General features: G+C 41.2%; 1 protein-coding gene and 1 long non-coding RNA gene across 3 annotated transcripts; both read right to left on the bottom strand.

Moving 5' to 3' along the window:
- Positions 1 to 28455: 28455 nt before the first annotated feature.
- On the bottom strand, positions 28456 to 105669 carry efemp1 (EGF containing fibulin extracellular matrix protein 1). Of its 2 annotated transcripts, XM_033025174.1 has the most exons (11): positions 105255 to 105659; positions 104621 to 104708; positions 104245 to 104293; positions 101064 to 101324; positions 48754 to 48876; positions 44725 to 44844; positions 42442 to 42561; positions 37934 to 38053; positions 32547 to 32670; positions 30048 to 30240; positions 28456 to 28918 (listed from the first exon to the last, which is right to left on the bottom strand). In XM_033025174.1, the coding sequence occupies exons 2-11, from the start codon at positions 104699 to 104701 to the stop codon at positions 28757 to 28759; spliced, it is 1353 nt and encodes a 450-aa protein (XP_032881065.1). In that variant the 5' UTR covers positions 104702 to 104708; positions 105255 to 105659; the 3' UTR covers positions 28456 to 28756. The 2 variants fall into 2 exon arrangements, with proteins under 2 accessions (XP_032881065.1, XP_032881066.1); XM_033025175.1 differs by lacking the exon at positions 42442 to 42561 and having other exon boundaries at positions 105255 to 105669.
- On the bottom strand, positions 64933 to 86552 carry LOC116975873. The gene is made up of 3 exons (XR_004412799.1): positions 86384 to 86552; positions 68347 to 68350; positions 64933 to 64945 (listed from the first exon to the last, which is right to left on the bottom strand). It is a non-coding gene; the product is annotated as an uncharacterized LOC116975873 (long non-coding RNA).
- Positions 105670 to 144179: the final 38510 nt, after the last annotated feature.

The raw sequence follows: 144179 nt of genomic DNA, 5'->3' as shown, positions 1-144179 counted from the left end.
ATCAGGCCGCACGTGGCGGCGACTGCGAGAGGTTCGGGAGCCCCCCGACCATGGGTGAACAACGGAGGACAACGGAGGAGGATGACTGAATTTTAGAGCCTTCCCTTACAGTGGGAAATTTTGATTCTGCTGTGTGGGGATGTCTGTGTTAAAGTCTATCGTGTTCTGTGCTCTTTATTATTCGTATGGCTGTATGGTGACCACATATTTCACTGTACCAATTGGTACATGTGACAAATAAATGTATCTTGTATCTTGTCTCCCCTTCTCCCCCCTTCCATCCTCCCCCCCCCCCCCCCCCGCTCTTTTAAAGGACTTACTGTACACTGTGCCAGCCATCTTTAACCTTCCTGTTCATCGCGGGTATCACCTTGGCTTTGCACCGTGTGAATTTCAGACAGGGGTCCCTCGATTTCCTTGGCCCCAACCTTTGCGATATGTGTGTGTGTGTGTGTGTGTGTGTGTGTGTGTGTGTGTGTGTGTGTGTGTGTGTGTGTGTGTGTGTGTGTGTGTGTGTTTTCAGCGCTGCCAGTCGATCCAGCTCGCGGTTTTTCAGGCGAGTGCCCCCAAGCTTGAAGGTCGCAGACAGTTTGCTGAAAAGTCGTGTAAGTGGGACAGGCCCTTAACTGTCTACCCTATCTGTGCCTCTCTGATTCTATATACTTCCCTCAGATCTCCCCTCAGCCTCTGACACTCCAGAGAAAATAATCCATGTTTGTCCAACCTCTTCTTATAGCCAATACCCTTTAATGCAGGCAGCATTCTGGTAAACCTCTTCAGCACCCTTTCCAAAGGTTCCACATCCTTCCTGTAATAGGGCATTCAGAACTGCACACAATACTCCAAATGTGGCTTAGTCAAAGCCCTATAAAGCTGCATCATGACTTCCAGATTCTTATACCCAATGCCCCAACAAAGAACTCAAGTATACTTACTCCTTTAGCACTCTATCTACCTGTCTTTCCATTTTCAGCACCCTATGGAATAGGACCCCAAGATACCTCTCTACATCAATGTTGTTCAAGGTCTTACCATTAACTGTTTACTTTCCCTTTACATTTGACCATCCAAAGTGCGACTTCTCACACTTGCTTGGATTAAATTCCATCTGCCACTTCCCCATCCATTTCTGCAGCTGATCTTTGACAGCCTTCCTTACAAGGTAGAGGAGATTTGGTATGCCTCTGAATACTCGGTCAAACTTCGACAAGTGTAGGATAGAGAGCCTATCCACTGGTTGCATCACAGCCTGGTTTGCTAACTCAAATGCCCTGGAACAAAGGAGGTTACAGAGAGCGGTGGATATTGCTTGGTCCATCACAGGTACTGATCACCCCACCATCGAACGGATCTATAGGAGGCACTAGCTGCAAAAGACCCTCACCACCCTGGCCATGCTCTCATTTCACCACTACCATCAGGATGAAGGTATATGAGCCTGGCAACCATGGCCACCAGGTTCAAAAACAACTTCTATGCAGCAGCCATCAGGCTCTTGAACTGCACAACTATCTCAGCAACTATGATCTTCTACGTGTGGTGTGTTTTTGGCTGCACTATGGACTTTGGTTTTGCATGATTGTGGCCATCTAGAATTATTCATTAATTTATTGTTTTTGCTTATTTTATGTTCATGTGTGTGTTATTATATTGATGGGCCAATTAAACTGTAGAAAGTAGTGGTAAATCTCTGGAATTCTCTGCCACAGAAGGTTGTTGAGGCCAGTTCATTGGCTATATTTAAGAGGGAGTTAGATGTGGCCTTTGTGGCTAAAGGTATCAGAGGGTATGGAGAGAAGGCAGGTACAGGATACTGAGTTGGATGATCAGCCATGATCATATTGAATGGTGGTGCAGGCTTGAAGGGCCAAATGGCCTACTCCTGCACCTATTTTCCATGTTTCTATGCAAGTAAAAATTTCATTATTCCATTGTCGGTAGTTCGGTACATATTGTTGAACACATTTGACATCATCTCAATTATTGATCCTTCCTTGAATTTTGAAATCATGCTTTTTTTCATCACTGCTTATGCACGTCGTCCCCAGTTTATGTGTGCCCGACCTTTGTACAGTCCGTACATATGAATGAGTGTTTGCAAAACTGGCGGGATTGATTTGCTGGCTGCTTGGGTGCTGCAGCTGACTGTTCTAGTTGTTAGCCTGAATTTTGTCACATCAAACCCAAGAAGAATACATTCCAGTTAACACACTGTCCAGGCCAACAGCAGTCTAAAGTTTAAAAGCACACCTACAGTAGAATTAAAAAAAAGAATATCAATATTAGCCCAAGATAGCTCGGGGTAAATTTGTTAATAGCGACTTTATTATTAAGGTTGACAAAATTAGATTTAAAATGTTTTTCCAGACTACCTATTCCTATGGAACAACCCACCTCTGCAGGATTCATCTGGTGTGTGGGGTTCTCCTTTCATGACCAGACTGCTGAATTGTGAACTGTTCAGGTTATGAATATTTCTCAGGAATGGAACCATGCTCTAACCCTGGGAGGACCTGTCAAGCATATAATATTCAAATTGTGTTTCTTACATTTCCGATCCACCTTATTGTAGTATTAAACTCTCCTTTTGTGATATTCTGCTGTAATTGTTTCCCTTCCATTGGGACTCAACTACAACACCACTCTTCTGGTTTATTGTGTTCTAGCTAGCCTTATACATGGAGGCAGTATGCACAGTTTGGCTTAATCTGAATTATTCCTATGTCAATGGTAAAAGGGTTTCCTGTCATAGCCTCTTTTTACATCACTTCTATTCACATGATCCAGATTCAGCTGCTCCAGCCATCTTTTCTGTGTTGCTCCACATCTTTGATCACACTAACATATTGCATGAGCATTTTTAAGAGGTAACTTCCCATCATTGTGACTTTCCTACATGTCTCTAACTTTTGGATCTTACATGTTTATTTCTTTCCTTCTTTTCCTTGCCTTCTATAAAACATCAGTTTTCTCTATTCCCAGATCTGCTGAAAGATCATTGGTCGGAAATGTTGACTTTATTTTGACCCTGATGACTATTTTCAGCATATTCTCTTTTTTCCGCCTGTCGCTGTCAGTCAAGATAGCCATTCCTCTCATTGAAATATTTGGTTTAATGTGAAGTAGTTGCATTCACTACACTTCACTTAAGGTACACAAAATTGCTGGAGAAACTCAGCGGGTGCAGCAGCATCTATGGAGCGAAGGATTTCCTTCGCTCCATAGATGCTGCTGCACCCGCTGAGTTTCTCCAGCAATTTTGTGTACCTTCGATCTTCCAGCATCTGCAGTTCCTTCTTGAACACTTCACTTAAGGATTTGCTTGAGATGGGCTGAAAGATTTTATGCAAAGATATAATAATATTTTCTTTTCTTTTAGACAACTAAACTAAATAAGACTTTAGAAATCTCCTTTATGATTAATTATATTATAATTATTTATTACAGTCATTTCAGGATCTGGGCAACTAACCTGTTGCAATCATTCCAGTAACGCCACTCCCAGAGAGCTGTTGAGAAGGAAGTTCCATGATGTAGATCTAACGATAACTTCAAGTCAGGATTATATACGACTCTGAGAGGAGCCAGAAGTTGGTGAGGTCCCTACGTGTGCTCTGTGCTTGTTTTTGGTGGCAGATATCATGGATTGAGTTGGTGCTGTTGGAATAGACTGGGTGAATAGCTGCATTGTGTACATTGTGTAGATTTGATGCATTGCAGCCCGTGTATGCTGGTGATGCATGGGGTGCCAATCGAGTGAACTGCATTGCCATAAATAATGCTGAGATTCTTGAGAGTTGTTGAGCTGAACCCATCCAGGCAAGTGGAGAGTATTCCATTAAGCTGCTGACGTGTTTTGCACACACTGGAATGTCCTTGAAGTGTCAACAGTTGGTTCTCTTTCTGAAGAAAACTCAGCCTGCAACCTGCCATTGTAACCACAGTATTTGTGGCTGGTCTAATTGCGTTTCTGGTCACTGTGATCAGAAACCTAATTGGTTACTCATTCATGTTGGAGAAAGGTATTACCTTGGATTATATAGCACATTTGCTACTTGTCACTACCAAACAATCATAAATGTTGCCTTGGCCTTGCTTATACCAGATGGCCATAATAAATGGAACTAGACATCACAGTTTGAATTTCTGGAGCAGTTCTAAAGTCAATTAGAATATATAGCTTTAACAAATAAAATCAGCATATATTGTTAAAAGACAAATTAGCATGGAGCTCAATACTGCAATGTAGTTTCATGTGCCCAGTTTAGGTGTGAATCACTTGAACTTCACATTTACACAGTTTTAATGACATCTGACACTCTTATTTCTGTTATTATCTTGTAAAACCCATCTGTTTTGCCAGTATTTTCCATTTATGCCATATGTCAGCAAGGATGGGTAACACCAGAACTATAACATTACATGGTATAATGTTTTAATTAACAGTGCAGCTGTGGCAGGCATAACATGTATATGCCAGACAACTAGTGTTCCCATGCAAAATATATCATACAAAAATTAATGATTATTACAATCAAAATTGAATGTTCAGACAGAACTTAAACAAGACTGAAAAATAGCTGCAGCGAAGGCAATATTGGTTGTGAACAATATTTTTTTGCTGGAAGGCTGTTATTTGTTTGAGGATTGTGTCTAGTGGCTGACTGCTGTATGGGGTTCAATAACAAAAGTTCCAGAGAGCAATTTGTAAGAAGCCCTCGAGTATATATGAGGGATTTTATTTTGGGTTAATGGTGTTTTATATGTATTTGTATGCACACTCTTCAAATGGTCATTGTTGGTTATCAGGCATCCATTGACATATATTACACATCAGCAATGAGGATGGGAAGCAAAGTATTGCACCCATCAAAAGTGACAAAGGCATTCTGTGTTAATAGGTTGAGTCCAAGAAATGCACAATCGATCATAGCAAGTTGAGAAGTGAATCTGAGCATGAGGAGAAAAGATACAGCAAGCAAAATTGATTGCAGGTAGAAGAATGACCTCATAATTGCCAGAGCAATAGACTGTACAAAATGGCAGGTATATTGGAAATTGCAGGGGCTATAATAATACCCTAACCCATCAATTCATAGATCAAAATTATTGATATATATTTCTGGATGAATAACAATATTGAAATGGATGGTGAGGGCAGTGATGCTCAAAATGGGACATCATTATCCAAGTGTGGGAAAGAACTGCAGATGCTGGTTTATATCGAAGGTAGATACAAAATGCTGCAGTAACTAAACGGAACAGACAGCATCTCTGGAGAGAAGGAATGGGTGACGTTTCGGGTCGAGACCGTCTGAAGAAGGGTCTCGACCCGAAACGTCACCCATCATTATCCAAGTGTATTGCTGCGATCTTATTAATAGGAATAGAGTCAGATACTTATGCGACACTGGGGAATCAATAACTCATTTAAAGACCCAATAGAGAAGTCACAAAACTATTTATACCCAGTCCTATTCGAAAAGACAAAGTGCTATAAAGATGAAAGGCAGGATAAAGTGCAAGTAAACAATAACCGAGAGGAGTTGAAAGTATATCAAGTCAAGTTGAGTTAATTGTCATATGCATAAGTGCGGTGAGTTACAGGTATATGCAAAACTTGCTTGCAACAGCATCACAGGCACATAGATAAGCACACAAAAGCATAAATTATACAAAAAATGACATATAAAATTCTGCAAGACAATAAAAAAGAAAAAGGTGCAAAAAATAACAAACTATCAGTGCAAATAACACCATTAGGAAAAAAACAAGTCCATGATAGTGCAAGAGATGTTCCTTTGTCAAGGTAGGATTACTGTAGTACAGGTTGGTTCAAGAACCTGATAGTAGTAGGAGAGTAGGTGTTTAGTTTAGTTTAGAGATACAACGTGAAAACAGGCCCTTCGGCCCACAGACTTCGCGCTGGCCAGTGATCACATGTGCATAGTTCTGTCCTCCACCCCAGGGACAATTTACAGAAGCCAATTAACCAACAAACCTCCATGTGGGAGGAAACTAGAACACCCAGAGAAAACTCATGCGGTCACAGGGAGAACGCACAAACGCCATACAGACAGTACCCATAGTATCAAAGGATCGAACCTGGGTCTCTGGCGCTGTAAGACATCAACCCAACCACTGTGCCGCTGTTCCTGAACCTAATGCTGTGCGCTTTTGGGCTTCTGTACCTCCTGCCCAATGGGTGCAGCAAGAAGTGGGCATGGTGGGGATCTTTGATGATATGTGTCGCCTTCTAGAGATAACACCTCATGTACATGCTTTTGATGGTGGGAAGGGCTGTGCCAACAATTACATTCCTGTGTATTGGAATTGTTGCACCAGTCCATGATGCAACCATTGTGGACACTTTCTACAATACATCAGTGGAAATTTATCAAAGTATTCGGTGACATACTAAATCTTTTTAAACTTCTAAGCAAGTAGAGGTGCTGGTCTGCCGTCTTCATGATTTAATTTATGTACTGGGCCCAGGACAGGTTATCCACTATGTTAATGTCTAGGAATTTGAATTAGCTAACTCTCTCGACTACACACCCACCAATGAAAATTGGTGTAATGTCTAACTAACTCCCTCCACACCCCTCCTTTCACCCCCCTTCCCCCCCACACCCTCCCCATTTCCCCCACCCATTTCCCCTCTCTACTCTTCCCTGTTCTCCACCCAGATTCCCACCTTTTCTCCCCTTTCCCCCTCCCCTCTGACTACTCTCCTCCCTCTAGCTTCACAATTGGCAACTGTCATACTTTCTGCTTTTATCTCTGGCTATTGTTCCAAATATCTACCTATCAAAACACCCCCTTACTTACGTTGACCTATGCCCTGCCACATTTTTTCCTGCCTCACCGCTCTTCCAGTTTTCTTCTCTCCTCCTACAATTAGTCTGAAGAAAGGTCTCGACACAAAACATAACCTATCCATGTTCTCCAGAAATGCTGCCTGACCTGCTGAGTTACTCCAGCACTTTGTGTCCCTTTATGTAAAGCAGCATCTGTTGTTCCTTTTTTCTACATAATGAAAACATGGTCTCCTCTTGATCTCACTATCTCCCATAGTTATCTAGACTACACTTCTTTCCACCCTTTCCTGTAAAGACTCTCCCCTACTCCCAATTCCTCCCTCTACGCCGCATCTGTGCCCAAGCTGCGGTGTTCCATATCAGGTCATCGGAGATGCCCTCATTCGTTAGGGAATGGGAGTTCACCTCTTCCATTATAGATGAGACCCTCCTCGATATCCCGTAGCTTCTCGCTTGCTCCCTCTCCCCCCAGCTCAGTGCTGGGACCGCAGCTATTTACAATATACATCAATGATTTAGATGAAGGGATTCAAAGTAACATTAGCAAATTTGCAGATGACACAAAGCTGGGTGGCAGTGTGAACTGTGAGGATGATGCTATGAGAATGCAGGGTGACTTGGACAGGTTGGGTGAGTGGACAGATGCATGGCAGATGCTGTTTAATGTGAATAAGTTGGTAGCAAAAACAGGAAGGCAGATTATTATCTAAATGGTGTCAAGTTGGCAAAAGGGGAAGTACAACAGGATCTGGGGGTCCTTGTTCATCAGTCAATGAAAGTAAGCATGCAGGTACAGCAGGCAGTGAAGAAAGTGAATGGCATGTTGGCCTTAATAACAAGAGGAGTTGAGTATAGGAGCAAAGAGGTCCTTGAGGATATTGAGGGAGCGCAGCGTAGGTTTACAAGGTTAATTCCCGGAATGGCGGGACTGACATATACTGAGAGAATGGAGTGGCTGGGCTTGCATACTCTGGAGTTTAGAAGGATGAGAGGGGATTTTTATTGAAACATATAAGATTATTAAGGGTTTGGACACGCTAGAACGGGGTACTGATTGGGAATGATCAGGCATGATCACATTGAATGGCGGTGCTGGCTCGAAGGGCCGAATGGCCTACTCCTGCACCTATTGTCTACTGTCTATTGTCATTCGTAACAGGGACAGAGTCCCCCTTGTCCTCACCTTTCACCCCATCAGCCGTCGAATACAGCAAATAATCCTCTGACATTTTCGCCACCTCCAACTGGATCCCACTACAAGCCAGATCTTCCCATCTCCCCCCCCATTCCGCTTTTCGCAGAGACCGTTCCCTCCGCAAATGCCAGGTCAACTTGTCCTTTCGTACCCAAACCACCATCTCCGCAGGAGATGAAACACCTGTCCCTATACCTCCCCCCTCGACTCCGTCCAAGGATCCTAAGTCTTTTCATGATTAGGCAGAGGTTCACTTGCACCTCCTCCAACCTCATCTACTGTATCCGCTGTTCCAGTTGTGGACTCCTGTCGTTCGGCGAGACCAAGCGCAGGTACGGCGATCATTTCGCTGAACACCTCCGCTCAGTCCGCCTAAACCTACCTGATCTCCCGGTTACTCAACACTAACTCCCCCCACAATTCCCAATCTGACCTTTCTGTCCTGGGGCTCCTCCATTGTCAGAGTGAGGCCCAGCACAAACAGCACCTCATATTTTGCTTGGGCAGCTTACACCCCAGCGGTATGAACATTGACTTCTCTAACTTCCCTCTCTTTCCCTCTCTCTCCATTCCACTTCCCAGTTCTCTGACTAGTCTTACTGTCTCTGACTACATTTTATCTCTGTTTGCATTGTTGTTACCTTCTCCCAACTAACAATGATATATTCTACATTTTCCTTGATCCCTATTCCCTTTGTCCTGTCCCCCCCAAATCTCTACACATCCCCAATCCTGGACTTTCCACACGTCATTTTAAATTAATGTTTCATGTACCTTGGTGAGTTTTATGACTTGGCTGACCAATTTCCCTCCTGGGATAATTAAAGTTGTATCGTATCGTATCTGCTGTTGACCTATTGTGGCAATGGACCAACTGAAGTGGATCCAAGCAGTCCTCTACTATCTCATCTGTGACGAACAAAGATACAGAAATCTCTGTAGGACCACATCGATCTCTACCCTTGCTTCCCGCTATGTCCTATGTCATGGTCAGGCCCCAGAGATTTATTCTCCTTTATGAGCTTCAAAACCTCCCCCTTCGTAATGGTGATGTGCTTTTATAATATCACTGTTCTCCCTAAACTCATCAGCTTCCATGTAAATACAGATGAGAAATATTTACGAACTTGCCATCTCTCATGGCTCCACACATAGGTTACCAGCTGATTCTTAAGGGGACTTACTCTCTCCTCAGTTAACCTTTTGCTCTTAACATAGTATCTTTTATGATTCTTTTTTACCTTGTCTGCCACAGATATCTTTTGTCACCTTTTTTCCCCAACTAATTTCCTTATTAAGTGCACTCCTACATCCCGTATACTCCTCAAAGAAGTCGCTTGATCATTTGATGTATTAGTTTGAACTTTACACGGTTGATTTAGTTTTGCTATTGAAGAAAATGTAGCAATAGATATTTACTGTGATGGAGAGATCAGATTTATTCATCCAGGCTGGAGGTGGACCTTGTGCTTTTAGATTGAGTGTGCTGCCTCAAAAGATCACCATATGATAACATTGTTTTTTTCAGATTCATACCAAATCTCTTGAAGCAGGGATTGCCAAACATGGGGCATTTTTGTGCTGTGGAGTCATGTCCACTGAGACTGGATTGTAATTGTCAGCAACTTTTCCTTGTGACCGATAATAGCAATCTGGGGAACTAATCTTCATTAGTTGTCCCCTGGCTCAATTTGAACTTTAGTCTCCAGAGGTGATACATTTTTGATTTAGATCACTTATTTGCTGGTCTCCATATTGAGCAGATTTGCGCAATATGGAAAATTTAGCTCAAGGTCTCTAATGACACTATGATTCACATCTAAACATCCCAGTGGAATTTTCATGTAAATTATTTTAGTAGTGTTAAACAAAGCTGTTCACTGTTCTAATTTAATAAGTAAGCATTGAAAGTTCCTGACTTCCAACATATCTTGTTTTTTCGTTGTGTCTCTATGATTGATGTGAAATGGGGTCCAAGGCAGTTTGAGCTAAGAGTGTAATTGTTAGGCTGTTCACTGCCATCAGGGAGGTGAGCTATGCTTCTTTGTGGGAAATAAAATTGGAAGTTGGCCATCCTAATTTCAGAGGAAATGAATACCACTGCTGTTAATTCTGATGAGTGGCAGAGTGTTGACATTCTTATGAATAGTAAACAGAAAACTTTTTAACTCTGCTGTGGCAGATAAAATAACCTATATATTTTTAAACCTTTAACTCCTAAACTGCGTTTGTCACATGGAGGTGGGAAATTCAGTGCTCACAGAAAGTTGAAGCCTTTTGTGATCACCATCTGTTTTAGATAAGCATCAGGATATCTAACATTTGTACTATGTTATTTTTTTAAACAGATATCTTTATGGTGATACATAGATAATTGTCTCAAAACTTGGGATGGTTTGTGTTATTGCTTGGGTAGCGGAGATTTTCATTTAAAATTCTACCTTTTTTCTTAAGGTCAATATTCTTATTTTAAACTTAAAAGGAATGTAATGCCAAAATTTTACATCTTTAAAACAATTAATTATATTTTTTGGGAAGGTTGCTAGACATCGGAAGGAGGGTCTCCATCCAAAATGTCACCTATTCCTTTTCTCCAGAGATGCAGTTTGACCCGCTGAGTTACTTTAGTTTTTTGTGTCTATCTTCATCATAAAGATTAACATGTAACAAGAAATCAGAATGAGTACCAGTGAAGTTTCAGAGATGGAGTTCTATAATAATGGTCTCTAAACTGATGGTCTCAATTTTCCAGTCAGGAAAGCTAACTGAATAAATTGGACACCAATTCTAAATATAGTCTATTGAGTGTGGAACGCACAAATTAGTGAACTGGAGTTACCTGCCTCTTCTCTAGCTTGCATTCAATCAGCATCTTATAAATAGATTCGGCATTCATAGAAGTATACAGCATGAAAACGGGGCCTTCGACTCACTGAACCCACGTTGACATTCAAATATCCACTGAATATCTGTACAAATCCCATATTATTTTCACCACATTCCCATCAACTCCTCACAGATTCTGCAACTCATCTGAATACAAGGTGCAATTGATATTGGACTAAATTGGATTTTTTTCGCAGGGACATCAGAGGGTGAGGGGAGACCTGATAGAAGAATATAAAATGATGATCAAATACCATGGGGCCTAGCTTCAAGGTGACAGGGGGAAACTGTAAAGGAGATGTGTGGACACGTTTATTTTACACCAAGTGTGGTGAGTGCTGGAATGCGCTGCTCGGGGTGTGGGTGGAAGTGGATATGATGGTGGTGTTTAAGAGCTTTTATATAGGCACATGGATATGCAGGGAATAAAGAGATTATGTGCAGGCAGAAGGCATTAGTTTGATATGGCATCATGTTTGCTACACAAATCATGAGCCAAAGGACCTATTCCATTGCTGTGTTGTTCTGTTTTTGTTCACACAAATAGCACCAGAAGTCAGTATTGAGCCTAGTTTACTGGAGAAGCAGTTTTACTAGCTGTGGCACACTATGCTTTAAAATCTGTGAACAGACATGAGATAAAATCCTGTAATTATTTACAAGTTGGGCAAAAACATGACATACTAGATATAATGTTTTCTAAGTCAACTATCAACTCTTTCATCTTGCTGACAGTAAGCGCTAGGTTGTTATCTCTCTTATTATGAGAACCATCCTCTAACAAGGGCATACCCACATCAGCTTTGCCTTTGGTTGATTAAGAAAATGGCATTTGAAGATCCAACAGATCAGACCAGGCTCAATACTTATGATCCATTGAGCAGCAGTGATTCCTGCCCTCCTATGTGCGCCATTACCTTTAACAGAACCCTCAAAGCGTTGGAATGATACCACCAACTCTGTCTCTAAAATCATTCATATTCACTGGAAGGATAATTGTAGCAATATCAGTTTTCTTCACCAGCCAATATCCCCAGCCTCCGTGCAAAAAAGTTGCCCCTTTAGTTCTCCTACCCTGGGATAAAACTCTAAGCAGTCATCTTATCTATTCCCCTCACAATTTTACACATCTCTTTAAAATCACCAAATAAGATCACCCAATTAATCTCCTGTGTTCCAAGGAATAAAGTCCTAGCCTGCCGAACCTTTCCCTATAGCTCACATCCTAGAGTCCAGGCAATATCCTTGTAAATCTTTTCTGCATGCTTACCTGCGGGGAATTACCTACAGCTATTATTTAAAGGAATCTTCAGGGACTTTCAGCCCAAAACTCTTGGGAAGATCATTACCATTCACTGCTCCAATCATATTTAAAGACAGAGGAAGCAGAGAAGGAACCAAAAACGTTATTGGAGTTTTTATCTCTGTAGCTTAGGCCCTTGAGTCTTCGCAACACCCTTGTGAATCTTTTCTGCATTCGTTTCAGCCTAATAGCATTTACAATAGCAGAATCAGTCAATGTTGATGTTGGGAGCTTTCTTTTCTTTCAAGGCATTGAAACTGGAAACCCTGAATGGAAAGATTTTGTTGGAAAAAAATCCCTTAGAGTGCAAAGGATTTAACTCATGGCATTTTATTCAATGCTGTCAGTAATTTAAAATATCCGCTGGGCAGGGAAGGAAGCACATTATCTGAATTTTCTTTCTAGTCTCATAACAAATGCCCCAGTTTCCCACGATAATTACTTAGACATATTAACTTTGCCTAATTTAGTGAGGTTGGATTCTGCCCCATTACATATTTATTGCTGCAGAAATCACTTTTCTCAGGAGTGCAGACAATTCTCCTACCACTTTGGCTGCAATGTCTGTGACTACTAATTTGTCTCATGTTGTATCACTTTCTATGCAAGAATATTGTGGATTCATATACCACTTGAACACAAGGTGTTGACAATTTAGTGCATTGACCACCTGAATTTTTGTGCGAGCTTTCTTGTTCACAGTGTTTCACCAAGATTTTCATTCTGCTATTCAGGGCTCCCCAGGGTGCCATCTAAATAAAGGAAAGTTTTTCTTTCAATATTCTGGTTGACATTCCTTTCTCACACAACACCATTAGTCAGTCATCTGTTTAATATTTGTGAGATTTAATGTGTGCTCAAAAGGTGGCCTCATTATAGCAAAATGTATTTGGACATGGAAATGATTCATTGCATGTGAAGCACTTAAAGCTCTTGGAGAGATTGAAGAAGGTTGCTGACCTGAAACATCACCTAACCATGTGCCTCAGAGATGCTGCCTGACCTGCTAAGTTACTCCATCACTTTGTGTAAGGTATTTTTTATAAACCAGCGTCTGCAGTTCCTTGTTTCTAACGAGAGATAAAATAATTGCTTTAACAATGTACAGGTAATGACCTACCGGTAGGTCATTTGTATTGTATTTGTAAAGCACAATTTATCTTCAGTTTAGTTTAGTTTAGAGGTACAGTGTGGAAACAGGCCCTTTGGCCCACCAAGTCCTCACTGACCAACGATGCCCGCATATTACACACTATCCTACACACACTTGGGACAATTTAAACATATACCAAGCCAGTTAACCTACAAACCTGTACGTCTTTGGAATGTGGGAAGAAACCAAATATCTCGGAGAAAACCAACGCAGGTCATGGGGAGAACATACAAACTCCGTGCAGACAGCACCTGTAGTCGGGATCAAACCCGGGTTACCGGCGCTATAAGCGCGGTAAGGCAGTAACTCTACTGCTGCACCACCATGCCGCCCATTCATAAATTCAAATTGGTTGAAATTTATTGCCTAATTCTTTTAAAATGATCCTTATAAGCATTTGGTCTTTAATTCCCCCCATCATGATTTGATCTTTCAATTCGTAACAAAATTAATTATCATTAGTTTTACTCCTATTTATTACTTGCATCTGAGCTTGCTGCTTTACAAAAGCTAAGCTTTCCATGACCATTTCATTATTGTCCGCTTGTTATCTACATAACACGCATTCACCTCCATGTTAATGGGAGCTTTTGCTTATATAGGAAGTTGTTTATATCTTTTGATAAATACAAAAATGGCAACATTTTGGAAGTAAAATTTCCCCCAAGAAACAAAAAGCACACTCAAACTGTATGGCCTTCTCTGTCGAGCTTGCAGGAGGAAAAAGTCCCAATCAATTACCTAATTAGGACATTTTGCTTTGTTTTAATGGTTTTGGTTGGGTTGAGAGGTGGTGGTGAGTAGTTAATGTTACTTGTTGAAATTGATTCAAATGGAGCAAGCAACAACTTCTGTTTTTCATTCACAAAAAATTTATAAATGGCATGCATTTTTGGCAAACCTCATCTGTACAGAAGATTGCGCTTCAAGCACTCTTTAAGTTTTTGTTGGCTTTCATTCTTGCTGGTCCACCAATTTCTAAATGCCAGGAGAGTATCTGATCTGAATTTAAAGATTGCTTTGGTAGAAAATGTTTTTCAGATTTCAGGAAATTAATTTTTTGTTCACCACAACACAAACTTGAATGTTGAGTGTTTTTGCAATTTTGTTGATTTATAGAAACATAGATACATAGAAATATAGAAAATAGGTGCAGGAGTAGGCCATTCGGCCCATTCGAGCCTGCACCGCCATTCAATATGATCATGGCTGATCATCAAACTCAGTATCCTGTACCTGCCTTCTCTCCATACCCCCTGATCCCCTTAGCTCAAGGGCCACATCTAACTCCCTCTTAAATATAGCCAATGAACTGGCCTCAACTACATTCTGTGGCAGAGAATTCCAGGGATTCACCACTCTCTGTGTGAAAATGTTTTTCCTCATCTCGGTCCTGAAATATTTCCCCCTTATCCTTATCTGGTGAAACTGTGACCCCTTGTTCTGGACTTCCCCAACATCGGGAACAATCTACCTGCATCTAGCCTGTCCAACCCCTTCAGAATTTTGTAAGTTTCTATAAGATCCCCCTTCAATCTTCTAAATTCTAGCGAGTACAAGCCGAGTCTATCCAGTCTTTCTTCATATGAAAGTCCTGACATCACAGGAATCAGTCTGGTGAACCTTCACTGTACTCCTTCTATGGCAAGAATGTCTTTCCTCAGATTAGGAGACCAAAACTGTACGCAATACTCCAGGTGTGGTCTCACCAAGACCCTGTTAAAATATAGAACATCGAACAGTACAGCACAAGAACAGCCACATTCCACAATGTTCATGCCGTACATCATACCTGGCTAAAGTAATCTCTTCTGCTTGTACTGCTTGCATATTCCTTCCATAACCATGTGCCTATCCAATAATCTCTTAAATGGCACTATCGTATGCGTTTCCATTACCACCTCTGGCAGCACGTTCCAGGCACCAGACATTCTCTGTGTTGCTGGCCTCGTACATTTCCTTTAAACTTTGCCTCTCTCACATTAAAGCTATGCCCACTAGTCTTTGACATTTGCACCCGAGGAAAAAGGTTCTCGCTGTCTTCCCTCACTATGCCACTCATAATTTTATATACTTCTATCAGGTCTCCCCTCAGCTTCTAACACTCCAAAGAAAACTATCCTACCTCATCCAACCTCTACATATAGCTCATATCCTCTAAACAAGGCAACATTCTGGTAAACCTTTTCAGCACCCTGTCCAAAGCGTTCACATTCTTCCTGACAAGAACTGCATACAATAACTCCAAATACGGCCGAACCAACATCCAATTTAGCTGCAACATGACCCCTTGAGTCTTATACTCAATGCCTTGTCTGATGAAGAGAAGCAATCATACACCTTCTTTATACTCCATCTACTTGTGCCACTTTCAGCTATGGACCTGGGCCCAGGATTCCTCTGTACATCAGTGCTGTTAAGGTCTTGCCAGTAACTGTATACTTTCCCTTTACATTCAACCTTTCAAAGTGAAACTCCTTACATTTGTTCTCATTAAATTCCATGTGCCATTTCTCAGCTATTTATGTGTAATTGGTTTAAATTCCACTGTATCCTTTGAAAGCCTTCCTTGGTGTCTGCAACTCAACCAATTTTGTTGTTGTCTGCAAACTTACTAACCAATCTATCTACATTTAGATGAAGAAGGGTCTTGACCCGAAACGTCACCCATTCCTTCTCTCCAGAGATGCTACCTGTCCTGCTGACTTACTCCAGCATTTTGTGTTTATCTACATTTACGTCTAAGTCGTCTATATATATATCACAAACAAAAGAGGTCCCAGCACAGATCCCCACGGAACTCTACTGGTCACAGATCTCCAATGCAGAATAACATCCCTCCACCACAACCCTCTGTCTTCACGAGTAACCGGTTCTAAATCCAAACGACTGTCACCGCAGATCGCATGCATCTTATTTTTCTGGATCAGCTCAACAAGAGAGACTTAACCAATTGTCTTACTAATATCCACGTAGAGAACGTCCATTGTCCTACCCTCATCAATTACCTTTGTCATCTCAAAAATTCAGCAAAGTTTGTACGACATGCTCTGCCTTAGATTAAGCAAAGCTGGCTATCCCTAATTGGCCCATTTTCTTCCAAATGCTATCCCGAAGAATCCTCACTAATAGTTTCCCAACCACTGTCTGCTCACCAGCCTATAATTTCCTGGACTAGCTCTACTGTCCTTCTTAAACAATGGAGCAACATTAGTTACTCTCGTCCTCCAGGACCTCATCTGTAGCTCATGAGGATACAAAGATTTTCATCAGGGCCCCTACGATCTCCTTTCTTGCCTCTCTCAATAATCCCAACCCAAATATATTTATCTATCCTGGAAAATTAATTTCTTCTCAGATTCTGTCCTATCACCAGTCAACGTCATTTTCCATGTACCAGCAAAAATGAAGGTATTTGCTTGTGATGTTTAACCTTTTACACAAAAGACATAAGCAGAGGAGGAAAGTACTGACAAACTTCTTAAATCAGCAAAGGCTGAATGAATATGACAAAGCATTGCTGAATAGAAATTTCCTTTTCAGCTTAGTGCCTGCAGAGCCCTAATTTATGAAATATGCAGACCAGATGAGTGGAGAACAGTTTCCTATTTCCAGATGTAACCAAGTAATGGATTTTAAAACACAGGTGTCCCCACCCTGAATGAACAAGAAGTTGCTGTTGAAATCTGATGATCCCATGGGTCAGAAATGTGAGGTGGTTACTAGATTCCCTTGTGTCAGCAGAGATCTTTGTCCCTGGTGGACAGACTGTGCCCATCTGCAGCTGCTCGCCAATACCAAGATGTGATAAAGTTATAAACATTCAGAACATACTATGTAAACAATACCTGTTGTCATGGAAACACAAAGAAACAAAAAATCTACTTATAGAAACATAGAAACATAGAAAATAGGTGCAGGAGTAGGCCATTCGGCCCTTCGAGCCTGCACCGCCATTCGATATGATCATGGCTGATCATCCAACTCGGTATCCCGTACCTGCCTTCTCTCCATACCCCCTGATCCCTTTAGCCACAAGGGCCACATCTAACTCCCTCTTAAATATAGCCAATGAACTGGCCTCAACTGCCTTCTGCGGGAAAGAATTCCACAGATTCACCACTCTCTGTGTGAAAAAAGTTTTCCTCATCTCGGTCCTAAAAGATTTCCCCTTTATCCTTAAACTGTGACCCCTTGTTCTGGACTTCCCCAACGTCGGGAACAATCTTCCTGCATCTAGCCTGTCCAACCCCTTAAGAATGTTGTACGTTTCTATAAGATCCCCCCTCAATCTTCTAAATTCTAGCGAGTACAAACCGAGTCTATCCAGTCTTTCTTCATATGAAAGTCCTGACATCCCAGGAATCAGTCTGGTGAACCTTCTCTGTACTCCCTCTATGGCAAGAATGTCTTTCCTCAGATTAGGAGACCAAAACTGTACGCAATACTCCAGGTGTGGTCTCACCAAGACCCTGTACAACTGCAGTAGAACCTCCCTGCTCCTATACTCAAATCCTTTTGCTATGATAATTATGATAAATAGTTCTCATTGATGAATTTTAAGGCAGTCTGCATAACTCAACTGATGGATATTATTCCTTCAGAAGTGAATATTAACATGTGGTAAAACTTTGAACACTACAATCAACATACAATGTTTGCACAATGTCTTTATTTCGGTTATTTGCTACTTAAAACAATGAACTACATATTAAATATAGAATGATGTGAAACCTACCAGAAAATTAACAACTGGGAATTATGCCCTACACGTGTTAAAGTTTACTCTTTAAGAATAAAAGCTAAATAAATTATTGCAGAAGATTGAAATAGAAATATAAGCTGATCGAGTTACAGATAGAAGAGAAAGAGGAGACACATGTGCAGCAGAAATATTTTGTTGCAAAATCTATGTTACTCAGGCCCCTTTGTGATATACTGTACAGTACGTTTCCAAATTTCTGTGAAATATGGATAAGTTTGAGTAAAGACAATTCACCTTTCTGGTGAGAAAGAGAGAGAAGTAGAAAGAGAGAGAGGAGAGAAAGAGAATGAGGGAGAGAGAGAGAAAGATAATGAGAATCTCAGAGGTCATCAAGGCATGATTAGCAAGTTTGCAGAAAGGACTAAAGTGGGTGGTATTGTAGATAGTGGATGGATGGCAACAATTGGCGCAGGATCTTGATCGGTTGGGCAGGTGGGTTGAGGAATGATTGATGGAATTTAATACAGAGAAGTGCGAGGCGTTGCATTTTGTGGTCTAACCAGGGCAGGACCTACACAATGAATGGCAGGGCTCTGGGGAATGTTGTGGAGCCGAGGTATCTAGGAGTATAGGTACACAGTTCAGTGAAAGCGGCAACATTAGATAAACAGGGTGGTCAAGAAGGCTTTCGACACATTGGCCTTCATCAGCCAGAGTATTGAGTATAGAAGTTGGGAGTTATCATGTTCACAGTTCAGTGAAAGCGGCAACATTAGATAAACAGGGTGGTCAAGAAGGCTTTCGACACATTGGCCTTCATCAGCCAGAGTATTGAGTATAGAAGTTGGGAGTTATCATGTTACAGTTATCTCAGAAATTGGTGAGGCCACATTTAGAGTATTGTGTTCAGTTTTGGTCACCATGTTACAGGAAAAAATGTTGCCAAGCTGGAAAGGGTGCTGAGAAAATTGACATGGATGTTGCCAGGTCTCTAGGGCCTAAGCTGTAGGGAGAGGTTAAGCAGGCTAGGACTTTATTCCTTGGAGCGCAGGAGGATAAGGGGTACATGATCATGAGAGGAATAGATTGGGTAAATGCACAGTCTTTTGTCCAGAGTAGGGGAATCGAGAACCAGAGGACATAGGTTTAAGGTGAGGGGGAAAGATTTAGTAGGAACTTGCGGGGTAACTTTTTACACAAAGGGTGATATGTGTATGGAATGAGCTGCCGAAGGTGGTCGTTGAGGCAGATACTATCATAATATTTCAAAGACATTTGAACAGGTACACGGATAGGATAGGTCTGGAGAGATATGGAATGGAATACTTTATGGAATACTTTATTGTCACATGTGACAAGGCAGTGAAATTCCTTGCATGCATACCCAATGTATACAAATAGCAACCACTGACAGCGCAGACAAAGTTACAAAGTATGGCGGATCCTCTTTAGTTCTCCACCCTCCCCCCCCCCCCACCCACAGCGGTTTCCCAATGCTGGGTCCCAATTGTCCTTTGTTCTCCCCCCTCCCTCCCCAAGTGGGGAACAAGTGGGATCAGTGTATTTGGTCGTTGTGGGCAAGTTGGGCCGAAGGGCCTGTTTCCATGCTGCATGACTCTATGTCTCGAAGATGTGCTATATAACAGGCAGACCAAATAGTAACAGTGACAGATATCTAGACTTGGGTAACTTACCTAACCTTAGCTGCCTGACTGTCAGATACATTTTAGTACTTTTGTCATTGATTCTTTTACCAGATTTTGTCAGAATTCTCTCACCAGATCTGTTGTGCTGAAGTACCAGGATTTAATTGAGGCAATAATGAAGAACCGCTGATAGGTTCAACTCAGGCTTGTGTACAACTTGGAAGGGAACCGTTTTGCAAGTGGAGTTTACGTCAGGGAGAAGCCAAAAAGTTGCCTAAATGGTTCATTGCAATGCATTTTGGAGATGATGGTTTCTGTGCACCAGGGGTGGAGAGAATGAATGCTTAAGGCCATGGATGGGGTTCCAATCAAGTTGATGCCTTATCCAAGATGATGCTTAAAGAGTTGTGCGCATCCAGACATTCACACCTGACAGGCAGCAGTGTCAGTCACTGCAAGGCACCCAATGTCTTACCTGCTCTTGTAGCCAAGCTATTTTGATGGCTGATCTGGTGGGTTTTAAGTTCAAAGGTGATTCAGGATGTTGATAATGGGTTACATGGTGAGGATAATATAATTGGATGCCAAGGCTAGATAGAGGTTGGATAGGCTGGTGTGTAGCAGTGCTTCTTTGAATTGTACGAGGCTGGGTGGTGATCATACTGAGGCGCACAAGATCATGAAGGGCACAAATAAAGTCAATGCTCACAGTGTTTTTCCCAGGGTGGTTGATTCTAAACCTAAAGGGCATAGGCCTGAGGTGAGAGGAGAGTGATTTAAGATAGACCTCAGTGGTAACTTAGAGGATAGTCTGCGCCTGGAATGAGAGATATGATTTGTTAATACAACTATATCAGGCTGAACAGTCTAATTTGGACACTGTTCCCCAGACATATGTTAGGAGGACTTTGTACGATTGTGTAGGAACCCCCTCCTATTCCCACGACTGACCTTTCTGAACTGGGCCTCCTTCACTGTCAGAGTGAGGCCCAATGCAAATTGGAGGAACAGCACCTCATATTTTAATTGGGCAGCTTACAACCCAGCGGTATGAATGTTGATTTCTCTCTTCAAGTAACCCTTGCTTTCCCTCTCCCTCCACCCCCCCCCCCATCCTTGTTCTCCGACCAATCTGACTGTCTTCCCGATTAAATTTTATCTTTTTATTGTCACTTTCCTCTAGCTAACAATTTCTCTCTCCTGACTCTAAAGGGCCTGTCCCACGAGCATGTGACTCCATGCGGCAAGCGCGACCTAAAGGGCCTGTCCCACGAGCATGCGACTCCATGCGGCAAGCGCAACCTAACGTGGTCGCTTGAGCCGTATGGCTCGCGGGGCCGGTCCCACTTCGATTGCCGGAGCCGTATGGAGTTGTGTGGAGCTGGTCCAAAATAGCGCGGGCGACCGTGTTCAAAAATTCCGCGCGGCAACGGCCTGCCGGCCCGCAGCCACCTCGACACCATACGCACCGCCTCGACGCCGTACGTCATGCGCGAACTTCCCGCGGACTTCGCTCGAACTTCATGTCACTCACTCGACCTCCGCGCGGCACCCGCTTCTGGTTTGGTCGCGCTTGCCGCATGCAGTCGCATACTCGTGGGACAGGCCCTTTAGGTCACGCTTGCCGCATGCAGGTTGCATGCTCGTGGGACAGGCCCTTCAGTCTGAAGAATGGTTTCGACCCGAAACGACACCCATTCCTTCTATCCAGAGATGCTGCCTGTCCCGCTGAGTTACTCCAGCATTTTGTGTCTATCAAGGTTGACTGGGCAGTGGGCACATTACCTTGGTTAAATTCACAGTTTAGATAATTGCTGAGTGATTAAACAGTTTTATTTTTTCTCTGTTTCAACATAATAGTTATGGTATAACTAAGTACCATGCTTCCTCATTTCAGAGAGCATGCAAAAATCTATCGCAATAGGATTTGGAAAACCGTAAGAGAGAAGATAAGGCTAATCAGAAATATTTGTCAAAGATGTTTTATAAGGTGAAACCTCCCCAGGTATAGACTCGTGTAAAGAATACAACAGTGAACAGGAAACTGCACAGATATCAATGGTCGAAGTAAGACCAGTCATTTGATGAAGTCCCTCATGGTAGGCTAATCCATAGGATTAAGATGCATGGAATCCACTGTGACTTGGATGTTGGGATTCAGAACTGACTTACTCATGGAAGACAGAGGATTGTAGTGGAAGAGTGTTATTGTAGCTGGAGGCCTGTGACCAGTGGAGTTCCTCAAGGATCTGTGCTGGGGCCCCAGTTGTCTGTGATATATACAAACACATTGGATGTAAATGTAGATAAGTTGGTTAGTATGTTTGCTGACAACACCAACATTAATGCCGTCACAGTGAGGAAGGCTGACAAAGTATATAACAAGATATAGATCACCTACAAAAGTGGATGTAGAAATGGAAGATGCTGTTTCATCTGAACAAGTATGAGGTGCTGAACTTTTGGAGGCCAAAAGCAAGGAGAAAGTATAAAATAAAGGCAAGTCCCTTAACAGCATTTGTACAGAAGGATCTCAGGGTCCAGGTCTATAGCTCCTTGAAAGTGGAAACACAATTAAAGAAGGTGTAATGGTACGCTTGCCTTCATCAGGCATTAAGTATAACAGTCGGGAAGTCATGTTGCAGCGATATTGGACATTGGTTAGGCTGCATTTGCATTATCGTGTACAGTTCTTGTCACCTCATTACAGGAAGGATGCGGTGGGTATGGAGAGGGTGCAGAAGCAGTTTACCAGAATGCTGCCTGGATTAGAAGGAATAAACTACAGCGCGAGGTTGGACAAACTTGGATTGTTTTCTCTTGAACTTAGAAGACAGAGGGTAGTAGTGGAAGGGTGATATTCTGACTGGAGGTCTGTGACCCATGGTGTTCCGCAGGGATTATTGCTAGAACCTCTTCAGTTGTTTATGATATATTTAAATGTCTTGGACATAAATGTTGATCGAGTGGTGGGTGCCAGGAACGCCTAGCCAGCTGTGGGGTGGAAGCAGATATGATCATGCCATTTAAGCTTTTCGACAGGCATGTGGATATGTCGAGTATAGAGAGAGCTGGACCGTGTGCAGGAAGAGGTGTGCATTTTGTAGTATTTCAAGGTCAATTACCAAATATTTAGAATGTCTGTAAGTGTTAGAAAATATAGTTGTGGAGGATGCACCATAATACCACCATTTTTGCTAAGAAAATTATATCTTCCTGCATCTAGCCTGTCCAACCCCTTAAGAATGTTGTACGTTTCTATAAGATCCCCCCTCAATCTTCTAAATTCTAGCGAGTACAAACCGAGTCTATCCAGTCTTTCTTCATATGAAAGTCCTGACATCCCAGGAATCAGTCTGGTGAACCTTCTCTGTACTCCCTCTATGGCAAGAATGTCTTTCCTCAGATTAGGAGACCAAAACTGTACGCAATACTCCAGGTGTGGTCTCACCATGACCCTGTACAACTGCAGTAGAACCTCCCTGCTCCTATACTCAAATCCTTTTGATATGATAATTATGATAAATAGTTCTCATTGATGAATTTTAAGGCAGTCTGCATAACTCAACTGATGGATATTATTCCTTCAGAAGTGAATATTAACATGTGGTAAAACTTTGAACACTGCAATCAACATACAATGTTTGCACAATGTCTTTATTTCGGTTATTTGCTACTTAAAACAATGAACTACATATTAAATATAGAATGATGTGAAACCTACCAGAAAATTAACAACTGGGAATTATGCCCTACACGTGTTAAAGTTTACTCTTTAAGAATAAAAGCTAAATAAATTATTGCAGAAGATTGAAATAGAAATATAAGCTGATCGAGTTACAGATAAAAGAGAAAGAGGAGACACATGTGCAGCAGAAATATTTTGTTGCAAAATCTATGTTACTCAGGCCCCTTTGTGATATACTGTACAGTACGTTTCCAAATTTCTGTGAAATATGGATAAGTTTGAGTAAAGACAATTCACCTTTCCGGTGAGAAAGAGAGAGAAGTAGAAAGAGAGAGAGGAGAGAAAGAGAATGAGGGAGAGAGAGAGAAAGATAATGAGAATCTCAGAGGTCATCAAGGCATGATTAGCAAGTTTGCAGAAAGGACTAAAGTGGGTGGTATTGTAGATAGTGGATGGATGGCAACAATTGGCGCAGGATCTTGATCGGTTGGGCAGGTGGGTTGAGGAATGATTGATGGAATTTAATACAGAGAAGTGCGAGGCGTTGCATTTTGTGGTCTAACCAGGGCAGGACCTACACAATGAATGGCAGGGCTCTGGGGAATGTTGTGGAGCCGAGGTATCTAGGAGTATAGGTACACAGTTCAGTGAAAGCGGCAACATTAGATAAACAGGGTGGTCAAGAAGGCTTTCGACACATTGGCCTTCATCAGCCAGAGTATTGAGTATAGAAGTTGGGAGTTATCATGTTCACAGTTCAGTGAAAGCGGCAACATTAGATAAACAGGGTGGTCAAGAAGGCTTTCGACACATTGGCCTTCATCAGCCAGAGTATTGAGTATAGAAGTTGGGAGTTATCATGTTACAGTTATCTCAGAAATTGGTGAGGCCACATTTAGAGTATTGTGTTCAGTTTTGGTCACCATGTTACAGGAAAAAATGTTGCCAAGCTGGAAAGGGTGCTGAGAAAATTGACATGGATGTTGCCAGGTCTCTAGGGCCTAAGCTGTAGGGAGAGGTTAAGCAGGCTAGGACTTTATTCCTTGGAGCGCAGGAGGATAAGGGGTACATGATCATGAGAGGAATAGATTGGGTAAATGCACAGTCTTTTGTCCAGAGTAGGGGAATCGAGAACCAGAGGACATAGGTTTAAGGTGAGGGGGAAAGATTTAGTAGGAACTTGCGGGGTAACTTTTTACACAAAGGGTGATATGTGTATGGAATGAGCTGCCGAAGGTGGTCGTTGAGGCAGATACTATCATAATATTTCAAAGACATTTGAACAGGTACACGGATAGGATAGGTCTGGAGAGATATGGAATGGAATACTTTATGGAATACTTTATTGTCACATGTGACAAGGCAGTGAAATTCCTTGCATGCATACCCAATGTATACAAATAGCAACCACTGACAGCGCAGACAAAGTTACAAAGTATGGCGGATCCTCTTTAGTTCTCCACCCTCCCCCCCCCCCACCCACAGCGGTTTCCCAATGCTGGGTCCCAATTGTCCTTTGTTCTCCCCCCTCCCTCCCCAAGTGGGGAACAAGTGGGATCAGTGTATTTGGTCGTTGTGGGCAAGTTGGGCCGAAGGGCCTGTTTCCATGCTGCATGACTCTATGTCTCGAAGATGTGCTATATAACAGGCAGACCAAATAGTAACAGTGACAGATATCTAGACTTGGGTAACTTACCTAACCTTAGCTGCCTGACTGTCAGATACATTTTAGTACTTTTGTCATTGATTCTTTTACCAGATTTTGTCAGAATTCTCTCACCAGATCTGTTGTGCTGAAGTACCAGGATTTAATTGAGGCAATAATGAAGAACCGCTGATAGGTTCAACTCAGGCTTGTGTACAACTTGGAAGGGAACCGTTTTGCAAGTGGAGTTTACGTCAGGGAGAAGCCAAAACGTTGCCTAAATGGTTAATTGCAATGCATTTTGGAGATGATGGTTTCTGTGCACCAGGGGTGGAGAGAATGAATGCTTAAGGCCATGGATGGGGTTCCAATCAAGTTGATGCCTTATCCAAGATGATGCTTAAAGAGTTGTGCGCATCCAGACATTCACACCTGACAGGCAGCAGTGTCAGTCACTGCAAGGCACCCAATGTCTTACCTGCTCTTGTAGCCAAGCTATTTTGATGGCTGATCTGGTGGGTTTTAAGTTCAAAGGTGATTCAGGATGTTGATAATGGGTTACATGGTGAGGATAATATAATTGGATGCCAAGGCTAGATAGAGGTTGGATAGGCTGGTGTGTAGCAGTGCTTCTTTGAATTGTAGGAGGCTGGGTGGTGATCATACTGAGGCGCACAAGATCATGAAGGGCACAAATAAAGTCAATGCTCACAGTGTTTTTCCCAGGGTGGTTGATTCTAAACCTAAAGGGCATAGGCCTGAGGTGAGAGGAGAGTGATTTAAGATAGACCTCAGTGGTAACTTAGAGGATAGTCTGCGCCTGGAATGAGAGATATGATTTGTTAATACAACTATATCAGGCTGAACAGTCTAATTTGGACACTGTTCCCCAGACATATGTTAGGAGGACTTTGTACGATTGTGTAGGAACCCCCTCCTATTCCCACGACTGACCTTTCTGAACTGGGCCTCCTTCACTGTCAGAGTGAGGCCCAATGCAAATTGGAGGAACAGCACCTCATATTTTAATTGGGCAGCTTACAACCCAGCGGTATGAATGTTGATTTCTCTCTTCAAGTAACCCTTGCTTTCCCTCTCCCTCCACCCCCCCCCCCCCATCCTTGTTCTCCGACCAATCTGACTGTCTTCCCGATTAAATTTTATCTTTTTATTGTCACTTTCCTCTAGCTAACAATTTCTCTCTCCTGACTCTAAAGGGCCTGTCCCACGAGCATGTGACTCCATGCGGCAAGCGCGACCTAAAGGGCCTGTCCCACGAGCATGCGACTCCATGCGGCAAGCGCAACCTAACGTGGTCGCTTGAGCCGTATGGCTCGCGGGGCCGGTCCCACTTCGATTGCCGGAGCCGTATGGAGTTGTGTGGAGCTGGTCCCGACATAGCGCGGGGCTCCAAAAAACTGTTCAAAAATTCCGCGCGGCAACGGCCTGCCGGCCCGCAGCCACCTCGACCGTACGCACCGCCTCGACGCCGTACGTCATGCGCGAACTTCCCGCGGACTTCGCTCGAACTTCATGTCACTCACTCGACCTCCGCGCGGCACCCGCTTCTGGTTTGGTCGCGCTTGCCGCATGCAGTCGCATACTCGTGGGACAGGCCCTTTAGGTCACGCTTGCCGCATGCAGGTTGCATGCTCGTGGGACAGGCCCTTCAGTCTGAAGAATGGTTTCGACCCGAAACGACACCCATTCCTTCTATCCAGAGATGCTGCCTGTCCCGCTGAGTTACTCCAGCATTTTGTGTCTATCAAGGTTGACTGGGCAGTGGGCACGTTACCTTGGTTAAATTCACAGTTTAGATAATTGCTGAGTGATTAAACAGTTTTATTTTTTCTCTGTTTCAACATAATAGTTATGGTATAACTAAGTACCATGCTTCCTCATTTCAGAGAGCATGCAAAAATCTATCGCAATAGGATTTGGAAAACCGTAAGAGAGAAGATAAGGCTAATCAGAAATATTTGTCAAAGATGTTTTATAAGGTGAAACCTCCCCAGGTATAGACTCGTGTAAAGAATACAACAGTGAACAGGAAACTGCACAGATATCAATGGTCGAAGTAAGACCAGTCATTTGATGAAGTCCCTCATGGTAGGCTAATCCATAGGATTAAGATGCATGGAATCCACTGTGACTTGGATGTTGGGATTCAGAACTGACTTACTCATGGAAGACAGAGGATTGTAGTGGAAGAGTGTTATTGTAGCTGGAGGCCTGTGACCAGTGGAGTTCCTCAAGGATCTGTGCTGGGGCCCCAGTTGTCTGTGATATATACAAACACATTGGATGTAAATGTAGATAAGTTGGTTAGTATGTTTGCTGACAACACCAACATTAATGCCGTCACAGTGAGGAAGGCTGACAAAGTATATAACAAGATATAGATCACCTACAAAAGTGGATGTAGAAATGGAAGATGCTGTTTCATCTGAACAAGTATGAGGTGCTGAACTTTTGGAGGCCAAAAGCAAGGAGAAAGTATAAAATAAAGGCAAGTCCCTTAACAGCATTTGTACAGAAGGATCTCAGGGTCCAGGTCTATAGCTCCTTGAAAGTGGAAACACAATTAAAGAAGGTGTAATGGTACGCTTGCCTTCATCAGGCATTAAGTATAACAGTCGGGAAGTCATGTTGCAGCGATATTGGACATTGGTTAGGCTGCATTTGCATTATCGTGTACAGTTCTTGTCACCTCATTACAGGAAGGATGCGGTGGGTATGGAGAGGGTGCAGAAGCAGTTTACCAGAATGCTGCCTGGATTAGAAGGAATAAACTACAGCGCGAGGTTGGACAAACTTGGATTGTTTTCTCTTGAACTTAGAAGACAGAGGGTAGTAGTGGAAGGGTGATATTCTGACTGGAGGTCTGTGACCCATGGTGTTCCGCAGGGATTATTGCTAGAACCTCTTCAGTTGTTTATGATATATTTAAATGTCTTGGACATAAATGTTGATCGAGTGGTGGGTGCCAGGAACGCCTAGCCAGCTGTGGGGTGGAAGCAGATATGATCATGCCATTTAAGCTTTTCGACAGGCATGTGGATATGTTGAGTATAGAGAGAGCTGGACCGTGTGCAGGAAGAGGTGTGCATTTTGTAGTATTTCAAGGTCAATTACCAAATATTTAGAATGTCTGTAAGTGTTAGAAAATATAGTTGTGGAGGATGCACCATAATACCACCATTTTTGCTAAGAAAATTATATCTTGACAAAGAAATACTTGAAACTTCACTTGAAATTCACGACATTCAGGCAGGAGTGAAAGTCAGTGCAAGTAGTCATTTTACAACAACATTTATACTTCCTATGAAATTGCTTTGTGAAAACAGAAGAGTTTGATATTGATTTTTATTGGGATTACTTTGTGCAGTTATAAAAATATTTCAAAGGCAACATTTAATATAGGAAGTACATTTTATTTGATAAGAAACAACTTTGTACATCATGATATTAAGTACTTAATTTTGGGCTGAATAGCAAACATTATAGAGCTTTATGCAGCTTTAAATATTAATTTCTAACGTATATTTACTTTAGTACGGTCATTATTGAAGGCACTTTGTACAAATAAAAACATAGAAATACAAAAGTGAAGGTTAAATTGAATGATAAAGCAACTTACATAATCAGACCAGAATGTTAAATGCTGTGGTAAGAAATGTTTTCCTTTGGCTGTATTTAATCACTGCTGCAAAATTAGAATGGATGAGGCCCCACGACTATTGTCAACTGCAGCACCGACACAGTTCGGTAGTTCATTATACTGTTGACTGTTTGCATCTCCAGATCTACAATGTACTCCTTTGGCCCTGTTAACGGCTTCACTAATACGAGCATTGCACTTACGTTACTTGTTTGCTGTGGGAGCACAAAATTATTAAATAATAAACAATGCAGTAAATTTCAAAATATGAAATATGAGACTTTTCATTTTCTACCCTGCGCATGAGTTAGGTGTCCTAGTAATGGAAAGCTAGAAGGGCAATATGTGTCTGTTGATTTCTACTCTTGCTGCACCTCTGAAGAGTGCCAGATGTTTCTTCCATTTCCCCTTCACATAATGGAAGGATAGTGGGGAGAGCAAAGAAAGAATCTTTCATGTAACCTGGCAAAACCTTTATAATGTTCAAATACATTCCTGCCTGTAATATGGGGGCATGTGTGCCATAAAGAGAAGTAAGTAGATATCAGTCAGCAGAATTGAAGTAACACATGATTCCAGAGAGACTTATTGCTGTTTGAATGACATGCCCACCTGTCAGTGAGCTATGTCACAGTCAGCCTGTTCAATCTCCATTTGCATCTGCCTCAGTTCCGTGTTGCTGCACCTAAGGCTAAAGGCTATGCTTATATTTAAATGAATGTTGTAATTTGCACATTTCAAAGGCACATTCTGGGTCAATTGCAAAAAAGTGGCACAATCGTGATTTAAAGATGCCTCCGCCGGCCAGCATGTCCCTCAGGTGTTGTGCTTGTGACAGAATGGATCAATATCACCTGTACACTATTTCTATGTTATCCCACTTTCTTATCCTACATACACTAGGGAATATTTACAGAAGCCAAGCGGGAAAGAGAGAGTCTATAGGGCTGGAAACTTCTCATCAAATCAATAATTGGTAGCTTCCAACAAGATTGGAACTTCTCAAGAAAGGTGGTAGAATCTTTAGTAAAATTAAAATCTTTTCCCAAGAGAGGCTGTGGGGGCAATAAATAATTATTTTAAGGAGACCTAACACCCACCCTAACACCCACTCCTATTCTATGAGTACGCATTATTTTCTGGCCCCTTTCAGCTGGGTACTAGAAAAAAACACTCCTGCTGATGAATGAATTCCAATTATAATCAAATTTTAGGACTGGCTCTCAGTTAAATAAAAAAAAAAGATGCTAATTACACTGATTCCCACAGGGAGCGTTGTGGTTATTATGCAGATTTTTGAGGAACATCTTTTTTATTCAACCAACATAAACATTTATTACTCACCCTCAAGTAGAACTCTCCTTCATTCCCAGAGCTGATTTGGAAGGTGTTGAAAGTATTGGGGTAGATACTTGTTGCTTGAATTTGGAAGATATCGGAGGGAACAGATCTATCAGATCGAATATTCATGTATTTGTACACATAGGAATAAGCCTGGTCACGGCAGGCTGCATTAGTTGCTAGACAAACACACCGACTGTAAGGGAAACAAGGGGAGTGACATTATTAAACACAGAACGTCTAAGTATATCTCACAATGTTCTTGCTATAATGCAAGAACATTGTTACTATTTAATCCTTATTTGATCCTGAATTTTTTTGTAAATGAATGCAAAGATCTGAACTTGAGGTGGGCCTTTTTTTTAAATGTCAGGAAGTCTGTCAATATCTCTGGGATATGCAGATGTGTATCAATAAATGGCACAGTGTCAGCCTCACAGCACCAGAGACCAGGTTCTATCTTGACGATGGGTGCAGTCTTTATGGAGATTGTACATTCTCCCTGTGACCGCATGGGTTTTCTCCGGGTACTCTGGTTTCCTCCCACTTTCCAAAGACGTGCAAGTTTGTATGTTAATTGGCTTCTGTAAATATTCCCTAGTGTATGTAGGATAAGAAAGTGGGATAACATAGAAATAGTGTACAGGTGATTGATGTGGATTTGGTGAGCCTAAGGCCCTGTTTCCATGCTGTATGTCTAAACTAAACTAAACTCTACACAGGTAAAAAATAAAGGGAATTGCAGATGCTGGAACAATGCTGGAAACACACAGCAGGTCAGGCAGCATCTGGAGAGAAAAACAGGATTGGTCAAAATCTGTTCTTTTCCACAGAGGCTGCCTGACCTGCTCAGTGTTTCCCACATCTTCTATTTTTATTATGCATAGGTGGAACTTGCTCACAAATTTAGCATGAATCTGGGCCCTGCCCTTTCTGTTTCTATGCTTCTATGTTTCTATGTTTCTGTTCTCTTATTAATAATGGACCAGACCAAAGTTTTCTCCCATGGATGTTTTTTTCTACTTCTAATTAAAAACATGTCACATCTTGTGAGAAAAGGAATTTCTACCTGAAATGTGAAGCAATTGATGTCCTATTAATTGATTGCAGTGCAATTTTGGTCAATTACAGATAGCAGTAGAATAAGGAAAATGAAAATATAGAAGGGCAATAAATAGTAAAGAGGAAGGTGAAATGAGTGATATTGAAGCCAGGGCAAAATAGATTTGCAGAAGGGGCAATGGGTGGCACAAAAAAAGGCAGAAGAATGAAGAGTAAAATGTAAAGTAAATTATGGCAATGTCAAGAAAAAGGAAGGGAAGCTTGCAATGATACATTTGTGGAGGCAGGAAGATAGGAAAGGTGGAATAGGCTTGGGAGGAGTCTCATTCTTTCCATGTGGGATTGGGAGAAAGATGCCGTCAACACTGAAGCAAGCAGGGGAGAGCGTGCTTGTAGTAGTGGGGGTGGGAGGCAGTGTGACCGCATGGGATAGAATTATGTTAATTTGAAATGTTGTGGCGCCACCTAGTGGTAAGGCCACTTACTGAGCGAACCCTCGACACTTGGGCTGGCAGGGCCACGTGACTGGTTGGTGGGAAGGAGTCATCACGTGGGTTAGGGGTGTGCCATGGTATATATATAGAGAGCCCTGGGAAAACCCTCCCCAGTCGCGTGTGTGCTGTTCTCTGTATTACCTTGGTAAAGATCACTTTGATTCACAAAGCGTGGCTCGCTATAATGTAATCATAAAAAACAACACCAATTGTTTCAAGAGAAGCAATAAGTAACGTGAAATGCTTTGGGGAGGATGTATTGTGTTAAATGTTGAGTTACTGCATGAGGTAATAATGTATTTCCATGAACTAGGTTGGAAGGGGCAATTGATTTGGCTGGATCCTTTGTGAACATTTATTAATCAAAATGTTTGTTCTTGTTTATTAGATGAATGTTTAAAGGTTCTATGGTGTACATTCCCTAAACTTTAAAATGTATCAGCATTAACATACAGGATGGATTGTATGGCAAGAACATAATGGGCTGAATTTTATGATTTTATTCTAAGAGGCCATTTGCAGTTAGGGACACCGAGCACTTGTTGAAAAGTAGTCTCTACGTTAGTGCAGGGATTGGTGACTGGAGAATACGTTTCAAAGGAGAAATTATGAACAATTGTCATTTATAGCCTTTCATAAATTAGTTTACAGTTGCTGACATTTTCAAATGCTGTTCTAAGTTCTAAGGTAAACATATTTGTTCAGCAATTTAGATTTACTTTTCTTTTTTCAGTAACAAATAGTCAATGACCTAAAACTCAGTTTGTCTACAATTGTTGCATGATCTACTGCCCATTCCCGGCAGCTTTGACTTTATTTCAGATTTCCAGCATCTGCAGTACATTACTTTTAAGATGCATCTTCCCACCTCCCTGTACAATGTAAGAGATGAACAAAGCCATTTGAAATTATTTTTTACGCAGTTGAAAAGTTTTTATATACTTACTTTTCAGCCATCAGAGTATAAGGCTCAAAGCATGGATTTTGAGGATAACATCTGGACCCGCCATTATAGTTCCAGCACTTTTCTTGTTCTTCACAAACATTTCCAGGTTCACATTCATTTATATCTGTTGCAAAGAAATAAAAAAGGAACATCCAATATACAAAGTGGAAAAGTATGATTAGTCTTGAATTGCAATGTCCTGACAAAGCTGTAATTGTTGTGCTGGGCCCCTGGGCCACTTCTAATTACTGCAGAGGCAGCAAAGCATTGTAATTCTATTGAACAATAAAACCACCAATTTGATATCAGCACCAGGTTTGAGTAATGTTGACATCCTCAAGGTATGTGCCATAATCCTTAAGTGCTTTGGTCCATAATTGGAGATTTACATTGATACAAACTCCCAACTCAACCAACTCCCAACTCTGGTACTTTACTAATATTGCACATTACGTCTTTGTGGCTTTCACTGTGTCCACTTTGTCTTGCAACACAGAGAGTTGAGGTGTAGATGATTTTTAAATCTGCGTCATAGTTTATTATTTTATTGTTTCTGCCTGGCAGCTAACCAAATTGAGAGGCTAGTTAGCCAATAGTTAGAAAAGTCTGCTGGACACAATCACAGCAGAATGGAGAGGGAGATGGCAGAATTTGTGGTGAGGACCAGGGTTCGTCGGCTGACCTGGGGATGGAGGTACATCAATGTTGGCTAGCTTGGAGCCAGAGGAATATATCAGTCCGTTGTGATGTTTAGTCCCACTTGTGATGGAAGATGCCAGGAAGACAGAGGAGAAAAGCACAATGATGTTGTCTTACAGGATTTATGTTACAAACCATTGGAATGCAACTTTTTACATTAACATGCAAATTGTATAAATGTTACTGCTTTTGAAATATTGATCCATTCTGTAACAGTCCACCTTTACCACCACTATCTTAATGTTATTCACCTTCAAATAACCGACTAGCTTCGAAGATCGTATCATTTCAACCTCACTGATCTGACCCAATAATCTTCACGTGAACATAAAATAAAATCACTCTCTCCTACATGATTCTTTACAAATTGAAAAGTTAGAACATAAATGCACATTCTATTTTAATACAACAAAGTTCAAAGAATATACATTTTTGTCCACTCATCTGCAAACCTACTGGAAAGAGCTCATTTGTCTGAGACACTTGAAAATGTCAGGAGGATTGAAAATTCAAATATATATTTTTTTGCTTTATGTTGTGAGCAGACATAACTAATTTCCTATTGGTGGCAGGATTGCTCAGTGGTATTGCCTTTGAGTCAGTAGATTGAACCTTGAACACTTAATTTAAACTGAAACCATTGGATGGAAAGAACTGATGCTGTATGTAAACAAGAGATTCACACAATATATATAATTCAAGATCATCTTTAATCATTATGCAAACTATAGCAGTACAGTAGCTCGTTAGTTGTCAGAGCATCCTGACTGCTTCCAGAACTGAGCAGTGTAGGAAGTGGGTGTTAATATAAATGATACAGTAAGGTGGGGTTAGTGATGCTAACCTATTATGATCGGTTGTCATGCATAAACTAATCTACACTGTACATTATTTTTTCAGTACCTGGGCTTCTTTGGCAAGAGTGACATTTAATGTTCACCCTTAATTTTCCACAGAAAGGTGTTAAAAACTGCCTTCTTAAACTGCTGCAGTACTTCCAGTAAATATATTTCCACGTTGCTTTTGGGAGTGCAGTGGCAATAAAAGAAAGGCGATATATTTCAAGGTCTTGGAAGAGAACCTGCAATCTGTGGTGTTTGTGAAATGCTATCAGTGTAAACTGGGCAAATAACTGCAGTGCATATTGTAGAAGGTATATTCTATAGCTATGGTATGGAGAGAATTAATATTTCCCTATTAGGGTAGGGAAATATTCTGATTGGGGTACCAGTTAAGTGGATTGCTTTTCCCTGGATGGTGTTGCACTTCTTGAGAGTCATTGGAGCTGCACTCATATGGACAAGTGGAGAGTATTTCATCATGCTGCTTACTTGTGCTTTACAAATGGCAGAGGGGCTTTGGGGTGTCAAGAATTGCATCAGTCATTGCCTAATACTTGGCTTGTGCTCAATGGCTGGATATTGCCGGTGGTTGCGTCACCAGTAATAATGTCATTGGAGATGTTGACTTTTTGGTCAAACATTAAACTAAAGCCCCTTGTGCCTGTGTCCATTAACCTAAAATAAAAACTGAAGATCTTGACAATATTCAGTAGGTCACATAACACTTGTAGCGAGAGAAACAAGATTAATATTTCCAGTTGATGATATTAACTGATAATCCAAGTACAGTAAAAGTAAATGTTCTAGTGTCTCGAGTTATATGCTTACCATAACTAAACTGCCAAAAATGGAATTGTAAGTATTTTCAATTCTCCACAAATGCTGTTACAAATTTTAAACTTTTGAGATTTCTTTCTTACATGCACTTATCTTTGTTTCTCTTTTAATCTAATCTCTTTATCCCTTGTTTTATTTCCCTTTATGTATCTGATTTGACATTGAATTAACCCATTCTAATTCATCCTCACCTTATTCCTTCCTTTTGTTCTCCTAACACATACATTCCATTGAATAAATAGATAAACATGGTCAAAATGTCTCCAAAATTGTAGATGGCCAAGTGATTTTGACATGCTGCTACCAGCTTTGAGCATCTTTGAGGGGCAAAAATTACATTAAACATGCATGAACAATTATAAATAATGGAGCATTCCACCAACCTGCACAATTTGTAGATTTCTGGCAAATTACTATATTAATTTTTTTTAGGTATACAGGTGCACAACCTTTTATCCGAAAGCCTTGGGACCAGACACTTTTCGTAATTCAGAAATTGTCAGCCTTCGGAATGGAATTTTTTTAGCGTAGATTTTAATGGCTGGCTCAGTGGTAGAGTGCTCGGCTCATATCCGCAAGGTCGCGAGTTTGCGCCTTGATCCTGGCAGTTACTCGGTCGCGAGTTTGAGTCTTCAATGTCGTTTTTTCTTGCAGAATAAATGTCTGTATGAAATGCAGTGTGTTGAATGAATTCCTGAATTTGTAAATGTGCCCGCAGCATTGAATCACCTCTCGCACTCATGTCACCCTAGTGGGGCTACATGCCCTTAGGCGGCCTAGCTCGGGGATTCTTGAATCCCCGAGCTAGGTCGCGAGTTTGCGCCTCGATCCTGGCAGTTACTCGGTCGCGAGTTTGAGCCTTCAATGTAGTTTTGCAGAATAAATGTTTGTATGAAATGCAGTGTAGGAGAGGTGTACTGACTGTGTGGGCAGAACTTTGGAAGTGATTGCCCACCAGTCTAAAAAGCCGCTGTGTCTCCCTGTCCCTGGGATAGCAGGGGGCGATCAAACAGCACAATACCCCCCTCCCCCTCCAACTCCAGAGGAATCTGCTCCCCGATGGACCGCTACGGCGACAAGTGGCAGTTTGCCCACAGCCCGAGCTGCGCCCCCTCATCCGCCACCCCAAGAACAAGACGTACCTTGCACACCATCAGCTTCTGCCCCTACGTGTTCCTCTGGAGTTGGAGCGGGGCTGGGCTGGAGTTGCTGCTGGCTGTGGGTCTCTGGGATCTCCGTGCTTGCAGTGGGCCTGGGGGTCGGTGTCCCGTTGGTCCTGACGTCTCCGGCCACCCCCCTAGACTGGAGCTGAGACTGGGAACTGTACCGCCCTTGCCCCTTCCCTCTGCAACTGCAAACAACCCCACTCTCCTGCAAGGGCGGTACAGTTCCCGGAGGATGGCAGGTGGCCGGAGACGTCAGGACCAACAGGAACCCGCTCCCCGATGGGCCCCTACGACGCCCCGAGCTGCGCCCCGTCATCCGCAACCCAGGTTCCTCTGTAGTTGGAGCGGGGCTGGGCTGGGCTGCTGTTGGCTGTGGGTCTCTGGGATCTCCGTGCTTGCAGTGGGCCTGGGGGTCGGTGTCCCGATGAGGGGGCGCAGCTCGGGGAACGGCTTCTGGTGGTCCTGACGTCTCCGGCCAGTTTGCAGTTTTCCTCTGGAGTTGGAGCGGGGCTGGGCTGGGCTGCGCTGCTGCTGGCTGTGGGTCTCTGGGATCTCCGTGCTTGCAGTGGGCCTGGGGGTCGGTGTCCCGTTGGTCCTGACGTCTCCGGTGACTGGCACTGACCTGCTGGTATCGCCGACGTGAAGACAGTGCAAAGCCCCCGCGCAATGAGCGGGGAGCTGGAGAGGGGAGGGAAGGGGTCACACACATGGCCGGGAAGCAGAGGGGTGTAGGTGGGGTGAAACTGAAGGGAGCGAAAATCTGCTGCTGCCTGCCCGCTGAGTTAAAACGTTCCCACGCAAGACTCACAATACACTGTGTATCGTGAGTCTACCGTGGGAACTTTTTAACTCAGCGGGCAGGCAGCAGCATATTGTCAATTATTAACCCTCCCGCGCAATATACCCTCACCTTCTCTTTTATGAATGGGGATTTAGTTCCCCTTTCTTCGAGGACCGACCGGAGGTTCCGCTGTCACCTCTGCGGGCCGTCCTCGGTGAACGTTTTCAAGGACCTTTCTTCAAGGACCGAAAAAATGTCCGCTATCCGGAGGTTTTCGTTATTTGGATCTTCGGATAAAAGGTTGTGCACCTGTATTACTTTCAATTCTAACAGCTGATGAATGAATATGAGATATACACATTGAGAAGCATGAAAAGCAATATCACAACTGCAGGAGGTAATATATCAGTTCCTGAATGATAGTCATTAGTAAATTCTGTAGAGAATTCAGGAGAACCCACTTTGTCCAAGAATAGTTAGGATCGGACTTGCCACTATAAGGCATGTGGTAGCTATTTAGTAACCATAGTTATTCAAGCAAATAATATTTGAAGACGAACGAGATAAACATATGAACAAGATTATAAAAAGTATCAGGATATAGTGATAGGGTGGGGTAAGGTCAGATGGGAGGAGGTTCATATGGAACATATTACGAACCAACTGAGATAAATGGGCTGCATCACTGCTGTAAATTCTATGTAATTTGCTTATTATATTGGTTCTTTAAAGTGGCTTTGTTTAAAAAAGAGAAACAAATGACAACATACAACATAAAATCAAACTAAGTATTATTAGGGGCTTTACGTGTATGCCTGTGGCTTTTATAATGGTTAGCAGTTGTTTTATTAGGCATTAGAGATGGTCAGAAATGTTAACTGTTGTGATAATTGTGATTTTTTTCTTATTCTCCAGAATTGTTCCATCGCAGACTACTGGTACTTTGAGATATTACGTAGTATCGAGCCAGGATGACACAAGAATAATTTCACATTTTCAGCATCAAAGTTACAATCATATTCTAACTATATGAAAAAATAAATATTGTTTGAAATGACCTACCTTGGCACATTCTGGTACCCAGAAGCTTATATCCCTCTGGACAGATACAGGAGAATTGTCCTGGTTCATTTACACATTGGTACTGACACATGTAGCTTGAAAAGGCACACTCATCAACATCTGCAGTTCAGGAGAATATACATTAATTATACAATGTTCTAATAAAAAAGTTTTCAAGTGGCGCTTGCAGCATAGACTTGCAGTATTTTGCTGTTAATATTGCAGTTATTTATGCGATTATGAAAACAATTCACACAAGAACGAGAATTTGAGCATTGCGTACAGTTCTGGTCACCTCATTGTAGGAACGACGAAGATGCAGAAGAGGTTCACCAGAATACTGCCTGGATTAGAGGTTATTAATTACAAGGAGTGGCTGGACAAACTTGGATTGTTTTGTTTTGAATACAAGAGGATGAGGGAGTCCTGATGGCAGTATACAACATTATGAGAGGCTTTGATAGGGTAGATGATCAGAATCTTTATCCCAGGGTGGAAATGGCAAAGACTGGGGAGCATATCTTTAAAGTGAGTGGAGCAAAGTTTAAAGGAGATGTGTGGGGCATGTTTTTTTACATAGAGGTTGTTGGATGCCTCATACACGCTGCCAGGGTTGGTGATGTAGGCAGATACGATGGTGGCATTAAAGAGGCTTTGAGATTGGCATATGGATATGCAGTGTAGATCATTGTAAACAGGTGAGGTTAGTTGATCTTGGTTTTACATTTGGCATTGACATTGTGGGCAGCAGGACCTGTTCCTCTGCTATACATTTTGCTGTTTTATAAGAATGATAAGTGGTATAATTAACACTGAAATTGTAAAGGTAATGTTCAGAGTACTACATCAGCATTGTATCCAACCTCACTTCATTTGGTTTTGCTCAATAAAGTGACAATGACAAAATAAAAAAACACTCCATTCCTATAATTGACATCTTGTCATTTTTAATAACAGTTCGTGCAAACATACACAAAATGTAATCTCTAGGAATGGATATCAACAAATAATAAACGAATAAATCCAAAGGGATTGATTTCTGGTGAATGCTACCAATAGCTACTATTTCAATATGTTTACAGAACAAGGTCATGGAAATCATTTTTACATTGGTGGCCAACATTTATAAATGTTATAGAATGGAAAGTGCCTGTGTCAAGATCATGGATGTAGAACAGGCTTAGTTAACCTGAGCCAAAAGCATGAAAGGTTAGACCTTGATGTATTTTGCTAAGGCCATCCGCCAGCTCTGTAAGTGAGAATGTTTTGAGGCCAGTGCCTTTCAGGGATTTTCTCTCATCACTAACTCAATGGCATCAGATGGTTTTAGTTCCAGTATGGAACAAATTCTGTCTACCTTAAATTCTTTCTGTTGTTTTCCCCTTTTTATTTACATTTTTCATTGAAAGTTAACAGAATTCTCCCTCAAGCTGTTTTTCTGGTCTTTCTTTGTAAAACTAATGTTCTTGGGTAACATTTCAAAGTTAGTTTGAATCTTACAAAATTGTAATTTAGGCAGAACAAAGAGAACATTTATATATTGATGATACATCCTATCCCTCTTATAAACTGCAAAGTAATAACTAGAATGATCAATTGGAGAAATAACTAAAACATTAACCACAGAAAATAAACACAAAGTAGTATGAAATAAAAGCTAGATTTTAAAATGAGAACCGAAAAGGACTATATTCAAAATACTCAGGAGATCAATTAGTATCTGAAACACAAAGTCTGATTAAGATTTTGATTAAATCCTTCATTGGCATTAATCTAAGTGGCCTGATATTTCTAACATTATTTCTTCCCCATATCATTGAAATTTAAGTCTGGATACAAAATTATATTACAACATTTTTTGGACGTTCGTTGATTAGCTTTTCCGAGCGGTATTGAATAATGTGTGAAAATAAATATTAGATTAGTCAGGTTGTAATTGGATCTTTAATTTTGTCAATTTCTTTTTATTTCCAGAGAACCAAAGTATTGAGCAGAGCATGAAGAATACCAAAAAAAGGACACAGAATGCTCAGCAGATCACGCGGCATCTCTGGAGAACATGAATAGGTAACTTTTTGGGTTGGGTCCCTTCTTCAGATGATTGTGGTTGGGGGTGGGGGGGGGGGGGGGGGGGGGGAGGGGAGGGGAGAGGAGAGAGCTGGCAGAGAGGAGGAGAGAGGAGGGTCAGGATAAAACCTGGCGAGAGATATATGGAAGGTAGACAAAAAATGCTGAAGAAACTCAGTGGGTGAGGCAGCATCTATGGAGAGAAGGAATTGGCGACGTTTCGGGGCGAGACCCTTCTTCAGAGATAGATGGATACAGGCAAGGGGCGGGCAGTTGATAGATGATTTTCAAAGACCAGAGATGAAAAGACAAAAGGTTTCAAAGGTGATATGTGCAGTGATATGCAAATTACCATACAGCCATACGAAAAAAAAGCAACAAGACATACAACTACATAAAAGTTAACATAAACATCCGCCCCGGCGAATTCCCCACATTCCCCACTATGTTGGAAGGCAAAAAAGTCCAATTTCTTCCTCTTTAATCTTCCGCAGTCGGGGCAGTCGAACCATCCGTTGCAGCGATCGAAGCCCCTGCAGCCGGTGGTCGAAACTCCCGCGTCGGGGCGATTGAAGCTCCCGTGCCGGGGCAGTCGAAGCTCCTGCGGCCTGGAGTTCCCGGTCGGTCTCTGACCAGAGACCGCGAGCTCTGTGATGTTAAGTCCGCAAGCACCCACGGCTGGAGCTCCGAGGTCGATCCCTGGCAAAGGGATCGCGGGCTCCGGATGTTAAAGTCCCTTAGGCTCCCCGCGGTGGACCTCTCACAAGTCGGTCTCCAGCAAAGGCCCCCAACTTCTCAATGTTAGGCTGCAGTACGGACGAAGGTACGATATGGAAGAAAATCGCATCTCCGTCGAGGTAAGAGATTAGAAAAGGTTTCCCCCAACCTACCCCCCCTCCCCATGCCCCCCACATAAAACAACCTAAAGAACACTAAAACCATTCATTTAACACATACTATTAAAACACAAAGAAGGAAGGGACAGACTGTTGGCGAGGCAGCTATTGCTGGCGCCACCCGATGGTGTGAGATAAGATAGAAGAGATGTGAATTGTGAGGTAAGAAGAAGGAATATAGGTGGAAGGAGAGGGAGAGGGGAGAAATGGGTGCAAGTCCAGGTGGGCACAGGAAATGGAAAGGGTTGACAAGGGCGGGGGAGGAAGCGGTCTGATTAATCTTACCTACTGTAGTTCAAAAATCATAGTAACAATCTTCAAATCTTATTATGTTTTGTCTGAAATGTCGAGTCATTTTTGATTCTTGGTAATAGTAGATTTATAGTATAAGTAAGTTTCTTTCTAGGTATCTAACTAAAGGGTAGAGAGGTCTCGACCTGAAATGTCACCTATCCATGGTCTCCAGAGATGCTGCCTATTCTGCTGAGTTACTGTGTGTCCTTTTGTGTATCAACCAGCATCTGCAGTTCCTTGTTTCTGCACTAATAACTAATGTACCTACTGCATTAATACAGATGAACAACATTCAGTAATTGAGTTCCCAAAGTTTGTTTACAAATGGAAAATTTCCAATATGTAGACATTGACAGGATGTTGCATGAACAGGAAACCTACCAACCCCCCCCCCCCCCCCCCCTCACATCCTCTCCCCCATTACCCCTCCTCTCTTCCATGTGCTCCACCTGGATGTGCACATTTCCCCTCCCCTTCCACCCATATTCCTTCATCTGGCATCACAATTCACACTCCTTCTATCCATATATAGTCATAGAATGATACAATGTGGAAACAGGCCCTTCGACCCAACTTGCCCACATCGGCCAACAATGTCCCAGCTACACTAGTCCCACTTGCCAGCGTTTGGTCCATATCCCTCCAAACCTATCCTATTCACGTACCTGTCTAACTATCTTAAATGATGGGATAGTCCCAGCCTCTACTACCTCCTCTGGCAGCTTGTTCCATATGCCCACCACACTGTGTGAAAAAGTTCTCTGGTACTCGATTCCCCTTCTCTGGGCAAGTGAGGCTGTGCATTTACCCGATCTATTTCTGATTTTGTACATCTTATCGTGCACTTTGTGTCGTTTCATCTGTGGCCGTTGTCCAACCATCTGTCTAGCAAAACCCCCCTTCACCTTTGTCCTACCCCTCATCTGTTCGAGCTTTCTTCATCACACCACTAAAGAAGGGTCCCAACCTGAAAAGTCACCTATCCATGTTCTCCAGAGATGCTGTTTGAAATGCTGAGTTACTCCAACACTTTGTGTCTATTTTTGTAAACCAGCATCTGCAGTTTATTGTTGAAGAATACCAATCTAAACGTGAAGAATACCAATATAAACAACAACTTGTTCTACTGGCTTTATACGTAATAAATGCATGAGCTAGGATGAAAATCTTATTATTTTTATGTTTGAACGACATAGTAAAAATAAAGATTATTACATATTAATAGCTTCACAAATTTAAAATGAGCATTACCTCTGCATGTGACTTTGTCTGGATTTAGTTCATATCCTTGGTCACACTGGCAGATGAACGTACCCAAAATATTGAAGCACTGATGATCACATGGTGAACCTGTCTCACACTCATTAATATCTCAAAGGAAAGAAAATTTTCAATCATCAACCAAGATCTAAGCAAAATAATCTTACAACAAAAAGGAACAGAATGCTGAAAATGTACACAATTTTAGCAAACACAAGGAAGTTTTCAGTGAAATGTTTCAATGCCATTTTTCCAAGGCAGCCATTTCAAAAACCTTATCTGCAGATCCTACCATTTCATCCAAGTATAATGTGTCATTATGATTATGGAGAACATGATATAATCCACTCAGCAAAGTTATCAATACATAAAGACTGACAGTGAATACTGCCAAATGTTCAGGAGGTACATGAAAACAACAAGGATGCACTCTCACATCAAGAACTGACATAGGAACACAGCCTGGCATAGAGTCATGTACCCCTCTCAATTGGTAGGAATGTTTGTTAGGGTCAGATACTTCCAGAGAAGTTCTTAGATCTAAAGTTGCAATCATTTTATGGAATTAGGGACATAGAATCATACTGAACACAATCAGGTCCTTGGGCTCATTGTGTGTCCAAGACAGCTTCAAGTAACTATCTATACTAATCCCATTTCCCAGCACTGGACCATAGCCGTCTATGCCTTGGCACTTCACCTAGATATTTCTTAATTGTGAGAGTACATGTATAGACAGTGCTTTCCAAATTTTAACCACCCTCTGTTTGAAAAAAAATGCTTTGATTATTCTTCAGATTATCATTAGATCACTGGAATTGTTTTCTTTATAAGAACTGCTTAAGGCTAGATATGCCAAACAAAGTAATTGTAACAGCATAAGTTCAGAAGGGGATGTTCTGATTAATCTTACCCAGTTCAAAAGGCATTGTACCAATCTTCAAATCCTACATTGTTCTGTGCAAAATGTTGAGCCATATTTAATTCTTGGTCATAGTAGATTTACAGTTTACAAAGGTTTTTTTATAGGTCTCTAACTAATGCACCTATTGCATTAATAATGGTAATAATGACTGACAACTGTCAGTAATTGAGTACAACATTTTGTTTACAAACAGAATTGCCAAACTGTCGAGACGGACAGGATCTCGCTTGAACAGGTAAATAATTACTTTTGTTACCTATGTTTTAATCTGGTCTCCCAACTATTCTTTGGTCAAGTACAGTTTCATGAGTGTCAGAAGCTCTATGATACTTCTCCATATGACAAGCCTTTCTTATGATTCTGGACAATGGTCAAGTACTTACTTGGACTGTTATCTGTACATCATCATAAGTTTGCAGAAATTTTAACAAAAAACATGTTAATGGGTATGTAAGGAGTTTCTGTCACACTTCCAATGAAGGTAATGATAACTACTCAGAAATAACTCAAGTGAAATTCTGGGCTATTGATTCCTGGTAGGCTATTTCACCTTGTGAGTAACACTGATAAACCATGACCGGTTTTCAGATGGTACTTGCTCGAGTGCATTGGAGTCAGTCAAGTTAATTCCACCGTAATCCAGAGGTACTGACATAAACTAAAAGCATCATATTGCCACATACTGTAACAAGGATTAACTGCAGTACACACCAAATGTTATGGTTCAGTGTCATAGCAGATGTGTGTTTACTCACTAAACCATCAGGGGAGATACAGTAACTAAAAGGTTCTTTATTACAATGTTTATTATATCATAAAATGCAGGTTATTTTACAAGGCTGCAAGAGGATTTTTTGTGGAATTATTGGAACACCAAGAATTACTATGAACAGTGGCTTAATGCCAGCTTGGCAGGCGTGAGTAGGAAACTTTTGCATTAGGGTATTGCTCACACTATAAAATAGCAGCTGAAAACAAGTCTCATAGAGAATGACACAAGGAGTTGTGCAGCAACTGCCAGGTTTAATGATGTCACGATAGAGAGCAAAAGATTCCCAACCACATGAGTTGTTGAATTCGACTTAAAAGGATGAGGCTTAAACTAACTCCATGTTGGTCCTGTATCAAAAAGGTACAGCAAGGTTTGTACTTTAATAGGGCTGAAATGTTGGAGTAACCTTTGGAGAATTAAAATTAAATATTCTTTATACCTTTATAATTAAGGTTTATTTTTGTATACTCTTTGGACACCTGATAAGGAAAAGTTTTGTTGTTCTGAAATTATTGGCGGTGGTGAATTGAAGCTTTAATGGAAGGTATCTACGTGATGAGTAACAGCAGATGCTTACCTCTGCATGTGCGATTGTTGCTTGCCAACTGAAAACCAGCGTTGCACTGACAGTAATAAGAACCAGGTGTGTTGACACATCCATGATGGCAGTAGGTGGCTACGTTACATTCATCAATGTCTGCATAATCATTGAAAAATAAATTACCCAACTACTCAAGTTTAAGAAAATCATTGCCAGACACTTAAAATGATTAGTGCCAAGGGCCATGGCCCAATGATGTAATCTTATCACAGCAAGGTTGTTTTATTCTGTTTCATGTCATATTTTATTGGTAACACTTTGGTTCATTCGGTCTTTTTTTGTAAGTTGCCTGCTAATCTACTGTACACTAGTAACAATTTTGACTTTGTTATTTCCTATTTCATCTCAGACCATAGTAGTGCTTAACGAATACAGCTGTAGTCGGGTTAGAATACTTGGTTAGTCAGCCGACAGGAGCCATGCCATGGCTAATTTGATACTATGGTTACAATGTGACCAGGGCTCTAGGTTGAACTCATTTCCTCAAGTGATATTGAGATTTTATGTCAACATTCATCATTTAATTTTAAAATATCTATTCTCTGGATGTGCAAGGTCAACAATATTGCCCAGACTTAACTTGCCTGAGAAAAGGCTGGTGTCCTGCTTTTGTTGTTGCAATGCATGTTATCTTATATAGTATGATTTAATGCAACAGAATGGCTCGCTTTGTTAGCTGGTTGAACCTTGGTGCTTAATCCATTACCCTAAATGTCACTCCCTCTATGACTGGTACATTATGGTGGCACTGAGTACCATGTACAAAATGCTACTATGTTTACTCACCTGGATGTTCCTAACAGAACCTGACTTCCATCATTGAAAAAAGGACAAGGGCAGCTTGGTTCACCATCCGCATCCCTCAAAATCACAGTCCGTCCGCACAAAATAAAAATTGTATTTCCTTTGGAATGGAACCTACCCATCATTTTATGGGAATTGCTTCATTAGCAGGAACAAATTGGTTCATGGAGGTGAATTTTTAATTGTGCCTGTACATCACAGTACTTGTGCATGAGACAATAAAATTGACGACTTCCCACTACCTTCACAAGCGCATTTATTGAAAGGCAATAAACAAACGTTAATATTCCAAATGTTAACACATTTTTAAAAATAGTAGTGTAAGATAAGAGGCATATAATCCAGAGCAGTCAAGAGCTCATAGGCCTGGGCATTAATTTAGTCTTGTTAAGGCATGCTAGAGTGGCAAGAGCCATTTCATCATGGCCGACAGCAACAATCTTTAGTGGCGCCTGAGGCTCAAGTTGCGAAACGAACTTTGGAAGTGATGTTGGTGGCAGTGACAGAGAGACTCCTGGCAGTATGGGCTTGGAGATTTGTGGCAGTTGCAGGAAGGAATTATGGAGGAGTAGTTGGCCAGGTCCTAAAGCTGTTTTGGGTTTCATCTCCTTCCAACCACCCTCCCCAATGTTTTTGGAATCGTTGGGAAGCAGTTCAGGCCTTTAGTTGGAGCTGCTTTTCTAACACTGCTATGGGCCAGGAGGAATTACATTATAATGCTCTATCCAACTGAGAACACATCTCCAGTGATCAGAACCTCCACCCTTTCCAATATCTTCTACAGTCCGCTATCTACTCCCACATGCCTTCCCTGTGCTCTGATCTCTCCCAGACATTTCATCGATGCTTCCTCCTCTCCCAACATCTATTGCCACTCTTCAATATTTTCTTTATCCTGATCTGCCCTAAGCACCCCCACTTGAATCACTTGATTTCCGTCTCTTTCTCCCTTGTTTTCTCCTCCTCCTTGTCCATTGCTAATGCCTGACATTCAGCCAATCTCTCCATCAGGTAGACAGTGGCTGGGAAACAGATTTCAAAAAAATCCCACTGTTAAATTTGGCAATAGCCAAGGAAAACCCCTTGTAAAACTTCCCTTGTAGCCCCTGTCCCCTCCCAGTTTCATAATATTGCAGCCAACTTGAGCAACAGCTAACGGAATATAGTCATGAGATCATATTTCAAAGCCTCACTGCACCAAGGTCTTAGTTATTTTTATAAAATGCTCCTACTCTGGTGTTTTTTTACACATAACCAGAACTGAACTTTATGATCACTCATTGCCAACTACTATTCTATGAATTCAACGTAGTTCAAAGAAAGGGATGATTTAGTACTTGGAAGTCTGTGTTCCTGGATGGAAATTGCACTTTGCTTTTATAGCTTTACTATGTTTTACTGGCAACATTTGTTTTTTTACCTGAAATATGGAATATGTAGAATGCAATTCTTTTGATTTGAGCCAACGAGTAGAATGGTGTTCATTTCCACTGAGGCAGATTGTCCAGATGATGTAATAATAAATACAACTAGCTTGGAAACAATTTAAAGGGCAATAAATAGTGTGTAGAAATCAGTGATTCTATCAGTATTAAATGATAAATTCATGTTCATTGATATTGTATATTAATCTTGGTGACTGCCACTTTCTATATAATAGAGGAATGAAAGTACAGTAAATACAGGGGAGCGGTGTCCGTTATTGCTGATTTCCGCTATAACCGGTAACACGCAAGGGATTATCATTATAATCAGAACGGCAGATTCATAACAAAAGAACACGCAAAGTGTTGGAATAACTCAGCCGGTCAGGCAGCAACTCTGGCAAACATGGACAGGTGATGTTTCGGGTTGGGACCCTTCTTCAGACTGATTCAGTCTTCTGAGTTATTTCAGCACTTTGTGTTGTTTCACCTTAAATCTAGGCGCTGATGCTGCTGGTCTGCACCAGCGAGCCTTTCTTCAGCTGCTGCACAGTCTGGTTGACACGTTTGTGGTTGTGGCAAATGTTGTTGCCCCTGGCCGGCAGCACTTTCTTCAAGCCACTGATAGGATGTGCTCGGTCACAGTGGGGCTCCCTCTCCCTCTCACCAGCTGCTGCTGTGGACAAAGTGACGCGAGAAGGAGGAGAAGACAGCAGTGGAGCAGAGCAGACAAAGCGATGGCAGACAGGAAGAAGCGGCAGCTGGTGAGAGGGGAGGGAGACCCACCGTGACCGAGCATGTCCTGTCAGGGGCCACAACGTGAGCCACAATAACAGTCGAGTCAAACGGATGGTATAGGCAGTCGGTGAAGAAAGGCTTGCTGGTACACCTTGTGCCTCTTCTCCCCCCCCCCCCCCCCCCCCCCCCCCCCCTTCACTGTCACATCCCCCTCCTTCACTGTAATCTCCCCCGCCTTCTCACTCAGAGTCGCTGAGATACTCCACCTTTGAAGATGTCGGCAACTTCTGGGGAGAAGGAGGTGGAAGCAACGGTATAACAGACAAAACGACAGGAGGAGGAGGAGGAGGTGGCAGTGAAGAGGGCAGCAGACAAAGCAACAGCCAACAGAAAGAAGCAGCAGCTGGTGTTAGGGGAGGGAGCCCCACGGTAACTGAGCGTGTCCTGTCGGTGGCAGCAACCTGAAGAAAGCGCTGTCCCCAGGGACTACAACGTGAGCCACAACAACAGATGCATCAACCGGACTGCATGGGCAGCTGGCACTGCCAGAGGCTGGGGAGGCCATGTGAGCCGAGGTCTGTCCGCTATATGCAATATATGCAGATCTGGTCTCCCCAGTAGATGAGATTTGCATTTCTGTTGCCATTGATCAAGTCGTCACTATTATTTCTATAGCACATTTAAAAAACAACTCTCGTTGACCAAAGTGCTTTACATTGGTGGAGGTACTAACGTTATACCACGTTAGTTCTTAATATATGTGATATATGTTTTTAAGCAGGTAAAGTATACACAAGTATTACAATGTATTATTATGTTTTAATGAATTTTTTAAAAACCTTTATATTAAAAAAAAAAAGTTTCTATTAAACTTTTGAGGTCTACAGTTTCTTGATTTAAACATGAACTGACACACCTTTCCAATGGTTGCTGATGATTCTCCATATGTCAGAAATATTATCCCTAGAAACTTTATTTCAGGATTTAACAACACAGAGCAAAGACAACATTCATTTCTAAGTAATTTTAATGTACGTACCCAAACATTGTTCTCCACGTTTGTGATAACCCTGCCTGCATCGGCAGCTGTATGAGCCTCTTGTGTTTATACAGATTAGTTCAGGACCACAGTTATGGTTTCCTAATGCACATTCATCGATATCTGTTTCAAATGGAAAAAAATACACGTACTTCAGTTGTGGATGATCAAACAGAACTGTTTCTGGGGTTTACTTACTTTTTGAATTCCGGATGTTTTCCACGTCATTTCAGCTTCCAAAGGCACATTGGCCTAGAAACTTAGGCACCAAATTAAGTCCTAGGTGTTGAATATTGTGAAGAAATGTTTTTCTTTGCATGTTTGCACAATGCCCTTCTCATATTTGTTTGGGTTGCTCCGTTACCATTCAGGCCACAAGCCAAAATTGTGCAATCATTGGCTAATATAGACAAATTAAGGTCCTTTGCTTGTTGGAGGACCCTTATGAGCTGCCTCATAATGAACTCACCCAGTAACCTGTGCCACTTTTATGGTGGAATAATGCTTTTGCACTCTTTTATAGGGTTCAATTAATATTTTCAGCTACCTGCTAGGCTGTTACTTTGAACTATCGTGCATTTGCATTCTGCCTGTCAAAATTAATTTTGCCTTTTGAAAACAAAGTTTTGCTGGCATTGCACAGTTTCAGGTTGCACTGTTGAATATAGTCAGCTGCCTTTGGAATTGGAGGGTGGTAGCAAAGCAGAAAAGCAGGATCAAGAGGGAAGAAGCGGACACTATAGAGATGGTCACATCTATAGGAGGAATTGAAGGTGCATTTCTCCAGTTGGTGGAATAATATACAATTTAGGTCCCCTTGTGAAGCCACAGATTGGACCACTCACTGGAAAAGCTTCAACATTTCCAGAGACCTTTTCCCCCTTTTAGACCACAGCACATGATAGCAGCAACATATCACATTTCATTATGTACTAGGAAGGTCACCTGAGACAATCTTCATAAGGAGGTGCAGCTAAATCATTTTGAAAGTAGTGCTTCACAAAAATCCTAATACAATGCCAATCCCTGACCAGTGTATATACAGGAGATGTTGCTGGGTGAAAACATGCTTCCGGAAGTGATTTATCCTGAGGCATGTCTGACTGCATGGCTGTCATATGGGAGGCCCAGAACAAGCATTGCCCACAGAAGGGCTGGAGCAATCTTTAGGAAGGAACTGCAGATGCTGGTTTAAACCAAAGATAGACACAAAATGCTGGAGTAACTCAGCGGGACAGGCAGCATCTCTGGAGAGAAGGAATGGAATAAGCTGTTGCACAACATTTTAGAGCCAAAATCATATCCTTTGCCTTTGTTACAATCAGACACACTTTTGACTTTGGTTTCAGCAATAAGTAGGATTCCTCCAAAGCTTCAGTGCCAGCTCCTGAGCTACTGCTATGCTTGAGTACACATTTCCTGCTGAATCTTTATGACTGACACTAATTTGATGTTACTTGATTAATGCGTTTACTTTTACAGCCTCCTTTCGGCTCTTTTGCATACTTCAGACACTTAGCCCCTAATTATCTTCAATTAATAAGCCTTCCATGAGTATTGGGCTATGGAGCGGAAGGCTTCCAAAGTACAACTACTATTTTTATTCTCTAGTCAATCCCAAGTACATGACTAAAAGTATGCAAACTGTTTCAGCAGATTCCCTTAAAATACAAACAGTTCTTGTGAGCTGTGGCTGTTGTGCAAGAACAGAAGTAACAGGAGATGAGGGGAAGAAAAAATGTCACTCAATTTAGGATGGTTCATATCCTGCTTAATTACCAAATGAACATTGTTCTTTATTGTGCTCTGTACTGAAAACTCTAAGAGGTTCTGGAGTGTGTCCAAAATTCCTGATCCCTCAAGGCACACTTCCTTACTTACGCCCTCTGCTCAACAAGCTTTATTTTGCTCTTTGTCCACTTTATCTTCAAGTACTGTTTTAAAGTTTATGTTATTCAATCATTTTCAGGATGTGGGTGCAACTGGAATGGCCAGCATTATCACCCAACTCTACCTCCTGTTGAGGTAGTGGGGTATCTCCTAAACCACTGCATTCCATTTGTTGTGGGTACTTCCATGATGCTATCATAGTAAATTCCCAGATTTGGGCCAAGCAATAAAGAAAGAACAGTGATATATTTCCAAGTCATTATGTGATTCGGAGGACAACCTTCAGGTGCTGATGATCCCCTGTGACTGCTGCCATTGTCCTTCTTGGCGATATATATTCTGTTTTGGGAAGTGCAGTTGTAGTAGTCTAAGTGAGTCTAATCTAGATGAGCAGTGCATTTTGTGGATGGTACACACCACTTCAATGTGCGCATGTTGGAGAGGGGATGAAAATTTAGGGAGATGTATGGGTAATCAATCAAGTGGGTTGCTTTGTCCTGGATGTATTGAGCTCTTTAAGTAGTGAATGAGCTGCACTCGTTCAGGCAAACGTAGAGTAGTCTACTGCACTCGTGCTTGTGCTTTGTAGTTAATGGGAAGGCTATTGAGGTATTCGGTAAGTGAGTTACTCTTCACAGACTATATGGCTTCTGACTCTTGTTGCCGTTATAGTCCTGTTGAATTTCAGTTCAGGATGTTCATGGTGGGGGATCTGGCAATGGTCATTTCAGTAAATATAAAGGGAAGGTGGTTATGTTCAATCTTGTTGCAAATAGACAGTACGTGTTTCTAACTTTACTTTTTTCGTATCACCATCCACCAGTAATTTGTACTGGGATATTTGAAACTGATACTGTGAAGTCTTCTTGGTTCAGAGCTGCAATATGGAGAGGATTTCTATAGAATTCAAGTGAGGGAAGTTTGTCTACACACGACACAGGTAACACAGAGCAAAATTATCTGTAGAGACTGATGAAATATCATTGATACTTTTGTACAAACCAGAGACTTGAGAAAGAAAGCCCAGTTCGGATTGAGCCTTTAAGCCAACTTTAAACTTTAAATCATTCTGCTTATTAAAACTTCCAGAGTAAAATTGAGCGAATCCAGTGATTGCAAATCAGAAGCCTGTATTACGGACCATTCTATTTTCAATTGAAAAATGGGATAAGACGTACAATTGCATGGTAATTGGTTGTCAGTTTGGTATCGTTCAATTTGCTATCCTCCGTTTGACAAAAGAAGCCCATTTTTACACTCACTTAACTTCTGGAAAAGGCAAAGCGTTTCCATTACATTATGAAGTGTTAACCCCTGAGTTATGAGAAAGTAGTTGATGCCAGTTGTAAGACTGTATTTAGATTTGGCAGGAGTGAGTGGTTCCAACAGGAAATATATTAGCATGTTGCAAACTTTTTCTTTGCTCTTGGCAGTTTTCTTTAAGTTCTTCAGTCATTGCCAGATACCAGTGCATTGTGCATTATATTTAGTATTTGGAGTGCCACCCTTTTGTTCACTCAGGAGATTTCTGTAATGTGCTGCCTGGACAGTTCACATCCTTTTCAGATGCATTTCTTCTTACCTATACTATACCCCAGTTTGAATTTGGATGCTGCAAGTATGTGCAGTGAAAATGCTTCTTCATCCAGAGTTTTATTTCACCATTTACATCTTATCTCGCCATCTATACAGCCTGCTGATAGTTGAAATAATATTGGAGGCATTGAATAGATTGAACTGAGCTTTTCTCCTTTTTAGCAGGGAATAAAGCAAAAATGTTAAATTATGTAAGATCCAATGTCTAGCGTTTTAGTTCCTCATTGAGCTTGCTAATTATTTGAACTTGTAGTAGCATTTCCCACTGAGAAGATTGTTCAAAAACACTGGAGTCAAAGTTTTGGGCTGTCTCTGGGCCGTACCATTTATGTTGCATGTGCCAACAACCTTCGTTGCTTTGGGAATTTCAGCCATTAATTTACACAAGGAGCGAATTATTTGAGCTTGATGAGTTACTGAAAAATGAAACCACTAACTGAATCACACTGTTTGATTCTGGTTGTCCTGCCAAAAGTTACTTGGTGACTGATGTTTCAGTAAATCACTTAGTCATGGTTACTTTTGAGCCACATTTAATAGCTGTATTGAGTGTAGGTGAAAGACTTTAAAGTAATATTTGCTCAGTGCAGATTTACAGTATGTTCAGCTAAAGAGCAGCACATGGTGCAGTTATGCGACAATGATTATAAACATAGGATCATAAAGTATAGACATAAAGAATAGAAAATGAGGAAATTCAGTTTGGAACATTGAGCTTATTTCTTGTATATAACAAATGGAATGTGATTTTCTTGACATGGTTCCTGTTTGAGGCATACATTAGTAATCTCCTGAAGAAGTAATTGAAGTCATGAAAGTTCAAAAATTATAAACGACTCCTCAGTTATCCAAGAAAATTGCGAGTTAGAGATATTTAAATATTAAAGGAGGCAAAGGACAAGGACTTAGAGACAAGATCTTACTGAATGGTGGAGGACCAAATGGCCTGTATCTTGCGCAAGTTGAGGATGTCATCTTAATGATAGATTCTACATTTCTGTACTTTAACCAATTGCAGTTAAATTGTAGTTTGACTAAGCAGGAAGTGGACAATGTATTTCATATTGGTTCTTTATTTAGCTTTTACGTTAGACTTTCGAGGTACTGTGCGGAAATAGGACCTAGGCCCACCGAGTCTGCGCCGACCAGTAAACCCGATGCACTAGCACTATCCTACACACTAGGAACAATTTACAATTTACCAAAGCCAATTAACTTACAAACCTGCACGTCTTTGGCGCGAGGGTGGAAACAGCAGCACCTGGAGAAAACCCACACGGTCACAGGGAGAATATACAAATTCCGTACAGACAGCATCCGTAGTCAGAATAGAACCTGGGCCTCTGGCAATGTAAGGCAGCAACTCTACTGTGCCACATTGTGCCACCCTACCACAAGTGCCACCCTTTGAAAAGCTTCTTCCGAAACAGTCAATTAGTTACTCTTCCGGCCAAGGAATTAACTGATATACAGTGTATTAAACTAACTCTTCTGGGAATCATTTCTTTAGTACCGACTGAAACAAACCTTCAAGTTTTTAAACAGAAAGTGCTGGAGTAACTCAGCAGGTCAGGCAGCATATCTGGAGAGAATGGATGGGTGACGTTTCGAATCGGGATCCTTCTTCAGACTGAACCCAACCCGAAACGTCACTTATCCTTTTTCTGCAGGGATGCTGCCTGACCCGCTGAGTTACTCAGGCACTTTGAGTCTATCTTCATTATAAACCAGCAACTGCAGTTCCTGCCCCTATGCAGAACTCATAGACTTCATCAACTTCACCACCAATTTTCATCCTGCACCCAAATTGACTTGGACTGTCTCCGATACCTCCCGCCCCTTTCTTGATCTCAGTCTCCATCACAGGAAATGGACTATTGACTGACGTCTATTACAAACCCTCCGACTCCCACAACTATCTCGACTACACTTCTTCCCACCCTGCTTCCTGCAAAGACTCCATCCCCTACTCCCAATTCCTTCGTCTATGCCGCATCTGTGCCCAAGATGAAGTGTTCCATACTAGAACATCTGAGATTTCCTCACTCATTAGGGAATGGGGGTTCCCCTCTCCCACTATAGATGAGACCCGCACTCATGTTTCCTTGGTACCCCGCAGTTCCGCCCTTGTTCCCACTCCCTCTAGTTGCAACAGAAACAGAGTCAAGTTCAAGTTCAAGTTCAAGTTCAAATTTATTTGGTCACATACACCTTTGGGTCCCCCTAGTCCTTACCTTCCACCCCATCAGCCGTCGCATACAACGCATAATCCCCCGATATTTCCGCCACCTCCAATGGGAACCCACCACTAGCCACATTTTCCCATCTCCACCCCTTTCCACCTTCCGCAGAGACCGTTTCCTCCTCAGCTCCATGGTTAACTCATCCCTTCCCACCCAAACCACCCCCTCCCCAGGTACCTTCCCCAACAACTGCAGAAGATGCAACACCTCCTATACCTCACTCCTCGCTATACCTCCTCCCTCGTCTGTCCAGGGACCCCGACAGTCCTTTCAGGTTAGGCAGAGGTTCACTTGCACCTCCTCCAACCTCATCTAATGAATCTGTTGTTCAAGATGTGGACTCTTATACATCGGCGAGACCAAACACAGACAGGGTGATCGTTTCACGGAACACCTTTGCGGAACCTACCTGATCTCCCGGTTGCTGGACACTTTAATTCTCTTTCCCATTCCTACACAGACCTTTCTGTCCTCGGTCTCTTCCATTGTCACAGTGAGGCTAAACGCAAGTCGGAGGAACAGCATCTCATATTTTGCTTGGGCAGCTTACAGCCCAGTGGTAGAAATATTGATTTCTCTCACCAGGTAGCCCCGGCATACCCTCTCTCTAACCCTTCCCCACCCAAGTCACACTAGCTTCTGATTTTCACCTTAAAAACAGCTAACAATGGCCTGTTTCTTTTATCATCGTTACTTTTTTGCACCTTTCATTCATAGTTCTTTATCTCTCCACGTCTATATCTCTCGTTTTATCCCTAACCAGTCTGAAGAAGGGTCTCGACCCGAAATGTCACCCATTCCTTATCTCCAGAGATGCCGCCTGTCCTGCTGAGTTACACCAGCTTTTTGTTTCTATCTGCAGTTCCTTTCCACACACTTCATGTTTTCAAACTTGCTTGAGGTAATGTGAACAAATGAAGTGAGCAATAATTTGTTGAGAAAAGACATCAAGAACAGGTCAATCTTTACCTTTAGCCTGATAAGATGGGGGTCAATTAGGCATTACACTGGATATGCTAAATATGAGAGAAGTTGCTTGATCTGCAGTGCCAGCTTTAAGGCCAGGTGAGAAGTTGAAAATCAGCCCTGATGTGTGCTGGTTTGGGTGTGATGAATGCCCCTCTGTACTACAGATGAAGCAGCTTGTGCTGCAGAATGAATAAAGTTTCCAGAAGGAAATAAATGGTCATTTTTGAGACCACAAGTGTATATGAAAGAAAATAAATTTACATTTCAGTACAATATCATTGGGCCAAAGGAAAACATTCTGGGCTTGGTTCAGATTTATCTTCTGATACCTGGTACTGAGCCAGCTCAATTAAGGAAGATTGAAGTTCATAGAAGAGACTGCATTTCTTTCTGAAATCTTCTTTTGGTAAGAAGAACGAAGTTAATCCAAGTATCAGCTTGTGTTCTCAGTGATCACATTGACTTCTGCTTAATTGAACACAATGGTTGAGAAAGTTTTGGTGAATTGTCTTGTAATGCATCTTCTTGCACTTTCCACATTGTGTCAAAACACTCACTGTACTCTGAAAAGTTGGAAAATACCCAATTATCATATTAATCTCTTTGCAAAACAATGCATTTCTTTCCCAAGGTTTTTTCCAATGTCTGCAATTGATGATATTCAGAGATAATCCCGACAATATGTCTATTTTTCTCTATTTTTATTTACTCTCCTTTTCTTGTTTCTTTTATTATTCACAAAGAAAAAAAATCCAAATCACGTCTGTAACGATCAAAATGTTGCACTGTACCCAACAGCTTCAGAGTACATGGGTGCAAAGAACAAATTGGTTCTTGAATTCTATTGTTCTCAACGGAGAAGTATCTGGCATAAAAAGATCTTCAAGATAAAATGTAAAATCAGCATCATGGTTGAGCGAGGGACTTTAGTCACCAAGTTTTGCTGCATTTTGTATTGGGATACCGTTATGTGATTTAAAGTTAATTTGTAATTTAAAAATAACTGTGCATCCTCAATATGAATTCACTTTACATACACGTTAGACCCAGGATGAGAAATGGATTGTATTCTTCAAAATTGTGCCTTAATTACACATTTCTTGTTTATTTGGAAATTATTTTTAGTTTCCTTGAGTAATGCACACAAAGCAAGAGTTATGTAATTTTGGAAAAGTGCCACAGCTGGAGCCTGCAGTCTGGGTAAACAAATCTTCTGGATACTGGGCAAGTGTGAGTTCCAGTTAACAAATCAAATTAGAACTTGAGTAGATGGTATTTGACAGGATTAGCTCTGAATATTATCAATAGTAGACCCAAGGGAAACTCAGGGAAAGAAAATTAAGCAAATCTCTCAAATGCAACACGTCATAAACCTTTCCTAAAATCTTTTTACTTCGTTTAAATCCATGTGCATCCAGTGTTTAAATGAGAGCAGGTCAATGTTGTCAAAAAAATCTTGCGTGCCAGAAACAATAGCCAGATGGTTAAATTCATGTACGCGTTGGAGTGCTGAGGCAGAAGTTTTAGGATTTAAACAGCAGCATGAAACATGTCAAAATTATTTTCTTTCAGTGCAAACTATATAGCTGAGCTCCTGGGCTTGGAAACTTCAATTATATCTCAAACCTCTGAGAAATTCTGGTATAGTTATAATTACTGCATGATTCCCTTTGTAGTACCACATGCATTTTGGGGAAATACTATTAAAAAATGTAGGGAGAGGAAAAAAAGTATAATGGGGAGCTGGCAGAATAAATACTAAAGGTTGTATCGGTTTATTAGACTATGGCAGATCGGTCTTAACTTTAGGTCTGTTGTTCTTTTCTGGTTTTCAATAAACAAGCTCTCTGTAATATTGTTATCTGTTTGAAGGTTAAGTTGAGAAAATGAAAATAGATGGTCTGACCATTTTTTAATTGTTTTTTTTGCTTCCCTTCCACATTTAATCAGCGTTCCCTGAAAGTTCACATTCACAACAACATCACTCTCCTTGGCAATCGCTTCCAGTTCTGACTTATCCCATTTGGATTACAATTTAATTTCCACCCTTTGTGATTTATATCCACCTTATATTATGGAAAACTCCATCTTGTTTATTTTCCTAAGAAACACTGTCCTGTTTTTTTGTATATCTTCTGTCTATTCACTTTATCTTCACCTCCTTTTGGATAAAGTATGAAGTCAACTGTCAGATATCTCCTTTGGCTCAACATCCAGCTGTTCACCTGGGATGATTTCAGTGCTATATTAATTCTGATCAATTCATTACTTCAAATTACAGGTAATCTATTGGCTTTATGAATGCCAATATGTCTTTATTTTCATTCATTCAAAACTTGACATATTTAATTTTCAGTTTCTCTTTTAGAATTTATCATTGCTGTTGATTATATTTAATATTTAGTGGAGATACAAATGTCTGGAAACTTTTCTCCTTTAGATGGTGTGAAGCTGAAGTAAAGAATGTGGTAACAGGAATAGGTTATTCGTACCTGGACTTTGCTACCCCCGTTAAATTATTCCACCATTCCTCCTGGCTGCTCTACATCTGACTTCATCCTTTACTGTGTTTCCATAAATTCTTAATGCCCTTGATTATGCTGTGGCTGTGGGATTTAGTGATCTGGTAGTATCAGGCACTCCTGCTGATGTAATCGGTTGCATCATTTATTAGCATACAATTAGCAATCACAAAGGATATTAATTAAGTGTCATACAGATAGGATAAATCAGAACTGGAAATAATTGTCAAGTTTTGATACCTGACCAAACACACAGGGTTGCAAAATGCAATAAAAAGATGGTCAACGTGTTAATAGAATATTCATTTTCTCAACGTAATCTTCAAACAAATGGTAATGCTTCAGGCTTGCTTAACAGTAAGGGCACTTACATGAAGTAAGTGCCCACAGAGTACTGTGTTGCACAATGCTCAATTTGTAATGGCAATCAAATCTAATGAAACATTTTGTAGGGCTTGCGATTGTTTAGTGGTAAGCATGTGTGGGAATATTTTTGGAGCAACGATTCAATGTTTCTTAAAGGGCCTGTCCCATGAGCATGCGACCTGCATGCGGCAAGCGCGACCAAACAGGAAGTGGGGGCCGCGCGGAGGTCGAGTGATCCCCGTACAGGGCCAGTCCCACCAGCATGCGCCTACATGCGGCGAGCGTGACCAAACTGGAAGCGGGGGCCGCGCGGAGGTCGAGTGAGTGACGTGAAGTTCGAGCGAAGTCCGCGGGAAATTTGCGCGTGACGTACGGCGTCAAGACATGCGTACGGCATCGAGACGTTGCGGGCCGGCAGGCCGTTGCCACGCGGAATTTTTGAACACGGTCAGTTTTTCAGAGCCCCGCGTGAGGTCGGGACCAGCTCCGCACAACTCCATATGGCTCCGGCGATCGAAGTGGGACCGGCCCCGCGAGGCCGTACAGCTCAAGCGACCACGTTAGGTCGCGCTTGCCGCATGGAGTCGCATGCTCGTGGGACAGGCCCTTAAACTGTCACTAAATGGGTTTAAATTGTTAAACCTCAGGTTTTCTGGTCAGATTTCTGTCCCTGAGCTGATAGTGTCCTGTTAATGAATGAAATACTGGGAGGTGGACTGAATATCAAATAAAAGGATATTTGAGTCAATGGTTCATAAATTGGGGATGGATAGCTTTGATGCTCAGATGAGAATATCTACCCAAATTCTCTTCACTGTTGATTACCATTCAATGCACAGGAGCAGCTGGTAAATTGCTTCAGAGCAATAAACACACTAGTTAGAATGGAATCTTCAATTACTAGACTGGAGACTTCCATTATTTAGGATCTTAAAGCCTGTCTCTTTAATAATCTGATAAATGGTAAAGTTTGATCACATTAGCATTGCTTCTAAACACCAGTGACACAAAATGACTGATCTAATATAGTTCAGCATGAATCCTTGTAAAAAAAGTAATAATTTTTAGCAAGACAGATTTTACTTATTCGAAATGAAGGAAAATGAAATGTATAATTGATTAAATATACTAAATTGTTGCTTTTATGGTTAGATATACAGATAAGGCTGGCTCTGCTTTCAATCAATCTATCATCAACAAATCTCAGTTGCCTAATGTTAGGTCAGGAAAAGAACTTTTAACAGAATAATTGGCTCTAACATATCATGAATAAGCTAAAATTGATTTTTTCACAGGAACAATTAAAATGCCATTACTTGTTACATATTTTTCTAAGATGATTAACTGTCAGCAATTCTTCAATTTTTATAATTCAGAGTTAATTTGGGATTCTAATTAGAATGAGAGTTGTCTTTATTATTTCACAGGTATTAAAAAAAAAAGAATAAGATCACAGGATAACCAGAAATTAGTCTGTCATTTTAAATTTGTAAATTTGTTAGGGCGTAGACTTGTAATCTTTTTTATTTTTTCCATTGTTACTTTCTAATCAGATATTTTTGTTTAAACATTTCATATGGAAATCCTTTTCTTGATACTTTCTCCTTTTTTAGCACATACATCAACTAGTATATTTTTAAAATCTAGAATGATCATAAGTGATCATGGAAATTGAATTGTGTGCATAACTTGTCAAAGTAAAAATAGTGGCAGTGATGTCGGCTTATATTGCATCTTTTAGATAAGTGTAAAGCAAACGTCATAAGTGGATGAATACTGATATGCTCTGAAAGTATACTATGCTTGCTAAGAATTTGCAAGATGTGGTGAAAAATATTTAAAACTTTGAGTGATTTGCACATTGTGGTTATTTGTCTTTTATTTATTCATTTGCTCTGTCCATGAAATGATCCAGGACAATTAATAAATTGAAATACTACATTTTAAAATTTTATCATATCATTGATTCCCATGAATGCATGATAATGTCTTTATCAGAGGAACACTCAGAGATCGGTGGATGATGAGCCAAAGAGGAAGTATCAAAAATGCGATGAAAGGCTTGGTCAAATTAACTGAATTTTAAGGAAAGTTTTCAAGTGGTGGAGAAGAAGAGCAGGGAAGATGACACAAAGGCTGGTCAGCTGGGATGCGGGGCTGAGTCCGTGAGCCACACTGATTAAGTCCAAAAGCCATGCTGATTAAGTCCACAAGCTGTGCTGATTGAGTCCACAAGAGTGGAGTCAGGGAAGCCGCTGCGTGGAGTCGGGGAAGCCGCTGGCTGGAGTCGGGGAAGCCGCTGAGTGGAGCCGGGAGGTGCTGTGTGGTGCCGCGGCCGGTGGCCGCTGTTTGGAGCCCTCCCCCCACACAACCCCTCCCCCCCACAACCGCCCTTACCCCTTCCCCGTTCCCGCAGCATCTCTGGAGAACAGGAATAGGTGATATTTCGAGTCGATACCCTTTTTTTCAGACGCCAGCCTCCCATTTGATTTTATACAGTTTGTTTATTGTTTCAACAGGTCCATGGCAGACACCATCTCCCTGGCCATTTGCTCATCATTGGAACCTGTGTCAGACTCCCATTTATTGATTGTCCTCAACGCCATAATCCCAACCAAACTCATCCTCAAACTCCTGTACCTGGAGTCAGCACCCACTTCTGCTACTAGATCCTCGACCTCCTGACCCATAGACCCCAATCAGCGAAGATAGGTGACAAAACATCCTCCATAATAATTCTTGACATCGGTGCCCCACAAGTTTCCATGTTCAACTCCTTGCTACACTCCTGTACTCTCACAACTGTGTAGCCAACTTCTGCTCTGATGATGAGGCAGAGTACAGGAAGGAGACGGAGAGCTGAGTAACATGTTGTCAAGATACCAACCTCTCCCTCAATGTCAGCAAGACGAAGGACGTAGTAATTGATTTGACGAAGCGAGGTGGTGGACACACCCCAATCAGCACCTCTTCCATTGTGTGTTTCTTTTCCTCCGTTTCTCACCTGATCTATCATGACAGTCGGGTATTGCAACATGCCCCTTGAGCAGGGCAGACTGTGGTCATTGTTTCAGGATGCCAATGACACGGTTATTTTTATTTCTTGCAACAGATTGGCTTTCTTATATGTTTTCTCAGCTACTGCTTGGGAAGTGAGTCAGTGACACGACTTATTTTGTCAGTGGACAGGCTATGTTGCCAAGTGGAGAACTGCGCAGAACAAATGGCAACCCTGCACTGAGGCAAAGCCTACAAACCGTAAAAATCTGTGAGCGCTGTTAGCTTGTCTCTGCAACGGGGAATGGATGTTATATCCCTTTTCATTGAAAGTCTTGGTGACTTCCTCTTGGAGACACATGTTTAATTATGGTAAATAACAATTTCCCCCAGCAGGAACTTCCAAAGGAGCCAAATGGCAGCTTTCTCCCGGCTATGCTTAACTCCATGACAACTGAAGACAGGAGTGGTGTTTGGAAACAACTGAGTTTTACACTAACCTTTCAGTTACCACCAAGAATTTAAGAAACAGTCAAACTACTAAAACTGTTAACAAGTATGTAATGTGTATTGATAATCCAAAACATACAGAACTCCAGCAGCAGATTAAAGGAATAATTCAGCAATCTGTTAAGTCATAGAGTGATACAGTGTGGAAATAGGCCCTTCGGCCCAACTCGCCCACACCGGCCAGCAATGCAACACTAGTCCCACTTACCTGCACTTGCTCCATATCCCCAGTCCAAACCTGTCCCATCCATGTACCTGTCTAATTGTTTCTTAAACGATGGGATAGTCTCAGCCTCAACTACCTCCTCTGGCAGCTTGTTCCATACACCCACCACTCTTTGTGTGAAAAAGTTACCCCTTGGATTCCTATTAATTTTTTTCCCCTTTACCTTGAACCTATGTCCTTTGGTCTGCGAATACCCTACTCTGGGCAAAAGACTCTATGCATCTACTCGATCTATTCCTCTCATGATTTTGTATACTTCTATAAGATCTCCCCTCATCCTCCTGCGCTCCATGGAATAGAGACCCAGCCATGGAATAGAGACAACCTCTCCCTATAGCTCACACCATCTAGTCCTGGCAACATCCTCGTAAATCTTTTCTGAACCGTTTCAAGCTCGACAATATCTTTGCTATAACATGGTGCCCAAAACTGAACACAATATTCTAAATGCGGTCTCACCAACATCTTATACAACTGCAACATGACCTCCCAACTTCTATACTCAATACTCTGACTGATAAAGGCCAAAGTGCCAAAAGCCATTTTAACCACTGTTGTGAGGCAAATGAAAATTTCTAATTTACTTAAACTGTATTTAAGCTTTAAGCAACTAATTTCTGTAAATCACATCTTCAAAGCACCTGGAAATTATTGCTGATTCCGCGGGTGCGTACACTTAATTCTCCCCTCCTATTTATAAGTTGAGACAGTCAGGAGGTTTAGTATGACTTGATGACCGTCGCAGCACTGGAGCATCAGGAGATAATGGTGTTTCAATAGCTGGTGGTCATCAGCTTCACTCATATTGTTATTTACATTTTCAATTTTAGAATTACTTATAGAAGTTTCCATAGGGGATGATGGGAGTGTTGAAGGAAGTTCTCGATTAATATTATCAAGGAGTAATGGAGCTGATGGAGAAGACTGACATGGTGCAAGGTCATGAAGTGAGACAGTGACTGACGTCCATCCTGATACTTGATAGTTGCATAAGAAGAGTTGACATCAGTCAGTTCATCAACAAAGGGCTCATTCTTATTTGATCGGGCATACCGAAGAAGCAACACAGGCCCAGGACTAGTCAATCATGATGGCAGAGAAGTACCACTAGAAGAACGCCATTTGAAGTTAAAGAACCACTCATGTGGAGTAGTATTGGTAGCAGTTGACAGTAGAGATCTGATGGAGTGTAATGCATCTGGTAGAACACATTCCCACTGCTGGTCTGGTATGTCATTGGACTTTAAAGCCAGTGTCACTGCTTTCCAAATGATTCCGTTATACCTCTCAGCCTGACCATTTCCAATAGGATGATATGGTGTTGTTTTACTTGCAATTCCTCTATTAGAAAGGTAGTCTTTTAAATCTTTTGACATGAATGCGGTGCCCCTATCAGAATGTATGCAACTTGGAAATCCACAGAATGAAAACAGTTGATCTAAACATTTGATAACTGTAGCAGCTAACATATTTGGACAAGGAAAGGCAAATAGAAACTTTGAATATTCATCAACTATTGAAAGTATATAAACATTTTGAGAGGAGGATGGTAAAGGCCCTTTGAAGTCAATACTCAAACGTTCCATAGGTTGAGTAGCTTTGATCAATCTTCCTTCTTCAGGACGGAAGAACCTTGGTTTTAATTCAGCACAGATTCTACATGAAGCACACGTCATCTTCACATCTTCAGTAGAGAAAGGTAAGTTTTTGGAATGAACATAGTGTAACATAGAGTGGATGACATGGATGACACAGCCTATTGTGAAGATCAGTGAGTGCAGAAGAATGAACAAAGGCAGAAAATGCTCGAGTTAATGTATCTGAAGCAACATTATCCTTACCAGGGCGGTACTCAATTGAATAACTATATGCAGATAATTCAATCCTCCATTCATGAATTTTACTGTTTTTAATCCGTTCATTTCTGATTATGCAGCATAAAAGCTACTGAACGCTGATCTGTTATCAAAGTGAAGTGCTGGCGAGCAAAGGAAATGACTCCATTTTCTCACTGCTTCAATAATTGCTGTAGCTTCTTTTTCGACGGGTGGGTAGTACAACTCACTACCTTGGAGAGTACGAGACATGAAAGCCACTGGTCATCCTCCTTGATTTAATGTTGCTGATACTGCTAAATCAGAGGCATCACATTCAACAACAAAGGGGAGATCCTCATCGATGGCATGTCGCAGATTCTAATTGTTTCTTTAAAGAAGTAAAGGCACCAATTGCTGTAGAGTCAAGGGGTAAAGATTTTGCTCTAATCAAAGGTTGAATTTTGTCAGAAAAATTTGGTATCCATTTAGCATAATATGCAAACATCCCAAGAACCTTTCGTAGAGAGTTTAATGTAGTTGGAACAGGTATCTCTTGGAGTGGGCGGAGTCTTTCTGGATCAGGCTTGATTATATCATTTCCAACCCAATAACCAAGAATATTAATTGATGACACTGATGTTATTGACTTAGCCTCATTTAATGTTAGATTTTTAGAATGTACAACTTCTAAAAACCGTTGTACATTTTCGTCATGTTCAGCTTGGTCTTTTCCTGCAATAGTTATATTATCAAGATAAGGGAAAGTATCTTTAAGGTTTTCCTGTTCAACAAGTTTGTCCATCTCTCTCTGAAAAACAGCCACATCATTAGTTACACCAAAAGGAACTCTGCAGTAGTGGTATAATTTCCCATTTGCTTCAGACGCAGTGTATTTCTTTTCTGATTCTTTCAAAGGAATTTGGTAGTAAGCACTTTTTAGGTCAAAAGTAGAGAATATCTTATACTTAGCTAATGTATTGATAATCTCTTCTATACGAGGTAATGGATATGCATCAAGCTCTGTGAACTGGAGTTTGAGAGTAATCAATGCAGAGTCTCTTTCTATGTCTCTCCAAGGGGTCCTTAACCACGACAACTTGTGCCCTCCAAGGGGATGAGCTGGGTTTTATGATACCTTCTCGTAAAAGATTAGTTACTTCTGTGTTGATAAAGTTTTTGTCATCTTTACTAAAGTGTCTTGATTCTGTAGCAATTGGCTTGCAGTAAGAGGATAAATTAGTGAATAATGAAGGACATTCAACAGATGCAGCAGAACAAACACACAATACTGGTGGCTTTAACAATAAAAGATCAGGCATAGTTCCTTCATACATTATTTGAAGTGATCTGTGCTGTTTCTGAAAATCCTGACCTAGAATTATATCTCTACATAAATTTTGCAAAATACCAAGACATACAGTTTTATAACTAGTTTTGTTCAGAATTAGATGAGCCATAAGCATCTGAATGTTTCTGAGCCAAGTCTAATGAGTAAGCTTGATTGTAAGCTGACTGTAAATCCACGGTTTTGTTTTCTAATAGTCTCTGCCAAACCATTGATAAAAGAGTCCCGAATAAGTTCCTGTCAATATTGATCAGCTGGAACTGCTTTGAAGGCACAGTCTTTATCTAAGTCTTTGAAGTTTTTGTAAAAATTCATCAAGTGACACCAGGTTTTTGTTTACGAGTAGCAAGGAGGTGTCGAGCAAATATTACATCGGGTGTCTTAACAAAGAGTCTGCTTAATACATCAATAGCAGAATTATACCTTGTACATTCCTCTATGTAATCATATACATCATAAGAGACAGAGCTTATTAATGTCCTGAATTTGTCTGGTGCATTGTCGCCACACTCATCAAAGAAGTTATTTAGTGTTCAAAGCCAATGCTTCCATTCCTTTGCAGCCATAGGTGAGTTGGGATCCAGATCCAAGCGTTGTGGTTTCAATAGTTTCTCCATCTCGATGTCACACTGCTTAACTTCTGAGATTGAGTTGCTTAAATTGTTGTGACGCAAATGAAAAATTCTTATTTACTTAAACTTTATTTAAGCTTTAAGCAACTAATTTCTGTAATACACATCTTCAAAGCGCCTGGAAATTATCGCCGATTCCGCAGACCCCGCACATGCGCACACTTCAACCACCTTATCTACCTGCGACTCGACCTTCAAGGAACCATGCACCTGTACTCCAGATCCCTCTGCTCTACAACACTACCCAGAGGCCTACCATTTACTGTGTTTGACATCCCAAAATGCAACACTTCACACTTCTCTGTATTAAATTCCATCAATCATTCCTCTGCCCACCTGGCCAATCGATCCAGATCCTCCTGCAATCTTTCACAACCATCTTCACTATCTGCAAAACCACTAACTTTTGGATCATCAGCAAACTTGCTAATTTTGCCCTGTATGTTCTCATCTAAATCATTGATGTAGATAACAAACAGTAACGGGCCCAGCTCCGAACCCTGAGGCACACCACTAGTCACAGGCCTCCAGTCTGAGAAGCAACCTTCCACCATCACCCTCTGCTTCCTTCCATGGAGCCAATTTGCGATCCATTCAGTTATCTCTCCTTGGATCCCATGCGATCTAACCTTCCAGAGCAGCCTACCATGTAGAACCTTGTTGAACGCTTTACTGAAGTCCATGCACACAACATCTACAGCTCTGCCCTCATCAACCTTTTTGGTCACGTCTTCAAAAAAATCAATCAGATTTGTGAGACACGATCTCCCACGTACAAAACCATGCTGACTATCCCTAATCAGCCCCTGCCCATCCAAATGCCTGCATATACTATCCCTTCTTGAAAAGAGGCACACCATTTGCCACCCTCCAGTCTTCCGGCACCTCTCCTGTATTTAAGGACGACTCGTAAATTTCAACCAGGGTTCCCGTAATTTCCTCTCTAGTTTCCCGCAATGTATCTGATCAGGCCCTGGAGATTTGTCTGTCTTCAAACACGACAGTACCTTCAGTACTTCTTTGACGGTAACACTGACTGCTCTCAAGACACTTCCAGTGACTTCTCCAAGTTCCTCCGTCCTCCTGTCTTTTGCCTCAGTAAATGCAGAGGAGAAATACTGATTTAGGACCTTGCCCATCTCCTGTGGCTCCACACAGAGATGACCGCTTTTATTCCTGAGAGGTCCCACTCTCTCTCCAGTTACCCTTTTCCCCCTAATAAAATATTTTGGGATTGTCCTTAATGCTAACCGCCAGAGCTATCTCCTGGCCCCTTTTTGCCCTTCTGATTTCCTTTTTGTTAATTAATTTTTATATATTTGTATTTTTATTAGAAGCAATGTACCGTAGTATACACCGCGACATATGCCGAAATACATTTTGTGTACAACTTCTCTTTTAAATTTAACAAGAAAAAGGTAGGGCAAGAGAGAGAGAGAGCTAGAAAAAGAAAGAGTGAAGCGTGAAGTAAGTAGTGATGTGTAAACCCCTAGAGTACCCGATGGGCAGTCCAGGGGTGAACAAGTGATAGCCTGTAGAAAAATAGACAAAAACCAATAACATTATTTTTAAAAAGAAAGAAGAAAAAATAATCATTTTTTAGTATACTCCTTAGTTCCCGAAATTCCTCCAGGGATACACTTGATCCCTGCTGCCTATACCTGTCCCATGTATCCTTCTTGTTTTTGACTAACGTCTCAATTTCCCAGTCAAGCTTCCTTACTCAATTTCCCAGCCTGCTTTGCCCTTCACTCTAACGGGGACATACACATCCTGAGCTTTTTTCAGTAAACTTTTAAAAAACATCCCACTTGGCCGATGTTCCTTTCCCCTCAAACAACCTGCTCCAGTCAACTTGAGCGAGACATTCTCTCTCCTGCTGCCGCAGAATCTCCTGTCTGCATCTCTGACGATGGAGTCTCCCACCACTATGGTTCTGCCTGACGTCGCTCTTCCCCGTTGAGCCACCGCACCAGGATTGGAATCACAGCCCTGGCTACCACTCAATCTTGTCGTGTTGTCCGCTCGCAAGAGGGTGTACCTGTTTTCAATAGGTACATCCATCGGGGTCTCCTGCACTCCACGTTTACTCCCCTTTCTCATAGTCACCCACCTTCGCTCTTCCTGTATCCTCACTGAAGGTCCTGTCCAGGAAACTCGTTTTCCCAGATGGTCCTGAGGTCATCCAGTACGTTAGGTGTTGATCATTTTAGAGCTATTCAGTGTCCTACATACTATTGAATCAATGTTGACTCTTTAATGATGAATTACTGTTGAGGCTAACAAGTCGGGTTTCCAAAGTGACGGCTCAGGTAAAAAAAACACAGCTTTTAAAGGCGATTGATGTCATGATGTGTAGCAAGGAATTGCAGATGCTTGTTTAAACCAAGGATTGACACAAAAAGTTGCAGTAACTCAACAGGTCAGGCAGCATCAAAAGCACTGAGCATAGCAAAGGACAGACTGCACCCACTCCACACACATCTAGATCTCCTGCCATCAGGGAAGAGATACCGCAGCATCAAAGCCCAGACAACCAGACTGCTAAACAGCTTCCTTCCACAGGCTGTGAGGCTGCTAAACAGTCAGTCCACCTGATTCTGCTGCTTTTGCACTGACAATTTAATGACTGGCACTGAGTAATAACTCTGGCACTGGCTCAGGCCACATAAATCAGCTGCCCTGGACATTTTATGACTGTTTTTTTACTTATATTTTAAAGTTGCTTCTTTTACCTGCACTTTTTTAAACTATTCGTACTGTTTTTATCAGGAACTGGATTGTTTTTTTATCGTTTTTATTTATGCGTGAAATGTTTAAGTTTTTATGTGCGATGCTCCGGTATTCCCTGGGAAACGTCTTCTCATTTTGCACTGTACAATTGTTGCTTTGCAAGATGACAATAAAAGGATGATAATGATAATGATAATCTCTGGAGAAAAGGAATAGGTGATGTTTCGGGATAAACCAGCAACTGGAACAGCGACTGTCAGAGTGGAACACCCCAACACACCGCTTCCTCCACCAGCTCGTTATGCAGGCGGGGGACAGGGCTAGCGGGGGTGCGCTATCTAAAAAATTCACATGGTGCTAAGCCAAGGTGATACAGACACACACTGCGATGAACAGGAAGGTTGGCGCTGTCATTAAGACGGCTAGCACAGTGTACGGTAAGTCCTTTAAAAGGGGGGGGGGGGAGTGGAGACAATTTTTAATAAGCCAGAGATACACAGCTGTGAAGCTCAGCGGACATTTAACATTACCGGTCGGTTATCCTTGGTTCTGAAAGCTACTGCTTACCTTTTTTTCCCCCAATGAGCCAATGAAATTCACTGGTCAGCACCGGCTACAACCTACGAGAACCTCCGAGAACCTTCAACCTCCTGGCAATCCACTAGGACCTCCTGATGACCCACCTACGGCACGAGAATTCGCGCTACTCTCCATGGCGGCTTCTTTCTAGTCGCCGCTAATTTTTCAATGTGGCCGCGACTAGTTCCCAGAATGCGGGAACACCTCGCGACGATGAAGGCGACTCTCCGGCAACTACCCGCGAACATGTGGCAACCATGTGGCGACTGCATAGTCTCCTGCAGTCGCCTAAAAAGTCGCCTAAGTGGGACAGGCCCATTACTGAGCTCAATTTTGGTCTTTAGTATTTCCCAACTACACTCTTCAACATTGGTCTTGTGATAACAGAGCACAACAATTCGAAAGGAATTCTTCCATGTTTATGAAGATACAGAACACTGTGCATAATTCACTCTTATCTTGGGAGGGGGGGGTTGTTGTAGGGGGAGAGGGGGATGTGTGGGCGGGGGGGGGGGGGATTTGGGCGGGATGGGGGAGGGCGGTTCCGTAATCGCAATAGTCTTTTAAGGACTATCATTTCACCAGTGCATGTTAAAGTCCTTCACAAAAAACAAAATGATCCTTTGCTTATTGTTCTTAATGTTATGAGTTTAGCTGAGGTTTTCAATGTTGTTTGTGCATGGGTGAGGAAAAGGTGCGTTATCCCTGCAAACTTAATTCTATTATGATTACATCTGAATTGGTTTTACAGAAATTAGAAGCAAAACATTTTTGTCCTGATGCAGCTGCCATGATTCAGTGAACTCTGCCCAAACAAGCTTACTACATACTTGCATTGCCAAATTCCTCTTTGCTCTGTCATCACAGCACTGGTAGCTCAGAAACATTGGCTTTGGTTGGCATAATCCTACAAATACATTTCTAAACATGTGTGTAATCCCATAACAGCATGACAGATTTTTGTTGGATATTAAAAAGGACAAAGGCCGCGCTGGAATTGCAATGCTTAACCTCGCAGCTTAATGTAAATAAATAGCTGTGTTGTTACCATACTCTATATCGTATTCACCTCAGACCACTGGGTGGCGCCGCGATGGCAGCCTCACCAGCAGCTTGTGTGTCATTTTGACTTTATTTTGTTATTTTTAGTGTGTCTAAAATGTATGTTTTAATGTTTCTCTGTATGTTTTCTGTGGGGGGTGGGGGTGGGGGTGAGGGGGAATAGGGGGAAACCTTTTTCAGTCACTTACCTCGACGGAGATGTGATCTTTCTCCATCCCCCCCTTGCGGCCTACGAACTTGGATTGGTGTGGCCTATCCTGGAGACTGGTCAGGAACTTCAAGCAGCAAGTGCGGCACAGACTTACCATTGCGGAGCGGGCGATCCTTTGCCGAGGATCGCTGGGGAAGTGCTCCGACCTCGGGGCCTGTGGACATTAACAATTTGAAGCCGCCGTCTGCGGTAAGAATAGGCCGACTCGGGAGCTCCATGCCACTGAGTGTTCCAATCCGTTCCGACGCTGGAGTTTCCATCATCCCGAGAGGGCTTGAACAGCAGACCGTCGGCAGAGTCAGTGCTGAGGGTTCAAAAGCCCTGACCACCACGGGTGAACAGAGGAAGATGACTGAACTTTATTACCTTCCATCACAGTGAGGAATGTTGATTCCACTGTGGTGGATGTTTATGTTAAATATATCGTGTATTGTGTTCTTTTTTACTTGTACGGCTGTATGGTAACTCAAATATCACTGTACCTTAATTGGTGCTTGTGACAATAATCGTGAACTTGAACTAAATTATATCATCATATCTTCCACTTTGCATTCATTACATAATGTGCTTTGTAGAATAAAATAATCCATTTATATACTCTCAAGATAAATTCCCGATCAACTGTGTGCCATGCAAATATGTTAGGGCAGAAATTTCCATCAGGTTGTGAGGCGTTGAGACAATTGCCCATAAGGCACAGCAATTTATCTCAATTCAATTAAATATCATGCATTGTGTATTTGATCCCAATTCCCAAGGCTCAGTGTGGGGATGAATTATATACAAAAAAAAAAAATCACATTCAGGAATTCCACCAAGAAAAGCTGACCACGATGGCACAGGAAAAAAAAACAAGACTCGTAGACAAGTACAGAACACCATAAATGCAGAGAATATAAAAAAAGTTATGAAGTTTAGATTATAATAACAATTGCTTCATAACTATTTGTATATAAACTTTTGATCGGCATACTTATTGTTCAAACCCTGTGCTTGCCATTGTTAACACCACCCAAATTATTTTCTCATTTTATCATATAATCTTGTAACTCAATCTTTGCACTACTAGTGTGGTCAATGAAACAATGGTTTTATTGCTCTGGGAATTGTCCATATTCCCTGTTAAATTATTTCTTGCTGCAGTAATGCAGGTGCAGCTTTGTCAGTTCCAAGATACTGATCTTTCTTGCATTTATTTTTCCATTTGACTGTTTGTGGGGTCTCCGATTTCTGGCACCCCTCTCTTTTCAGTTTCACAGCTGAGATGCTCTGGTTGTGCTTTACAAGATTTTATCTTTTTCCATCAGCCCTGACTCTGGATTTCAATATTTTGCCAGCAACATTTCTTCACTAGTTTAAGAATTCATTTTTTTGGCTCTTAGATGTTTCCTACATCTATTGTGGAAAAGACAAATAAATATATCTGCCACTCAACTGTTATAATACATTTTAATATTCCCATAAAGCTTTTTGCTACGTGTAGGAGGGAACTGCAGATGCTGGTTTACACTGAAGATAATCACAAAATGCTGGAGAAACTCAGCATTTCTGGATAGAAGGAATGAGTGACGTTTCAGATTGAGACCCTTCTTCAGACTGAGAGTCTGGGGAGAGGGAGACACAGAGATAAGGAAATGTAAGGTGTGAAAATGGGAGAACAAAGAGAGCGAGGACGAAGGTCAAGGAAAATGTAGAATGGATCATTGTTAGCTAGGGGGCGCTGACAAATACAAATGTAGCATACAAAGCTAAAATTTAAGCAGGAGGACAGTCAGACTGGTTGGAGAATGAGGATGTGGGAGGGATGGAGATAGAGGGAAAGCAAGGATTACTTGAAGATAGTCAATATTCCTACCGCTGGGTTGTAAGCTGCCCAAACTAAATATTAGGTGCACTGGGCCTCACTCTGACAATGTGCACTGGGCCTCACTCTGACAAAGGAAGAGGCCCAGGACCGAAAGGTCAGTAAGGGAATGGGAGGTGGAGTTAAAGTCTTTAGCATCTGGGAGATCATGTAGGTTTAGGTGGACTGAGCAGTGGTGTTCAGCTAAACGATCGCCGAGCCTGCGCTTGGTCTATCCATTATATAGGAATGCACACCTAGAACAGCGGATACAGTAGATGAGGTTGGAGGAGGTGCAAGTGAACTTCTGCCTCACCTGAAAGGGCTGTCAGGGTCCTTGGACAGCGCTGTGGGAGGAGGCATAGGGACAGGTGTTAAGATGCAAGGTGCCTCAGACTGAAGAAGCTTTTTGTTCCATTCTTGCTGTGTTTCCATAATATTTTCCTTCTCAGTATTGCTTTCTTTCTCTAGTCCCGCACATACATACTACTGAATTGAAAAGGTTCTCAATTTTATTCACTATGTGGCGTCAGGGAACGATGCCACGGTTCGGCAGTGAACACACCGACACTAACAAGAGGGTGAATGCACATGATATATTTCATTTACATTGGTAAGCAAGTCCAAGACTGAATGGGGGCGCTGTTCCTCACTGTCAGAGCGCATGTGTGATGACGCTGGCAATTTTGGACTTGTCCCAACAGTTTAGTTGTGACCTTTGATGGAGGAGGCATTGCCTTGAGAAAAGTGGTTGACAGTACAGGTTTCTTCCTGGCAGCTCAGCTTTGGGCCTGAAGAGGCAGTCTCTGGATTATTCTGGCAGCCAGTCTATGCCTCTGTGGGTGCAGTTCCTTGTTGTCTGGGGTGGGAAGAGGTTCTGCCATCTCAGGCTTGCCCTGGCCACTCGGACAGCCTCAGGAAGAGGCACTGGCTGCCTAGGGCTTGTTTTCCCAGAAGTCCAGACTTGACCACATGGTGGAGTTGTTGTCTCAAATCTGCCTTAGTGGCTCATTCTATCTCGTACCTGTGACAGGGGAACACAACTAGGGGGGAGGCAACCTACTTTATCTCCCTTCCTCACTCTTCTCTCTTCTTTTTTCCAGTCTCTCTCTTTGTCTCGAATGCCTGGGTTTTATAGAAGGTAGGCTGACCAGGTTCAGTAGCTAACCAATATCAATAATACTGGGAATTGGGCCTATCCTGACCTGTCAGCCAGTTAAAGGGATCAGAATGACACCCAAAGGGACTGCAAGTCCATTTCCTGATATTTATTTTATAAAACTCAAAAGGCCATATGTACACCAATGATTTATATGAGGGAACTGGGGGCTTTATGTCCAAGTTTGGTGATGATACGAAAATATGTGGAGGGACAGGTCGTATAGAGAAAGCATGAGTTCTGCAAAAGTTCTTGGACAGATTTCGAGAGCAGGCTAAGAAGTGGCAGATGGAATCCAATGTAGCAGTGTGTAGTCATACATTTTAGTTGTAGGAATAAAGGCATAGACTATTTACTAAATGGAGAGAGGATTCAGAAATCGGAGGTGCAAAGGAACTTGGGAGTGCTGGAGCAGGATTCTAAAAATGTAAATTTGCAAGTTGATTCGATAGTAAAGAAGGCAAATGCAATATTAGCACTTATGTCGAGAGGATTAGGAGTATAAAAACAGGGATGAAATGCCGAGGCTTTATAATGCACTGGTCAGACCACATTTAGAGTATCGTAAGCATTTTTGGGCCTCATATCTGAGGAAGGATTGGAGTGGGTCATGAGTAGGTTTACGAGAATGATCCTGGGGATGATTGGGTTAACGTATGATGAGCACGAGACCTGTACTTGCTGGTGTTTAGAAGGATGAGGGGTGACCTCATTGAAACTTGCTGAATAGTGAAAGGCCTGGATAGAGACGATTTTTCCACCAGTGAGTCTAGGACCAGAGGTCATAGTCTCAGAATAAAAGGACACACCTTTAGATGGAGATAAGGAGGAATTTATTTTGTCAGAATGTGGTGAATCTATGGAATTCATTGCCACAGACAGCTCTGGAGGTCAAGTCATTGGGTGTTTTTAAGGCAGCGATTGACAAATTCTTGTCAAGGGTTATGGGGAGAAGGCAGGAGAATGCAGTCGAGAGGCAAAGATAGATCAGCCATGATTTGACCAATTTCCCTCCTGGGATAAATATTCTATCGTATCATATTGTATTGTGTTGTATTGAACGGTGGAGTAGACTCAATGGGCTGAATGGCGTAATTCTGCTCCTATGACATGCATTTATGAATTTATATAGTGCAATGTATTTTTCTGTGGTGTAACATCATTGTCACCTCTCAACTGCTTGTTTGACATATTTAAATATTTGCATTCTTGTATTCAGATGTCCAAGAATTATGTTTTTTTCACTTTTAATTTTAGCAGAGAGCAGATGAAGGTGGCAATGGCGATAGCATGCAGTTCAGATCTCATGGAATCCATTTTCATTCTGGCTCTGATTACTACTTGCTCCAATAAGCCTGATCTATATTGTCATAGTGAAGTGAAATCTAGTGGTGGAGATTCATTATAATCATGGGTTACATAATCATTCTTTAGCTTCAGGAACACATTCATATTTGTATGTCCCATGCTGAAGCTTAAAATTTGGAGAAACAAACACCAGGGAATCTCAGCAAGATGGAGCTTCACCATTGCACAGCATATCCTGGATTCACTGCCATTTAAGCAGGGAAATACGGTCTTGTACTATCTTTTATTGGACTTTATCTTGCACTAAATATTATACCCGTTATCCCGTGTCTATACACTGTGGATCGCTTGATTTTAATCATGTATAATCTTTCCGTTGACAAAAAAGCTTTTCCCTGTATCTCAGTACACGTGACAATAATAAACTAAACTAAAATCCAGTATTTATCTTCAAAATCCAGTCAAAGGTCACAAATTATCTGGTCCCATTAATCTCATTTAATGTATGTGTGCATTCATTCTTTTGCACAGATATTTAAAAATATAACAGGCTTAAAAATAAAAAATAATTACAAAGCTATTTAAAAAGTAGGCTATGCACATGTGATTTTTGAATCTGATATAACATAAATAATAGGTTATGTATTGTGCTGCCTGTCCTTGAAGTGCATGGCCATTTTAATAGTGCGCATTCACCAATCAGTTCCAAGAAAGGCTCAGAAAACATAAACTAATCTTTTATATATGTGGGTAGACAAAAATACTGGAGAAACTCGGCGGGTGAGGCAGCATCTATGGAGCGAAGGAAATAGGCGAAGTTTCGGGTCGAGACCCTTATATATGTGGAGTCACAAAGATAATGTTAATTCCTGCAGATGCTACAAGAATAATTTGGCTTGCAAAAATACCCCCCCCTCCCACCAGCACCCCCATCATGCTCCCTCAACTAACACAAGCTTAGTTTACTATTCAGCTTTCTTATTGAATATCCACCTTATAAATTTCATCAGAATGCCCCCAGGGTTACTCTACCATTTCCTGTTTGAGATAAATTAGGCAGTTTTCTCAACATTGTGGCACGCATTTCATGACTGGAGTGAACAACAAGCATAAGATGGTGTGCTTTGCTGGTCAATGGAACTGTTCATGGTTTTGTCTTTTTGGTTTCATACAACATTATACAACAAGCATTGTGAATATTAAGTTAGAATTAGCTACATTTGGGTACTTTTACTTTCCACCATTATTTTCAATTTTCCCCCTGTATTTTTTATCTCAGCTGTTTTGTTTCTAGTGAATTGGCTTTCATGGGTTGCATGTGTTTCGTTGGTTCCTAGAAGTTAATTAAATGGAATGCCATATGGAAGTTGTTTTAGCACAAGACAAAGAGGAGGAAACAATTCATTCATCATGTTCTTACTTCAGTTACATTCTTGATTAGCCAATAATGAAATAAGTGCAATTGCAATTATGAGGACGATAATTATCTCATTATTCTTCTCTCCGTTAAGTGGATTTAAATAGTGGCAAAATAGTTGTGAAGCTGACAAACAAAACTTGAGCGACAAAATGCTTCTATTCCATTGTAGGTTAAGAAGTTAATATGCGGTTTTATTAGTGTGCACTCCTGTACAAGATCATATGTGGCTTAACCAATCTTCCTGTTGTATCCATGTTCAGTTTGTGAACCATTCATTTAGTTAGCCTAAATGAGTTTATTCTTAAATTATTAAATTGAGTACATAAAAGCAGGATGAAATTGGCATGCATTTCCCCGACTCTCAAGTAAATTGCACTCAATTTTGCAACAATTCAATTCATCTGACACTGTCAGTTTGACTTTTCTCCTTATTCCTCAGACATAGGCAGCACTTATTTTCTATCCCTAACATTCCTATTGGCAGTCACAGTTTGGGCAGTAGTCATGCTTAGGTTGTACTGTTTGGAACCCTGGTGAATCAATTGTTTTTATTCAAAAACTACTTTCTGTCTGGTAATAGCCAACAAATGACATATTTATTATATTCAAGGTCACAATATAATTTGAATTCATAACCTCTGGATTGTCTCTTCAGTGCCTTGACTATTACCTTCTTCTGCGTATCATTCACGGGCACATCAAACAAACTCATTCACAACTGAACTCTTAGAAGTTGGTGCAATAGACAATAGACAATAGGTGCATGAGTAGGCCATTCGGCCCTTCGAGGCTGCACCGCCATTCAATGTGATCATGGCTGTTCATCCCAATCAGTACCCCGTTCCTGCCTTCTCCCCATATCCCCTGACTCCGCTATCTTTAAGAGCCCTATCTAGCTCTCTCTTGAAAGTATCCAGAGAACCGGCCTCCACTGCCCTCTGAGGCAGAGAATTCTACAGACTCACAACTCTCTGTGTGAAAAAGTGTTTCCTCATCTCCATTCTAAATGGCTTACCCCTTATTCTTAAACTGTGGCCCCTGATTCTGGACTCCCCCAACATCGGGAACATGTTTCCTGCCTCTAGTGTGTGCACACCCTTTATCTATATTACTAAAAGTCTGATCTTGACCACTTCCTGTTGTTCTATATATTGATTTTAGAAAAATCGCTGCCACTAACGGCAGTGATTTTTGGCCATCTTACTCAGAGTCCCCCTTCGCTGCGCAGGACAAGAGGATTTTTCCCATCGATGAAAAATAAAAGAGTTATTAGTGTTTAAAAAATGTTGAGATTCTCTCTCCTGAAGGCCACGCCCCTTCTGGAGGGACTATGAAACCCGGAAGTTTTGAGTGCCTCAGTCAGTCTCTGTAAGATGGGGGAGCGAGGGGCCACGTTTCTCACTCTGAGCTGTGAATAACACTGAACATATGTCTACTGAACTGAGTGGTTTTACTGAGCTGTCAGTAGCCTTAATGCGGTTTGAAAATATAGTTTGGAAATGCTAAAGCTGTGTTGCCTTTGGTTTGGAAATGCTAAAGCTGTGTTGCCTTTGGTCTGGAAATGCTAAAGCTGTGTTGCCTTTGGTCTGGAAATGCTAAAGCTGTGTTGCCTTTGGTTTGGAAATACTAAAGATGTGTTGCCTTTGGTTTGGAAATGCCAAAGTTGTGTTGCCTTTGGTTTGGAAATGCTGAAGCTGTGTTGCCTAATTAAAGTTGCCTTGCCTAAATAAAGTTGCCTTGCCTAAATAAAGTTGCCGTGCCTAATTAAAGTTGCCTCGCCTAATTAAAGTTGCCTTGCCTAATTAAAGTTGCCTTGCCTTTGATATAATTAAAAGTTTAATCTTGACCACTACCTGTTTGCGCTTTATATTGATTTTAGAAAAAACGCTACCACGTACGACTGTGATTTTTGGCCATCGTATTCAAAGTCCCCCTCCGCTCATCAGGTGCCGAGGATTTTTCCCATCGATGAAAAATAAGAGTTATTAGTGTTTAAAAAATGTTGAGATTCTCTCTCCTGTCAATCACGCCATGAAGGGCACGACCTTTCTGGTGGGAGGGGGGAGGGACTATAAAACCCAGAAGTGTGGGCGTGGCTCAGTCTCTGCAAGATTGAGGAGGGAGAGGTCACGCCTCGCTGTCTTTAGTGGCCTTGCACCCTGCTTGAAGTGGTAAGAAACTGCACTTGAATTTGGTGGCCTTGCATCCTGCTTGAAATAGAATTTCAAGGAATAGCCATGAGTCAACTGCCAGCCCAGCAGCCATGTGTGAGTGAGCTGCCAGCCCAACAGGCTTGAGTGACTGAGCCACCAGCCCAAGAATCCGTTCGGCCCTCAATGTCCACACTAGCCTTCTGGAAACCAGTCCCTTCAGCCCACAACACCCATACTAGCGCTCCAGAAAGCCCCCCCCCCCCAACTGGCCACCAATATTGGAATTGGTGGAGAGGTGGAATATTGCGTCGGGGGACCAGCCCTCCCATGTGATGCTGGGACCCAACGGGTCCCACTTAGTCTGCTAATTTTATATTTCCTGCATTTAAAAAAAAAATCAAAGAATTGTTTTAAAATATTCCAAAATATGACACAAATGTTTGTATCCTCATGGTCTGTGGTTGTGAAGATAATGTAAGTGAAATTTTAATAATTACTTCATAAATAACTTTCAACTAAGCATGATTAATCAAAATATTTTGAACTAACAATCTCTGCACCAAATCATAAAGCAAATTTCTGATTTATATTACTCTTTTGTGAAGTGGTTAAACAAAACAACAATATTGAAATAATTTATTTGCTTTTTGACTTATTTTTTTGTACACACTGAACTAAGACAACAGTCTGAAAAATTATTTATATCTAAAGTAATTAACACAGCAAAATGCTTTTGTTCACTATGCACATTTATTGATATCAAAGGCACATTTCTTTAAATCTGGATTACTAAAATATTTCCGCTGTACTTCAAAGGTCTTGTGTTTATACAGGTCTATTATGTCTTGGGACATTGGTAAGTTGTTCAGTCATGCACGTGTAATATTTTATAAAAACTGACTTGTTTTCCTATGAGAGATTGCCAGTCATTAAATTGCACAATAATTTACAGTACTAACTAATATTTCTGCAAATTTACTAAAGGAGAAAGATAAATGCAGTAGTATATTATGAAACTGATTAAAATATTTAAGTTAAGTAAAATTCCGAGTTGAATATTCCAGTATTTTTGATGGCCAGTCATTTAAAAGTTCAAAAGATCATTGTCATCTACAATTCTATTCTAAACCAACTTGTGCACCAAGAAATTCTATTGCAACATTAATGTGCACCACACAATAGAGTTTCTTCGGAACGTTGTACACAACTTAGTGTGTTGTATGGCATCCATGATTTTCCACTGTCTCGTGATAAGCAGACTTACTCGGGGACCATTCTGAATATGTGCAGTGGCATCCAATAGCATGAAATGGGTGCTTCAATGCTGGAACAATTTTCATGCCTGGCTGTGTGGCCTACAGATACCACAAGCCACTCAGGCATATCGTAATTGAAGCCTGTTTCTCATAAATTAAAAGGAATCTGTCTGTGACAATTTTGAAATCTTCCAGGAATATTCAAAGTCTGTGGAAATGAAACTCCACCCGTGATAGTTAATGCCAAGGGTCTGACAGAGACAACATGTCAAAAATGTAAAATATTAATCCGTTTTTTTTCCTGTTAATTATATTGTTTACATATTCTGTCGTGCTGCTGCAAGAAAGAATTTCATTGCTCTCTCTGGGAACATATGACAATAAAACAGTCTTGTTTTACAACTGAAAAGTCACTAATCATGAACTCGGGTTGTAATGAAGAATTGCTGAGTCATATCATGTTGCATGTTCGAATCTTAAGCCAAGACAAAACATCTTTGAAAAATCATCATACCATGGAGAATTGGTATGCTGGCTAACAGAAAATATTATCATTCAATGATCTTCAATATATAGGATAACAATATACCTAATTCCTAGTCAATCTGCTTTATTCTACTTGTCCCACCAAAATAGTTTATGAAAAGATGAAGATATTCAGATTCAACAGGGTGGTCGTGCCTGAGGTATGTAATTTGAGTAATTTGCACTGTGGTATGTGGAAAAAAGACAGTAATTTTTTTACGAGAAATATAGACACAAAATGCTACAGTAATTCAACGGGACAGGCAGCATCTCTGAAGAAGGGTCTCGACCCGAAACGTCATCCATTCCTTCTATCCAGAAATGCTGCCTGTTCTGCTGAGTAACTCCAGCATTTTGTGTCTATCTTCGGTGTAAATTCCTGCAATTCCTTCTGACACTTTTCGAGAAATATCCTGGAAATCACAAATTTTACCCGGGTGTAAGACAATTGTTATCTCAACATGAAAATTTCTGGAGCGCCAATCCACGAGTACAAGACCAAAGCATACCATTGCACAAGAACCTAGCTAGGCCCCCCCAAAAAACTACTGTTCTTCACGTCCTTGCTTTGGCAAGCTTCTTTGGAAACAAAAAAATCAATTTTCCCCAGCTGGGACCACGATTGAGGCCTCAGCTGGACTTATGTGGGCACAGAAGATTGAAATTCCAGCAGACCCAAGGAGATTTGGCAGACTTGTTCCTTTGATATGCAAAATGGTACACATTTTCCTCAGTCTACCGTGTTGCAATGTAACAGAACTCAAGGAAAGGGGTCAAAAACCCAGGGAAACTGCAAATTCTTCACATTCCTCAACTCCTGATCAAGGTTTTTTTCCAAGATGAAAGAATAAAGGGCATGAACAAGAGCTTGAAGTTGGTAGTAATTGTTACACTGATCAGAATAAAAGACATCAGGAGGAAATTGGAAATACAGGTCGTCGCCAGATATATAAAAAGTTCTGTTAATACAAAAGCCCATAAGCGGATTTTGTTCTTAAATTGGTAAATAGACAGAAGTCATTCAATTTGGTAACCATACCGCCACAGATTGTAATGAATGGCATTTTAAAGCACATGAGATTGATAGGGAAAACCAATTACAAAACAAGTGGAAAGAGAGAGATGACTGGTTCTGCTGTTCATAAGAATGAACCTATTTACATAAGTCAGTCATTGGAAATTAATAATACTATGGGAGTTCACCTGTTGTATGGGTGTCCTTAAGTCAGGTGTTCATAACCCAAGCCCTTAATGATCTTGTTGGATTTCTGCTCTTTAAGGATAAATATCTGTAGAATCAGACGGCACAAAATACACCATGCTACTCATCATAGGCCTTCCATCTCTAATTAATTCCAGTTTCTTCTTTCTTACTGAGGTAGTCTCATTTTAAATTCCTTTTCAAGTTTGTGACAAAATGCTTTTGAAACATCACAAATATATCTACCTTCAGCACTCTTCTATCAGGTTTTACCTAGGCAATCTCTCAGGGTCAAGGAGCTGCAGTTCTGTGGGTTTTGTCACATGGCGGCTGAGTTTTACTCTTCAGGTTAGTCTTGTTTCGTTTAGTTTAGTTTAGAGATACAGCAGGGAAATATATCCTTTGGGCCACAGAGTATGCGCTGACCAGCGATCCCTGCACACTAATACTATCCTACACACGAGGGACCAAAGCCAATTAACCTACAAACCTGTATGTCTTTGGTGTGTGGGAGGAAACCGGAGCACCCGGAGAAAACCCATGCAGGTCAAGGGGAGAACCTCCAAACTGCGTACAGACAGCACTCATGGTCAGGATCGAGACTGGGTTTCTGGCGCTGTAAGGCAGCAACTCTACCACTACACCACCGTGCTGCCCGAACTTCTTTCTTTTGTTCACTCGGTAATCTCTTGCTGTGACAGAGTTCTACATGTTGGGCATGTGGGTGATGTGGACTGGCCAAGTTGCAACTGCAGGACTGCAAAGTAATTCTGAGGTTGGTTTGCTTAGTTGTGACAGATTTGTAATATTTTGCAGAAACTATATTGGTGGATCTTTTTCCAAAGTTCTGAGATATCAGCTATATCGGAAGCATAGTAGAGGGTATGAGTCATTGTTGCTCAGCAGCCCACGAATTTTATGCTTGGTTTAATGTCCTGATTTTTAAACCATCTTTCCCCCAGGCAACCAAAGACTGTGTTGGTGCAGTGAAATAAAGGATGAATTTCATCTTTAGTCTCAGCATTGAGTTGACTCCAATAACATGGGAAGTTTTTTAAAAAACATTTTCTAGGGTTCAATGATTATTGTTGGAGAATGTTGTTGAACAGGAGGAAGATTGGTAAAGAACACTTTTGTGCATGTTAAGTGTAAAGTCCTCCCGTCAAATAATTCAGTGAACGAGTAGACAATGATTTGGAGCTTGTCATCTGAACCCATGTATACCAACGCATTGTTTGTTTACAATTCAATCTGAGAGTTCCTGGTGACCTTGGTTCTAATCTAGAACAACATAGGTGAACAATATCCTGTTAGTCCTGGACATTTGTCAGAGAAAGATGCAACAATGCAGCAGAAATGATTGAAAAGGAGGTCAGCACGTCACTCAGAGTTGCTTGCCAGTGAGATTGGAATGACTATGGAACGACTAGTTAGTATCATAGTTTGCATACCTTCATGAGCCAGACAAATTCCTGCAGGCAAAAAAAATTGAGGCTGCAGAAATCAAAATGACAGCAAAATAAATACATTTTAATTAGGTTGTCCTAGAATTTGCACAATGCTATTTTTTATTATTAATGTTAGGGCATTCTGGTTGGTGTTTGTTGATATCAATGCACTAAATCTTGGATAATCATTTAGATATGTTCTATTCTTCTACATTCAAACAATATTTATGCATCACCTTTTTATTTATTTGGGTTGATATAATACTTTCTGTACTGGCATTGAAAAACCTATTGTTCTCTTTGCTGATGTGAAATCTATTCTCCATTTTCATATTATTGTAAAAACTAAGTAAAACTTAATATTTATGAATGCGTAAACGGATTGTTAACTCCTATGATACATCAATGTTACAAGTGCTTCATAATTGTCTTCTACCTGCCCTGACTGTAGATTTGTTGTTTCTTTATCAAACCTGCTAAACTTGGTCCATTTGTAATATCCTACAGCTCAAAAATGACTAATTTAATATTATTCCCTTTGTCCTAATCAGTCCTCTGGCACCTTTCCTGCAACTTAAAATGGACTTTTAAAATCTTCTTTCCCCAAGTTTTGACAAAGGGCCTCTGACCTAAAACTTTAACTCTCTTTTTACAAATATTCCTGACCTGCTGACTGTTTCCAGCATTTTTTTGTTTTTTAAATGTAATTTCTTCTTGTTCATCTTCCATTAGTGCTTATCTGCTTCTGGCACCAACCTCATCAGTTAATGGCAATATAATTGGAGGTTTCTACTCCAGATTCAATTTACTGCTAAGAATGGCTTCTATAAATTCGTATCGTTGTCTGTAATCTTCATGCAATCCTTTAAAGTTTAAGCCTTGATTTCTTAAACCTTCTAAAAGTTCACCTATTTATTTCCCTCTATCAGAAACTCCCCCAAACAAACTCACATATTTAACTGTAACTGGCTCCAATTCCACGACATGTTGTTATTGCACTAGCTGTGCAGTCTTGATAATTGTTCCCAACCTTTAGTCTCCACAGTCAGCTTGGCCCTAGCTACATATCTCAAACTTTTATCGAGTGATCTTTTACCATTTAATTTTCTGCATTTGGAATAATCAACCAAACCTAGTTCGCCGAAGCTCTTCTCACATTGCCATAATACTCCCTTTATCTTCAAAAACGTTCTAAAAATCTACTTTTTAAACTTTATTTTGCCCCCTCAGATGACATATTTTTAGCCCATCATTGGCTTTTTCTTTCTGTTATTACTACCCTCTGGCACTTACACTGATGCAATGTAGAGCACTATTATCCACGTTGGTTGAAAGAGCATTTCCTTTTTTTGATTAGTTTTCGATGTTTTTACTGTGACTAACAAAATATCATCCTCAGGGCTGCAGTTGATTAATGTTTTTAAAAGATACAATAGAAAATATATCATCTTTTGGGGAAAAGGCAACTCCAGATCTTGAACTGTCCAGTTACACATGTAAGAAATTAAGTTGTTAACTGTCTTTTTGGTGAAAAACAATGCTCCTTCCAGGACTGATACAAATAATGTAATCTTACATTTATTTCCAACATGATCACAACACTAGTTTAGAAAACCAGCAATGAAACAGACTATAAATGTAACAGACAGGAGGAATAGATCAATAGAGTATTCAGAGTTTCATATCATCTAAATCAAGACTTTGAGTCTATGTTGCCAAGACCCTTTATTTTTTATGAGAAAGATTAAAACCACAGAAATGATTACCTGGAATTCAGGACTAGAAAGCATAGACTATATTCAGAACCGTCTTATTCATGGTACCTTCAGATACCATTAGAAATACCATTCTGAAAACAGAATGATTATTGCCTTCAAGTACATATCAAGAGAAACTTCACATTTTTAATATTGATATATGCAATTAAAATTTACATTGCATTATAAATTGTCTTTTTATTCAAAATCATGGGATTAAGTCACAATGAAACTGCTTGTGCTACTCAGTAAAATCCTGTATGAACTTGTGAGGTATTTGTTTTTTTAAATATGAGCTGTCTGGGAATCATGATTAGTTTGTACCTGGAAGATTGAATGACCGTCTTTCTTCATCTCACAGTGATTCTTGGGCCTTTGATATAGACGAGATAAAAGGTTTTAATTGGAAACGAATCAACCTAATATCAAGGCACATGAATGGCATATAATAAACTGCAGAATTGTCCTTCTTGAATCCAGCTCAAATCTGCAACTTTATAAGATCTTTGCAAAATTAGATAACAAGCAATTTATACTATCGCTGCATCATAATTTTTTGTAGTCTTCTTAATCCCAGAAAGATTAGATTCAAATTCACACCTCCATACTTGATAGATATTTAGATACCAGTTGTAAACCTTGCAACCAGATTTATAGGCACATGCAGGAAAACTGATCAAAATGATTTAATATTACTAAAGGCATGATCATGATTCTGGGTTTCAATGGGTAGGGCTCTAACATTTTATCACTGAGCTATGTATTCTTTGTAAATATACTATACTCTGAGATTTGGGGCTAATCTATAAGAAATGCAAGTATTCATAGACCATCCACTATTTCCTGCAAAGCTAAACCTTCCAATTCTGTAACAGCAACTTTTTCCTATTTCCTTTGTATTTTCTCCATTCTCTCTGTGCTTATTTTGCTTTCAAGAGAACCACTTGCTCTCTTCACCCCTTTCCTAATTAATTGCTTATTATGTTTAGTTTCTATGATCTCCAGTTTTCTCTAGTTAAGCATTGGTAAAAGCTGAAGCTAATTTTCTTCGATCTATCCTCCAGTACCCGATTCCAAAACCCATTCTGGCCTTTATCTTAGGTCAGATCAAACAAACAGACAACTCTCTCTATCACAAAGGCCATCTTCTTCTTTCTTTTATTTTTAGTTTAGTTTTGAGATACAGCGTGGATACAGGCCCTTCGGCCCACCGAGTCCACGCTGACCAGCAATCACCCATACACTTGTTCTATCCTACACACTACTGACAATTTACAGAGGCCAATTAACCTATCAACCTGCATGTCTATGGAATGTGGGAGGAAATCAGAGCACCCAGAGAAAACCCACACGGTTACAAGGAGAAAGTACAAACGTCATACAGACAGCATCCATAGTCAGGATGGACCCCGGGTCTCTGGCACTGTAAGGCAGCAACTCTACCGCTGCACCACTGTGCTGCCCACATGTCTATTAAAAAATAAGATGAAATTGATTTTTCCATTCATGACCTTGGCAAGATCCAGAATCACATGTGGCCCAGCCTCAAACAGTCTTAACACAATTGCAGAATTCAGAAATTGTTGCAAATCTCTATTTCATCAAATTGGTTCTTGACCAATTTCTCGTGGGACTCAGCAGGAAATGATACCCCTTTAGCCCCACTGTCACTACTGTGAGGGTCTGAAATCATGCCTGACACTCCCTGTGAGTGGCAAAGCAAGAACACTGCCAAAATCTCTTTCGATCTGAGAGGTCCTTACCTGGTTTCAGAAATGAAACATTACCTTTTTTTTTAACAAATCTCGAGTAAACAATGAGATCCCATGCAGATGTTGATTTTATCATTTATTGAAAAAAACGGGCCCATAGCAGAAGCGTCCACGTCGCGGGGCTGGAAACTGGATGTATCCTGAACTAATTCTGCTATCGCCATCATCTATTGTAACAAGTGGTGGCTCCCACTGATTGTCGCCTGAAGCTTGCGTACTTTTCAGGACAGACGATGACAGCGATGTCAACATTTGTAACAAGATGGACTCAAAAGAAGAAGAAGATTTGGAAAACCTACCAAAACTGGGGCGTCGCTTCTCCGTCGGGCCGGGCCGCCCCGACATGGGCGACAAACCTCCCTCGGGCTGCGAGCGCCGCACCTCCCCGAGCTCGGCCGCTCCGACGGGAGCCTCGTTCCACCCTTGGGCTGACCGCCCTCATGAGAGCGCCACAGCCTCTCACGGGAGCACTGTTCCAGCCCTGAGCCGGACCACCCTCACGGGAGCGAGCTCAGGGCGAGTCCTGATGGGCTCTGCCTCCGGAGCCTCGAGGTCATCAGCTCCATTAGGCCTCAGCGCAGACGGAGACAGAGAAGGGGAATACGACAAAAAAGTCGTATTCCCCCGCAGGGAGAGACTGCAAACCCCGTTTCAACCCCCCACCCCCCCAAAACACAAACTAAAAACCAAAAACTAGACTAACCAAAACAAAATAAACAACACAAAAAACACAAACAAACGGGACTGCCGGTGAGCCACTGCAGCCAGGGCCGCGCCGCCACTCCGAAATAACTTGAGCTTTGATTAAAGGTGCACAAAAATGCTGCAGAAACTCAGCGGGTGCAGCAGCATCTATGGAGCGAAGGAGATAGGTAACGTTTCGCGCCGAAACCCTTCTTCAGACTGAGCTTTGATTAGCCAGGTATAATTTTGTAATTTCTTTATTTTTGTTGCTTTTTGTTAGTTTAGTTTATTAATTTTTTAAAATAATGCACCATTCCATCATTTTAATGTTTTTTCACTTTAATCACAAATGCCTATTGAAGTGATTGTAGTGATTCCAATTATTCAGATTTCACCAGTTTATTCAAAAAAGCTTCCTTTCAATTGTTTCACAACATAGTATTGAATGTTGCAAGCATACAAACTATGTAATGAAAGGCACAGTCTGAAGAAGGGTTTTGGCCCGAAACGGTGCCTATTTCCTTCGCTCCATAGATGTGGCTGCACCCGCTGAGTTTCTCCAGCATTTTTGGGCACAGTGTGTAAGTTTTGTTTTGATTAGCATTATCTTCATAGATTGAATATTGGGAAGCCACTGTCATTATTCCCTTGCATTCACTGGCCACTATTTTCATTATTTTGAATGTTAAGTGTCTGAAACTGAGCTAGATAGTTGCCTCCAAAAAGGATGCATCCATCACAAGAGTTGCTTACTTCCTGAAGAAGGGTCTCGACTTGAAACGTCACCAATTCCTTTTCTCCAGAGATGGCGAGTTACTCCAGCTTTTTGTGTCTATCTTTTGTTTAGTACCACTTCTCTAACACTCTCTTGAAATTGCCTTATATTAATTATCTTAAACTTATAGACATGTTAAAATCTATCTGCCCAATTTATTCACCTCCATATTTGCTCCACGTTGCACTGAGGTTAATCAATTTCCTTTTATCTAATTCCATGTCCACTCAAGTTTTCAGCATCAACAAGAAGTAATAAAGTCTCTCCTGATGCTTTCTTTATTTGTTCCCAAAATATAAATCGAGCAGGGTCTTAGAACTATTCCATTTGGACAACCTGTGGTTATTCTTTTCCGAGTAATGTGTTTCCACTTACAGGTTTTCAATTGCTAAACTAATTCACCAGTTATTTAGGTATCAAACCAATAACCATTAATCAGTTCCAAATGAAGTAAGTTTTGAATGTCTGTTTGGGATTAAGTCAAATGATAGTGACTGAGTTATACTCATGACATTCTGCAGGAATGTGGTGTTGTGGTTTTTCATATTTCTTGACATGATAAGGGGTATACAAGACGATGGTTAAACAATTCGTTAAAGTTATTTTGTTATGATGTTGCAAACATTTGTTGTAATAATAAAATTAACATTATCCCTAGCACACTAATACTCAATGAATGCCCTTCATACGTTTTATGTAAACCATGTCATAAAGTGGTAAAGATTGTGTTATCTACAATACAATCATGGTCTATTTCAAGAGTGGTTTACATGTGTAAAGCTTTGCATGAGGTCCTCAGCTTGTGGGAGGTTCTATGTGAATGAAAGCTCATTGCTTTTTTTAAAAATTATTTTCTTGTCCTGCCTGTTGTTCCCTACTTTTGTTATCTTTACATGCACATAGCCACAAAATGCTCTTCAGCATTTTTTTCAAATGCAGACAGGTTAATTCCATGAAAATTACCACAATATTTTTCTTTCTGAATAAATGAATTGCTTTGTTATCCTCTAGTCCTCAGGTACTACTATAGTCTTTGAGGACCTCTGACAGAAATCAAATATAGCATCATTAATTTCCTGCTTTAATTATTGATGACTTCAGCAAGCATCCAGTCTGGCCTCTTGTGGATACTTTATACTTCCAGTTTCTGTGGTACATGTTCTTTGGCAACTTCTGTATGTGCTATTGCTTGGCCCAAGGGTATCCAACATGCAAACTGGGGCCCACTACGTGCCTTGATAATCTGGCTCACAAAGAGCAGTCAATTCTATTATTTCTCCATTGATAGTTTTTACTTAGTGTTTTGACTTATTTAAATGTTGGGTTGTGAGCATCAACAACTTACATTTACATTGCTCCTTCAGTAAATTGCTTCACAGAGACGTATTTGGGTGAGATTTATGTATAGTTTAAGAATGATTATGCTGCAGCCTTGATTAAAGATGTTTCTGTTAGGGACAGTCTTAAAGGAGGGAAAGGAAATAAACAGCTAAGTTTTCAGATGAACATTTCAGAAGTCATGGCCATGTATCTGAAGGCACAACAAGTAAAGTGTAGAAACAAAGATTTAAAAAAAACTGGTATTACAGAGACAGGAAGGGGCATCTAAAGGGATTTCAACAGAATAATGAAAATGTTAAATTGAAATACAAAGAACCAATGAAGATTAGCTAGAAAATTAAGTATACATGCAACATAATTTAGGATGAGTTGACATTTATCAAGATTGGTGCTTGGCAGGAGATAAAACTGTATTAGGCATGATATGGTCCAAGGCTTAAGGTACACTAAAGTTAAGCTGAAAGTAGATAGTTTTGTAAGTATGTGGTGAAAAAGGTGGTCTTTGAATTATTTCTTCATTCTTAAAGCAGAACAAGAAGATCATTCATTATCCTAAACCTTGGTGGGCAAATTAAAGAGATGCATTTCAATTCTGTACGTAAATCTAGTTTGTATTTATGTAAGCCATGAATGCACCAGCTTGGTAATTATTTTATTCACTGAAAAAGTGATCCCTGTCTTCTACATTGTTTGAAAACTGGACCACCTACAGCAGGAATCTCAAGCCACTGAGTAAAATTCCACCAACACCGGACGGATAAGCAAACCAGAGCATATGAGTTCTCCCAGTTCAACGTCTCCAACACTGAGGTCCAAATCACACTCAGTCAGCTATCAAATGCTTGTCATGTCACTTGCACATCTGACACCAAATGTCCAAAAGCAGACTGCTCTATTCCAAGATCAGTCATGGGAGGAGATTACCAAGTATACAGAAATCATCATTCATGCATGTGCTTAAGCCTTAAATAAAGTACAACGTGCCCATGGACCCCTAGGATCTATTGTCCCACAACCACGTATATTGGAGAAAGAACAAAGCTATCGAGAAACTTAAGGCTATGCCTGCAGAACACCCAGAAATCTTGCATGTGTGGTGGAAGAAGCTCACCAGCTCACAAACTAATCATTCAACTGCGCTGACACTATCCTGGCCAACTGTGGATGATTTTCCAGTTCCAACATTGGCCTCAATAGCCATCAATTGAACACACAGACAAGAATGGAAGCAAGTTATTCTCAATCCTGAGGGACTGCCTAGGAAGACGAACATTATTATTTTCTCCAAAGCTGCCTTGTCATCCAACAGTATACTCTTTTAAGGATGGACACAGCACCTCCTCCCATCTCGTGGATGAAAAGCACGTGAATGGGTTTCAGTAGATAGACACATATATCTGAGTTTGTCGGAGAGTTTGAACAAAGTAGAGTATAAATATATAATATGGCATTCAGGAGACTTTCTGTATGAGGGATAGCTTCTGAATGACATATGCTTCCTAGCTATCCATTTCCAGCTGCAGTCTACTTCAGTCATGAACAATAAACAACGATTGATTAGAAAATTTATGTTCTGCAGTAGTGTAAACAATTCCCTTAATTCAACAAACTCAAACTAGCGATTGACTTTAATGGGCTAGAAATTGTATTTTTATTTTGAGAGTCTGTGGAGCAGTGCAAAAGTTGCAGCAAATGATAATACAGCAAAACAACTTGCGTCAAAATTTCCTTAAACTTCTGTATCAGAGATGTGTCATTATTTTAGTGAATGTTAGATAAGCTTCTATAGTAATTTTTATCTTGTGTTATGAGGCCACTTTGTAAGAGGGAAGGAAATTGTTCCTGTGTAGCCTTCAAAGCACAGCATGCATGTCAGCCTCTGGGCTAGCTGGGAATAGTTTTTATTATTTTGTTGACAAATGATTCATAGGGGGCTTTACACACATTTGGGCCTTTGAAAACTTAAGTTCTGATTCCCTCGCAGGGCTGCAATACGAGGAAACATCATAGGGGACTGTTAAAACTCAGATGGTATGATAACTTGATACGACATATTGCTGTAATTTGAATTTCAGTGTAACATGGCTGTCCATCTTTTAGTTCCACTTTTTCCAACAGCTTGCTTCTGAAATGTCAGTGAGCCAGCAAAAAGGCTCTCCAGCTGATTTTCTCTCGTCTCTGCAGTTGATTATTACACTTGTTTGCAGGTTCTTTCGAACTTTCTAACTGAACCATTGTGCAGATATATTTTATGGTCTTAAAATCACTCATCTGAAACTGAGCACTACAGCTATTACTTTTGAAAATGTTAAATAAATGATACAATTGTTATTAGACACAAACTGCTGGAGTAAAGGGCCTGTCCCACGAGCATGTGACTGCATGCGGCAAGCGCGACCAAACCGGAAGCGGGGGCCGCACGGGAGTCGAGTGATCCCCGTAAAGGGCAGGTCCCACCAGCATGCGACTGCATGCGGCGAACGCGTCCAAACCAGAAGCGGGGGCCGCGCGGAAGTCGAGTGAGTGACGTGAAGTTCGAGCGAAGTCCGCGGGAAGTTCGCGCGTGACGTACGGCGTCGAGATGGTGTGTACGGCGTCGAGACGGTGCGTACGGCCTCAACGCGGCTGCTGGCCGGCAGGCCGTTGCCGCGCAGAATTTTTGAACATTGTCAGTTTTCCGGAGCCCCGCGCAATGTCGGGACCAACTCCGCACAACTCCATACGGCTCCGACGATCGAAGTGGGACCGGCCCCGCGAGGCCGTACAGCTCAAGCGACCACGTTAGGTCGCGCATGCAGTCGCATGCTCGTGGGACAGGCCCTTAACTCAGCAGGACAGGCAGCATCACTGGGTAAAAGGAATGGGTGGCGATTTGGGTTGAGATACCGAGGTCTGAAGAAGGGCCTCAGCCCGAAACGTCATCCATTCCTCATATCTAGAGATGCTGCCTGTCCCACTGAGTTACTCCAGCATTTTGTATTTATCTTTGGTGTAGACCAGCATCTGCAGTTCCTTCCTGCACATATGATTGTTGTTGTTCCATAGGCACTTCCTAACGCCCAGATCATCGTCCAGGTTTGGTTGATTCCTGTGCAATCACGCAACATGGCATGATTATAGCAGCCTATCAGCTGTTTACATTTTAATCTTTTCCTTTGATTGCCCTCCATTAGTCATTTTTTGTTGATTGGTTTACCAAGGATTAAATCTTAAAATGAGAATTTATTTTTGTATTCTTTAACTTTTTCTTGTCGCCAACTTCTATTTGTTGCAGGTTGTAGATGGGAAGATTAAATAAATATAACCTCATAAAAACATGAACAATGGAAACACCAGTACCATTGTAAAATGTATTTAAATTAATTGCCCAATTAATTGATTGATTGATTTTTTTTTGCTTTGGATATATGATCCACTTTTCAACACTTAGGAGTCAATGAATTTGGAAATGAAACATAGATTGTCAGTTTATATTTTGTCAGACTTCTGTCTGTGGATTACACCTGTGAGGGTGTGTAAAGGAAAAATAAGATTACACCAAATATTCTTACAGCATATTTTGCTCAGTATCCCACACAACCCATTCTGATACTCCCAGTAGCAGGTGAATGTACGAAGGATATAAAGGAATTGTTTGATGAAAATTGACCATCATTGAAGACAGGCAGTAACTTACTTGTGCTGGAGTTCCAAAAAGATAAAATATGTAATAATTGGGCATGTGCCTTTATCTCGTCCAGTTCCATGTTAATTCTGATTATTTTAATACGTGTTACATTGAAATAAGTAATTATAACGGTACATGTGACTCACACTCCAGTGACCTTGTTTATCTGGCTACTTTGGCTCTGATAAATGTAGTTGTACAAACAAGCTCTGGCCGTGCAACACACATGGGAGCTTTCATTAATCTCCACATAAAATATCTCCAGATTTTTCAATGATGTCAGCATTAAAAGCCCCTTGGAGCCCAAGTTTGATCACGCAATGGTCCTTGCATGAAAATATTTCAAAAACACCCAGCTGAAGCACTCGGCCTGCTGGTTTTGGAAAAATATACCACAAGCATCTGCATGAAATTATCCATTAATCAAATGAATGTCACTTTTAAAAAATATATAGAACTCAAAATCTGTAAATTATTTCAAAATTTTAACTGGCTATTCTATTTCAACAGGAACAAAAAGCAGCTGGTTAATTCATAGAACCATCAAAGTTTGCGAATCATTTCAGTAACATTAAAGTACTACAGATACCTTTAGAATAAATATCATTAGGTTATGAATGCACAATGCTGCCCAGATTATTATTTCCCTCATTCCAATATTGCGCTAACTATGACCATTTTTTCCACACTTTGCTATCACTGCACCCTTTTGTGGTGCTTTAATTTATTGTAGTTTGAAAAGTTGCAGAACCTGATGATCTGGTTAAAGGATTAAATTAACACAGTGACCTGGTGGTAAATGATCATGCTGAGTAAATGTATTTCTGCTCATGGGAATGCAGTCCCCAATATCGCTTCAGCAAGACTGAAGGATCTGCCCCTGATTATAACACTCAATTTGTTATTTCAACGTTATTAGGATCAACAAAAGAAATGTAATAGCTTCTAATGTTCATCATGTATTTTTAATTACAGAGACTTCATTTAGTATAAAGTTAAAAGTTGTAAATTATATATTTTGTCCCTAGAGCAGCTAGACTATTTACCGGGTCATTTCTTAAGTTAATAATGTTAGCTTCTAGTAATAAACCTTTGATCATTTCGAATGTTGTATCCCAAAAGTAGCATTCCTGAACCATTCTGACGAATGATTTCAGTCTTGATAGCAGTGGGAGTGAAAATAACAGTTCCATTTCCAATTATGAACATTCTTGAAACACCATCCTATTATCATTCTGTGCAGTTTTGACAGATATCAGCAAATGACACGCAGCACATTTGTCAACTCTCAAGCAAAGCTTTTCCCAAAGGAACCTGCAAATGTAATTATCTTTATCTGTTCAGAGATGCAGCCCAACCTGCTTGGGATTTCCTCTATTCTCTGCAGTTATTGTAGACCATTTGATTATTTGGTTTCCATTTTGGAATTTTCTCACCTCACCTCATTCTTCTCTCTATGATATCTCATCACTATATTTCCTTACATGTCTTGACCCAGTTCATTATCATAAGTCTATTTTTGACATGGCTATTCCAGGGGGGATTTTGTTGGCTTTGGGAAGTATTTCCAGAATAATGCTTTTATTAAGCACTTTGATAAAATATTTGTAATTGTCTTAATTTTTTTTACACAATCTGGATCTGGACACTTAAAAACTGGACACTTAAAGAAATTAGTTTCAAATGGCTTCACACCAAAAAATGTTGTAAGTGATCCAGGTTTTTTTTTTAAAATTCACTCCATTAGTGCAGAAGTCAACAGCTGATTGTATGACTCTTTTTCCATGATCACAAAGAAATCCCAAGTGGTCAACCCTCTCTTCCATACTATTACTTCACGTGGAGTCGTGAAGAGTTCAGAAGGAGGCCACAACCCATCAGATTTACAGTGACCTCCATAATGTTTGGGACAAAGACCTATCATTTATTTATTTGCCTCTGTACTCCACAATTTGAGATTTGTAATAGAAAAAAAAATCACATGTGGTTAAAGTGTACATTGTCAGATTTTAATAAAGGCCATTTTTATACATTTTGGTTTCACCATGTAGAAATTACAGCAGTGTTTATACATATTCCCCCCCATTTCAGGGCACCATAATGTTTGGGACACTGCAATGTCATGTAAATGAAAGTAGTATTTTATTTAGTATTTTAGTATTTTGTTACATATTCTTTGCATGCAATGACTGCTTGAAGTCTGTGATTCATGGACATCACCAGTTGTTGGGTGTCTTCTCTGGTGATGCTCTGCCAGGCCTATATTGCAGCTATCTTCAGCTAATGCTCGTTTTGGGGGCTCGTCCCCCTCAGTTTTCTCTTCAGCATATAAAAGGCATGCTCAATTAGGTTCAGCTCGGGTTATTGACTTGGCCACTCAGGAATTTACCATTTTTTAGCTTTGAAAAACACCTTTATTGCTTTAATGGTATGTTTGGGATCATTGTCTTGCTGTAGAATGAACCGCCAGCCAATGAGTTTAGAGGCATTTGTTTGAACTTATGCAGATAGGATGTGTCTATACACTTCAGAATTCATTATGCTACTACCATCAGCAGTTGTGTCATCAATGAAGGCAGTACCTTTAGCAGCCATACATGCCCAGGCCATAACACCCCCACCACCGTGTTTCACAGATGAGGTGGTATGCTTTGGATCTTGGGCAGTTCCTTCTCTCCTCCATACTTTCCTCTTGCCATCGCTCTGATATGGTAATCTTCATCTCATCTGTCCACAAGACCTTGTTCCAGACTGTGGTTGCTCTTATAAGTACTTCTTGGCAAACTGTAACCTGGCCATCCTATTTTTGCGGTTAACCATTGGTTTGCATCTTGCAGTGTAGCCTCTGTATTTCTGTTCATGAAGTCTTCTGTGGACAGTGGTCATTGACAAATCCACACCTGACTCCTGAAGAGTGTTTCTGATCTGTCGGAAAAGATGTTTGGGGTTTTTCTTTATTATAGAGAGAATTCTTCTGTCATCAGCTGTGGAGGTCTTCCATGGCCCTTTGCGATTAGTAAGCTCACCAGTGCTCTCTTTCTTCTTAATGATGTTCCAAACAGTTGATTTTGGTAAGCCTAAGGTTTGGCTGATGTCTCTAACAGTTGTATTCTTGTTTCTCAGTCTCATAATGGCTTCTTTGACTTTCATTGGCACAACTTTAGTCCTTATGTTAATAAACAGCAATAAATGTTTCCAAAGGTGATGAAAAGACTGGAGGAAAGACTAGGTGCTGAGAGCTCTCTTATACCTGCATTAAGAAGGAAATTAAGCACACCTGAGCAATTACAAATGCCTGTGAAGCTATGTGTCCCAAACATTATGGTGCCATGAAATGGGGCGGGACTATGTATAAACAGCTGTAATTTCTACATGGTGAAACCAAAATGTATAAAATTGCCTTTAAAAAAAAAAAATATCTGACAATATGCTCTTTAACCACATGTGATTTTTTTCTATTACAAATCTCAAATTGTGGAGTACAGAGGCAAATAAATAAATGATGGGTCTTTGTCCCAAACATTATGGAGGGCACTGTATGTTCTCGCAGATTCTTCAACATTGTTTATCAATTCTCATGTATTCTATGCTGCTCTAATGTTGATGCTCGGTCTGCTCCGAGAGTGACACTTATGTGGAATTCAAATTGCCCTGTTTCCAATTAGACAATATAATAATGTAAACTGTTGGATTGATTGAAAGATGCAACATGGAAACAAGCATGTTTAGAGGCATCTTCACCAATTTTTATCTTTAGGAGCTCTGTCTTGCTCTCTCTTGAAAGCATCCAGAGAACCGGCCTTCACCGCACTCTGAGGCAGAGAATTCCACACTCACAACTGTGTGAAAAAGTTTTTCCTCATCTCCATTCTAAATGGCTTACCCATTATTCTTAAACAGTGGCCCCAGGTCCTGGACTACCCCAGCAGTCAAGGCTAATGAAGATACAAAAATCTCTGCCAGGGTTGCAGCAGTTCCTTGCTTCCCACAAAATTCTAGGATGCACCTGGTCTGGCCCTAGGATCTTAATCATATTTATGCTCTTCAATCTCCCACTGACATATCAACCACTATCCCAACCTAACTTCCTAAGAGGAGGTTGAGTGTAGTCCCTTCTCTAATAGGTCCATCAACTTATTGCTTCAGAAAATATTCCTGGACACATTTGACAAATTCTACCCCATCTCATTCTTCAGCTCCTGTCAATATTAGGGAAGTTAAAGTCATCTACCAATGCAAACCTATCATTCCTACTCTTATCTGCATTCTCCCTACAAATTTGTTCCTCTAATTCTTATAAAATTATTATTTCCAAGCTCCACCCACATAGCCTCACTGGACACTCCCTCCGTGATATACTTTTTAAATACTGGAGCTGTGATGTTCTCTCTAATCAATACAATAACACCCCTCTTCTCTTACCCCCACCTCTACCATGCCTGTAGCATCTGTACCCCGGACCATTCAGCTGACGGTGCTACCCATCCCACAACCATATTTCCGTAATTCCTATTAAATCACAATCCCATGTGCCAATCCATGCCCACGGTTCATCTCTGCTACTCATCAGACCTTGCATTAAAATATATACTGTTTAGCCCATGAGACCTTCCTTGCCTCCTATACTGTCCATGTCTGGCTTGCCTACTAGACATGCTTGCTTTAACTTCTATATTTTATTGATTGATTTGATTGAGTATTTTGAACAAGTAACCAAGAAGGTCAATGAGAGCAAGGCCATAGACATTGTCTACATGGATTTCAGTAAGGCCTATGATAAGATTCCACAGGTTGCGCTGCAAGGTTAGATCGCATGGGATCCAGGGAGAGTTAGCTGACTGGATATAGAATTAATCTCATGATAGGAAGCAGAGGATGTTGGTAGACGGTGGTTTCTCAAACTGAAGTCCTGTGACTAGTGGCGTACCTCAGGGGTCATTGCTGGGCCCATTGCTGTGTGTCATTTATATCAATGATTTGGATGAGAAAATACTAGGCATGAATTTGTAAGTTTGTAGATGACACAAAAAACAAGTGTCATAGACAGTGTAGATGGTTAGCAAAAATGACATCAGGATCTTGATCAGCAGGGTAAGTGAGCCGAGGAATGGCTAATAGAGTTTAATTCAGATAAGTGCAATCTGAATTGCACTTATCTGAATTAAAACCAGGGCAGGACCTTTACAGTAAATGGTAGGGCCCTGGCGAGTGTTGCAGTGTGCAGAGATCTAGGAGTACAAGTGCATAGTTCTATGAAAGTGTTGTTGCAGGCAGATAGGATGGTGAAGAAGGCTTCATCATCAGGAAGGTCAGAATATTAAGTTAGAGTTATTGGTGAGGCTGCACTTGGAGTACTGTGTTCAGTTTTGGTCACTGCTATAGGAAAGATGGCATTAAAATAGAAAGAGTGCAGGGAATATATATGTTACCATAATTCCAGGACCTGAGCTGTAGTAAGAGTTTGGGCAGAGTAAGACTTTATTTCTTGGAGCGAAGGATGCTGAGGGGTGATCTTATAGAGATCATAAAATCATGAGGGGAACAGATAGGGTGAACGCACACTTTTTTCCCCCCCAGAGTAGAGAAACCCTGAATTAGAGGGCACGTTTAAGGTGAGAGAGAAAATATTTAATAGGAATCTGAGGGGCAACTTGGCTGGTGATTATATGTAACACACTGAAAGTGGAAGGAGATGAGTCAGATGTAATAACATCAAAAATACACTTGGACAGGTGCAGGGATAGGAAAGGTTTGGCGGTATAGGGGGCAAACATATACAAATGGGATTAGCTTAAAAAGCATCTTGGTTGGCATGGACGAGTTGGACGCTAGAGCCTGTTTCCATGCTTATGACTCCATGACTCTATTTGCTTTGACTTTCCTATTTGTTACACAACAACTGTGGGTCCCCTGCCAGACGAGCTTAGAAGAAGCTGAGAAGCTTCTAGCATATCTCCCTGCCAGGATATTGATCCCTTTCCAGGTCAGATGCAACTAGTCTGACTTTTAGCAGTTCACCTTTGCCCCAGAAGGGATCCCAGTGGTTCAAGAAACCTAATCCCTCCTCCCCCCCCCCCCCCATCACCAGCTCTTCAGCCATCTGCTTGAGTCGTGCTACAACGACAGCCTCTTGCTCACTGTATATAATCCAAGGACTTCAGAAAGGGGAAGTTGCCAAAGCCATTTTATTCCTGCTTGGCTGGACATTTGTTAAACAGCAGGAAAGATTAATGCTATTTAAAGGGATCACCAGCTATAGAGCAATTAGTTGCTGATTGATTTTTCTGCCGGTTGGTATATCTCTGCAGTGATTTTCTTTTGTTCCAAGTTCCAAGTTGTAAAAGCATCTAATGCCCGGTGTAATATCTAATATTGGAGGAACAGCACCTCATATTCCATCTGGGGACCTTGCGTCCGGATGGCATTAACATTGAATTCTCCCAATTTTGCTAGCCCTTGCTGTCTCCTCCCCTTCCTTAACCCTCTAGCTGTCTCCTCCCACCCTCCCATCCGCCCGCCCTCGGGCTCCTCCTCCTCCTCCCCTTTTCCTTCCTTCTCCCCCCCCCCCCCCACCCCCCATCAGTCTGAAGAAGGGGTTCGGCCCGAAACGTCGCCTATTTCCTTCGCTCCATAGATGCTGCTGCACCCGCTGAGTTTCCCCAGCAATTTTGTGTACCCCCGGTGTAATATGTTCTTCGGGTCTTTATTGCTCCCGGACAAGTACATCGTCAACATTCCATTGCAATACATTGCATGCCACACTACTGGAAGAAGAAAGAGGGAAGAAGTCTTGTCCTCAAAAGGAAACTAACATCAAACACAGTTGGGATTACAAGCAGAGTTTCCATTGCTTCCATGCTGAATATCATTAGTTTATTGTAGAGTTTGTGCAAAGTTAATGACAGCTTCCTCCATGCAAGTGCACGTGTTTTCTGTAGATTTGCCTAATATCTTAAACATTTAATTGTGGAATCTGCAAGACATTTTTTTTCTGCAGGCTGCTGCATTAAATTCTTCATTTAATCCTTCTCCTCAGAGCTCTATTTTTGTTGATACTTGTTAACTCATGGACTCATTGAAGCCAGGAAAGTGTGCGATTTGCCTGTAAACTTCCTTGAATGTTAATGAGATCCAGTTGATTTGATTGTTCAATGCTCCAATGACACACTCAAGACATAGAAATTGGCTCTAAGGAGATTATAGATTCAAGCCTGCATTTATTATTATTTTTTAATGAAGTGGGTATTGCCAGCCTTTATTACCCACCTAATGGCGCTTGAGAAGATGGTATCTGCGAGCCATTGTCTTGCAGACCTTACGATGAAGCTGCTCCAATAATGCATAGAACTAGATCGCTCCAGTAATTAACACAAAGATGATTAAAGACTGGTGCAGTTTTCCATGTTAAGATGGAGTGGGACATTTTGAATTTTCAAGTGGTGGTCTGCTATCCTTCTTCTAGAGTTGAAGATATGTTTCTTCACAATTGTTATAGCTGTATTAATCCAAGCTCCTAAGAGAACGTCAGATATAGCTCTTAGGGCTAACAGAATCAAGGGTCTATGGGGAGAAAACAGGAACGGGGTACTGATTTTGGATGATCAGTCATGATCATATTGAATGGCGGTGCTGGCTCGAAGGGCCGAATGGCCTACACCACCTATTTTCTATATTTCTATGTTACTTTCATCAAAGTCTTGATTATGTTCTAAAGATGGTAAAGAAGCATTAGCCTTGAGTGACGTACCGGAAGACTGGAGGATAACCTGGGGAATTAGGAGGCGAGTCAGACATTACAGGGTTCTCTGTCTCTGGGCTGCACTTAATAGTATCAACAATTAAGCTCCTGGTCATTGGAAACCCTCTAGATGCTGCTTGTCACAGTGCTGTATAGAAAAGCAATCCATTATATAACGTGCAGAAAGTAACTTCATTGTTTAAAAATACAAGAAACATTTAGAAGGAGAGAGACGGCGATATTGCCTGCCTTCTGTACTTGAACTTTGCATCCTTCTGGATTCCAACAGAGAACCAATTGCTCATGAATTTTGTTGTTGGCAAGAAATAATCTGAAGCAGTAACAGGTTTCCCAAAATGCCAAGTGAAAGAAAAGCAGTAACATGCCAGTTCATGTTCTGGGGAAATATGGAATCAGTTTGTATATGATTATGTTATAGCATTCACAGCTGAATATGTTGCATTGGAATAATGATTAATTATGCAATAAATGAAGTGGCCACACCATCACCACTCCTATTCAACAAATATCCGATTATAATCAAATTACTACACTGCTGTCTTACCTTTACACTGGTTTTGATCATTGAGTGCAAAGCCATGTGAACATCGTCGTTGCAGGACGCGAGGTAGATATGAGTATGGCCGTCGAGTAGGAACAGGGACATGAACAGGCGCAAGAGTGGTTAAAGGAACATTCCTACTTTCACCACTACTATTCGTGATAATGATAGCTGTTTTAGGCAGACACAAGTATCCTCCATAATGGTTGATGCATTTCATTTCCCCTTTGCATGCATCAGGAATAGTCTCACATTCATCAACATCTGAAAAACAATTAAAAAAAAAAAATCACTTAACATGTGAAAAACTATTTTGTAAAGTCATTTTTGCTGCATAGAATCATAGAAACCCTTTCAGAAAGAACAATCCCAGTTCACTGCACTCCCGAAGTGTAACAGTAAGAGTGGGTAAGTCTTCTTCTTGCGTATGGCATGCACAGCCTAAAGTAGGACAACTTGTTCTATTTGATCTTATTTGATTGTGCACGCCAAGTTGATTGCATTCATTGAAACAGGGCGGACCACGTGAAGGTTGCAAACTCCCACCCCAGGAGTGGACATGTTAGACCTATAAATGCTTACTTTTTAAAATATACATGGCCAGGCTATTATGAGAAGCTAAGGAAGAAATTGAAGGACTCCCTGTCACAGATATTTGTGCCATTGATAGCCATGGGCGAGGTGCCAGAAGACGGGCTAACATAATGCCTCTATTTAACAAAGGCTGTAAGAAAAAGCTTGGGAACTACTGACTGGTGAGTCTAACATTAGTGGTGAGAAAGTTATTGGATGGGTTTCTGAGAGACAGGATCCAAGGCAAAGAGTGATTAGGGATGATCCACATAGTTTTGTGCATGAGAAATTGCGTCTCCCAAATATTTCTACGTTCTTCGAAGAGGTAGCCAAGAATATTGATGAGGGTAGTACATTGTCTACATGAACCTTAGCAAGGTCTTTGACCAGGTACTGCGTTGGAAGCTGGCAAGGAAGTTTAGATCACATGGGATCCAGAATGAGCTAGCCAATTGCACACACAAATTGATTGAAGGTCGGATTAAAGGGTGGTGGTAGAGGTTTGTTTTTCAGACTGAAGATCTGTAACAAGTGGTGTGCCACAGGGATTGATACTGGGTTCACTGTTTACAATATTAATGTGCATATAAATGGTTAGTAAGTTTGCAGTTGAAATAAAATTGGTGATTGAAAATTGGAAGAATACAGTGAAGAATTTAAACACAACTAGATCTTGATCAACTGGGCCAATGGGCTCAGGTCCTATTACATGGATAGGATAGGTTTGGAGGGATATGGACCAAAGGCTGACAGATGGGACAAGTGTACATGTTGGCTGTTGTGGGACATGTTGGCCGTTGTGGGCAAGTTGGGCCGAAGGGCCTGTTTCCACACTGTAGCACTCTATTACTATGTGGCAGATGGAGTTTAATTCCAATAAATATGAGATGTTGCATTTTGGTAAGACAAACTAGGGCTGGACATACACAGTAAATGGTAGGGCCCTGGGTTATGTCGTAGCACAGAGAAACCTAGGGGGTGTAAGTACATAACTCCATGTTTGTGGCAGCATGGGGGGGTGGGGGGAAGGCATTTGACATAATGTCTTCTTAATTGTTGAGGGTATTGAGTATAGGAATAGGGATGTCATGATGGAGATGTTTAAGACATTGGCAAAGCCACACATGGGATACTGTATACAGTTCTGGTTGTCCTACTTATTAAGGATGTCATTAAACTGGAAAGTCTCTGGGTTTGGATGGTATAAGGAGAGGCTGGGTCTTTTTCCCTGGAGGCCAAAGGTGACCTTGCAGAGGTTTATAAATCGTTAGGGGCATAGATAAGATGAATAGCCACAGCCTACCCCTTCCCCTAGGACATAGGGCATAGGTTTACGATGAGAGAGGAAGGACTTAAAACAGGACCCAAGCGGTAGCTTCTTCACACACCGAGGGTGGTGTGTATATGGAATGAGCACCAGAGGAGGTTGCAGAAGCCGGTACAATTACAACATCTGAAAGACACTTGAATAGGCACACTACTAGGAAAGGTTTAGAGGACTATGGTCCATCACAGGCAAGTGGGACTAGCTCAGTTGGGCTACTTGATTGGCATGGAGGAGTTGAGCTGAAGAGCCTGTTTCCATGTTGCATTACTCTATGACTCTATGTTCACAATGTGGGTCGAAGTGTGAACTAGTAAATCGGAGCAAACACAGGTTCAAAAACACCACTGTGGAATGCAATGTTTGTGTGACTTTCACAAGCCACTTGTAGACCACTCAAGTAGAACCAGGTCTTTGCAAGACATGCAAGTCTCTTTTAAGAGCAAGGTGAAAGGAAGCTGTTTGACCAGATACCCAACCTAAGGCTAAAGCTTAATCTAGCTTTAATTTAAAACTTATCCTTTCTCTTCAGTTTCCACCTCCCCTAATGTGACTTCTCTATCCCAGTACAAGCCTGAATCCTTCAGCAGACAATCATGACCATACCTGCTGCCCAACCAAACTTTCACGGTCCCAGTCTCCAAAATTTACCATCTCACTCTCGCGCTTATAGCTCTCCCCAAGATTCTTGACCTGGATCTGTGACCAACCTGCTTTCCTCTATTGGTTCTGCAATGCGGTGGAGACGGTACAGAATTTTGTACGGTACAGAATTTTGCATTGATAGGCCCTCAGGGGGAATTCAAATAATTTTTGGACGCATTGATATCCAAGTGCCGGGTGAGTGGCAGGACAATTTGTTTCTATAACCAAGGAGTATAGATGATGACGAAATAAACAGTGGAAGGACTACAGAGGTGGCTTAATTCAAATTCTTTATTAGCAATTTATTTTCAAAGAGAAATAGCAGAAAAGATGGAATTATCTCTCTTTTGCTTCAAGATGCTGACCAAATAGCATATTAGCTAGGCATCATTCAGGCTTTTTCAACAAAATTGTAAATTATTTTCATGAAATGATAAATGATTTTATTTCCAAATTTTTTTTTTGCAGATACATTTTTTGATTTTATTTATGTATTCATCAGATTTCTAATTGCTCATTCATAAATATAACCCAAATTGTACGTCACAATTAGATTTAGTGCCTTTACTATACAATGTAAAACTTACACAGAAAAATGGACAGGGAAAATAAATCCCGATTTTTCTAAATGTACTATCTCACCTCTGCACTGTTGCTTTTCAGGATCCCATTGATAACCATCTGTACATTGCTGTAGGAATATAAAGCAGAGGGAGTATCAAAGTACAGCACCACACTTGCATTAATTGGTAAATAATAATAGTATGCATCATAGCGAGAAAAATCCATTCAAACTAAGAGAATTGCCATTTACTAACCCAGCGATGAATTTGCTGAAGAACAACTGATAAATTATAAAAAGTGTGCACATTTGCGCACAAATGTAAATATATCCATGCAGACGAAAACAGTTTGATCATCACATATTTATGTTTGGCAATTAAAATACAGTTGTTGATTTCATTTTTAAGTATTTTGTGGTCTTTAAATGTCTGCACAATTCTTAAAGGTGTCTTACCGTGTATGTGGTCGTTTCACTAGTTTCTTGCGAGGATGTACCATGCAACATAAATGTGACCAGCAAATACCATTGCAACATCTTGTATCTAAGTAACAACAATAGCATGCAGTCACTAATAAAATACAAATTCCAACAGTGCTTTATAATGAATGTATTATTTGAGAAATACTTGAAGAACATAAAGGTTTTTTTTTACACTCATTTGGAACAAGTTCAAGTTCAATCTAACAACATTTTTACAAGTCTTGACAAGCAGTAGAGAATAGTGTGGAAAATAAAATATTTATGGTTTATAGATCCTTCACAGGTATTTCTAAATTGAGTATATTTCTAGATTTATATTGCATTGTATTCATTGGCTTAAATGTATTCAATAACTTGATAATTTCAAAATTCCCTCCATATTTAAACACAATGTTCCACATATCTGTTATCTTCGGCATTTTCATACATTTCAAAGCCTGTATGTATGAATATCGATTTCCATATTTTAAGTATATTCAGAAAGAGATTGTCAGCTAGTTAAAATGAACAGGCATACAAGTAAAATACAGATACACATGTAATTACAACCAGTATTTAAATTAATTTTATCGCTTACTGAAGGACTATAGAAATATATTTGTATTACCTTTGAAGACCGCGGACCTTCACAGCTCTTTAAATTTCTCTGTTCGAGTTTGGCAGTTTTTTAGAACAGTGTTGTGTGTGTGACTTGCAGTGGTTTATGAGGAAGACTTTGTGCAGCAGTGGTGTTGCTCCCTCTGCAGGTTCACAGACTAACCACGATTCCCGGACTGATAAGAGGAGAGGGAACAACAAACCCTTCAGGAGCAGTTCAACGGGAGTGTCGCTGCAACTGCGGAACCGTCAGGTGATACAACTGCTCGCTGGCTATATAGGGAAGGCAGGCGGGACCAGCAATCGATGCTCATCCCACAACCAAATGGGATTGCTAGCAACCAGTGGCATACTTGTGGGTTACTTTGGAATAGAGAGCAACTGCTTACAACATAAAATGCTTCTGCAAATGCGAGCGATAGATTTTGTTAGCTGCAGTTGGGATAAAATATAAATTAAAAAATTAATTGAATCTAACCAATCAATCCACAAAAACTAATCCACGTGTGTGATATTTTCCATTGATTCAGATGCCTATGTATGACGAATAAGCTTAAAAGTTGTTGACATACGTTTCTTGGAATGAGGCGAGAATGAAAATGATCCGACAATGTATCTGAGTGGGCAAGTTATCGGAAGCGCGTTAAAAGGCTCAAGCCCGCAGTTACAGTTCTGAAACGGCCTCTGTTTGCACTGCTCCTTGACTCCGAGAGCCAAGAACAACACGCAGCCTCAGCTCAGCGTGTGGGTGATTTACTACGACAACCTTTGGCTGGCGTAACCGAGAGGTTCATCCAAGCAATGAATAATAAAACACAAATAAACGCGGTGAGCTCAGTCCACCTCCAGCTCGAATACTTTCTGACAAGCGGCACGAGTTCCGGGGTCAGAGAGCCTCCCCGCAATGATGAATGTGCAGGGGGGGTTTTTTGTACGCGGAGGGAAATATGGATATTTAAATCAATAAACCACAGGAATTACATGGGGAGATGCTAGCGGCGTGGTTATAGGTGATCTACAATGTTTCACTTGCATCCCATCATTTATCTCACAATTATTTGATGGCATTGTATTGTATTGTTTATGTCCGTGCAACTGCAAGCTTTATGTTGGCTGCCTGAAAATAAATTCAGTATTTCTAATAGTTTGCCTTTAATGAGTTGTAGTTCACAAATAAACGGTTACGCTCGAGGTAGGCAAAACATTCATTGCGCATTGTCAAAATATAAAAATGTTTGGAAGAATATGCCTCAGATATCGCAGCATGGGGAAAAGGATGGAGGCGTTGAAAACTTGTAGGTCAATATAACACATCAGGAAAAGAAACATTTCACAGAGAATGCTTGTTGGATACGAATACAAAGTGATGCCAAGCCCAATAACTCAGAAAATGTGTTTCCAAGTACTAGTTACATGTGAGTTGCTTCCAATACAATTCCAAAACGAGCACATAGACTCCCATCTAGTGGCCACTAAAACGGTGCGAGTCCACCCATGAGTGATCCCGAGTTTAAAACAAATCAAACTCATGGTAATCACGTAGAATTAATGTAGCGGGAACGTCGGAACTCGTAAGCTAATGGCAGGTACTCGGGAAACTTGTTAACTCGTGAAAATCTTTCAACATGATGAAAGATTTCAACGAGTCAAATTTACTCTTGAAGTAAATTTTAAACTTTTAAACTCGTTGTAAGAACGTAGTAGCCCGTGAGTTTACCGTAGTGACTCGTGAGTCTACCGTGGGCACTCTTTAACTCAGCGGGACAGGCAGCATCTCTGGAGAGAAGGAATGGGTGACGGGATGATGTTTCCAAAATTCTGCTGCATCTTTGTGTTACTCCAGCACTGTGTGTTCACTTTTTGTCAACCAGCATCTGCCCTTTCATGTGTATGACATTATTTGTATCCATGGCAGTTGATTGTCACTCCCTTCAGTTTTCCAGGGGGTCGGGACGGGGTAGATGCTGCTAGTGACGATCTCATTTATCCAATGAGTTACGCTCTCTTTAAGGATTAATTTCTAAATAACCTGCCAATTTCTCTTAATTCGCTGTTATATCCGAGAACTGCTCCAGATGAACTCCTGGATTTGATTTTTTTTCCTCCCGGGAGTAAAAGAAAAAACAAATGCACTTAAAGCACCAGGGGTGGGGTAGAGGCGTACGACCAACGAACGGGGCGATATTATCCAGAATTAATAAAAAGAAGCCCTGTAAACCACAGCTCCCCGATGTTAATCAGCAGGCCCAACACTCCGGAGCTCCAACAGGGGCGATCCCCGACAAGGCATCGCCCGCTCCGCAATGGAATTCAGCGCTGCGCCCGTGGCTGAAGCTCTGGCCGGTCTCCGGTAGGAAAGGCCGCGCCAATCCAGTTGGCAGGCCTTGAGGGGGGGGGATGCGACTTGGAGAAAAGACGCATCTCGTCCAGGTAAGTGACTGGGACACGATTTCCCCCTATTCCCCCCACCCCCCATGTAAAAAAGACTAAGAAACCCTTAGAACATACTTTTTGGCATACTAAAAATAACAAAAAAGGGTGAAAGGACGGACATCTGCTGGCGAGGCTGCCACACTCGATGGCGCCACCCGATGGCATCACCTTTGGAAACTTTTATTGCTGTTTATCAACATGAGGACTGTGGCAGGGACTGGCAGGAGTCCAGCCAAAAACTAGTCGGCCACAGGTTGTGTGCTCTAGACATGTTTAATCTTCTGCATACTGCTCCCTACTCCTCTCCTGACACGGGCGCTGCCCGGCCTTAAATCACAACTCAGATAACAACCCCGTGACTCGCGCCTCTCCCGCCGAGATGCTGCCCTCTAGAGCCGATGGTTCGTCGTGACCTTGGGTTACTATCAGGTGCCGCCACAGGACCAAAGTTTTGCCAATGAAAGTCAAAGAAGCCATTATGAGACTGAGAAACACGAATAAAACTGTTAGACACATCAGCCAAACCTTAGGCTTACCAAAATCAACTGTTTGGAACATCATTAAGAATAAAGAGAGCACTGGTGAGCTTCCTAATCACAAGCTGACTGGCAGGCCAAGGAAGACCTCCACAGCTGATGACAGAAGAATTTTCTTTATAATAAGAAAAATTCCCAAACACCTGTCTGACAGATCAGAAACACTCTTCAGGAATTGATTTGTCAATAACCACTGTCCGCAGAAGACTTCATGAACAGAGATACAGAGGCTACACTGCAAGATGCAAACCACTGGTTAGCCACAAAAATAGGATGGTCAGGTTACAGTTTGTCAAGGAGTACTTAAAAGAGCAACCACAGTTCTGGAAAAAGGTCTTGTGGACAGATGAGATTAACTTATATCAGAGTGATGTCAAGAGCAAAGTATGGAGGAGAGAAGGAACTGCCCAAGATCCAAAGCATACCACCTCATCTGTGAAACGGTGGTGGGGGTGTTATGGCCTGGGCATGTATGGCTGCTGAAGATACTGGCTCACTTATCTTCATTGATGATACAACTGCTAATGGTAGTAGCATAATTAATTCTGAAGTGTATAGACACATCTTATCTGCTCAAGTTCAAACAAATGCCTCAAAACTCATTGGCCGGTGGTTCATTCTACAGCAAGACAATGATCCCAAACATACTGCTAAAGCAACAAAGGAGCTTTTGAAAGCTAAAAAATGGTCAATTCTTGAGTGGCCAAGTCAATCACCCGATCTGAACCCAATTGAGCATGACTTTTATATGCTGAAGAGAAAACTGAGGGGGACTAGCCCCCAAAACAAGCATAAGCTAAAGATGGCTGCAATACTTGAATCGCAGGCTTCAAGCAGTCAAGGATATGCAGCAAAATACCAAACATGACTAATTCCCTTTACATGACATTGTTGTGTCCCAAACATTATGGTGCCCTGAAATGGGGGGACTGTATAAGCACAGTTGTAATTTCTACATGGTGAAGCCAAAATGTATAAAAACACCCTTTAATAAAATCTGTGCACTTTAACCACATGTGACTTTTTCTATTACAAATCTCAAATTGTGGAGTATAGAGGCAAATAAATAAATTATAGGTCTTTGTCTCAAACATTATGGAGGGCACTGTATCTCTGCCGTAAAAATATCAATTGATGGCCTCCACAGCCTTCTGTATCAAAGAATTTCCACAGATTCACCACCCTCCGACTAAAGAAATTCCTCCTCATCTCTTTCCTAAAGGAGCATCCTTTAATTCTGAGGCTGTGACCTCTAGTTCCACTTGTGGAAACATCCTCTTCATGTTCACTCTACCCAAGCCTTTAACTATTCGGTACGTTTCATTGAGGTCCCCCTCGTCCTTCTAAACTCCAGCGAGTACAGGCCTAATGCCATCAAACGCTCATCAAATGTTCACCCACTCACTCCTGGAATCATTTTCTGTAAACCTCTTCTGAACCCTCTCCAGAGCCAGCACATCCTTCCTCAGATAAGGTGCCCAAAATTGCTCACTATACTCCAAATGCGGGTCTGACGAGTGTCTTATAGAGCCTCAGCATTATATCCCAATTTCCATTTCCATTTTATTATTACTTCCCTTTTCATTCTTGTTGTAGCAAAGAACATGGATTAATACAACTGGAATGCAATGTATCTAAGGGTGTTTATCAAGGATAATTATGTTTTATTTCACACCAGAGTATAATATTACTCCAATGTTTACAGATGTACTATTTCTGACTTACCATTAATTATTTATTTGGCAAAAATGTCATTTTCATTCAAGTGCGTACAATTTGTTTCTCATGACATTTTTATTCACCTATTCCAAACGATAGGCCACTGACCAGTGAATCCCACCTACAAGAGCAATTGGACAGCATTCTTTTTTTTTTTTTTAATATTTTATTTTATTAGAAGTAAGTACAATCATATGGCACCAAAGTGCCTAATATATATTTTCATAATACATTTTATGTACAGCTTCTTATTTTTTTTGTTATATTAAAGAAAGATTAGAATAAGAAAAATAAATTAGATAGTAAAGGATAGAAAGGCGCGAGATATATAGTGTGTGAAGAAAAAGAAAAAAGACGAATGAGTGAAGAAAGTTGAGAAAAAGAAAATAGAAAAAAGAGAATAATACATTAAAAAAAATGTTTTTATAAAAAGGTAAGGAGATCATTGTTTATATTCTTGACCAACCATCGTCTAGTCCTGAAACAGTTATTTTTTACAATTGTGTTGCACCATATGATTCCAAAAAGACGACAAATGGAGACCAACTCGTTATGAATTGGTCTGATTTATCCATTAGGAGGAATCGCATTTCCTCAAGATGTGCGGTGTCCAACATGCTTGCAATCCACATTTTAAGCGTTGGTATTGATGTATTTTTCCAAAATTTAAGTATTAATTTTTTTGCTATTATTAAACCATAGTTAAAAAATAAATTTTGAGATGCGTTCAATTTATTCCCATCTTCCATTACTCCAAATATAATCATTTCAGTATTAGGTTCCATTCTTATCTTGAATAATTTTGTAAATATTTCGAAAATATCACTCCAAAATCTATAAAGTTTTATGCAGGAAACTAAGGAGTGTGTTATAGTTGCGTTTTGGGATAGACATTTATCACAAATGGGGGATATATTTGGATACAATTTGTTCAATCGTGTTTTTGAATAATATAATCTATGTAAAATTTTAAATTGAATTAGATTATGTCTTACATTAATCGAACATTTGTGAATATATATCAAGTACTTTTCCCATGTAACCTTCATAATTTTTATCATTAGTTCCCGTTCCCACTCTTCTCTAAGTACCTCTGTCAATGGTAGGTCTATATTTAGAATACTATTATATAAATATGATATTAATTTTTGTGTCAGCTTCAATATTCATTGCTTCTTCCAATAATTCAGGAGTTATTTTTTGATATCCTAGTATATATTTTTTCATGAAATCGCAAATCTGAAGATATTTAAAATATTGGTTGTTTTTCAGTTTAAATTTTAATTGTAATTGTTGGAATGATAGTAGGTTTCCCATTTCGTACATATCCCCGATCCTTCTAATTCCGAGACTTTCCCATTGGTTATATGTTTTATCAATAAGAGATGGTTTAAATAAAGGGTTATTCGCTATTGGCATTAACAATGATAAATTTCTTAATTTTAAAGATAATTTTATTTGTTTCCAAATTCTTATTGTACCATATATAATTGGGTTCTTCTTATATATTGTGTTATTCATTTTTTTCGGGGAGAAGAGGATCGTTCCTATATTACAAGGATGACAATCCTCTTTCTCCATTTTTATCCATTCTGTCTGTTGGGTGGAACTATCCAGCCAATAAATTATATTCTTAATATGCACTGCCCAGTAATAATACATAAAATTCGGAAGTGAAAGTCCCCCGACCTCTTTTGGTTTACATAAGTGTTTTTTTGTAAGTCTATGTGATCTATAGTCCCAAATAAAATTAGTAATATTAGAGTCTAATTTAAAAAATATATATTTTGGTATGTATACTGGTATAGACTGAAATAGGTATAGTAATTAATAATAATAATAATAATAATGCATTTTATTTGCTGGCGCCTTTCTGGACACCCAAGGACACCTTACAGGACATAAAATCGCAATGCATTTATCAATATTAAAATCAAGTTGATTAAAAAAAAATAAAAAAAAATACACAAAACATTTTAAGTCATTAAAATCAGGGTGAACATGGTGGAAGTTATGTCGGGTATGCTAATCTAAACAGGTGTGTTTTGAGTTGTGATTTGAATTGATCGATAGTGTCCAGGTGACGGATGGGAGGTGGGAGAGTGTTCCAGAGATGTGGGGCAGAGCAGCTGAAGGCTCTGGCACCCATGGTGCTGAGTCTAAATGTGGGGACAGTTAACATTGCAGCTGAGGAGGAACGAAGTGACTGGGAAGGAGTGTATGGTAGCAGCAGGTCAGAGATATATTTTCTAGTAATCTGAATACCCAAGTATTTAAATTTTTCTGTTGCGATTTTAAAGGGGAACTTCAATAAGTGTGTAGGTTCTTGAGGTTTTAATGTCATGATTTCACTTTTATTCCAGTTTATTCTATATCCAGAAAAAGACCCGAATTCCTCTATTAAATTTAATAAATTTGGTATGCTCGTTTGTGACTTTGTAATATATAAAAGTATATCGTCTGCATATAATGAGATTTTATTCTTTGAGTCCCTAGTATTATAGCCCTGAATATTCGGATGAATTCTTATACTTTCAGCCAGAGGTTCTATCATAAGGGTGATAACGCACATCCCTGCCTATTACCCCTTGATAGTTGAAATTTTTGAGATAACATGTTGTTAGTTAAAATTCTTGCCATCGGTTTATCATACAATAATTTTACCCATGTTATAAAATTTTCTCCCATATTAAATTTTTGCAGTACTTTATATAAATATTGCCACTCTACCTGATCAAATGCTTTCTCTGCGTCCAAAGAAATAATTGATATATCTTCTTCCTATACTTTATGCGAGTACATTATATTAAACAGGCGTCTCAAATTATTAAATGAGTATCTTTTGGGTATAAACCCCGTTTGATCAGGGTTTATCAATTTACTAATATATTTGCTTAATCTTCTTGCTAAAGTCTTTGCTAAGATTTTCTGGTCTGTATTTAAAAGTGATATAGCTCTGTATGAGCCCGGTTCTTCTAAATCTTTATATTTTTTTGGAATAAGCGTAATAGTTGATTCTGTTAGTGTTTCAGGTAGTTTGTTTTCTTTAAAAGCGTGGGAGTATAAATTAAATAAATAAGGGGTCGTTATCTCATGGATTTTTTAAATAAAATTCATTACTAAAACCATCTGGTCCCGGTATCTTACCATTTTTCAACGATTTTATTGTTTCACCTTTTTCTTTGATTGTAATTTGAGCTCCAAGTTCTTCTTGTTCCAAAAGGTCCAGTTTTGGAAGATTACAGTTATCTAAATTTTTTTAAATTTTACTATCTTCTATTTTAATTTTAGATGTGTATAAATTTTGGTAAAATTGAGCAAATCTATTATTAATATCTTTAGGTAGTATTAGTAATTCACCTTTCTCTGATTTAATTTTGGTTATAGTATTTTCCTTTTCTTGTTTTTTCAATTGGCGAGCTAAAAGCTTATGTGGTTTGTCACCAAACTCAAAATGTTCCTGTTTTGTAATTTGGAATAGTCTTATTACTCTTGCCGATAAAATTCGATTAAGTTTAAATTTCAGTAATATTATCTTATTGTGTTTATCTGTTGTGGAATCTTTAGCATTATCTAACTCTAACTGTCTGATTTCTTGTTCTAACAACATTTGTTCTGTCTTATTCTTTTTATTTTGAAAACTTTGATATGAAATTATAATTCCTCTAATAAATGCCTTAAAAGTTTCCCACAATAAAGAAGACGAGGTACCTGGTGTATCATTTGTATCAAAAACAATTTCATTTGTTGTTTCAAATATTGATAGCCTTGTAAGTCATTTAAAATATGTGTATTAAACCTCCAAAAAGATTTTTTACCCGGCATTCCCTCAAATGTTACTGAAAATGTCAATGGAGAGTGATCTGAGATACTACTAATGTGGCATGTTGGATTGATTGTATATGGCATTAATTTCATATCCACTAAAAAACAATAAATTCTTGAATAAGTTTTATGTGTCTGCAAAAGACTTCAGACTGGGGCGGAGGTTCACCTTCCAGCAGGACAACGACCCTAAACATACAGCCAGAGCTACAATGGAATGGTTTAGATCAAAGCATATTCATGTGTTAGAATGGCCCAGTCAAAGTCCAGACCTAAATCCAATTGAGAATCTCTGGCAAGACTTGAAAATTGCTGTTCACAAACACTCTCCATCCAATCTGACTGAGCTTGAGCTATTTTGCAAAGAAGAATGGGGAAATATTTCAGTCTCTAGATGTGCATAGCTGGTGGAGACATACCCCAAAAGACTTGCAGCTGTAATTGCAGCGAAAGGTGGTTCTACAAAGTATTGACTCAGGGGGGCTGAATACTTTTGCAAGCCACACTTTTCAGTTGTTTATTTGTAAAAATATTTGAAAACCATGTATCATTTTCCTTCCACTTCACAATTATGCGCCACTTTGTGTTGGTCTATCACATAAAATCCCAATAAAATACATTTACGTTTGTGGTTGTAACGTGACAAAATGTGGAAAAGTTCAAGGGGTATGAATACTTTTGCAAGCCACTGTATTTAGAAGTTCACTAGTCTTAGATTTTAAATTACTCCTCCTTTGTTTTGCTGATTTATCTAGATATGAATCTAAAACACAGTTGAAGTCCCCCCCTATTATCACATTTTGGTAATTAAACTCTGATATTATATCTATAATTTTATCAAAAAATTGGAAGTTGTCAAAATTCGTAGCGTAAATATTTATCAGAGTTGGTGGGGTTGCATAAATTTCTCCCGAAACTATAATATATCTTCCCTCTTTATCTGATATAGTATTCTTTAATTTAAAAGGTATACCTTTTCGAATAAGAATAGCTGTACCTCTAGATTTAGAAGTAAATGAGGAGTAGTATGTTTGGCCTATCCACTTGGCCTTTAATCTCATTTGTGTTTGTTGTTTCATGTGCGTTTCCTGCAAAAACATTATGTCGCTTTTCAAAGATTTTAGTTGGGCAAAAATTTTACCCCTCTTAATTGGTTCGTTGGCACCCCTTATATTCCAACTACAGAATGTAATTCCTCCATTCTTTATTTGTTTATCGTCTTGCATTGTAAATCAAGATAGTATTCCTGAATCATATGGTGCAACCAAATACATCAGAATTCTGGGAGTTGGGTGGTCATCCCAAGTTATTAGATTTATATTGCATCTCCTTCTTGTAAAGTGCCTTAAAAAAAGAAAGAAAAAATGTGACATACAATTAATTACATAAAAAATAAACAAATAAAAATCTTGATTGTGCTTAAAAAAAAAAATGCTATTAAGGTATCTAAGAAAAGATACCTTAAAGACGAATAGCCATCGATGATGGCAAAAAATGTATAGACCTCAAAGGTACAAAGGTTCAAAGGTTCAAAGGTTGATTTATTGTCACATACACCTAGATGTAGTGAAATTCCTTTTGCCAATGCAGCACATAAAAAAGAATACAAACATAACAATAATAAATAGCTTTAACATAAAAACATCCCCCCACAATGGTTCCCATTATGGGGGAAGGCACAAAGTCCAGTCCCATCCCCAATGTCCACCCATAGTCGGGCCTATTGAGGCCTCCACAGTTGCCTCTACGGAGGCCCGATGTTCCAGGCCGTCCTCGCCGGGTGATGATGTTCCGGCGTCGGGAGAGTCCTCTCAGCGGCATGGGAACCCTGGAACGGCCACCTCCCTACTCGAGACCGTGGCTTCCGGAGCCGACAAGGCCGCGCCGAATGGAGCTCAACTGGCGATCTCGTCGCGAGATCCCAGGCTCCCGATGGAAAGTTCAGCGCCGCCGCCCGCAGCTCCGTGATGTTTTTAACGCCGGCCCCAGCTCACCGGAGTTCCAGCATGGCGACCCAGGCAAGGCACCGCCCGCCCCGCAATGGCGCTCCAGCGCTGCACCGCCGTCCTCACACCCGCAGCTCCGCCGCCGCCGCCGATGCCGATGCCGCCGATGCCGAGGCTCCGGGCGGTCCCCTCGCTCCTCGGACCCGCAGCTCCTCAGCCGCCGCCGCCGATGCCCCGGGCGGTCGCCTCAGGAAATACCGCTCCAGGCCCGCTGGTAGGCCGCGAGGACGGGTCGAAAGTGCAGCCCGGAGAAAAGCTGCATCTCCGACCAGGTAGGGACCCTGAAAATTAGTTTCCCGCTTCCCCCCCCCCCCTCCCCACACATAAAAAAGCTAGAACTCCTTAAAAACAAAACACTAAACTAACTAAAAATAAGAAAAAAGAAATGAAAAACAGACAGCTGCAGGCTAGGCAGCCATACCCCCTACAGGTCGGCGCCAGTGATGTTGTTATACATTGAGCTCCTCCCCCTTGGTAGAGCCTCATAAAAAGTTACATACCGTTTCATATTTTGTCTTTTCTTATATGAATTTATCAAACCAGCACCAGTGAAAGCCGAAAGAAATCAGGAAAAGACATAAGAAGTAAAAAACCGAATATAAAACACAACATATACACGATTATATAAGTATACTAGACTAAGTGGGACCCGTTGGGTCCCAGCATCACACAGGAGGGCTGGTCATCCAACGCAATATTCCACCTCTCCACCAATTCACCAATATTATTTTTCATTGATGGGAAGAATTCTCTGCACCTGCTCAGCGGAGGGGGACTGAGTAAGATGGCCAAAAATCACAGCCGTAAGTGGTAGCGTTTTATCTAAAATCAATATACAGTGCAAACAGGAAGTAAGTACATTTACAGTAGTGCCTTTCAACTTCAAACCAAAGCACCCAAGCCACCATTTGCAGTAAGTAGTGCATTTCAACTTCATGTCACCATTTGCAGTAAGTGGTGTCTTTCAACTTCAAACCAAAGCACCCAAGCCACCATTTGCAGTAAGTAGTGCCTTTCAACTTCAAACCAAAGCACCCAAGCCACCATTTGCAGTAAGTAGTGCCTTTCAACTTCAAACCACACCCAAGCCACCATTTGCAGTAAGTATTGCCTTTCAACTTCAAGCCAAAGCTCCCAAGCCACCATTTGCAGTAAATAGTGCCTTTCAACTTCATGTCACCATTTGCAGTAAGTAGTGCCTTTCAACTTCAAGCCACAATTTGCAGTAAGTAGTGCCTTTCAACTTCAAGCCACAATTTGCAGTAAGTAGTGCCTTTCAACTTCAAGCCAATGCACCCACGCCCCCATTTGCAGTAAGTAATGCATTTTAACTTCAAGCCATTGCACCCAAGCCACCATCTGCAGTAAGTAGTGCCTTTCAACTTTATGCCACCATTTGCATTAAGTGGTGTCTTTCAACTTCAAGCCACACCCAAGCCACCATTTGCAGTAAGTAGTGCCTTTTAACTTCAAACCAAAGCTCCCAAGCCACCATTTGCAGTAAGTAGTGCCTTTTCTACTTCAAGCCAAAGCTCCCAAGCTACAATTTGCAGTAAGTAGTACCTGTCAACCTCATGCCACCATTTGCAGTAAGTAGTGCCTTTCAACTTCATGCCACCATTTGCAGTAAGTAGTGCCTTTCAACCATGCCACCATTTGCAGTAAGTGGTGTCTTTCAACTCCAAGCCACACCCAAGCCATCATTTGCAGTAAGTGGTGTCTTTCAACTTCAAGCCACACCCAAGCCACCATTTGCAGTAAGTAGTGCCTTTCAACTTCAAGCCAAAGCAACCAAGCCACCATTTGCAGTAAGTAGTGCCTTTCAACTTCAAGCCAAAGCACCCAAGCCACCATTTGCAGTAAGTAGTGCCTTTCAACTTCATGCCACCATTTGCAGTAAGTAATGCCTTTCAACTTCAAGCCATTGCACACAAGCCACCATTTGCAGTAAATACTGCCTTTCAACTGCAAGCCAAAGCACCCAAGCCACCATTTGCAGTAAGTAGTGCCTTTCAACTTCAAGCCAAAGCTCCCAAGCTACAATTTGCAGTAAGTAGTACCTGTCAACCTCATGCCACCATTTGCAGTAAGTAGTGCCTTTCAACTTCATGCCACCATTTGCAGTAAGTAGTGCCTTTCAACTTCATGCCACCATTTGCAGTAAGTGGTGTCTTTCAACTTCAAGCCACACTCACGCCACCATTTGCAGTAAGTAGTGCCTTTCAACTTCAAGCCAAAGCAACCAAGCCACCATTTGCAGTAAGTAGTGCCTTTCAACTTCAAGCCAAAGCACCCAAGCCACCATTTGCAGTAAGTTGTGCCTTTCAACTTCATGCCACCATTTGCAGTAAGTAATGCCTTTCAACTTCATGCCACCATTTGCAGTAAGTAATGCCTTTCAACTTCAAGCCATTGCACCCAAGCCACCATTTGCAGTAAGTAGTGCCTTTCAACTTCAACTTTCTGGAGCGCTAGTATGAACCATTTTAGAACCGATAGACTTTTTATTTGCAAGCTTTAGAACCAATAGACATTTTTTGCAAGCTTTAGAACCAATAGTCATTTTTTTTGCTAGCTTTGGAACCAATAGACATTTTTTTGCAAGGTTTAGAACCAATAGACATTTTTTGCAAGCTTTAGAACCAATAGACATTTTTTGCAAGCTTTAGAACCAATAGACACTTTTTGCAAGCTTTAGAACCAATAGACATTCTTTTGCAAGCTTTAGAACCAATAGACATTCTTTTGCAAGCTTTAGAACCAATAGACATTTTTTGCAAGCTTTAGAACCAATAGACATTTTTTTGCAAGCTTTAGAACCAATTGACATTTTTTTGCAAGCTTTAGAACCAATAGACATTTTTGTGCAAGCTTTAGAACCAATAGACATTTTTTACAAGCTTTAGAACCAATAGACACATTCTGCAAGCATTTTAGAACCACTAAGGGCACTTACATTTGAGTAGACATGTGTTCAGTGTTATTCACAGCTCAAAGAAACGTGACCCTCTGCCTTCCTCCAGCTTGCAGACACTGATTGAGGCACACCACTTCCTGGTTTTATAGTCCCTCCCCCCTGCCGCCAGCGGGGGCAGCAGAGAGAATGGGGAATTTTGTAAAAACATTAATATCTCTGTCATTTATAATCGACGGGAAAAATCCTCGGCACACATGTGCGGAGGGGGGCTCTGAGCGAGGTGGCCAAAAATGACAGCCATAGGTGGCGGCGTTCTCTCGGAAATCACAGCACAGATCGCCAAAACCGGTCAAGAACAGAGTTTTAGTAATATATATAAAGATATGTCTTTCCAACTTATCTAATTTTAATCTAATCTAAACTAAACCATATATATCCATCCAGGATTCTTACATAATATCCCATTCTTTAACTACCATACAAGCAGGTACCAACACCATACAAGCAGGTACCAAGGGGTTAAACTTTGAGCTTTTCGTTCAAGGTGAAATATGGCCAGCGCTCTCAGAATAACACATTCCAGAGAGATAAGCTTTATAATTGTCTGGAAAGCTCCGCCATTTTAACCAGTTCAAAACTCTATCATAAGAATTAAAAAGTTCAATCTTCTTCCTTGTCGACAGCTTCTTCCGATGTTTTCTTTACGATATCCTCTGCATACTTTAAAGCTTTTCCGGGATCTGTAAATGAGCGTTCAGTGCCGTTATAAGACACCTTCATACTTCCAGGAAAAACAATCCCATATCTAACTCCGGGGCCATCCTTCAGAGTGTGTCTTGCCAGTGTGAACAATTTCATTCTCCAGACTACCTCAGGTGGGTAATCACGGAAAATTCGAATATTATCCCCACGGTATGTCAGCTTCTTTCCATGGGTAATCTTTCTCAATCTAAATTCCACTGAAGAGATATCACGGAATTTCACAATTATCTGTCTTGAATAATTTGTTCCTCTTGCAACACGCCCAACTCGGTGAGCGACGTCTATTCTTGGTTCTTCCGACAGTTCAAAGACATCTTTGAGTAAATCAGTAACGAAAGTACATGCTTGAGATTCATGTCCCTCTCGTCCTTCTTCCACTCCGAGAATCCTCAGATTTTGTCTTCGAGATCTCGCCTCTAAGTCCAGACATTTGACAGTCATTCTTCCAAGTTTTTCCTCTTCAGTTTTCTGTGATTTTTTCAAACTCCATATTTTCGTGACCATCTCTTTTATCTCATTCTCCATCTCTTCCATTATTTCATCCAGTTTTCCGATATCATCTTTCACATCTTTAAATTTCTTGTTATAATCATTTTCGATTCTAACACACTCGGACTTTAAATTTTTTAATCAAATTCCTTATATTGCTTCTTCAGTTCTTTTAACTCACTGCAATTATTATCAATTTTTTGAGAAATTCTCTCCATATTAGTCTCCAGACTCGGCTTATTACTCTCCATATGAGACTCCATACTCTGCATCTTTTCCAGTGTAATATTAATTGTAGCTGTCATTTCTAAAAGCATTTGTTTTACCTCCTTCTCCTTCTTGTCTCCTTTTGTCGCCATTTCAAGCAGAGACCCTTGGCTGTAAGATTCTTCTTCTTCTGAGCCTTCTTCTGTCATTTGCAGAGTATCCAATACTTTCTCGAGCTGATTTTCTTAGGTGCCCTTGAGCCTTTTTCTTTGCTCATATAAAACTCCCGATTTTTACCGTTAATCTCCCCGATTTTCACGTCACCTTCTGGTGATGTCACCTTTACACGACACCAAGCAGCTCCAGTGAGTTTTTTTTTTATAATCGGTACTGACTTTAAAAAGGCTTTTTTGCAATTTTTGCGGGAGAGGAGCTCAATGCCGCGCCTTAGTGCTCCATGGCGCCACCGGAAGTCTCTTGGACAGCATTCTGAATGCAATCTGCTGATTCCTGAAAGCAAATCATATATTTTATTTATGAAAGAAGCTTTGTAAAGAAATTAAATAATGTACAGAGATGCATTAAGTCAAATTGCAAGTGGATACCATAATAAAACAGTTAACGTGCTAGAAAGATGTACACTAATACTAATGCATGGAAATGAATTCTCAAACATCTTCAATTTTCTTAGAAATATTTGGCCCAACATATGAATACAAAATAAATGCATTGAAACCTTAAATTGGCATTAGCTCTGGAAAAGTTTTCCTCTGGTTATTCAGTACATGTTTTAATGTACTACAGCAATGGATTTCAATGGATTGATGAACTTGTCCTGCAGCTATTCCTATTATTATACATTATAGATTTGCTCAACATATAAATATAAGCAAATACAGAAAAGTAAGAGCTGAGAATGAGTAAAATAACTATGGCATCGTTGGATAGGCACAGCACATAGGTTTTTATTTTATTTTAATAATTTGAAGATACCACATCACCCCGATTCTGGCCTCTCTCCACTGGCTCCCAGTGGGGTTCAAATCAATTTCAAGTTCCTCCTTTATGTATACAAAGCCCTTAACGGGCTTGCCCCCACATACATCAAAATACTGCTAACCCGCCATACCACCTCCAGGTCCCTCAGGTCGGCCGACTTGGGGTTACTGACCACCCCGTGGTCTAGGCATAAGCTCAGGGGCGACCGCGCTTTTGCGGTTGCAGCACCTAGACTATGGAACAGCGTCCCTCTTCCCATCAGAACTGCCCCCTCCATCAACTCTTTTAAGTCTAGACTTAAAACTTATTTCTACTCACAAGCCTTTCTTGAGGTCCTCTGAGGGAGCGCTGTATGTATGTATTTATGTTTGTATTGTTGATCTATGTACCACTGTTTGTAGCACGTTAGTAACTGGACTGATGTAAAGCACTTTGGAACGAGAGTTGTTTTTAAATGTGTTATAGAAATAAAATTGACTTAGAAACATAGAAATTAGGTGCAGGAGTAGGCCATTCGGCCCTTCGAGCCTGCACCGCCATTCAATATGATCATGGCTGATCATCCAACTCAGTATCCTGTACCTGCCTTCTCTCCATACCCTCTGATCCCCTTAGCCACAAGGGCCACATCTAACTCCCTCTTAAATATAGCCAATGAACTGGCCTCGACTACCCTCTGTGGCAGAGAGTTCCAGAGATTCACCACTCTCTGTGTGAAAAAAGTTCTTCTCATCTCGGTTTTAAAGGATTTCCCCCTTATCCTTAAGCCGTGACCCCTTGTCCTGGACTTCCCCAACATCGGGAGCAATCTTCCTGCATCTAGCCTGTCCAACCCCTTAAGAATTTTATAAGTTTCTATAAGCTCCCCTCTCAATCTCCTAAATTCTAGAGAGTATAAACCAAGTCTATCCAGTCTTTCTTCATAAGACAGTCCTGACATCCCAGGAATCAGTCTGGTGAACCTTCTCTGCACTCCCTCTATGGCAATAATGTCCTTCCTCAGATTTGGAGACCAAAACTGTACGCAATACTCCAGGTGTGGTCTCACCAAGACCCTGTACAACTGCAGTAGAACCTCCCTGCTCCTATACTCAAATCCTTTTGCTATGAAAGCTAACATACCATTCGCTTTCTTCACTGCCTGCTGCACCTGCATGCCTACTTTCAATGACTGGTGTACCATGACACCCAGGTCTCGCTGCATCTCCCCTTTTCCTAGTCGGCCACCATTTAGATAATAGTCTGCTTTCCTGTTTTTGCCACCAAAATGGATAACCTCACATTTATCCACATTATACTGCATCTGCCAAACATTTGCCCACTCACCCAGCCTATCCAAGTCACCTTGCAGTCTCCTAGCATCCTCCTCACAGCTAACACTGCCCCCCAGCTTAGTGTCATCCGCAAACTTGGAGATATTGCCTTCAATTCCCTCATCCAGATCATTAATATATATTGTAAATAGCTGGGGTCCCAGCACTGAGCCTTGCGGTACCCCACTAGTCACTGCCTGCCATTGTGAAAAGGACCCGTTTACTCCTACTCTTTGCTTCCTGTTTGCCAGCCAGTTCTCTATCCACATCAATACTGAACCCCCAATGCCATGTGCTTTAAGTTTGTATACTAATCTCTTATGTGGGACCTTGTCGAAAGCCTTCTGGAAGTCCAGATACACCACATCCACTGGTTCTCCCCTATCCACGCTACTAGTTACATCCTCGAAAAATTCTATAAGATTCGTCAGACATGATTTACCTTTTGTAAATCCATGCTGACTTTGTCCAATGATTTCACCACTTTCCAAATGTGCTGCTATCCCATCTTTAATAACTGACTCTAGCAGTTTCTCCCACTACCGATGTTAGACTAACTGGTCTGTAATTCCCCGTTTTCTCTCTCCCTCCCTTCTTAAAAAGTGGGGTTACGTTTGCTACCCGCCAATCCTCAGGAACTACTCCAGAATCTAAAGAGTTTTGAAAGATTATTACTAATGCATCCACTATTTCTGGAGCTACTTCCTTAAGTACTCTGGGATGCAGCCTATCTGGCCCTGGGGATTTATCGGCCATTAATCCATTCAATTTACCCAACACCACTTCCCGGCTAACCTGGATTTCACTCAATTCCTCCAACTCCTTTGACCCGCGGACCCCTGCTATTTCCGGCAGATTATTTATGTCTTCCTTAGTGAAGACGGAACCAAAGTAGTTATTCAATTGGTCCGCCATATCCTTGTTCCCCATGATCAACTCACCTGTTTCTGACTGCAAGGGACCTACATTTGTTTTAACTAATCTCTTTCTTTTCACATATCTATAAAAACTTTTGCAGTCAGTTTTTATGTTCCCTGCCAGTTTTCTTTCATAATCTATTTTTCCTTTCCTAATTAAGCCCTTTGTCCTGCCTCTGCTGGTCTCTGAATTTCTCCCAGTATGCTGCTTTTTCTGGCTAATTTGTACGCATCATCCTTCGCTTTGATACTATCCCTGATTTCCCTTGTTATCCACGGATGTACTACCTTCCCTGATTTATTCTTTTGCCAAACTGGGATGAACAATTTTTGTAGTTCATCCATGCAGTCTTTAAATGTCTTCCATTGCATATCCACCGTCAACCCTTTTAGAATTAATTGCCAGTCAATCTTGGCCAATTCACGTCTCATACCCTCAAAGTTACCTTTCTTTAAGTTCAGAACCATTGTTTCTGAATTAACAATGTCACTCTCCATCCTAATGAAGAACTCAACCATATTATGGTCACTCTTGCCCATGGGGGCACGTACAACAAGACTGCTAACTAACCCTTCCTTATTACTCAATACCCAGTCTAAAATAGCCTGCTCTCTCGTTGGTTCCTCTACATGTTGATTTAGATAACTATCCCGCATACATTCCAAGAAATCCTCTTCCTCAGCTCCCCTGCCAATTTGATTCACCCAATCTATATGTAGATTGAAGTCACCCATTATAACTGTTTTGCCTTTGTCGCACGCATTTCTAATTTCCTGTTTGATACCATCTCCAACTTCACTACTACTGTTAGGTGGCCTGTACACAACACCCACCAGCGTTTTCTGCCCCTTAGTGTTTCGCAGCTCTACCTATACCGATTCCACATCCTCCAAACTAATGTCCTTCCTTTCTATTGCGTGAATCTCCTCTTTAACCAGCAACGCTACCCCACCTCCTTTTCCTTTCTGTCTATCCCTCCTGAATATTGAATATCCCTGGATGTTCAGCTCCCAACCTTGGTCACCCTGGAGCCATGTCTCCGTGATCCCAACTATATCATAGTCATTAATAGCTATCTGCACATTCAACTCATCCACCTTATTACGAATGCTCCTTGCATTGAGACACAAAGCCTTCAGGCTTGTTTTTACAACACTCTTACCCCTTATACAATTATGTTGAAAAGTGGCCCTTTTTGATTTTTGCCCTGGTTTTGTCTGCCTGCCACTTTTACTTTTCACCTTGCTACCTATCGCTTCTACCCTCATTTTACACCCCTCTGTCTCTACGCTCACACATTTAAGAAACCCTTTCCCTTTAACTTCATCCTCCACTATCCCATTCGACACCCCACCCCCCTTATTCAGTTTAAAACCACCCGTGTAGCAGTGGCAAACCTGCCTGCCAGAATGCTGGTCCCACACCTGTTAAGATGCAATCCGTCCCTTTTGTACAGTTCCCCCATTACCCCAAAACAGATCCCAGTGATCTAAGAATCTAAATCTCTGCCCCGTGCACCAGTTCCTCAGCCACACGTTCAGGTCCCGTATCTCCCTGTTCCTGCTCTCGCCAGCACGAGGAACTGGAAGCAAACCGGAGATAACAACCCTGGAGGTCCTGCTTTTCAGCATTTTTCCGAGCTCTCTAAAGTCACGCTGCAGAATATTCATCCCCTTCTCTCCGACATCGTTTGTGCCGACATGCACTACCACTTCCGCATGTTCACCTTCGCCCTTGAGGATTTTCTGCACTCTGTTCGTGACATCCTGGATCCTGGCACCAGGAAGGCAGCACACCATCCTCGTATCCCGTCTGTTGCCGCAGAAACCCCTGTCCGTACCTCTCACAATGGAGTCTCCCACTACAATGGCGTTGCCTGCCTTAGGCCTGTTTGGTTTTGGCTCAACAGCCCTATTCGCATCACAAGCCAGTCCGCCGCCCAGTGTAAACACCTCTTCTGTCCCGACAGACTTGACTTTACAAAGTAGGAATTTCACTGACCAGGTTTAATATTGGGAATTCTGGTAATACATGTTGCCTCATGGAAGTTATTCAAATGGCCTTCGGGTTCTAATTTAGCTTAAATTGAAGCACAGCAACTGGCAAAGGATTCCTCTGGCGTCTGAAAACGAGAACACGAGAGTGGTTAAAGCTGGAGTCATGGTAAAAATGAGGAAGTTTGCCAATATTCATGCCTGGGTAGGCTAAAATAAATATTGATTTGTTGAAGAGCCACAGCTGAGAGGACGGACATTTTTTTAACATTTTCACAATTTTCGCTGAAGTAGGGATCAGAATTTAGGAACTCATAATTCCATCATAAACATTCTCTGATTTTTAAAATGAATTTTCAGAAGAGACTCAGATATTTTTTGTTATGCTTTTAAGATGCTTCGTAAGGGAACTCCTGACCCTGCAGGGTGATATAAGCCTCTTATGGTCACAAAAGTAACCAGTTGCTCTAGCCCCCAAAAAGACACAAATTGCTGGAATAATTCAGTAGGTCAGGCAGCATTTCTGAAGTACATGGATAAGTACAGAAATGCTGCCTGACCTGCTGTTATTCCAACACTTTTTTTTTGTAAACCAGCATCAGCAGTAACTCAGCAGGTCAGACAGCATCTCTTGAGAAAAGGAATAGGTGACATTTTCAAGACCCTTCTTCAGACTGACCTGACCCGAAACATCACCCATTCCTTTTCTCCAGAGATGCTGTCTGATCTGCTGAGTTACTCCAGCTTTTTGTGTCTAACTTTGGTTTAAACCAGCATCTGCACTTCCTTCCTGTACATTATTGGGAATTGATTGTGGTGAATTTCATTTTGTATTTAGACAATAGACAATAGGTGCAGGAGTAGGCCATTCGGCCCTTCAAACCAACACCACCATTCATTGTGATCATGGCTGATCATCCACAATCAGTTCCCCGTTCCTGCCTTTTCCCCCATATCCCCTGACTCCGCTATCTTTAAGACCCCTATCCAACTCTCTCTTGAAAGCATACAGAGAATTGGCCTCCGCTGCCTTCTGAGACAGAGAATTCCACAGATTCACAACCCTCTGTGTGAAAAAGGTTTTCCTCATCTCCGTTCTAAATTGCTTATCCCTAATTCGTAAACTGTGGCCCCTAGTTCTGGATTCCCCCAATATCGGGAACATGTTTCCTGCGTCTACCGTACATAAACCCTTAATAATCTTATATGTTTCAATAAGATAACCTCTCATCCTTCTAAATTGAAGAGTATACAAGCCCAGCCGCTCCATTCTATCAACATATGACAGTCCCGCCATCCCGGGAATAAACCTTGCAAACCTACGCTGCACTCCCTCAATAGCAAGAATGTCCTTCCTCAAATTAGGGGACCAAAACTGCACACAATACTCCAGGTGTGGTCTCACTAGGGTCCTGTACAACTGCAGAATGACCTCTTTGCTCTTACACTCAACTCCTCTTGTTATGAAGGCCAACATGCCATTCGCTTTCTTCACTGCCTGCTGTACCTGCATGCTTACTTTCAGTGACTGATGAACAAGGAGCCCCAGATCTTGGTGTACTTCCCCTTTTCCCAACTTGACACCATTCAGATAATAATCTGCCTTCCTGTTTTTGTCACCAAAGTGGATAACCGCACATTTATCCACATTAAACTGCATCTGCCATGCATCTGCCCACTCACCCAACCTGTCCAAGTTACCCTGCATCCTCATAGCATCCTCCTCGCAGTTCACACTGCCACCCAGCTCTGTGTCATCTGCAAATTTGCTAATGCTACTTTTAATCCCTTCATCTAAATCATTAATGTATATTGTAAATAGCTGCGATCCCAGCACCAAGCCTTGCGGTACCCCACTAGCCACTGCCTGCCATTCTGAAAGGGACCCGTTAATCCCTACTCTTTGTTTCCTGTCTGCCAACTAATTTTCTATCCATGTCAGTATCCTTCCCCCAATACCATGTGATCTAATGTTGCCAACTAATCTCCTATGTGGGACCTTATCAAATGCTTCCTGAAAGTCCAGGTACACTGCATCCACTGGCTCTCCCTTGTCCATTTTCCTAGTTACATCCTCAAAAGATTCCAGAACTAAGTTAACTTATCCTAGATGCCTTGTGAATGGTAAAGCAGTTGCCCTTGCTCTTGACCTTCTTCTCCACCCTCCTTTATTTAATTTATATTAAATCTTTATTTAATATAAAAATTCCAGAGCAATAGGATTGTGGCAGGTTGTAAGGCAATGATCAAATCAAAAAACAATAACATGGAAGTCGATGTGCTATTTTCTATTTCCAAGAGTTTACTAGCTTACAACATGAACTTCTGATTAATTGTAGTATTCCTTTGTGTCAGTTGCCTTAATTTCCTGGAGTTTAATATCCAGTACTTCTGTCTCACATCAAATGTGTTGAGAATTTTGAAGCCTCTATTGAATTATATTATGTCTATGATGACTCCCAATCTGGGGAAAGCATCTGTCGCAGAAGGATCAGTTTTCATCAGCCTATGTGAGGATGCCGAGGCATGAGTGTATCTTGTAATCAAACACTGGAATGTGTTTTAAGGACACTGTCCAATCCTTGAAGATAGAAAGAAGCATGTCTGATCAGTATTGACTAAAGGGAATAGGTTTAAGTCACCCAACAGTTGTAGTCGTTATGATTCCACTAATCATAATGAACTTTAGGAACGCTGGTGACACTATCCTGTCCATGTATCTATTGAAGCGTAATAGTTTTGTCACCATTGAATTTAATTGAATACTGAATTGAATTAAATTGAATACTTGAACACATTTGAATACTAAATTGAATAATTGAACACATGTGACAAGTCAAAGTGAAATTCTTTGCTTGCATACCCAAGGTACATAATAGTTGCCCATAAAGTATGGGGGCTTACAAAGTTACAAATTTCCCTTCCCCCCGCGGCAGGTATCCCCCCCCTCCCTCATGGTGGTTCACCCACACCGGATCCCTATTGCTCTTCCCCCTCCCTCACGGCGATCCTCCCACGCCGGGTCCTGTTCCTTCCCTCGGCAGCGGCATCCTCACTACCACGTGGACCTTCCTCGTCCATCGGTGGGCGCCACCATCGACCGCCGCACCGACCTCGCCACTAATGCTGCCGGGTCCTCTCCGGACACCTTCGTGTCACTGACCCAGACCCCAGCCGCGAGCTCCATCGACCCAGGCACCGATTGCCGCAGGCTTCGTCGACCCGCGAGGCTCCACCGTCGGCCCACGAGGCCCGGGCCGTGAGGCGCCAGACTCAGCTTCTCAGCGGCCCCTTCGGAAGGCATCTGCCACAGCGACACCTCCCAAAGGTGTCACCTCATCATCTCCTTCCAATTGCCGCAGTGGCATCTCCATTGTCCTCAGTGTGTGCTTCTGGCACATGCCAGATGTAGAATGCTCTCCGCTGGTTTCTCAATCCAGCATGCTCTTTTTAATGAAATTGCAGATTTTATAGTTTTCTAGCCTGTGTGGGGAAACAATGAGCCTGCACATTGCATGGCTCTTTTAAACAGCGGGTCATGAGATTTTACTCTGTTGGCACCATGGCCAGGGACAATCATCGTCTCTCCCCTTACGGTGATGAGAAATATATTCTGCACTCTGTATTTTTCACTTTGCTCCATCTATTGTACTTTAGTTTGTACTTGAGTTTTAAGATTGTACTCATGTATAGTATTATCTGATGTGATTGGATAGCATGCAAAACAAAGCCTTTCACTGTACCTCAGTACATTTGACAATAATAAACCTAAACATTGCTTGAGAGATTGCTAAAAGGCTTTCCTTTATCAATGTGGATTTTTCTGAAAGGTGCTGACAGAGAAAATGTAGGGATGAAGATGACCTTTATCAATGGTGCATAACGTGAGATAATACAATGCGCTTGTTTTCCTCAGTCATCTTTGACCTGGATTGGATAGGATGGATGTGGAGAGGATGTTTCCACTAGTGCGAGAGTCTAGGACTAGAGGTCATAGCCTCAGAATTAAAGGATGTTCCTTTAGGAAGGAGATGAGGTGGAACTTCTTTAGTCAGAGGGCAGTGAATCTGTGCCACAGAAGGCTGTGGAGGCCAAGTCAATGGACATTTTAAAGGCAGAGATAGATAGATCCTTGATTAGTACGGGTGATAGGGGTTATGCGGAGAAGGCAGAAGAATGGGGTTAGGAGGGAGAGATAGATCAGCTATGATTGAATGGCAGAGCAAACCTGATGGGCCGAATGACCTAATTCTGCTCCTATCACTTATTACCTTATGATCTGCTAGGGAATGCTTTAAGGGCCTGTCCCACTGCAAGGACCTAATCTGCGAGTTTAGAAGAGTTTGCGCTCGACTCAAACTCGCAACATGGTCGACACATGGTCCTAGGAGGTCTATCTAACTCTCCTTCATGCCCGAGAGAAGTTCCCACATACTCGAGGCCTCAGTTTGGTCGAGGAGTATTTTTTAGCTTGCTGAAAACTGTCCGCGAGTAAAAATTGGTCGGCATGGAAAAAATCTTTTTTTTTTTAACTCGTAGGTTTAGTCGAAGTAGGTCGCAGTAGGTCGGCATGTTATTCATAGGCAATCGAAGGTCATCGAAGATAGTTGAAGGTAGTCGTAGATAGTGTTAGTATAGTCGAAGGGAGTCGAGGGTGGTTTTCTACACTCTACACTATTCGGTGTCCAATTTTCCCGAAGCTAGTCGAAGCTAGTCTTCAACATAGTCGAAGGAGGTCAAAGGAGATCGAAGGAGGTCTTCTACATAGTCGAAGGAGGTCTTCTACATATTCGTAGGAGGTTCTCCACGTAGTCGAAGGAGGACGTAGGAGGTGTTCTACTTTGGCGATACAACAAGACCATGACACTTTTTTAAACTCTCCTAAACTCTTCTAAACTCGTAAATTGGGCCCCCACAGTGGGACAGGCCCTTAAGGCTACTCTGTAATCTCTTGCATCCTCACTTTAAACCATCTGATTATCCTAATATAGGAATGTTTACCATCAGTTGTCAATGATGCCCGATTTCTATCAGTAGTCTCAACTAGGTCCAATCATTTGGTTGCCACCTTCCCATTGCCAGCTGGTCAATGGGAGGGGAATGCAGCTCAAACAAACATGAAGTTAATCCTGGAAAGGTAAACATCAACTCAGGAGTTCCAGATGTAAGCTGGAAACGAATGTTATCTTTCAATGCAATCTTTAGTCCAGTAAAAATACTTGGAAAACAACTTCTACAAATTGCACTTCCAAAATCATGCCAATATCAGTCCATAAAATATTTAATTTGTAAAGATAATATTCTGCAACTGCAAATCACCTGCAGTTACTTAGAGATAATTATGTAACTTATTCCCATTCACTGCATGCTGTGCGGTGAATATAAATGATTCCAAGATATTCTTTGCAGAATATTATTCAGCAAAAATGTACAATGAGAAACATATGCAAAAATTAACAATGTCCTTCTGTCTTAATAATTTGCTGTTCAGTTGTGGCTTTACTTTGGAAAGCTGGTGGCTGAATACGTTTTTCTCTTCGCTGACTTAACACAGCAGTGCCCCTATATTATTTCCTCTTCTGTTTACTCTTCAGTATTATTATAACTTAACAGCAAGCCACTGCAGGAAGTGAAATAGTGGAGGTAGCAGAAATGCAACAAATATGCATTAGTTAATGAACTTTGGCAAGTGTATGTTTGTTTGTTGAAGGTTTCCTTCCCTTACATTTCCTCTCCAGAGATTCTTGCTCTGTGCTTACATATAACAAACCAAGTTGATATCGTAGGCTGAGATGAAACCGAACTTCAGGTGAATACCCTTTATTAATATACAGTGTGTTGAATCAGTGTAACTTATGTGCTTGTAATGTGACAGGTCAATGAGAGCCTCCTAAATTTCTTTCTTTTTCTTTCAGCCATGTTCCTTCTTTCACTTCGAAACCTGGCATACAGCCGCAAATATTGTTCTTGGAAAGGGCCAAGGTAATTATTGGTGAGGAAATGTACAGTTTTGATAACCTATTCATCTCATCACTTTTTTTCATAAATATTGGCACACTGATGATGAACACAATCATTGGTGGTGGGAGTCCGATATGTAGAAAAATATATTGATCATAATTTTGAATGCATTGATTGCGCAAAAGATCATGTAGTGACGTTTGAATTGCGCAGTTCTGGAAAACATTGCCGTTGTCCTTAATAGGCAGAATAAACACTATAAAAATGATTTTTTTACCACAAATATTATACCTATTCCAATCAATACCATTATAAATACCAAAAAACTTCTTTAAAAAGCTAGACTCTAATATTACAAATTTCATTTGGGACTATAAATCACACAGAATTCAAAGAAAACATTTGTGTAAACCCAAAGATGCTGGGGGACTTTCACTCCCGAACTTTTTGTACTACTACTGGGCAGTGCACATAAAAAATATAATCTATTGGTTGGACAGTTCTGCCCAATAGTCAGAATGGATAAGAATGGAGAAAGAGGACTGTTCTCCTTTTAATATAGGAGCGATCCTCTTCTTCCCGATAAAAATGAATAACACAATATACAAGAAGAATCCAATCATCCATAATACAATATGTATTTGGAAACAAATGTATTTGGAAACGACTCTAGTGTCCAAGCCGCTGAAGGACGTCCTGCAGCCCCGACGTCGGACTTGTATCACCCCGGCGAGTGGGCCTGAACATCGGGCCGCCCATAGCTGCAACTGCGGAGGGCTTGGGGAGGCCCTGACCACGAGGAACAGTGGAGGAAGAGACTGACTTTGGTACCTTCCCACACAGTGGGAAACTTTGATTCTGCTGTGTGGGGATGTTTTATGTCAAATTCTATAGTGTGTTGTGTTCTTTATTTTTTTATTGTATGGCTGTATGGGAATTTCATTTCACTGTGCCATCTGGCACATGTGACAATTAAATGTATCTTGAAATAAAATTAACTTTAAAATTAAGAAATCTATCACTTTTAATGCCATTAGTTAATAATCCAGCATTTAAACCATCTCTCACTGATAAAACATATAACCAATGGGAAAAACTGGGAATTAAACGGATCGGTGATATGTACGAAATGGAAAACTTGCTATCATTCCAACAATTACAATCAAATTACAAGCTGAAAAATAACCAATACTTTAAATATCTTCAGATCCGTGACTTCCTGAAAAAATATATACAAGGACACCAAACTTTAACTTTAGACTCATTGGAAGAAGCAATGAACAATAAGGCTGAATCAAGGAAATTAATATAATATTTATACAATAGTATCTTAAATATAGAATTACCACCGACAGAGGTACTTAGAGAAGAATGGGAACGAGAACTACTGTTAAAAATCCCGAAAGAAACGGGAAAAACACTTGATATATATACATAAATGTTCGATTAATGCAAGACATAATTTAATTTAATTTAAAATTCTACACAGATTATATTATTCGAAAACTAGATTGCACAAATTCTACCCAAATATTTCCCCCATTTGTGATAAATGTTTATCTCAGAATGCCACTATAACACACTCTTTTGTTTCTTGTATAAAATTACACATATTTTGGAGCGAAATCTTTGAAATTTTCACAAAATTACTTAAGATAAAACTTGATCCTAACACTGAATTAATTATATTTGGATTACTGGAAGACGAGAATAAATTGAATATGTTTCAAAAATCATTCCTTAATTATGGTTTAATAACGGCAAAAAAACTTATACTGACATTTTGGAAAAATACATCAATACCAACGCTTAAAATGTGGATTTCAAACATGTTGGAAACCCTACATTTTGAAGAAGTGCGATTCCTCCTAACAGACAAAGTAGGCCAATTCCTAAGGATTTGGTCTCCATTTGTCGACTTCTTAGAAGCATATGGTGCAACACAAACGTAGAAACAATCCGTTTCAGGACTGGGTGAATGGTGGTCAAGAATAACAAATAGCTATCTCTCCTTTATTCTTCTGTCTTCTACGTCTGCTTCTTTTCTCTTCATTTTCTTTCTTTTCTCATCTTCCTGTTCTCACTTTCTGATATCACACACTTCTCTATTTCTTTCCTATTCTTTTTCTGTCTCCTTTTTATTGTTAAAATAAAAATAATAAGAAGCTGTACATGAATTGTGACATGTCAATATATACTAGGTATCTATGGTACCATATTATTGTACTTACTTCTAATTTTAAAAAAATTTTAAAAAAGAATTGCGCAGTTAACTTTCCATTGGATTGGCTTCCATTGTTCACAGATAATGGTTCTCGGGGAGATTAATACCCTCATATACCTGTTCCCCTCAGATATCTGTGCACAAAGATTAATTTATTTCTGAGTGATTACTACAATTGTATCCTAAAAGAGGTGGTAAACTGAGGTCCATCAGGTGGATAAAAAGCCGAGCGAGGAAATCATCTTCAGGGCCCTGGCTACTATTTAGATTATAATGAACATCACTAAAATGGCTGTTATCACACAGCAAAGCCTGTAGCTGCCTTTTTACTTTTGGTCCTCTAAAACTCAAAATCAAACTCGTTAATTCTAATCTACTGCTATTTCTTCTCTCATTAGTTGATCTTAAACATGTAATTGTCTCTCAGATTTGTTTTTCACTTTATCAAACACTACAGTAGAAAATGGATAAGCAATTCAAAACACCACTAGAAATGAACGAGCAGGTAAAAGCAATGATTCATACAATGAGTTTAGTGTAATGTGGGGTTGAAGATTGCAACCTTCATGAGGTCCCCTCTGTTTCGATGAATGCAATCAACCCAGCGTGCACAATCAAATAAGATCAAATAGAACAAGTTGTCCTACAACTTTAGGCTGTGCACGCCAAACACAAGAAGAAGAAGTATAATGTATCAGTCTTCAGTGCTTTATCATCCTTATTGCAGATGCAAGGTTATCTTAATTTGCCATGCAGTTCATCCACCTTTCCAGGAATATCCATTTGCAAGGTTGACAACCTTTTATTTGAGCTGTCATTCAATAATTCGAACATTTTGAACGGTAGCTAAATTGCAAAAGAACTCAACGTTCATTTTAAGGGTTCAGGCCTCATGGAACATTCTACTCAATGTTGGTTCCTCATCTACCATTGCACAGTGCCACATACAGTTAGCAGTAGATTCATTAGCAATATATTTAAAAAAAATCACTATAAATCTCCACCCTCGTTATGTGGAAAGTACACATGGAAACATGGTCGTCTGCATTTTTGATGTGTTTGCGATTCATTTCCCGTCCCATTAGGGAATTGGACAGAGCACTTCCTGTCACAAATTGCCCAGGGCCAATGCCATTTTCCATATCCTATGATGTCATCAATGTGCACCATGTTCTGCTTGGGTAGCTTACAGCCCAGCGTATTAACATTGAATTCTTATTTTTTTACAAATACCCCCTCTTCCCCCTCTCCATTCTCCCCCAAATCCACATTTTCTTTTTGCCTTCCTCACTCCCATCCCTTGAACCCTGGCTGACCCTGTTTTACCTCTTCCCCTCCACTTACATTCTTTCCACCTGCTACACAATTTGCAACTTTTCCATCTGGGCTCACAGTGGTTTTTCATCTCTGGCCTTTACCCAACAATTTGCCTATCAAAATAACCCCTTGCCTGTATTCACCTATTACCGGTCATGCTTCGTTTTGCCCTCTCTCTTCCAGCTTTCTTTTCCGATCCCCGTGCAATCAGTCTGAAGAAGGGTCCCGACCTGAAACGTTACCTATCCATTTTTTACCAGAGATGTTGCTTGAACGTTGAGTTACTCCAGTATTTTGTGTCTTTCTCTGGTAAACCAGCATCAGCAATTCATTGTTATTACTCAATAACCATTTACTGACAGCTTACAATTCACGTGCTTTCTTATTAACTCATAGTTCAATGATGTGCATATAATATTGAAAGTAGTACTTCCAACGTGACTTAAACAGGCATTATTTTTATATTTTATAAATTGCCCCCTGTGAATTATATTGCATTATAAATGTCTGCCACCCTGTAGCTTAGGCTACGAATGTGACGCCTAGCTCAGTGCCAGCCCAATGACAATCTGATCACGGCACTCATTTTCACATAATATGGCACATCATATTATTTGGTGATCTTATTTCATCTCATCTAACACACTGCATTCCTTGTAATATCTGTCTGAGCTTCTACTTACCTCAAGGTGTAGTTTGCTGCAAAAATCTGCAAATCCCAGGTTGCTGCATATCTCTAACTGGGCTGATGCTCCCTGAGCAGGTTTGTATTTTGTGTGACCACAGCCTGGCCAACATTTGCTGTTACATTATCGTCATCTGCAATTGTCGCTACTTTGTAATTAAAATCCAAGTGAAACCTCACCAATTATTTTCATCTTTCACTTGAAGGACATCACTCTGACTATATATGAATGGAGCCAAGAGGATGGGATCAGGGCCTTGTCAAAGTTTCCTTGTTCCCATTGCTTCAGGCATTATTGTGGGAGAGTGCCAGGATACCACATCAATAGGTATGAGGTGGGGCTACTGGAGAGGATTAAATCGGTTCTTTCAAAATTGTCTCCACTGTCTCTACTGAAGCTACAAAGATTTCTGATTTTCTGATTATTTGGTCACTAACACTTTAATTCGATGGCTGCTTTCCTATAGCTGCCACCACCAACTCATTAAAAAGCCCATTCCCTCTACCTCCCCCTTGAGCTACCCATTCCACCATGACTTGCTTCTTTACTCATGCACTGCAAACAAATTCTCCAGCACATTGGAGAATGTTGAATACTCTTACAACTGAAAGGACAATGATTTGGTAGTGATGTATTCAGCATGTAGACTGGATAAAAATGCAAGCAGAAAGCAGCAGTTTGCTCTTACCGAGGAAGACAACATACTATTTCATCTCTCAATTTCAGTCAATGCTTGACCACTCTTGGTGCAATGACTTCTTTTGACACATCATAGGATTACATTGGACAATACTTTGGGATTATCAGCTGAAGTTCTTCATTAGTCTTCCGGGTTGGTATGAATAATTCGAAAGTCTTGAAGAATATTGACTACATATTTCCCATAGCCTCAGCAAGTTAACTTCTGCTTTACAATTCTATGAATCTAGACAACCCTTCAGTTATCTGGTGTTCCCGCAAGTTCTGCTTCAATGGGATATCTTTCCCGATTTGCATTTCAAGAGATTCACTGTAATAAGGCTGCTATTTTTGCAGCGTCTGGATTGGAGAAAAAGTTCATTTTTCCTTTTCTCTTCACTTCTTACTTTCCGGTGTAATCTTGCCGCTCCAGAATTGAAAGGAGGATTTTTCGCTCTCATTTACTTCAACCAATTTGGAAAATTCTGCTACCGCTTGAATCTCTAATCATATTAATGTCCCAATCATAGCAGCTATTTTTCAGTGCTTCTTGCCCTTCTGCCCAATTGCAATTTAAAAAAAAAATATTTTCAGTTTTTTTCCCCTCTTGATCCTATGCATAGAAGCCAATTGGCCATATCCCAAGGATTGTTTTGGCACAATTCAAAAAAATACAGGCGGCATTTTTTTTGCCAATGTAAATGTAATAAAATTGTAGCTTTCATTAGGTCAACCTCTTTGCATTATGAAAATAAAAAGAAACAATGATTGAATGAGTTGGGAATTGAACATATTATGTTGGTTATTTTTGAGTATTTTGTAATAATTTATTTGGTATTGTATACAGAAGATTCTCCTGACATGCAATAGGTTGTTGAGGAACGGACAGACTTTTTTGTCACTAATTATGATATTGAATGGTCAATAATCAGGAAGAAACTTCCAGGTAGTGAGCACAAGGTTAGATGTTTTATCTAACTTTATTTATGAGTGGATGAATATTGAGGAATTACAGATATCTTCTCTTCATTGGCTTCTCATTATGGTATATCTGAATTTACAAATCTGGCAGAAGCTGAGATTTGTTCTTTAGGATGTTTATTCAGTTTTCTCAAGCCTGCAAAGTGCACATATCTGCACTTGCAGCCTCGAGATGAACCCAAAATGTCAAAGAACAACACAGTGAGACAAGATTGTTACTAATGCAGGCTTAATGGAGACCAGCCATCAATCATTGACATTAATTTACATGTATAGACATCCTGTTTATAGAGATTAAAGAATTGCATTTATCCAGCGATGCCTCATGGGTTCAGTAGATGGGTTCTACTTCCACACCCATGTCATCTCCCTACAGCACAATTCAGCAAACTGAGAGCCAACCGCTATGGGAAACAGGATATTTAGGAGGAGAAAGTAAAAGATGAATAAAACAAGCAAGAGCTAGGCCGCTTTCAACAGCACCCAAAGCATACACCAAATGCAAATGAGGATATTAGGCAATGAAATAGGGACTTCTCTCTCTCTGTCGGCTTGCTCGCCCTGGATCCCATGCGTTCTAACCTTTCAGAGCAGCCGACCATGTGGAACTTTGTACCTGTTGGGCAGGTACATGGATAGGACAGGTTTGGAGGGTTTGGAGGGTTATGGACCAAGCACAGGCAAGTGGAATGATTGTAGCTGGGATATTGTTGACCGGTGTGGGCGAGTTGGGCCGAAGGGCCTGTTTCCACACTGTATCACTCTATGACTCTATGACTCTAAATGACTTGATTAAATCCATATAAGCAACATCTATGGCTTAGCGCCTTTTTGGCCACCCATTCCTTCTATCCATTCCTTCTATCCAGAGATGCTGCCTGTCCTGCTGAGTTACTCCAGCATTTTGTATCTATCCCTAATCAACCTCCGTTTATCCAAATGCACATATTTCTTATCCCTCAGAATACTCAGGGAATCTGTGACCAACCTGAATGAGCATGCCACTGCCGTGACAGTCTTTATCAGTAAGTGCACAGAGGAATGTGCACCAAAGAAGACAATCCAAGTGTTCCCTAACCAGAAATCATGGATGAACCATCAGGTCCACTCCCAGGGGAAGATCAAAGCTGCAGCATACAATTTAAACAACCCTGAGTAGTTCAAGAAATCTTTCGACGATCTTCACAAAGCCATCAAGAATGCCAAGAGGCAAACATGTGTCCCAGCATAACCACTTGAACACCCGTTGACTTTGGCACAGCTTCAATACTATGACGGGTTAAAAAAACAAAGTCAGGCAGCATCGCTGGTGAGAGTGCCTCCTTCCCAGATGAGCCTAATGCATTCTATGCTCGCTTTACGCAGAAGGCCAATGAAATGACGACATCCATCCTGACAGACTTGAATGTGCCTGTTCCCAACAGTGTAAACAGTTCTTCACTGTTGTAGAAGTTAGATCTGCCTTCCTGAGGGTGAACCCACAGAAAGCAAATAGCCCAGATGGAGTCCCTGACCATGTCCTTAACACCTGCACGGACCAAGAAACCAGAGTATTCACGGACATCTTTAAGCTTTTCCAACTCTGTTCTGAGGTACCCACCTGCATAAAGATTACCACTATCATCCTGGTGCCAAACAAATGCAAGATTTCATACCTTAAGGATTATCATCCTGTGGCCTTGACGTCCACCATCATGAAGTGCTTCGAGAGGCAGGTTATGACACACATTAAGCCAACCAAGCATCCTTGATCCACTGTAGTTCACCTACCACTACAGCAGGTCTATGGCTGAAGCCATCTCCCTGGTCCTACACTTATCTCCAGAAAATCTTGATAAGGAGGACATATTAGACTCCTACTCACCGACTATAGGTCTGGTGTCAATACCATTATCCCAACCAAGCTTATCTACAAACTCATGGAACTTGGCGTCAGCAGTCACCTCTGTAACCGGATCCTCGACTCCCTGACTATCAGGCCACAAACAGTGAGGATAGGTGATAAATCTAAGATAATTATCAACACTGGTGACCCACAAGGATGCATTCTCATCCCCTACTGTACTCCTTATATACTCATGATTGTGCAGCCAAATAGCAATCTAACTCAATCTGCAAGTTTGCAGATGACACCACTGTAGTGGGCTGGATGTTGAATAATGATGAGACAAAGTACAGAAAGGAGATTGAGAACCTAGTAACTTGTTGCCAAGACCACAACCTCTCTCTCAAAGCCAGCAAGAGAAAGGAGATAGTGATTGACTCGGAAGCAAAGTGGTACACACACCCCTCCATTGATGGCACAGAAATGGAGATGGTCAAAAGCTTTAAATTCTTAGGAACTCACCAGCAACTTTTTCCTTGACGAGCCACATTGAAGCTACGGCCAAGTAAGCACACCAATGCCTCTTCCTTCAAAGGTGTTGGAGCCATTAAGCTTAAGTAAGTTTATTATAGTCATGTCTAGTTACCTTTAATTATTGTCTGCCTGTGTTAATGTGGGTGGGATTTTATACGTAGTCTGGGGTGTGTTTTTGACTAGAGATGACTAGTTTTAGTTTGATGTCGAGGCCATGGAATGAAACAGATTTCTACCATGACCACGAGCATGATTGGGACATATATATCTTATCAGACGATGTACTTTTACAAGAAGAAGTTGTTATGATTTATATGACATGAATGGAATGACAATTAAGAACGGAAAATTATGAGTTATTTCATTGTTTTGTATTACTACAAGAAATAAACTATTAATCAAGAGACTGCTTCTGGTAGATTCATCTTTGATGTTTCAAATGTGTCGTGAAGTGTGTGAGACTACTTTTCTAATCATACACGACAAATTAGTGGCTATCGAAAGTTGAACTTTGAGACGTTGTAAAAACCACCGCTACAGAAGGCTTAGGAGGTTCGGCATGTGCCCAACAACCTTCGTCAACTTCCACAGATGTGCCATAGAAAGCATCTTATCGGGACTCATTACAGCCTGTTTTAGGAACAGTTCCATTTAAGACTACAAGGAATTGCAGAGAGTTGTGGACATAGCTCAGACTATCACACAAACCAGCCTCCCTTCCATCAACTCCATTTACACTTCACAGCGCCAGGGCAAGGATACCACATAATCAAGGTCCAGTCTCACCCTGGTCATTCCCTCTTCTCCCCTCTCCCATCAGGGCAGATTGAAACAGGGCCTGCTGTCTCTCCCTTCGGGGGAATGCGACTTTTTTTGCCGTATCCCCCTTCAGATTCAGATTCAGATTCAGAAAACTTTATTGTCTGTCGCAACAGAAAATCTTCTTTGACGCGGCTCCACATACAAACATACGGGAGCAACGCGCCGCGAGTCGCTCACAGAGTAGCGCCCCGCCCCTTGGGTTGTCAGCAGCGATACAATAATAAAGAACACACAAAATGCAACACAAACATCCACCACAACATTCATCACTGTGGTGGAAGGCACAAAAATTTGGCCAGTCCTCCTCCACTTCCCCCCCGTGGACAGGACCAGAGTCCAGAGTCAGTCCAGGATCGGCTCTTCCTCACCGGAGACCGCAGCTTTAAGTTGTTGTAGGCCGCAGGCCGGCGGTCAAGATTTAAAGTCCCAGCCGCAGCCAGAAGCACCGTAGACTGCAGGGCCGGCGGTCGAAGCTCCCCTCCAGGGGTGATGGTAAGTCCATGCCGGCCCCGCGGTAGAAGTTGGCCGCGGGCCGGCAGTGATGGCTTCTTCTTCCCCCGGGTCCCCCACGAGGGATCCCGGGCTGTAGACGCCGCACCAGCTGGAGCTCTGCAGACCGCGGCTTCAGGCTGCGACTTCAGGCTGCCGGCTGCCTCGGGCCAGCGAAACGGAGCGCTCCCCTCCAGCGAGCCCCAGCGAGGGCTCACCCGCTCCACATCGAGAGTCCACGCTGCGCCCGCCGCTGAAGCCCCGGGCACGTCTCCGGGAAAGGCCGCGCCGATCCTTGATGTTAGGCCACGGGGGAGGCGACCTGGAAAAAGTCGCCTCTCCATGGAGGAGGCGACCGAAGCGGTTTCCACCACCCCCCCACACCACTCCCCACACAAAACACACCGAGAAACACAAAATACATACTCTAAAACACACTAAAAATAAGAAAAGGTTGAAAAAAACTGATGCGCTGCTGACAAGGCAGCCGCCAGTGCAGCGCCCCCTAACCCAGAGGGCATCCACGTGATGACCTCTCTCTACGTCCTGTCCTCTCTACGTCTCTGCCTCCGTCTGCGCTGAGGCCTAATGGCGGAGCTGGCGACCTCGAGACTCCTGAGGCAGAGCCAGTCAGGACTTGCCCTGGGTTCTTCCCATGAGGGTGGTCCGGCTCGGGGCTGGAACGGCGCTCCCGTGAGGGGCTGTGACGCTCCCGTGAGGGCGGCCTGGCGCGGGGCTGAGACTCTCCCGTGAGGGGCTGTGGCGCTCCCGTCGGAGCGACCCAGCCCGAGGGAGGAATGGCGCTCCCGTCGGAGCGGCCCAGCTCGAGGGAAACGGCGCTCCCATCGGGGCGGCCCAGCTCGAGGGAGGAACGGCGCTCCCGTCGGAGCGGCCCAGCTCGAGGGAGGAACGGCGCTCCCGTCGGGGCGGCCCAGCTCGAGGGAGGAACGGCACTCGGGGCTGGAACGGTGCTCCAGTGGCTGGTACGGCGTTCTGGCGGCGGTGACCTGAGTCCTGGGTTCAGCCGCGGGCCAGTGGCTGCGTCCACTGGACTGGCGGGCGGCAGCTTCGACCACCCCAGGCCGCGGTGTTTGAGCCGGCCCGTTTGCGGGGTCCGGTGAGCCGCGGGACTGTTTGTACCATCGCCCGGTGGGGAATCGCCTCAGCGCAGAGGGAGAAGAGGAGGGAAGAGACTGCAGCCCTAAGATTTTTGCCTCCATCACAGTGAGGAGGTGCTTGGAGGATACACTGTGGTGGATGTTAATTTGTGTTTATTGTTGTTTATTATTGTATTATTGTATGTATGACTGCAGGCACGAAATTTCGTTCAGACCGTAAGGTCTGAATGACAATAAAGGTAATTCTAATTCTAATTCTAATTCTAATTCTAATATACAAAGGTTTGAAAGCACATACCACCAGATTCAGGAACAGTTTCTTCCCAGTTGTGATCAGACAACTGAATGGTCCTCAGATCAGCTAGAGTGTGGTCCTGACCTACCTCAATGAAAACCTTTGATCTTTCTTTAATCTGACTATCGGAATTCAATGTTATATCTTTGCATTGAATGTTGTATCCTTTATCCTCTATCTTTTCATTGTAGATTGTATTCATTTATAGTCTTTTCGCTGTATCTTAGCACGTGACAATAATAATAAACTGAACTAAACTAAACTATCGTTCAATGAATGGAGGAATTTCAGTTCAGTTCAATTTAGTTTATTGTCACGTGTACTGATGTACAGTGAAAAGCTTTTCTTGCATGCTAACCAGACAGCGGAAAGACATTACATGATTACAATTGAGCAATTCATAGTGTACAGGTACATGATAAGGGAATAACGTTTAGTGCAAGATAAAGCCAGTGAAGTCCAATCAAAGATAGTCTGAGGGTCCCCGATGAGTTGATAGTAGTTCAGCATTGCTCTCTGGATGCGGTAGGATCGTTCAGTTGCCTGATAACAGCTGGGAAGAAACTGTGTCTGAGTCTGGAGGTGTGCATTTTCACACCTCTATACATTTGCCCGATAGGAGAAGGCAGCCTCGCCAACGGTCTGTCTGTCTTTTTTGTTATTTTCAGTGTGTTTTAAAAGTTTGTGTTAATGTTCTCTGGTTTGTTTTATGTGGTGGGGGGGGGGGGGTCGGGGGTCGGGGGAAACGTTTTTCAATCTCTTACCTTGCCGGAGATGCGATTGTTTTCCGGATCATTTCTCTGGCCGCTCTGTGGCCTAACATCATGGAGCTGGCGGCCATGCTTGACACTGACTTTGAGCCCCAATGCGGGGCCGTGGACTTAACATCGGAGCTTGCCTGCGATCGACGCTCCAACCGTGGCCTGCGGATTTCACCGTCGAGGGGCTCGCAGTCTTGGGTGGAGGTTGATTTTGTGAAGCTCCAAAGTCGCAAGAGGTTCGACTAGCACCGACCCGGGGTCCGATCGCCCAGCCCGTGGTGCTGAGATCCCCCCCCCGATGCGGAAGGCCCAACCGCCGGCTACGGGAGCCAAAATAGTCCCGTCAACGGAATGCTCGAGGTCCCGGACCGCGGGAGAACAAAGAAGAGAAGAGATTGAATTTTTTTTTCGCCTTCCATTCACAGTGAGGAATGTGGAGGAGTCACTGTGGTGGATTTTCATGTTCAAATGTATTTTGTGTGTTTTGTTGCTTTTTATTGCTACGACTGTATGGCAAGTCAAATTCCTCGTATGTTGCAAAACATACTTGGCAAATCAAGTATGATTATGATTATAATTATGAGAAGAGCGAATGGCCAGGGTGTGACCTGTCGGTGATTATGCTGCTGGCCTTACCGAGGCATCGTGAAGTATAAATGTAGTCAATGGAAGGGAGGTTGGTTTATGTGATGGTCTGGGCTGCGTTCACAATTCAATGCAATTTCTTGCAGTCTTGGATGGAGCTGTTCCCACACCAGGCTGTGATGCATCCCGATTAATGCTTTTGATGTCGCATCTGTAGATGTTGGTGAGGAGTGTTGGGGACATGCCGAACTTCCTAAACCTCAAAGGAAGTAGAGGAATTTACAGGGCCACCTTTTGTGACCTTTGGCCTATCACCTTATCTATACAGAGGTGACATTAACCTTTGCTGAATGGCCTTTTATGACCACCAAGCACTTTAAGCAGGACTAATCTGCTATGTAAATAAATAGCATTATGTTTCAACGACACCGTGCTGTAAAAATATAAATTAATTACATCCTGTTTACTACAGCTAGGGGCAAAATATTGCCGTGGTTGATATTAGGAGCTCCATTTATGTTTTAAAGAAGTTGCTTGGATT

The sequence above is a fragment of the Amblyraja radiata genome, chromosome 8 (assembly GCF_010909765.2).
Source record: "Amblyraja radiata isolate CabotCenter1 chromosome 8, sAmbRad1.1.pri, whole genome shotgun sequence".
NCBI lineage: Eukaryota > Metazoa > Chordata > Chondrichthyes > Rajiformes > Rajidae > Amblyraja > Amblyraja radiata.
This window is presented reverse-complemented; position numbering and strand designations above follow the sequence as displayed.

What these genes read in the sequence shown, in the direction of transcription:
- efemp1 (XM_033025174.1), bottom strand. Translation starts at nt 104,701, where the DNA reads ATGTTGCAATGGTATTTGCTGGTCACATTTATGTTGCATGGTACATCC. An exon ending in GGGTACCAGAATGTGCCAAG is followed by an intron (nt 32,671 to 37,933) that starts GTAGGTCATTTC and finishes TCTTTGCAACAG; the next exon opens with ATATAAATGAATGTGAACCT. An exon ending in AAGGAGAGTTCTACTTGAGG is followed by an intron (nt 28,919 to 30,047) that starts GTGAGTAATAAA and finishes GTGCTCCCACAG; the next exon opens with CAAACAAGTAACGTAAGTGC.